This window comes from Anas acuta, chromosome Z, assembly GCF_963932015.1.
Source record: "Anas acuta chromosome Z, bAnaAcu1.1, whole genome shotgun sequence".
In the NCBI taxonomy this organism is placed as follows: domain Eukaryota; kingdom Metazoa; phylum Chordata; class Aves; order Anseriformes; family Anatidae; genus Anas; species Anas acuta.
Genome location: NC_089017.1, coordinates 14201109 through 14339522, shown reverse-complemented (window position 1 = coordinate 14339522; position 138414 = coordinate 14201109). Strand labels below are relative to the sequence as shown.

At 41.0% G+C, this 138414-nt stretch overlaps 1 protein-coding gene and 1 long non-coding RNA gene across 2 annotated transcripts; one reads left to right on the top strand and one right to left on the bottom strand.

Annotated features, from left to right (window-relative positions):
• Positions 1 to 49144: 49144 nt before the first annotated feature.
• Positions 49145 to 50406, bottom strand: LOC137848380 (uncharacterized). The gene is made up of 2 exons (XR_011091322.1): positions 50286 to 50406; positions 49145 to 50133 (listed from the first exon to the last, which is right to left on the bottom strand). It is a non-coding gene; the product is annotated as an uncharacterized lncRNA (long non-coding RNA).
• A 13511-nt stretch (positions 50407 to 63917) lies between these two features.
• On the top strand, positions 63918 to 114571 carry ANKRD55 (ankyrin repeat domain 55). The gene is made up of 11 exons (XM_068667300.1): positions 63918 to 65787; positions 74315 to 74437; positions 76173 to 76303; positions 78813 to 78922; positions 82226 to 82286; positions 85904 to 86032; positions 97860 to 98044; positions 99704 to 99871; positions 101323 to 101987; positions 107680 to 107781; positions 114160 to 114571. The coding sequence occupies exons 1-11, from the start codon at positions 65748 to 65750 to the stop codon at positions 114426 to 114428; spliced, it is 1983 nt and encodes a 660-aa protein (XP_068523401.1). The 5' UTR covers positions 63918 to 65747; the 3' UTR covers positions 114429 to 114571.
• The last annotated feature ends 23843 nt before the right edge of the window (positions 114572 to 138414 follow it).

Here is a 138414-nt window from a genome sequence, read left to right as displayed (position 1 = left end):
GTGGTGAGCAGGGAATGCATGTGATTATTCCATGGGATCATGCCTGCACGTAGGGTGGATAAAATTACACAGCTCACATCCTAAAGATTCACTGTACACCAAAAGCAGAGCTGGGATGACTGAACACATCTTTGATTAATCCTCACTTTGTGAAAATATTAACTCCCCCAGTTAAATCATTAGCTCCAGGGTGTAAAATTTCTAGCACCACTTATGCCTTTTCTGCATATGAAGGAAAGAAGCAGCCGGGTGAGACTTTATTTGGGGGTGCTCCCTGCTTACAGGGATGAAGCACACAGCAGAACCTTGGTTTCTGGAATCTCCTACACAATTAAATTGTGTCAGTTCCTGCTTAAACAAAATTCATAATCTCCAAGTGGCAAGTTAATCTTTGTGTTTTCTTACTGCCCACAACCCTGAGCAAGCCTCGAGTTCTCTTGTGGTATATGTGGTACATGGACAAGCCAGAACTAAAATAATATAAAGAAAAATAGAAGATGAGAAGACAAAAGGAAGCAGAAAAGAAAGACTATAAACTTTGCCAAATGTTTATGAGCCACACTGCAATCAAGGGAAGACCTCAATGTATCTAACATCCAGACCCGTGTCTGTTCCAAATTAGCATGGGGAATTCCAGTAACATGGCACTTTCTCCTTGAAAGAGAGCACAATCCCTACAGTAAGCCCAAAAAGAGGTTAGGTAGAATAAATATAGATGTCTATACACTCTATGAAGTGTACAAAAAAAAATTTTGAGTGCCATTTTAGAAAGCTCAGATAACACCCAAAGAACTCTCTTACTCTCAGGCTTTCCTGGTATTTTTCCTGGGATGCATCAGCTGTTAAATGGCAGAAGCTGTTCAACGCTAATAATGGCAGAGGAAGGCTAGGACTCAGGAGCCAAACAAAACAATCAGGATGCAAACTTCTGCCACTGAGGGAATTCTACAAAACAGTCTTTTCTTCATCTGAATTGCTTTTAAGGACAAGCCTCCAGGATTGTAAAGCTAGCTCCGACTGATTGCCTCTAACATGGCTTTAGTCCAAAACAAAAATCTGAGAAATACTGATACAAACATCCATACAGCTAAAATCCTATACAGCTATGAAACTGCAGCTTTATGTGGAGGAAGTTATAAAGGGAGGACATTCATTTCTCTTCACAAATGCTACCCCATCTTCCATTCACAATCATCTCTCTTCAAGATAGGATATTGTTATATGTTTTATTTCTTTCTTTCTATTCAGTTATAAATCAAGAAGCAAAAACACTTTGTCTCCAGTTGCTATTCTCCTTCTGCATCAATGAGACCTGAAAAAAGTGCACATTTTTTTAACAATGTGATGTAGAAAACTGAAATAAAATTAATTGAGGTGAAGTATTTATGCAGTTAATTAATGTACATGAAATTTCCTGTTGAGACTTAAACTTACAAATGAAAAAGAGCAAGGTCTGGTTCCTGTCAAGAGCAAAACTTTAAAGCTATCTTACTTTCCAGCTGTTTTGGGTTGCAAAATAATAGATAAGTACTGTAAATGAAGTAGGGAAAATTGCATCTGTGGCCACATGCAATACTTTTAGAGAAATGCAAACACAAAGGGAAGAAATACCGGAAGTCTGTACAGGAAATGTTTGCTTAAAATAGTATTCAGCTTCTTCTTTGCTTGCAGAATTGGTTATTGCTGTACTCCCTATGCAAGAGGCCTCTGTGCATTTGCAGACCACAATGACCCCAGTGAGCATAAGGTCCAACAGTGGGAGAGCAGGGGCCAGCTGGAGCGTGTATAATACTGCCATGTGGATGTCAAGGGAAATGAAGGACACACCTCTGCCCTCTCTGCAGTGGAAAAGATAAACTAATTGTGATTATTAGACAGCCACATAAAAGAGATCTTTCCATTCAGTAAGCAGAAGCAAGGAAGACCAGTCCCACACCACTGACTAGTTTTGCTCTACACTTGCCAGGTATTGCCATTAATTTTTATCTCCTGATCACCCATTCTGTGCTTTGAAGGTGTTTAAACCCCTGAAAATATAAACAGTTCAACATTTTCTTGCACTAATCACTATATTCTCATTCCATGAAAACAACTTTCTTTTTTTGCTTATGTCGCTCTTTTCTTGTTTTTCTAGTATTTAGAGAAATCTTTCAAAGCAAGAGTCTTATCTGAAAAAAAAAAAAAATCCATTTTTCTTTCACAGTTTCTAGTTCTGCCTGGTCTGAGCTGGATTAGCTCTAAACACACCTCATGCTCACTCTGCACAGTACTGCTTCCTTGGCTTTTGCACAGAAAATACAGTGTTCCTGCATACAACCAGTCACACTTGAACTTCAAGAGCTTTTGTAATATTTCATCTCCATAAATCTACTTCTAGCACTTTCAGTCTGTTGCAATTGGCCCTGCCACAGAAACCCAATCCGGTCAAGTGCATCAGGGCATGTGCAAGGATTGACTGGTATTTTAATGCATATCATTAAAGTGGGTTCTGCAACTTCTAAATAAGGAAGTTCAAGAGTTTTACAATGCAGGATATCTGCATTTCCATGGAGGAAAGTAGATCTGCAGAGAGGTTGCAGAGGAATAATCTGACAATGGAGACCAGAGCAATTGCCTGGAGCCAACCTGTGTTATCTGAATGCCACTTCAGTGCACTCTGCATGGGACTGGGTGTTAAACTGGCCCTAAAATGTCCCTTCGGCAGCGACACTTTTCATACTGTCCTGGAAAAATAACAACAAATTACACTTTATTTAATACAAAATTCTTAATAATTAGGTGGCAAATTGAAGTACCTGGAAGGCAGAGTCAGCAGGCAATTGGTCTTTCCCTGGGCCTGCTGCAATGCCTGAGGCCTAGTTCATCAGGCTGCTGTACGTGCTCCATGAATCTCATGGCAGCTCAGAGAGCCATCCCCATAGCCTTCAGCTGCCTCAGCGGGTACTGTGGTGTCCACAAATCAGACCCAGATGTCTCAAGAACCAGACACCAGAGAAGCAGGAACACACAGGGAGTTTCCACCTGTTTTAAAGATGTTTCCTAGTAATGCAGCAAAATGCTGGGCATGAGCAGAAACAGAATCTGGTTCTCTGCGCAATATTTCAATTACCCTTACCAAGAAACCATCTTTTCTCTTCTGCACTCCTTGTCCTGGCCATTGCAAACTTTCCAGGGGAAAAGGAATTGAGTCTTTTGGGATGGTGGGACCCAGCCCTTCTGACTCAAACTCCAAGCAGGTTTCTTTATCCACCACATTTCTCAAACCATGAAGGTTGCCCAAAGAGATCTTTTCCTTCTTTCTCCTCACTGTTTTCTGTAGAAAAGTTCTCCAACATCTGGACATCTAGATCTGTGCCCCTTTCCTTAAACCTGCTAACAGGGAGAGCTTTATTTTTGGACAGTTGTAGGCCTGACCCTAGTTTAAAGTAGCAATAAATGCAGTCTTTCCAAAATTTTTCCACGACAGCAGTCCTAAATAGCATCAGTCAACTATTGTCGATCATCTGCACTAAACGAGGGAAGGACTATACAGCAAAATGGTATATGATCACATGCTCAGACACTATCATAACATGCATGGCAAGGTCTGAACTACAGTTTTGTTGCCATTTCTTGGCAGTTGAACATTTGACTTTGAAACTCTAACAATGTTTACAGGCTTTTTCAATGTACATCCTGAGGTTTTAAGAACCATGCATGGGATTTTGAAATCTTTCATCCACCAGAGTGGATGAAGGGAGTTCTGACAGAAGCCCTACCAACATCAACGAGCTGTATGCCTTCTCAAGCCACTTCTTCTTTCAGAAAAATCAGCCATACTATGTGTACTGTTCACTCATTATCCCAGTCAGAAAGGTTTTGACCAAGGTGAACTTGCGTAACCATTTTGTCTTGTTGTCTTTAAATTTTGCACTACTTTGTTCTTGCTATCGCTATCACAGCAACACTGGACATCATCAGATATCAGGGTTTCGTTGTGCAGGCTGCTGTACCACTCTCCTCCATCAAGGAGGAGAGAGGATCTAACACTTAGGTTTAAACAGACAGGACAAAGGGGTCCATAAAGGACATTATGTCTCTTCAGCAGCAGAAGAAAGAAATTTAAGCACAGGCACTAAGATCACACTGTAGGTCTGTAGTGGAAACATGTTTGCACTCCCAGCTTTTCTCTAACCATTTTACTCCAAGACCATCCTTTTATTGTTTGCTCTCAGAAGCAATGCTTCTGGGAAGTTTTTCTTCTTTTCTTTTTCTTTTTACTTTCTTTTTCTTTTCTTTCTCTTTCTCTTTTTCTTTTCTTTCTCTTTCTCTTTCTCTTTCTCCGCTTTTCTTTTTCTTTTTCTTTTTCTTTTTCTTTTTCTTTTTCTTTTTCTTTTTCTTTTTCTTTTTCTTTTTCTTTTTCTTTTTCTTTTTCTTTTTCTTTTTCTTTTTCTTTTTCTTTTTCTTTTTCTTTTTCTTTTTCTTTTTCTCCAAAAGTATAGTTGCTTCATGTGGTTTATTACTGAGTTATGAAACAGGCTTTAACTACTGTCCTTTAGAAATACCTTTATTGCTTGCTTTGGATTATTGTGTGCCTTTGCCTACCACCTTTTATATAAAATGTGCAAAACTTATCAACATGATGTGAAGAGCTCAGCTGCAGCCTCTGTAGAGATCTCTGCAGATATCACCCTGACCCTGAGACTGCTTTCTGATTAGTTTGAGTGCCTAGAGGCCTGCACCAACCTAAGGGGAACAGGACACAGCAGGCCTTTTTTTTCTCTCTCTCTCTGAATAGCAGTTTGAACTTGTTAGAAACAAATTAATTAGGTTTGGAGCAACAATTAGTAAAGAAGCATCATTTACATTTGGATAACCAAAAATTTGAAAAGAATTTTGATAACATTGAATTTAATGCACTTATTAGAAGAGGCATAACTCCCTCTTCTTTTTTTCACTTAAAGTTGTCTTGATATTGCTCCTGCACAAGGAAGTATGTATTTTTATTTGTGTGGCTGTAGCACAGCTGTGGGTTGTACTCTATTTTGTGAACTGAAAACAAACAAAATCTCGTCCTTTGCTTTTAAAAATATATTAGCAAGTGGCATGAAATGTCACAAAGAGATTCAAATTCTAACACACTAAAAACTTCACTTTAATGACCAGGATATAAAAGGATTCTCAGATCATGTAGGCATTGGCAGCTCTTGGGATTTTATCATGCATCCCATTATACTTCACAGTTGTGGATTGTTGTTGGTTTGGTTTGGTTTTGGTGTTTGATTTTTTGCCTTGAAAGTCCCTGATGCCAAATCACATGAAGAGAAAAAGGTCACAGCTTTCATTACAAAGGAAAAAATAAATTTCTCCCTCTTTGCTGTGGAGGGGACAAGAGGCAAAAAAAGTAATCTCCGGCTGCTTTTAATGGTATCTACAGTGCAACTGAAAAATCCCATACCTTTGTACTTTTTGTAAGACAATCTACTGCTGCCTCAAAAACTGGGTCCTGACTCTAAATTGGCTCTGGGTCCTGATTCTAAATTGGCTGTGGTTAGCAGCTCTGCTCCCCATTAAAACTACACGCACACAAAGCCAACAGCAAAACAGAAAAACCTGTAGTAAATGTCCAGCTGTCCCTGACAGGTGCCCCAAGAAGCCACAATTCTCATCAAAGCATCATGTGGTTGTATGCCTTGCAATGGCAACACATTTGAACCATTTGACTTGTTTTGGGGATGGCTTCCCTATCACAGCCAGCAGGATGTGCTCCTTATGGGCTGAGCTCGCCTCCCGGTCTTCCTCTCTCCTCCTGCCCAATGAGCCATGCATATGGGGAAGCACAGATCATATGCAGGTTTTACTGTGGGCTAAAGAGGCTGAGGCTCACAGCACTGAAGATGCTCACTGTCATTCACTGATGTTTCCCATAGGATTCCAAACCTGGGTTGTGTTCAGGGTCAGGAAACATGGCTTTGTTTCCTTCTGCCTCCCCTTTACCAAAGACAGAAATAAACTCTGCAGAGTGTGCGCCTTGCATTCTTCTTCGTCTTTCCCATGTCCTCTTGGAGGACACTTCTCACTTTCGACTCTTTCTCTGGCAGCAGCATTGTGCTTTTGCATGAGACATCCTAGTTCTGCCAGGTCAAAATCCTCGTCATTCATACTCCTAGGCTTGTTCACATTGATCAGATTTGGAAATTAAGAAGTTATGCCCCAGAATGTTGTGCCATTGATCACATGCATGTGCTGCCCACATAGCAACAACTTGCAAAACACAATTGCACTTTTCAAGTGTGTTATGTGAACACAGTGAGCAGGGCTTTAGTTCTGTGTGATGTTTGTGCACTGTTCTGCTCATCATTTCTGAGATCCATAGCACCAAGGAGTACGATACCACTAGTCTGTAATTTTCAGACTTAAACAAAGTATTTCCTTGGGTTGGTGACCAAACTAATTTTTATGACATGTCATTTCAGCAAGGACATTGCTTTATTTCGCAGAAGGGTTTCCCATACATAATGGTTGTTAGTTGGCTGAGTTGGAATCTGACAGGATTAAGGAAATCTAAACTGACAGCTGGTTTTGTGCAAGGAAGCATAATGTGGCTGTTGTTACAAGAGGCAATGTGGGATGTTTGTGCACAAATGCATGACAAGAGGGCTTGCTCTTAGCTGTATCTATAAGTGCAGCTTAGCAGTTAGAGCAGCACATCAGGGCTAAATGCCTAGCAGAGCAAACTTCATGTGACTTTTTTGTTGTGCATGGCTTGCGGTTACAAATATGATTACATTTTCACTTTCATTATAGTTGTCAGAAACAGATGTTTGAATCCCAGTAAAAATATATGAAACCCCATTGCAAAACATGCTAAGGAGAAGCCAAATCAGTACATGTGAGAGTCCATATCCAGAAGACATGATTACCTCTCCAGATAACAACTGAACTTATAGGTATTCGTGGCTGATTCAGCAGGTGCAGTGGGACCCATCAGAAACAACACCCCAGATGCTCACTTTCCATACCACAGCTCCTAGGTTTTATTTTCTCTGATCAAACTGCCCAGTCACTGATGGAAGTGAGGTGGAAGCTTTTAAATACAGTCAGGAATATTTTGCATAGATTTTACAGTGCTGCGGCTCTGGATAACCCAAAGTAACAATTGATTTCCATCAGTGTCAGTGAGGACACAGCTGAAACCAGGAATTGTGAGGCACTCAGCACAATTCTAATAATGATTTGGTGAGACAGATAAGACTGAAGCATAAATGTACTCATCTGGGACTGATACATGTCAGTATTGGCTGAAATAAAAATGGAAAAAGGGATAGGAAGAGATGAAAACAGAGGGACAGGATAAAGGCATAACAGGGTAAACACTGAAAGCACAAGATTTGGCATAAAACACGGTGCTACAGAGCAGGGTAGAGGGCAGAGGCAGCATCAGGCACCCCATGAATGCTTTGAAGATGTAGAGCACCTTGCCCCTGCTCACACCTGTGGAGGACAAAGCTGGGCCAGCAAGTCTGAAGAAAGGCATCTGGAGCATGTGAGGCAGTCTGAAGCTCATGCAGGCTTCAGGGTGCAATGTGGGCTTCTGCAGCTCTTTGGCACCAGGGCAGACTGTCCTCAAAATGAAGCCACTCCTTAGCATGGGGCATCCAGCACATGACACTGGGCTTGTGCAAAAAAAGTACAGGAAGCTGCTGCCTTGAGATCTGAGATTGTCTTTCCCCTGCAAATGAGACAGAATTTGATACAGTTCCAAGCAGAAGGAACCCAACTTGCCCCATAAACCAAAGTCAGATTTACTCACAGAGCTGAGGTCTCAGGAGACAACCTGAGGGCTTCTGCATTTGGTCATCCGTGGAAAAGGCTTTCCCTCCAGGAGGGTAGCACAGGAAAATGCCTCCTGTTTTGTCCTACAAGCTCCTTTACCCATCTCCTGTAGCAAGATCCTTTCTGTGAATGCATGAGATACTGTGATAGTGAGGTTTTGGCTTTATGCTGCTGTTTGGAACAGAGATATATCTTTAATACTTCCACTCTAGCTAATATGAACTTAAGAATAAAGAACATTGGAATAAACAAAGAAAGTAAGTCCAAAAACTAAGAGGGAAAGCTTTTTGATATAAACATGTTAATAACGTGAAGGTCCTTCAGAGTCATGTTTTCTTCCTCAGCAGTCTGTGGACCCTTATTTAGAATACAATATACTTGTTGTATTCAGCCTGCTGGAAAACAAGTCCTGGTCTTTTCCTGTTGAAATATTCTCCTTCCAAACTGCTGCACTTCTATGCAAAAACAACCTGTTCATTCCAATTAACTCAAGTCAGCATCTGACCACAATCAATCCAGCTGTTTTACACACTCACACAAAATAAAAGAGTTTCTCTTGATTTTCTTACTAGGTTTCATAGTGTAATGTGCATGGATAAGTAATGTGTTAATGCATTCTCTTTCCACTGAAGTGAGGGACAAAACCATAATTTTCTGACCTTTACATTCAGCTCTTAATTCAGACAGCACGCTATGAGCTTATTTAAGCAATATGACTGTTGAAGAAGTTTAGTAGGACTTGTTATTTTCAAAACTAAGTCTTACTTTCACAACTAAGCCTTCTGTAATATAATTTTGAGCATGGGTCATTGAAAATTGTAGAGCTGCTTCTTGCTTCCTAATGAAGCCGAGACATCATCCAGACCTGCCACAAATGTAAACAAGTGCCAGAAATTCATGTAGAAGCTGGAAGGAACCATCATCTAGTTTCATATCCTGAATAAACAAGCCGTGTGAGAAAAGGCATATAATTTGGGGGAGAGCAGCCTTTCCCTGCCGCATGGGCCTGACTGAACACATTTTAATGAGAAAATGGCAGTTCACTGGAACAGATTAATTCCAGATGTTCTCTTGTTTCCTGTTCATCATGTCCACCTTCAGGGGTTCCCACCCAGCCTTCAGCTGGGAACAGAGATGCAGCCTGGGCTCACATGGCATCAGATGTCCCGTGCTGGGCCACCACACTGGGGCCACCCCTCAAAGACCCCTGGTGTCCAGCATGCATGAGTTGTTCTCCAGGTCCAGTGATGCATGGGGATGTCCCCTGCCTGTTCCCAGCAGACACAGATGCTTTGAAGTCTGCCTGCTTTCCTGCTGCATCCTGTGGCATGCTGCCTAGGCAGATACTTCTGATTTAAACATGCCCTATTTTCCATATTCTCCAGTTTCGCCTTTGAATCATTAGGCTTAATTTATCTCTTTACTTGATTAAGGCACCCACTGTAATCAAATATTCTCTTCCACTGCAGTCAGTTATGTAGCATCAAGTTCCTCCTCTCTTTCTCTCCCATACAGAAAGCTGCATAAGACTTTCAATGATTATATATCTGGATCTCATCCTGACTGTGAAAAACATGCCTTTAAGTAATGTTTATCTTGGGTAATTTAGACTTTAAATATGGGAAAAGCAGAAAAAATGAAGACTATTTTGTTTTAAGACAGTTGTTTGCAACACGATTTAGTGTTTTCTATGGATACATAGAAGGAGGTTATTTATATAACCAGCTATTACAGGGTAAAATTTATATAATTTGGATATCTATATATTTTATAACCCATTTTGTGAGTGCATATGGATGAGTATTCAGTAAAAGAGAAACAAGAAAGAAAGGTCTAAAAATAAATTATTGTTTGCCTAGAATCAACACCAGATATTAGGAAAAAATGAACTTCTAACACTGAAAAAAATATTTTTTTCAGATTGACTAATTTAACCTTTGAAGCATGAAGCTGGTCCAAAGTCAGACAGAAATAGTATAGCAATTACTTGAAATTTAATAGGTTTTGATATCCAGAGGACTATCACGTAACATTAGGTGACTCAGTGCAAAGGTGTTCCTGCCATGCTGCAAACAGCTTCCAAGAGTATTGTTATAATTGTTTGTCACTTAAATGAATATAAAATTGACTCAGGAATGACTGCATCCCTCTGCTCTGTGCATGACATAATAAAATTAAGTGAAAAGCTTTGCAACAAACATCTTACTGGTAAGTATAGGGAGGGCAGCAAGAAGAGACTATTCCTGAACAGAAATGGTAGGAAGGAAGAGACGAGCAATAGCATTGTTTTGTTTTGTTTTGTTTTGTTTTGTTTTGACAAATTTAAGTTTAATGTAGAGATGTGTCTACCTAAAATCAGTGACAATTCCCAGTGCCATCAGCAAAATTTAGCATCATTGGAGGATTAACCCTAAAGTTCCTGGAGAAGAGGAGGCTCAGGGGCGACCTTATTGCTCTCTACAGATACCTCAAAGGAGGCTGTAGCGAGGTGGGGGATGGCCTGTTCTCCCACGTGCCTGGTGACAGGACGAGGGGGAATGCGCTAAAGTTGCACCAGGGGAGTTTTAGGTTAGATGTTAGGAAGAACTTCTTTACCGAAAGGGTTGTTAGACACTGGAACAGGCTGCCCAGGGAGGTGGTGGAGTCACCATCCCTGGAAGTCTTTAAAAGACGTTTAGATGTAGAGCTTAGGGATATGGTTTAGTGGGGACTGTTAGCGTTAGGTCAGAGGTTGGACTTGATGATCTTGAGGTCTCTTCCAACCTAGAAATTCTGTGATTCTGTGATTCTGTTCTCTGATTGCCTCACAAACAGGAAGAAATATGGTGGTTTTCTGAAGGTATTGCTGGAAGACATGACATTTTCTTATTAATGTACTGGATGACCCTGAAAAAGTTAGTTCATCTTTCTGTTTCCCTTGTCCAACTCAGTTTTGCAGGCTTGCCATGACAAAGGCTGCTACTACTTGTGAGAGCTCAGCTGAGGCCCCTGACCACTCTACAACACAAAAAATACTGTTAATCCCTCTTCAGTCCACATAAACTACAGAATGGATTCTGAACATCGTGCTGTGATGTGACAGGTTAAGTATCCAGTATTCATTTTCTGGTTCTGCAATCCTCACCTTACACCTGGGTGCTAGGGGAGGGTGTTTGATTGCTTCCCCAGATGGCAACTTTCCCTATCTCCAACCCTGAGCCCACCTCCTACTGAGAGGGGAAGTATCCCACACTCGCCTCGGTGCCCAGGCAGGAGGTAACACTGGGAGGCCCTGACCTCTTGTGGTCAATAAAGATCCCATATCACTATTACAGGAAAATAAATAAATAAATAAACAAACAAAAGGAGGAAAAAGGAAAGGGTGAGTTAACCCTGGTGCAGTTCTGGTGAAATTCTGGTCGCTTGCTCGATTTCTTCCTCCTTTCCCAGGGGAAAGGTCATTAAAACAGTTATGCGGTGTTTTCGTGGGCCTCCAGAAGCTTGTGTGGTTGCATTTTCATGGATAGTATCAACAAAAGAATATATCTGGTAAATTTTCTTGAGAGTGAAGTAGGCCAGGATCGGGATTATTTCAGATATGTGACTTGAAAGAAGTCATCCTGTAAGAGGTATCCCTTTCCTGTTGTACAGGGTTTTGACAAACTTTAAATGATGGGCTGAAATTTTCCATGCTACTGACCTACTTCACCCTGGGCCATTTGTACTGCTCAAAGTCTCATCCTGGGAAAAAAAATAAATAAAAATAGGAGTTTGAATATGTTCAAAGTAATTGTGCTGTGACTGGAATGTTATATGGAACACTTAAAACTTTCACATGCAAGAGGAAGACTTGAAATTTTGCTGATGTGAGGGAGCAGTGCTTTGCATGAAGGCATTACATACAGAGTCACAGTAGTTTTTGGCAAAGTTGTAGACTAGTTACTTCTACTGTTTGCACAGGCTTGGTGGCTCTTTGCATACCTCAGCACCTTTTCTGTTCTTCTCTGATCAGTTATCAGTCCCATCTTGGGAGCTGGGTAATAAAATTGAGGGTTGGACAGAGTCTGTTGAAGGAAGAAGGTTGAAGACCAACAAAGAGAAACAACTCAGAAGGGGCAGTTTGGGAAGGGAACCACATGTGTTTGTGTCTGTTCCCAGTCCACAGATGGAGCTGGAATCAAGACTCCCCACACTCCCCCAGCTTGTGGTCAACAAATGTCTGACCTCATTGGGCAGGACGTTGCTTGTCAATGCCCCTCTTCCCAAGCCTGATCTATACCCAGCAAACACAGGACAAAAACGTGGCCCTGGGGATTTGGACTGGACAAGGTATACTCAATATGTTCTATACACTGAAAAAAAGTCCACAGAATTTAAACAGGGAGTGATAAACAGTACTGCTGACCATTACTGAAGCAGCTTATGTGGCAGAGGACTGGGATATGAGTCTAATGTTATCTGCTTTGGCAGGATGTGATTGTAACGCAATGATGAATGATGGTTGTTTTTGTTTTGTTTTGTTTGGGGGCTAGAGGGTGTTTTTGTTTTGTTTTGTTTTGTTTTCCTAGTTTGCTTTCCCATAACCCTAGGAAGTTTTATATACAGAAATGCATTAAAAGAGTAGAAGGTAAATGAGCCAAAAACTGAAATGTCCAAACATCCTATGAGACCCTAATTCCTTTTCTTCCCAAACCCCACCCTGACACAGGATAGAGCCTTCAATTACTGACCACATAGAGTTTCCCCACAGAATACCTGTCCAATTGGGCTCAGCCCTGTGGTGTCCCTGGACACTAGGATTTTTCCTTGTCTCTCAGATCACTTCAACTAAACATCTTCCAGATGCTCTGATTGTTAGTGACTGGCTTGAGAATTTCAGGCTCAGTCGGAATAAAAGCTGAATATTTACAGCTGCATTGACATCAGTGCTGCTTGTAGCACTGTATAAAGCTGAACTCCTCAAGACCGTGCATCCCAAATGCCTCAGAACTGGGACTCCATGGTAGAGGTCAATCTTAATTCCTGCACCTGCAACCTTCTTCCTCTTATGACATTCATAAAAGATACTTCATTTCTGTAAGTTGAGAAGGGTTATGGAGCCAGAAAATGACAACGTCTTTGTACTTAATGGTGATCTAGGAAACATATCAGTTTGCCTTTTGTTTCTGCTGCAATATATTATGGATTTGAGATTAATGAAAAATAATCGGTGATAAGATTTCGGTTGAGATAAACAAAGGAAAGCACAGTTTACCCTGACCTCCATTAGCATGAAAGGTTCCATATCTGGCTGAGCAATTCTTTTTATGTGGTAGAGGGAGTGAACAGCCGAAAATATACATGAGATGTATGTACTGAGTTCATATTTAAGAAAAATGTAGTGTAATGAGAACTACCCATACATAGAGATCAAAGTTAATATATTGGACAAAAGGATAAAGGAAATGATCTCTATCTCGTGTTCAGCCAAGCCACTAGATTCAAGTATGCTATTGTGCCAGTAGTGTTTGATTTGAAAGACTCCATTATTAAGAAGTTAATGCTCCACAGCATTAGATACTGGTACAATGAATTATGCTACTTTCCAAAGTCTACATCCTACAAAGCTTCTGTAAGTTACTTACATTCCTAAATTATTCTTCAGGGACCTGAGAAAAGCAAATGAATCAAAACCAGACCATAACCAGCTCACAAGAAACTATTTCTAGATTAAAATAAGCACCTTTCCGTATGGTAGTAGTGTACAGTATGCACAAATGTACATGCACTGAGGTGTGCAATGTATGCTCAAGTAGTACCTCATGAAAGACAGACACTAAAATATTGTAAAGAATTGACTGATCATTTGCCCCAAAACTGGTGATCTGGATGAATTTTCCTTCAGGAAAGTCTCCTACACTTAGACAGGTGGGTATGTTTTCTTTTTGTAAAAAACATACTTCAACTTCCTGAGAATTTTGTGCTTGCCTGGTTTTGGTTACAGAACAGAAGACCTAGTTGTTCCAAAGGGCCTGTAAGAAACCATACATTCAAGAACTTCTCTACTTCTAAAAATCCAGTCCCCATGTTTGCACATACAAACATGAATACACCTCATCAAACACATGCATTTCTCACAAATTTAATTAAGAAATGTTCACACAAAGTCATAACCTTTTCAGTGCTGTCATGAGTAAGTTTGATAAGTCCTGCATGAATCTCTGCCTTTCATTTTGAAAATGTAGCCTGTGGTGTCCTTTAAATGAGGTACTTAAAATTCTAAATAAGGAAGCAGAATTGAGTGAGCCCTTAACATTATTTATATCATAAGAGGGGTTGAACATAGGAATAAATCTTTATAATATTTTACTGCATATGGATAACTCCTAGTGTCAGCTGAGGGCTGCGTGACGTGATTCCCAGCAATGAAATACTCCTGAGAGAAGGTTATAATTAATCATCAACTTTTGTGTTACCACCCAGCAAGATTTTTATTTTTTCATGATGAGAGACTTAAGGAAGAGAAAATAGGGCTTGGAAAGGCTATGTCCAGACATACTTCCTTAATTTGGCTTTGAATTTGCTCATGCTTCAAAAATTATTCTGAACATCTGGCTTCTTTGTTAATCAGAAAGAGTATGTTTTATTCCCTTGACTTATGGGTAAGAAAAAATGAATGTATTGTAGTCTGCCATATGATTAGAATCCACTGTAACAGTAACTGTTTGCAGGAGCTGGATACGACATCATGCCGTTTGTGATGAGTCTTTGCGTGTGAGTGTATGTGGTACTCACAACAGCAATTATTTTCCTGAAGGATCTGAAACCACACATAGAAACCCCAGTGGCATGGCCAGCCAAGAGAGCAGCACCTGCTTAGCACCATGGCAGCCAACTCAACCCAGCCAAGGGCTTACAGGTAGACAGAGATGCCCAGAATTAGGCCCACACACAATGCCAGTTCATTTCTTCAGTGATGTTCAAAAGGGCTTGAAGTTCAGAGATTATCAAGATTTTCCTTCCTGTGTAGTCAGCCATTCCTATCCAGGTAGTCATCCTCAGTTCAGACTTCTTTGATTTCCTGCCCACGGTGCATATAGCCATACGGTATGGTTTTGTAGGGACAAATTTGAAGCCTCACAGAAACTTTAGGCCAGTCCAACTGCTCAGCAAAGAATTAGCCTCCTAATATGCAGGGAAGTCTCAAGCTTCTCTATGCTCCCTTAGTACTCCAGATATGTTTCTGTCATCGCCTCATTGACCATAGCCACAGGAAGGAAGAAGGAGAGCAAAATATATCTGCCTCTTCTGACATTTAGCTGGAGCAGTGGCTCCTGATAAATGATGGCAGACAACAACAGGCAGAGCAGAGTCAAGCCTTTTTGTTTCACATTTCCAGCTCCAGCACCACATCAGGGAGCTGCTACTTCTCCCTTTGAGACTAGGGTGGAGAACAGCTCCATTAGGCCACAGAGACTAACTTATCAGGATCTTTGCAGCAGGAAAAACAAAACTAGATAAAAAGACTCTAAGTGTATCAGACAGTTGATCTGTAGATAAGGGTTTGAGGCTTGAGTTTTAAAGAGTTTTAGTAAGTATATATTAAAATGCAATAACAGGGGACATTAAACATCTACTTTTTAATCAGAATGGTGGGAACTGGATTTCATTAATAAGTCTCTCACTCATTACTTTCTCACAGAATCTAAATAACTTACAATGGTGAGTTCAAAGGTAAAGTAGCTAGTGTATAAAATAAAGCCAAAAATGTTTTGTGGTCCATAATTTCAGGAACATATTATTTTATTATCAGCAAAGCCTCCCAGTTTTAAGAGAGCTGCTTTGATTTTGTGTCACACACATAAAAGCAGTACTCCGACAGATTTGCAGGATAATGCCAAGCAGTCCTTGAGGAATAGGAAACAGTGAGGCCACCACTCCTCTCTCATTAGTGGTGAATAAGAGATCTTTAATGATTACCCACATTGGGCAGAATCTTTTACTGCAGAGGAGAACAAAAATATCATCTCCTTTCAAAACTGTGCCAGTTTCTGTTGACTTCCTGTATTGTTTGGGATTAAAAAAAAAAAAAAAAAAAAAAAAAGGTCGATGTCTAAAGAGGTCCATTGTATCTCAGGTCTGAAGGCATACGTATGTGATCGGATGTAGGGGTCCAGTGCAGGAAATGGCTGTGGTGTCTGAGCAACTGTTGTGTGATAGCTAAACTGCAGTAATGACAACAGCACGGTGCCCCTGTGAGCTGCCTTGGTAGCACAGCCTGTTATTACAGCCGCCTGACATTCCCCATTATAAAACTCTCTTTCTAGTTGCTTTGCCAAGTTTAACCATCTGGGCTGCAGTTGCCTATACCAAATGCCTTCTGCCTTGTCCACATTTAAATATGCCTTGTAGATACTACCTAAATCCTCCAGCTCTTCAAAGCCGTGGCTTGAGACTTGGCAGTGGGGATCTCCAGATTTGTCCCTGAAACACAGGCAGCCTGCTTTTGAGCAAAAGGATTGAACCAGGTCAGACTGTGTACCTCTGAACATACAAGCATGCAGGGAACAGGCACTGGGGCTTTGTCTCTCAGTGCTCTCAGTCCCCTGTGACCTGGAGCAGTCCTTGCCTGCAGGCAGCGCCAAGGGTCTCTGTGTAAATGTGCAGCTGAGAGCAGCGTGTGGCCATGGGGATCGGGAAGGTGTTTTCCAACAGCCATGCTTCCCTGCTGCTGAGGACATTGTGGCACCCAGCATCAAAGCAAGCCGCTGGCTTGCTGTGCTTACAGCACCTGACCACTAGCACAGGGAAAAGCACAAACAGGATGGAAAGAGGATGCAGACAGAGAGGGAGGGAGAAGTTATGAAGCAGGGCTGGCACCTACTGCAAAATTTTGTGTTGTCACTGGAATGCACTCTCAGCTCTTCCGTTCTGTCCCTCCCTGATTTTTCTTTACCTTTTAAATGCCTGATTTCACAGATTTTCTGTGCGATTACAGTTTTGTATACATGCACAAGCATATGCACACACATGTGTGACCTGCCTCACTTTTGTTTGGGTCATCCATCTGAAGTGGGCAGGCAAATTAAAATATTGCTTAATATCAACTCAACGCACGCACCATGAAGCCAGCAAATGACTGTGGGGAGGAAGGAATTTGTTTTGTGGAGATACCTGAGTTTCCCTAGCTGTAGCCACTCTCTTTCTGAAGCAAGCTGACTCTCCAAACACACGCTAAAAGGGCCACTGATACAAACAGAGGCTATACTGTCCCTCTGTGCCAAATGTGTTAGTAAGGCTCGGGGGCAAGTTGGGCTGTATGAATTACGGTGCTTCCTCGCTGCTCTTGGCACTTCCGCAGTGCTCCTTTCATTACCCCACCCACAGCCTCCCGAATGCTGATGACGGCCCAGCCGCGCAGCGAGGGCTACTATGATTGCAGGCAGCCTCTTGAAATGAATGAATGGCACAGAGAACACGCTCCGTGCAGCCAAGGGCTTGCGCTGGTTTCCAGAAGCCCACGGAGAAACCATTTATAATTGTTTGTTCGCCGGCTGTAAGCATCAGCTGAACGGGTCTGCAAGTTGACCTGGGTGGATCTCGGTGGACCTGAGCAACTTCCTCCAGCAATCTGTGCTAACAAAAGACCTCTGTAAATCAATGCACAGCAGAGAGCTGACACTGCGGCACGCTGTGGAGTTAGCTACTATTAAGGAATTAGCATGATGAAAAAATGTCAGCACTGAGCTGCAGGGATGCCTGGGACAGCAAGACACAAGTTCAGTTTTCCCCACGCAAAGATCTTCTGACATTGACAAGTAATCTCTCCCTCTGCCTACTTTTCTGTGCAAAACTTGGGTACTGGAAGTAGGGAGGGAGTGCTCTCCATAAAGGTATAATTACATATGTTTTCTAATGATCTTTAAATTCTGACACTTAAAATAGTCCTGAAACTAAAGATTTAGCCTTACTGAATTTGGCATTTAGTAAAATTGTAAATGGTCATGTATTCCTGGAGTAAACTGGAGTAAATTAAATTACATGGGATGACACCAGCTGAGATTCAGTACTAAATATTAACCTTCTGTTTTTTTTGCAAATAATAAAATTAGATGAGGTGTTGAACATTGATATGAATGAGTGAGAAATCAGACAAGAAAGAACACTGTTGGTTTTGCAGTCTTGTGAAAACTCTGGCTGAGTGATCAGTTTTTAGTCCATCAATGAGTTTTGAGTTATTCACAATGGCAACTCAGAGGCTGGATCTATTTTTAAATGACCATATTTCAAACTCCACTCTGCTTTTAAATCAAAAAGGAGACCTAACCTATTTCCAGACATTTCTCTGATTAGTTTCTCAGCAACAACATCCAACTGTATTAACACAGCTGTCAGAAGGGGGCTGCTTAATAAAATGTAGCCTTTGTCAAGGGGGAAGAAAAGAAAATTTTATTAGTTTGTTGATGAGGGCATTGCTGCAGATTGAGTCTGCTTCTCTGGTTTATATCATTGCTCAGATCCAAGTCTTGTCACTGTACTATTTGTCTAGTTTAATTTCTCTAATATCAGTATCTGAAGTGATTATAGAGAGATATTAAACTGGAAGCGTATATGAAAGATCTTATTAAACTGCGTTCCTGTATTATCTAAAACAGATGTAGTACTGTAAAACAAAAAGGGGGTTTATTAAGACTCCAAAGCTGTCTTCGTCCATCTGTGTAAATTGGCAGGTTGCGTGAAGACCTTTTTGTTATTTATAAATAGAGCCATGCCCAAAATAAAACTGCACATCCAAACAGCCTCAAATTTAGGAAGAGTTAAAATCCTGGGTCTTGAAATCCATTTTGCAGCTAAAGCCTGTCATCGTTATCAGAGGTCTTACTGTGTATTTTTTCTGGTTCTTGTTGTTTTAGGTTTGTGGGTTTTTTTTAGTTGTTTGCTTGTTTTTTGTTTCCTTAACAAGTCAGCCTTCAGCTAACCCTGACTCTTTCATTTATGCCATCAGCATCTTGCGTATGTTTTATCAGATAAATGCAGATGTCCTTATCAGTCTGCGCTCAGATTGGTCTTACACTGGTTTTTGTTTACAAAGTACAATATATTGGTCTTTATACCTCATTGGCTTCAGCAACTATGTTGTAAATCTAGAGCAAGGAGTCATCAAATGACCCTGTGTAGTCTCCTACTTGGTCTCCAATACCTTCAGAATAGCACAAAGGTCTTCCCTGAAATCACCATCTGTGAGACACAAGCCCCCTGAGTGAACACTGCACCTAGGTACATCAGATCTGTTCTGACTGCAAATCTGTTACCTTTGGTAAGTCTCAAAGCAGCAGCTCCACGCAGAGTAAGCCCACACAAAAACATCACCAAAATTACATCCAAATGTGCAGGGTTCACCTGGACCATCCCTTCTCAGATAGCAGTTCCAGGCCCTTGCCACCAGAGAAATTCATGCCATTTAAAAGCAGAGCTCTCAAAACACTGCCTTAAGAGCACAATGCTGGCCAAAGGTAGGATTTTATTTTTTTTACAGTTTTTCAAAAGATAAAAAGTTAAAAAGGATGCAGCCCAGTTCAACTGAGATTTCCTAAGGATACGGCTAAAACTTGAGAGTGTGCACATGCACCGTCCCTGTCAGGGATCGGTGACTCATGACCCCTGGTAATTAAACCATAGTCAGAGAGCAGGGTGTGACATTATGCCATTTAAATACCACAGAAAAAAGGCAGCAGTGAAGTTGTCTCAATAACTGGCGTCCAGCAGCTGGCAGTGGGCAGGCAACATGACTTTCAGAGGTGTCTGGGGATGCCTCTGCTTAACACAAAGCATCATAGGCAATCCTTACCCCAAGGAATCACTGCTGTATATGACCTAATTTGTTAAGCTGGTAAGCTGCTCACACACGTCAACAGTCTCTGCTGGTGGGAAGGAGATGGTTCTGGCACTTTTCCTCAAGATGAAGGCAACACATGAGTTTCTTCTGGCATCGGGTGCCAGCCACTCAGAAAACTTATCTGGTTTTGGTAAAAAAAATGAGGCTGTTATCACTGCCATGCTTACAAAATGTTCTTTACTTTACAAGAATTGTATTTTCTTGAGTGAAATCAGGAAATGGCTGAGAACCTCACATCTGGGTGTTACTTTTCCTTCCCCAAACTATGTCAAAATCAAAATGAACATCGGTTATGGTTACACAGGCTTTTTAACATTCATTTTCTCAGAATTAGCTAGTCTGCTGAGAAACTGTTCAGTTCCACAAAGACAAGTCATTAATGCTTTCTGAAAGGTTTTTCTAATTAATGCTTGGCTTACATTATTTCTTTGTGGTGTATGCGTGCTTGCTAGAAAATTAGGGACAGATGTGCCCCTTTAAAAAGACATGGAATTACATTCTTTCAATCTGATTTTAATGCTGCATGGTCAAAATAAAGACAGTTTTCAGGCCTTTTGTACATCAGGACACAATACCTAAGGCCTCGCATGACTGAGGTTTTATGGACCTCTCCATGACCAGGTGTTCAGGACAGTGCTCATTTCCTTCTCTCTCCGTTCTGCCATTAGTCATACTCTCTGTTACAAAATGTGACAGGTCTCCATTGCTTTTCTCTCCACCTGTTCAACTCCGCTCTCCTTCTGTCTTTGTAGCAAACTTCTCTGGAGTGCCTGTGCTGCTTTTTTAGACTTCAGTCTTTTCATGAAGTTGTTCTGCACTTGGATTACATGGTCTACACATAGTTCCAGAGCCCCTCTTTGTCCCAGTTCCCAGAATTATCTTGCCACTTCCGAACTCTCTGTCTCCACCGTCTCCCTTCACCTTTATTTTTATTTTTGTCCATGAGATGTTTTGCTCACATCTTAACCTGAGCATGACTAAATCTTAATCCTCTACAGAGTCACCAATGCACAGAGTCATAAGAGATGGCAGAATATGTTCTTCCAATGACACAAATGAATGTTTACCTGTCATCTTCTTAATTCTTTCTAGTACTTTCATCACATCCTCAGGCAGTCTCTATTAATATCTGACCATGGTGACACTTATCCAGTTCCAGTTTTATGACCATCATAACAGTTTTCCAATTCCAACATGACTTTTCTGCTGAGATGAAAGGTGATTTTTTCATGTCCCTCCCCCAGCTGGCATGGGATTTAGGTGATTATCATCTCTTTTGCAACACACTTCCAACTATTGGAAGGATGTTGCTATGAGTTCCCTCCATCCTCACCAGTATTCTCTTTGTTTCAAATAAGCAAACACAACTGTGCTTATAGCAAGTTGTTTTCCAGACCTGTTCTCGTTTCATTCTATATTCTCTGGTCCCCTGCTAATGTGTCTACATCTGAAAGCAAGAGACATTTACTTTACTGTGTTCAGCTTTGGGCCCCTCACTACAATAAGGACATCAAGGCCCTGAAACTTGTCCAGAGAAAGGCTATGAAGCTGGTGAAGGGCTTGGAGCATAAGTCCTGTGAGGAGGGGCTGAGGGCACTAGGGTTGTTCAGTCTGGAGAAGAGGAGGTTCAGGGGAGACCTCATTGCTCTCTACAACTCCCTGAAAGGAAGGTGTGGGGAGCTGGGGTCCAGCCTCTTCTCGCAGCTAACTAGTGATAGGGCTAGAGGGAATGGCCTCAAATTGCACCAGGAGAGTTTCAGGTTGGAAATTAGAAGACATTTATTCTCAGAAAGAACAGGCAGGCACTGGAACGGGTTGCCTAGGAAAGTAGTGGAGTCACCGTCCCTAGGGGTGTTTAAGGAAAGGCTGGATCTCATGCTTAGAGACATGCTTTAGTGGGTGACGTTGGTGGTAGGGGGGTGGTTGGACCAGATGTTCTTGGAGCTCCTTTCTAACCCCAATGATTCTGTGATTCTATGACATACAAATCAAACTCCCAAAGTCTTCTCAGGACTAAGCAGAGTAATTACCTAGTTTCACTTCTGGCTTTCCTGGTTTTGTTTCTCTCAGGACCTCTCTCTTCCCATTCTGTGCTGCTAACTGTGCTACTGCCATATCTCATCATCCTGGCCCAACTCATCTACTAACAAAGCCAAAGCTACAAGAACATGTGAGATGGCTCCTTATGTCTCTGTTGAGATGATATGAAAATATACACTACTCTCTTTGTTCCGTAGACCTTCCTCATGAAAAGAGTGGTTTTCCAAGGTTACCCCAAGGCTATAGTTGTGCTTGCAGCCTATAAATCTGATTTATAAACTCATTGTCCATCTCTGTTCTCATTACTGTAAGTGCAAAACAAAACAAACCCCATGGGACATGATTTTCTCCTCCCCTCCCCCCAGCATTATTCAGAAATGAGGTTGCCTGAAGGGAAGTATTAAATCACAGCCTGTTATGGATTCCCCCCATACGATTAGCACTTCCAAACTCCACTGCTGCTCCTTGAATCTTGCCTTTCTTCTATCATCATTTAAACAACTGACAGTTCTAATTATTGTACTCATAGGCAAGGACTTAATTAACCTAATCAGCTTGCCATGGAGCTGACAGGTATGCTTTTCTGTCACAGTTAGGTCAAAACATGTAATCTGCAATGAATAGGAGCTCTTTTTCAGCTGCTCTGGCAGTGGTTCAGTGCATCTATGCCTCTCCTCAGGCCACTGAATCATGTGACCTTGCAGTGCACAATGAAGAGTGATGATTAGAAAGTGTATGTCAAAAAGCTAGTCTTCTCTGACCTAGTTTCCAGACACAACATGATGGATACATGCCAGAGAAGCAGCTGTCTGCGTTATCAAGCATCCTCCAGTAAAAGGGCCAAAGCAGAGGGGCACATTGCTTTAGCACCCCTCGACAACAAACATTCTCAGCACAGAGCAGCAGGAAGAGCTTTCTTTCTCAGGGCGTGATTATGAGGCACAAGGTGTCTGTCATCAGAGACGTCGTACTAAGCATTTGTGAGTATCTGTGCCTGTGATGAACCAACACCACAACCACTCTCTGGCCTTCCCAACGGGAAGCAACATGCACCTTTCCCCAGGCCATGCCTGCTGTGTATTGTTAGAAGGGGTCACTGCTGCATACCTAACAGAATCCTCTGGCTTCTCTGTTATCACGAGATCAGGGAGGGAGATAATGCCTGGAGAAAACTATGACAAATGGTTTGTATCTGTTCCTCTCTCCGGCCCTCTCTGAAGCTGGAGCTGCTGCATGCCAGAGTGGGAAGTCCAGAGTGATTTGTATTAACTTACTGGCTTACCCCAAACTAAAAATAATACAACATACTACACATCCTGACAAAGCCGTATGAATAACACAGCTGATCTAAAATTAACCCGGCTGTTATAGGCAGCTACCTATAAATCAAAGTATATAAAAATGCATTCATATAAATAGTTCCTTTAATGATTGCTATTTTTGCAGTTACTTGATTTCTGTGAGTTCTTCACTTTCATATTTCTAAAGCAACTTCAATACAACAAAAAAAGCTAGTTGCTTTTCCATCACATTTTGCATATCTAAGAACAGACACAAACATTTGATTCTTTAGTTTGCTTCCTAAAAGGCCATAAATACGAAAGCCTATAGTTTGATAAATTTCTCCTTTTTTTTTTTTTTTTTTTTTTTTCAAAATCAAAAGCTTAAATCCTATCTTACAGGTTGCTATTAATGACTTACAGCAGACTAGGTCAGGGAACGTGCATGAAACTACAACAGTCAACATGGACCCTGCGTGTGCAGTTCTCTCATGGCTGCTGTGTCACCTTTAGTAGCTTCAGCCCAGGAAAGGTATCTTTTAGCTCAGCTAGGAGCAAAATGCCTTTTGCCAAGCTGCCTTCTTGATTTTGTCCCTTGACAAAGACCCTATACTGAAATCTGAATGGCAAGGTACTGGGACAGCTTGTTTGCTTTCAGAGCCAGCTTGCTCCCCTTTTAGCCAACATCAATTACTTTGATATGTTTAAAGTATATGGAATCAGCAAGTGCAAGTAAGATTTCCCCATGTGGACTTTGCACACAGTGAAGGCACAAATTCAGAAGTTGAATGTGGTTCACTCAGGATCAGTACCTGACTTCCTTCAGATACCTGCAGAGACTGGCCATCAAAAAGATCAAGGTCAATAGTAGTGTAAGATATCTGTTCATAAATACGTACCTGACTTTTATACAAGTCCCAGTTCTTTTTAAGTGTCTCAAAATGAACACTCCAGGGATTTTCTAGGTACAGGGATTTTCTAGGGTACAGCTCCCTCTCTTTGAAGATGAGTCTCCCCAGCACCATATCCCAGTCTCCACTCCCCCAGTGAGGCTAATCATCTCCTTCCTCACAGCTCATTTTCCTCCTACTAATGCCACTGATCCAATTGCTCTCCTTGGACAATTTTTTTCACTCTAGATCTTGGTTGATTGCTTAAAGTTTTGGCTTCACCACCACCCTAAGAACTTAACTGTGCAAGGCTTGAGCAGCTTCAGGGCTGTTGGCAGACCAGTCAGGGCTCCCTCTTTCTCCATTTTCTCCCAGCTTCTCAACATACTCACTTCCTCTGACAGTTTCCTATCCTAGGAAATATCCCCTTAATCAAAAATCAACCAATGTGAAGAAAGGTGTTTCCCCATTTGTAGCTTCCTGCCTCCCATCAGGAAATTCAGCTGGCAGCAGCTGTGACAAATTAATAATAGGAAAAAAAAATCAAAGAGAAATTGGAAACTAAGTCATAAAGCCAAAGGCTGGGAGAATGCTACAAAGACCTAGCATTTGCTGCTGTTTTTATGTAAAGTCTGTCTGTACTTGGGCCACTGTAAGGAGGAAAGTACTTAAAACTATTACTACGACTTGATCTTTACCTGTCATCTCACAGACTCCCCTACTGCAAGAGCCAGTCACAGATAGTTGTTAGTACTAAAGATCAACTTTTGCAAGCGATCAACAGGCATCTATTTCAAACATTGGGCTTCCCTCTCCCCATGTCACAGCAAAAGAAAGAAAAGCAGATTGAAATGCCAGCCCTGTGAGATGATAATGCTCGTTTCATTCCACTTCTGAATTTGTTTAAATGTAGACTAACTTCAACGCACATCAGCACTGTTCCTTTCAAAACATTAGCAGAACCCTGTAATTTATATTTACACAGATGGTACCATGGTCTGTCACATTGTAAATCAAATCCCATGGGGAGGACTGCCTAGCCAAAGGAAAACAAAAATATTCCTGAAAACCAGGTCTGACTAGGTTGCGCACCTATATTACAGGTCACAAACTATGTATGACTCGAGCACCTGAACTGGAGGGCTAAGTAGAACAAATGTGCAGAAGAGTGGACAACAAGAAATAAATGTTCCAGTCCAAATTGTCTCTTAGGAGCATTGACATAGACAAAGCACTAATGTTTATAGCAAGGAATCTGAAATCTTCATCTAGGACTTTAGAAATGGAAAAGTTCCCCTGCAGAAAGTTAAATCGAATAGAACATGAGCTCTCTGGGAAGATCTAAATAAGTTTCATGGCAAACCTTGTAATAAGCAGTTGTAAAACATAGGACTTCAATGTGCCAGGTCCCTATGTTTCATGACAGCATTGACTTGTTGTGAAACCCAAAATACAATAAGTAAAACATCTGTGATTATGTAGTTCAATTCTAGTATTTCAGAAAACTGAGATATTTTGTTCATACTTCTGAAATTATACAACTGAAGAGAGTCAATTTACACATACCTTTATATTCCCAAGCAATGGTGAAGCGCTGGCCAAAAGGAATTCAAGAGTCTGAAATATGCAGAGGCCTGGTGTTTATTACAGTCAAACTAAATGTCAGACCACTGCTGGTTGAGCAAGGGCCTGGGTTTGCACGCAGGGTTAAGACAAGTTGAAGTAACAAAGGAGGGTTGCCTGAAGCACTTCTATAAAACACATATTGAAGAGTAGCTAAAGTGAAAGCAAACTCCAAACAGTCATCAGATCCCCAATAACTGTTGTACCCTCATTGTATTCTATGTCTAGGTACCAGCAATTAAAAATAGAAGATGAGACTCCTGAAGTGATTTGGAGTTTAAGGAGGCTTTTAAGTTTATTCTGATTTTATTTAGGAACACAGGGATGGATTTTAACTTTAATCTTAGGCACACATGCTCAAACATGATGGCTTTTAAACACTCCACCTCACAGACAACTTCTGGTTACTTGTGCTTATAGCCTCAGGAACATATTAGCTGCTATACAGTTACACAGATTGACACATCTGAGAACCCAGTCTTATTCATCTTGACCCTTAAAAGCTTCTTAAAACATTGGATGTAAGATACATAATAAGCTAATATTATTGCCTAATGCCTAAATTGGTAGGCTAGGTGGGTAATGTTTCTGCAGAAGAGACTGTGCTTGTGTATCTGCACTACATCCAAGGCAAAGAAAGCAAAGCCCTGAAGGGTTTGAATGCAAACATTGATTCTCTCTAAACAATAGCTTTCCATTGGTCTGGTGACAGGATGCCTCTGATCACAAGTATTACGGAGATGCTGTTTCCAGTGTTATTTCTGCTCTGACTTTCTCACGCAGAGTAAGTAGAGCAGGGAAACAGCTTTTAGTGGAAAAGCAAGCATACAACAAAACAAAACAAACGCCTCTAAGTAAGGATAGATTAAGAGTCTGGGAATCTTTTGATCTTTTGGACTCAGCCATTCTCCAGCAGAACAGAGAAGAGCTGACTGAGGAAAAATAATGCCAAATAACTAGATTTCTGCAGGAGAAAAGCTAAAACAAGGCTAGGCGTGAATGGGGAAATGTGTTTGTCAGTGAAGTTTGCTGGATGGAATCCTAGTACTGCTACAATCAAATAGGAGCTTTGCTTTTGACTGCTGCAGAGCCAGGCTTTAACTGCGGAGTACAGTAAGGGTATTCACCTTATAAATAGTTTCCCACCGGGAGAGTTTAAAATTTTTGAAAATTCCTTACTTGTATTAATCTATTAGAAAGAAATTAAGAAACTTTATTTCCATCTGAGGTGAACAATGTGCATTACTAAGAGATATGTTAAGATTGTTACTGCTACAGTTCAAATACATGTCAACTCTCACATAGCTGTCAAATTGTCAGTACTGTACATTTACACCTTTGACAAAAGCTGCATGTGTGGTCTTCAAAAGTAATAAAGTCTTGTATTTATCAACTTCATAGTGTCATATGGAGTATGTACATGTGTTATGTATCTACATGTATATGTAGATACACACACAGAAAAATTCACTGAGATTATTTTTGTCTGTGCCCACTTTTGAAACATTACAATAATTTACCTATCCCTCGGCTATATGCTTTTATATCACTAGCCTGTATATAATTCAGCTGCCACTCAACTCAAGATAGGTAGAAAATTTCTGACAAGCATTTTTTGACTTTGAGATCAACAGCTTGTTGACATGGAAAAGTTCCAAAGATTTGCCTTAATTTTGCACGTTTCTCTTGATTTCTCCTCACCTGTACACCTGGGCCAAAGTGTGACCAAGGAACCAGGAGACCTAGCTTCTCAACTTCTGAGCTCCAACTATTTCCCAGGTGTTTTGAAGTCCTCAGATCTCATATCAGCTGCCTTCAGTTTATGACAATGAGGCCTTTGGGGCCCACAGCTCTGAAAAATATCCTACAAAGCAGGATCTTCCCCTTTTTCACAAAGCATTTTTGAGCTTTTCATTTTCACAGAATCACAGAATGGTCTGGGTTAGAAGAGACCTTAAAGACCACCCAGTTCCAGCCCACCTACCAAGGACAAGGACAGCTCCCACCAGACCAGGTTGTCCAAAGCCCCATCCAGCCTGGCCTTGAACACCTCCAGGGATGGGGCATCCACAGCTTCTCTGGGTTACATGTGCCAGTGCCTCACAACACTCTGAGTAAAGAATTTCTTCCTTAAATCTCATCTTAACCTACCCTCTTTTAGTTCAACTCCATTGCTCCTTGTCCTACCACTACAGTCCCTGACAAAGAGTCCGCCCCCAGCTTTCCTGCAAGGCCCCCTTGTACTGGAAGACCACTGTGATGTCTCCCTGGAGCCTTCTCTTCTCCAGGCTGAACAACCCCAGCTCACTCAGCTGGTCCTCACAGAAGAGCAGAGCAGAGGGGTAGAATCCCTTCCTTCACCCTGCTGGTCATGCTACTTTTGATGCAGCCCAGGATACAGTTGGCTTTCTGGGCTGCAAGCACACATTGCAGGCTTATGTTGAGCTTCTCATCAACCAACACCCCGAGGTCCTTCTCCTCAGAGCTGCTCTCAATCTATTCTCTTCCCAGCTTGTAATTGTGCTTGGGATTACCCTGGCCCAGCTGCAGAACCTTGCACTTGGATTTTGTCAAAGATCAGAGCAAAACTCATGTTTTTTAAATATTAATGTTTTCCACATTTTGAATTTGTTTTTTCCACCCATCACTCACCATAGTCTCAAGCATGAAATTTCCATTCTTTACAGCTGGGAGCTGAAGATTCCAGGGCCTAATTTTTACCATCTCAGCTGGCAGTATTCCTTATTGTCAGCCAGGGCCTGTCTGTGAATTGCAAACCACAACAGGCAGGTGGCTTTCATTCAAAATCTAGGCCTACTTCTCAGCACTCAAGGTGACCAGTTGTATCTCAGACAGAAACATTTCAACAGCCTCCTTAAGTATCTTAAGTTAACTGGGAATCAACTAATACAAGGACACAAACATCTGTGAGGATACCAAGTATTTAGAAACTCCTTTTCTCTGCTGTGTCTGACTGCCTAAATATTAGCTGTGAAAGAGGCACTTGGACATGGCTAAAAACCCGTGGGTACTCCACTTTTCTGGAACCTGTTGAGCTCTATTTAAACACCGCTAGAGAATAAATACACTGACTTCCAAGGACAGCAGCTGCCCTTTGAATTACAGGAACCTTACAAAGTCTTCACAATTCATTTATACACACACACATGTATATATCCTGTGCTGTGACAAAAATAGTAATGAAGAAATGTGATGCTCAGGCAAATAGTGGCATTACTCTCAAATGAAATAGAATTTAAAAAAAAAAAAAAAAAGGTGGAAAAAAAAAAAGATTTTTATAGTAATTGTTGATAAAATAAATTTAGGTCTCTATTTACCAACAGCAAATCTATTTCCCTAAGCAAGCCAATAGTGATCCATGGAGCAAGGAGAAAACAGAAAACATTTACTTATTCACAGAACAGCAGTAAGCACAATTCATGCCAGGTAGCCCAGACATCTGCATGGGATGCAGGGAGCACAAGGCGAGTAGTCTATTAACAAAGCTGTTCTGCACAGTTTGTGTAGGTTACTCCTCATGTTTTGAGTTTCTCCTGAAAGGCCAAGATTTACTGTCTGGAACAGAGGCGGGTGTTCATTCATCCAACAAAAATTAGTCTCTGGTGCAGGTTTAAGGCAACTGGCAGTGCAGGCCTTAACTCGATGAACCTGGAAGAGCCTACACCTCCCACACCACTGCCTTTCAAATTAGAAATTCCTCGGCACAAAAGGCTCTGCCCACGGGACTTCTCCAGACAAACAATCAGCCTGCAGTGCTTCACTGGGCATAAGGGTCTTGGCAAGTAGCCATTCACTATCATTAAAAGTGTTTATAAAAAAAAATGTTCATTTTTGGCCAGCTTTTTTTTCTAAGGCCAGGCCTCCACCCCCACATCTTCAGTGGAATGTGTTAATAATTTGCTTTGTGGAGATGAAAGGCTCTTTGATAGGAGCAGCATAAACACATCTCACTGTGCTCAAAGGTCTTTGTCCCACAATAGGAGCTAAGTTTCTGTACAGTGGCTTGAATGGAAAGAACAGACACATTTCTGAATCACTTTTCACTTTTTTTCTGCCTTTTTTTCCTCACTTTATCTCTTCCTTTATTTCTCATTGCCTCTTATAAATCCTTCTGTGGAACACAAACAGGCAAGTGGTTCTGAACAAGAAATCCTTGCTGATCAGCAACAGACTGCTTAAAAATATCAGCCAGTGCCCACAGTCTGAGGTGTCAGAAACCAAAAGTCACTCTGAAACACGAGTCTATCCCTAAGTATATGACTGAGCATAGCCTGGAGTGGTGTAATGTGGGAGCAGATCCTGGTAACTGTCATCTTCTGATCCTCTCTTCAATAGCAGGTTGCATGATCTACTGAGTAAATACAGCATATGCCGCAATTCATCAGTGTTTTCAGAGATCAGAGTTTATCTGGAGGAATAACATGTTATAATTAACTCAAAATGCCATGTTCAAGAGCTGCCTAACTGTTGTCTGCTGGCTGTACTGCATCCTATTCACTGCCCTGTTTGAGCCACTACATACATATCCTTTATATCAATATTGTCCTTTTGAAAACCCAACTTAATATTTCTGCACCATGGCATCAGTCTTCAGCTCTATTAAAATCAGATCTCAATGGGATTAGAAACATAAGTGAGATGTGCCCCTTCATTCCTTCCTACTCGATGTGAAGACCGTGGTTGTAAACATCAATGAGTCTCTTGAGGTGTTAGCACATCAGGACGTTGCTCAACATGGGATTTATGTAGGCTTGGTTCCTTTTGCATCTGCCTCTCCTTTTGAGAAGAAAAAACAAAAAAAAAAGCCTCTTCCCATGGTATGCTTGCCCACCATAATCTATGTATTTTTCTTAAAAAGTGTTCACTGTGTTCACTCAGTGCTTCTATTTGCTGCTGACATAATTTTTTTCTATTTTTTTCTATTTGTGATAGTCCTATATGAAGAAAAAAAAATAACCGTTTTGCAGGTGTTTGTTTCTTAAGCATCATCATTCAGTCATTAGAAAAATAAGGTCAAATATACTTGAGTGACTTGAGCTCCCTATACTGTATTTGTAAAGGTAATTCAGAGACTAAATGCACTTAGCCACTGTTCCACACAATGTTAAGTTCTTTATGTCGTAGTCTATGACTATATGCTTGGGTACAGACAGCTGCCCATCCCATCAGCTCCATTTACACTTTGCAATGATTCAGCTTCAGTCCAGACACACACAGCCACATATTTCTATCTGGGAGAGACAATAATTGTGCTCTCACACAGCTTCTAATGCGTATGACCTGTTTTCAAGAGGATTTTAAACCTGCTCTACCCAGAGTCTCACTGTTGCAAAGAGGGATTGAAGTTTGTTAGGAGAAATTTAGGACTGTTAGGAAAACCACAACCACTGTAATTTAAAGGTAAGCTTGACCCACTGCAAGCAAAGCACATAGTCTCTGAGCTCACCTGAGGTGACAGCAGTGGATAGCTTTAAGTGCAGTCAAGTTAGAACCGTGGGCAGAGGGGGGATTTAGCAGCTTTGAGCTACAGCAGCTCAGCAAGTGCTAATCTAGTCACTCTGTGCTGCTAATCTTGTTCTTTTCTATAATCATTGTTTCCAGCCCTGGTGTTTCAGCAAACATAATCACGGTTTGCCATCTACAAGACTTCCTCCCATGTAATACCTTCTGATAACGTTAATGTCAAGCCTGAGTTTCGGCTGTGGCCTTAGTCCTGCCCTGGAAAGGCATGATAGCTGACACTGCAACAGGCACTTGGACTCACAGGAGGGAAGGTGAGTCAGAACCTGCCTGGGTGGTTTAACATCTTTAAGCTAAATGGTGTGGGATTAAAGAATATCTCTTGAAAGAGGTACTAAATGATTATGAGCAACATGTTTTTTCATTCATTCTAATGCTTGAGAACTCTGGATCCATCTTTAAGTCTAAAGTGGCCTGCAATGCCACAGTTTGCCAAAATATCACTGTTCTTTTTAGCTTTTCTAAATATACCATTCCACAGCCCTCTGTGAAATAGCTGCCATCTATTTGACATGGTTTCAGTGCAAAACCACCTGAAGAATGGCAGTTTCACTTGAGCTTGACTTGAGTGTTTTGGGCCCATTCAAAGCAGAAACTTGGGGAGTGCCATGATACTGCGGAGCAAAGCAAATATTTGCACAACCCCTGGAGACCTACAAGCACCAAGTTTAAAACAGATCTATTGTGTGCTGCCGCCTCCAGCTGACATTTGTATATTGGTGATAGGCACAAGCAGGTTAGACCTGCTACACATGTCCCCAGTAGCTCCTTGCCTGCTAGCCCCTGTGGTGATATGGTCTGCGGTGGGTCTTGTGCAAGGGCCAGGAGCAAGGTGATGGCTTGCAGAGGTGTGCTCTGGTATCAGAAGTGCTAGTCCTTTTCACAGCACTGAGCAACAAGCTCTGGTACCCAGGATGCACAGACTGCATCAGCTCCACTCCTTTCTCACAGCAGAGCCAGTGGAAGGCAATGCATGCCCACACACCAGCTGCACTGGTCCAGCATCTTCTCTTAAGTTGCCCATCAACCTGTCTTTATACTGAGACATCAGATTCTGTATCAAAGCAGCTGAGGGGCTGGTGTGACATCCCTTTCACTCTTTCTCCTGTCCCAGAGTTAGTATTAGGCAGAGAAGTGGAGCAGATAGTTTGGGGAGGGCAGGGCAGCATTTTAAATTGTACCTCCAAATTCATCAGGGCTTATCTGCATGCACATGATTCAAAAAATCTCTGACTTGTAGTGGTTTTTAAGGGAAAGCTGTTTTCCTGGAACAGAAGTAGAGTGCTAAGGTGAGACTCCTGAAAGAAAAGATTTTCTGCTTAGCTGTTTGACTTTCCTACATTGATGGAGGTATTTGAATACAATGATCTACATTGCAAAACAACCAGATTCTTCTTAGTTAACTTTTCATTCACTTGCAGGTTGATCAGCAAGCCCAGCTACATCTGCTGCTACCTGAGAGAGGAGCAGCAAAGCATATTGTGAAAGAAAGACAATACCCTGTAATGAACAAGATTTACTTTGCTCTACGTGCAATGCCTAGCATTCTCTCACAAGCATTGCCCTTAGCAAATAATCCAGTTTTCTCCAGCATGCTCCGAGTTACATGGCACAGTGATGGAGCCATGGAGCCATCTGCTCCCACTAACAGAAATCCCCGTTCTGACCAGATTCTCTGTACTATGGCTGCTCCTTGCAAAAATGCCTGCTCTCTGTAAATAAGTAAGCAAGTGAGTACGTAAGTAATAAATAATTAAACACCTGTAAAATTGGACTATGCAGACCCAAGGGCAGCACTGATCTGAAGCTGTAGCTGACTTCATAGTGAAAATGTAGGTACAGCTATGCCTGCCCATGCAGGAGAGATTACAGAACTGAACAGAAGGATTTGGCAGAATAGCTGGCTACCAAAGCAGCAGATAGAATGGGGTTGTCCCAGCTCTGTTCTTACTTGGGTTTGTAAGTAAAGATGGAGAAAGGTGGAACTGAAAATATAACTGAGATGTCTGAAGTATAAAGCCAGGCATTTATTATTTTCTTCCAGGCAATGGGCAAAGCTGCGGTTACAGTTTTTTGTGCTGTTCATTCTCTTGTACAAAAACACAGGGAGAGTTGCCAATCTCTCCTGATCATTTTCCTGTTTTCTTAAATAAAAAACTCTGGTTCCATGTTCCCAAGGAGTCTGAGGACATGCAAGCACAGGAGGGCTGGAGCAAAGCTAGACATAGGAACATGACTTCAGGCTGAAAGACCAACAGAATCACAGAACCATTTTCTTTATTTTGGAAATAAAAACATTACAAACAAATAGTCATGACAACCTGGGAGAAAATGCTCCTTCATTGTTTGTCTTTATCCAATCTGGATGATACTATGAATAGCTAATATAAGCTGCTGCTGGAAAGTACAAATAAAATGCAAACTCCCTTTTCCACCCATGTGAATGGTTTCTGTTCACACGAGGACCAGACTTTGCAGCCTTTACTGATGTGAGAGGTGTTTACTCACAATAACTTTTGTCAGGATTAAAGCATTAGGTACATGATAATAATGACAAGGTTTTAGTGTGAATGAAGAAAGAAAATTTATGTGCTTCATATTTCCCATATGGAGTAAAAGTAATACTTTTTTAGAAATGAAATTATGAAATGTGGGAGAAAGAAGTGGGGAACAATGGGAGCTCCCATCCCATCCGGGTCTGGGTGCTACGCTGGAACTCCTGCTTCTGCTCCACCATGCCCCCAGAACAATAGCACTGCACGGCTATTTTTAGTGTCAGCTATAATACAGAGTAATTCAAGGCATCCACAGTGTGTTTCATAAGGACAGTATTTCTCTTTCACTTATGTGGTTCCCAGGCTGTAGTGCCATTCTGTTCACCAATCTTAAACAAACACCACCCTAGAGATTTCCTAAATAGTTCAAAGTGGTGTCTAGGGAAACATTAGAAACACATATGGAAAGCCTGAATATGCTTCAGATGAAACCACTTTGAATGTCCATTTTTGTGCAAATTCTGGGCTGGAAGATAGAGTAAAGCAAGATTTTTTAAGATAAACTTGTCAGGAATGATGCTATAATAGCAAAGTTTTCTAAATATTTATTCCTGATAAGCTTTTCACAAGCCCTCCTTGTCTCATCATTTTATTCAATTTTTAACACAAGAAATGTTTGAAGAGGAAGAATTAGTGGTCATGAACTCTGCAGTCCCCTTGCTGTCTTGACTGGAATGCATTTTATATGTTGCTTCTCTGCTTATGTGTGCACATATAGATATATTAAATGCTGGAGCCAATTCACAACAGGCCCTACTCCAAAAGCCAGTGTGTGACAGTAGAGGCCACAGTTGCCATAGCTGTTTTTTTTTTATGTTATAGGAAGGAACTGCAGTAACTTCGACATGCTAGTTTCAAAACACTGACTAATATTCTCATTAATGGATAATTACTGTTTACAGGTGCTGGAAATCAGTTCTTACAAATATCTGTAACACTTGAACTTTGCTTTGAGAGAATGTAAGAAGTCAGCTGAAATGAGGTTTTAAAAAGCAACAGCAAAAGACACTAACATGAAAAGGCCATATGGTGGGCAACGCTTCATCATCTCTATTACTTGTTCCTTTCTTTATAAAGTCTTGGGACACTTCCTTCTCTTCCTTCATCACTGTCACCATCCACCCCTAGTTTCAGGAATGTCACATCATAATAAAAATAGCTGCCACTTTCCCATCCCTTTTGTGATATTTTTGCAATGTAGGATTAAATCACATCTGATGTGGATGGAAGGCAGCACAAGGGAGTTCTAAGCTTGTCTCTCCTCCTTCATGTACTCGCTCAGCTCTTATGCAGCACAATGTAAGCTGAAAGACACTTTTGAGTAATTAGTACCACAATAATATTCCTTATTCCTCTCCTTCAGTGTTAGCCACTGCTGGAGACAGGGCACTTGACTTGAAGACCCTTTGAATTGATCTGGTTTGACTAGTTTTATTTTTTATGATGCTTACCACAGAGAAGGCATAATGACAGTCAGCCCTGCGTCCAAGGCCCGGAGGTCTGGTCAATTCTCCTGTGGCCCTTTTTGTGATTCCTAGAGGCTGGGAGGCATGCTGGACCCCGAGAAAGAGATTCACACCACGCATCTTTGAAGTGATAAAAGCTTCTGAACCTTCTCCAATCCTTACCCAGAAGATGCCTAAATAAACCCCATAGGACATCTGCCAGTCCCACTCAAGTTTAGCCCAAACAGCTGAATTGCAGACCACAACTGGCCAGTGCAATTCTTTACCTGGGAAATTAAGCTTACACTTGTCTGCATGGATATAACATACCTTCATCTGCTAATCAAGTGTAGCCCACTGATTCCTTCAGGAAAGTCACTTTACAGGAAATCTGGACCAGAAGTCATTGAGTCATAGAGTCATTGGCCTGACAATTAGGATGCTGGGGTGGGTGGGGATCTGAGCTGCTGCTGCAGCAACCAGTGCAATACACAGTCACCTTGTCTTGCTGGCAAATGGGCAAGGTGAAAATGTGGCCAGAGGCTGAGCTGAAGATCAAATAATCAGAAAATCTGAAATACCTGGGGGAGGGAGTTTAGGTCTGGTCCTGCTGCTCTCTCCCAGCCCTGTTTCCAGCTCCCAGTTGACTTCCAGCCACACCCCAGGCCTGCCTACTCCTTTAACCACCCCCAGATCTGTTATTAGTAATGCTTTTATTGGCCAAAGACCTAAAGCCTGTCTCCTAACCACACTGCTGCTCCCTTGCCTTGTGGTCTGCCCTTTTCCTTCTTTGGCTCCTGTCCACAGCCCCTTGCTCCTGACCCTGTTCCAGCCCCATCCCAGGCCTCCACTTCAGGCAGCTCTGATCCTGTATGTGGCCCTGATCCAGATGCCTCAGCCTGGGGTGCTGGACACCATTACTGCGTTGCAGAGGAGGTGTTTTCATCAAGGTGGCTGCAAGAGGTCTGCGTGCCTTGCTCATGGCACTACATTTGTTAGGTTCCCTTCCCTGGGCAGCAGAGGAGAGGAAGGGTTCCATGCCTGTGGCATCAGGATCCAGTGGGATCCTTAGCGTCAGTGAGGTCCTCAGGGGTTGGATGACAATGTTCCTAACCTACACCCCTGGGGACCAACACAGAAAATGCAGAACAGAGGTAAATGAGTCCCAAAAGACTTCTGGATGTCAGCAAGTGCCCTGGCAGATCTACAGGTGCAACCTCATGCACAATGTGCTGCTTGTACCCCTGATGTGGGAGTGTGTTTTGGGAGATGGACCATAAACTGAAAACTTTTAGCAGTAGAAAAACAACAGCAGTCAAAGCATGATTGACTAAGGGACAGGCATTGTGCCTCTCAGTGGCTTATGGCACAGGAGGGAATTAAAATGTTATGTTTTGTATCTTCAATATCAGTTTTAGCCACTGGATATCTATACCAAAGAATCATGTTCTTGCACAGCTACTCCAGTCCTTTTAATTTAAATAAAAACATTTGATTGCTGCTGTGCTTCCTATGGAGCCTAACCTTGTGGATAACACATTACCAGTGCCCTGAGGCTACCTTCCAGTAACAGCAGATGAACTCCTTCTTTGTGCAACCCAAAGCTCACCAGTACATATAGTTTGGTGAAACCAGCCTTGCCTGCTGCCTGCCTTGCATCCCTACAAGTTAGAAGGTCCATGACATACAGGTATAAATAACAGGCATGGAAAAGAGTTAGCACAAATAAGGGGCCAGAAAAAATCTTCACATGAAAATATCATAAAAGGGAAAACAGAAGTTTTGAAATCAAAGCAAATCCTTTTGTCTTCTTGTTTCTGCTTTCGAAGAAGAACTGAAAATGATTGCAAAAACTGTTGTGAAGGAGTTTGCTACCATTGGTGTCCTTAACCCTAGAAATAAATTAAACTCTCATAAAAGCCTGTCATGAAGCATTCAAACCTGGGGGCTGCAGAAAAGGATGAAGGCTGGCTGCTTGGAGAAGGACCTGTGTCTTCACAAGTGAACCTACTGCTTTGCCCTGCTCGAATATGTTACAGATATAGCATCACACATCATGCTTGTCTATAAACTGCGTATGAATGATTGCTCTTGAACAGGAAGTTTCCTCATTATAGGAAGCATCTGGAACTAAGTCAGTGTTGCAGTCTAAATAATTATGACTTGTAATAACGCTCCACATAATAACTGAACTTGAATCTTTTTACAAGAAAGCTAGAAAAAATCGAGAGATCCACAGCCAAGTGGGGAAAAAAAAAAAAAAAAAAAAAAAAAAAAAAAAAAACACATCTTAAAGCTCTCAAAAGATCTGTCATTTGGCAGTTATGTCCTTTGATCAAATAAATGTGGATCTAGATTACATAGTAGACTGGCTGGTTGTGGTATTTTTTGTTTGGTTTGGTTGGTTGGTTTGTTGGTTTGTTGAGCTTTTATGTTTGTTTGTTTCGTTTTGTTTAGCTTTCCCAAAGAGGGTACAAGAGATTAAGCAAGTAGGATCAGGTGAAGTTATAATCAGCAAGCAAGAGCTCTGCACTGGCTTGTGTGCTGGCCACCAGTGCCCCTGCATGGACACAGGGCCAGATGCACAGACCTGCCCCACTGCTGTTTCATGACTAGAACTAGATGGTGTGAGGACACGGAGGTCAGGCATAATGCTAATGTGCTCCATGTCCCTTCACCCCTTTCCCCCTCTCAGCTGAGTCCACAAAATGTTAACATTTCTTCAGATATTGACAAAGAAAGCGAAAGAGAACATCAGTTTGCATGTTGTTGAATGCATGACCAGGAATGCCAAGCAGCTAACAGTATAAAAACCTTTTATATTTCATAAACGGAAGAACTGCATAACAAGGAACCCTTATTTATCACTTTTTTTTTTTTTAATGTAACACTATGTTTTACGTCCTACATAATAAAAATAAAAAAGCATAAGATTTGCAACAGAACCTTTCCAAGCTGTGATGCTGCTATGAAATATGTTGTCTAAAGTATGCAGGCAGGGAAGAGTAGCCAGGGTATGCAAATATCTTTCTGCACATTGTGAAGGCTTTGAGTAATCACTTGTCAAATGTTAACATTACATGGAATACTTCAAAAATCAATGAAGAAGCCAGAACATGTTAGACCTATTTACCACAGCCTAATCAACCAAGTAAGCTCAGATCATTAAACTAATTACGAGTGGCCGAAATAATTAAGGATTCCCTTCTCACGTGATATTGTTGGAATTCTTTGTTACAGAACAACTGCATGATCATTAGCAAACACTGTGCATGTGCCCAGACGTTTGCTGGATTTGATAAACAGCCCTTGTTGTTGAGAAACTTTGGTGGCCTTTGTGAGCAACAGTCAGTGACAAATAAGTAAGAACAAGCAGCTTGTAGGTCCAGAGAGGTTCTCTTGGGAAGATCACCTTTTTTTCTATGGGGGAAAAAAAAAAAAAAAAAAGATAAAATAATAACTGACATATAAGAATGCCTCTGTAAAACCATGGGGTTCGTTGCCAAACTAATGGTCTCTCTCTCCTGTTTGCATAAAGCAAGAGTAACCCCTCATGACTGATTACATTAGCCGGGTGTCTGCATTCCATAGGTCTTTCCTGAGGATTTACACTATGCCAGGTCATTTCTCATATTTATGGTTAGTCTAGAATAAGGTCAGAAAACAACTTGCCTTTACTGGCACACATCCAACAAATAATGGTACCAGTTGCAGCTTTCTGGTTGATCTGATCCTGATTCACTGTAAATCTGTACATAGATGTAGAACAAATCTTCATGTTCTCCATCAGCTTCAGCATTAATATGCAAATTGACTCCAGACTGAAAGTAAGCACATTAAACTCTTCATTGTAAGCACTGCACCTGCTTTTTATGTTTAAAGCACAGTTCTGTTTTCAGCTGATCTGTTCTTTTCTGGTGAAGGGATTTTTTTTATTATTATTATTTCTGACACCGCAGCACTGGCCTTCAGATCCAATCTATAATAAAGAAAATTAGTTCAGATGCCAAACTTCAGCTGGGCCTAAGTCTCAATCCATTAAGTACCCACTAGTATTCTTGGCATATTAGTTAGGTTCTAATTTTTGGAAAAGTCCCAGGTGTTTCCCACCTGAAGGTAACCAGTTATATACATCTACATTTCCAGTATTGTGGATGGGGTAAAAAATCAGACCAAATATCAGGGCCAAGGAAAATATCTCAAGCATATGGCACGTAGTTAGGAAAGGAGGGATGGGGTGTTGCCCTCTGTGTTAGGGAAGGGACTGAGTCTGAAGAGCTGCCTCTGAGAAATAGTCACGGATAGGCTGAGAACTTGAGGGTAAAAGTTAAGGACATGACCTATAAAGGACACTTTGTGGCTGATTTTTTGGTTGTACTACAGACCACCTGATTAAGAGGAGCCTGTTGATGAGGGCTTCCTGATTCAGCTACAAGAAGTATCACACTTGCAGGCTCTCATCCTAACAGGAGACTTCAGCCACCCAGATGTCTCCTGGAAGAGCTGCACAGCTGGCAGTGAGCAATCCAGGAGACTCCTGGAGTGTGCTGAAGATAAGTTCCTGGTCCAGGTACCAGACAAACCAACCTGAGGAGAAGTGTTACCAGACCTTGTGCCCACCACTATGGATGAACTCATTAAGGAGGTTAAGACTGGAGGCAGTCTGGGCTGCCGCAACCACTCCCTGTTTGTTTGTGATCCTAAGGAGTATGGGCCTGGTGAAGAGCAGAGCAGCCAGGGCCCTGAATTTTAGAAGACCGAACTTCAAGCTATTTAAATACCTTGTAGATGAGATCCCCTGAAGCACTGTCCCTAAGGACAAAGGAGCTGGGCAGAGCTGGCATCTCTTTAAGGACACTTTCCTTAGAGGACAAGAACTCTCCATCCTCCTGTATAAGAAAGTGGGCAGGGAGGGCAGAAAACCAGGGTGGCTGAGCAAGGACCTGCTGGCCAGACTGAGGCACGAGAAGGAAATGCACAGGCAGTGGGAACAGGGACACGTGGCCTGGGAAGTACAGGGATGCTGTCTGGGTGTGCAGGGATGGGATCAGGAAAGCTGAGGCACATATGGAAATGGCAAGGGGTGCAAAGAGTAACAAGAAGGGATTCTGTAGGTGCATTGGCCAGAAAAGGCCGAGAAGAGCGTGCCCCCTCTGATAAATGGGAAGGGAGAACTGGTAATAACAGACGGGAAAGGCTGAGGTACTCGGCAACTTCTTCACCTCAGCCTTCACTGCCAGTCAGGCTTTCCATGTCTCTCGTTCCCTGAACCTCTGGGCAGAGGCTGAGGGAGCAAAGTGCCTCCTACTGTAAGCAAAAAGAAGGTTTGAGTCCACCTGGTGAAACTGAACAGGTACAAGTCCCTGGACAACCCATTCCAACCCATTCCAACTCTTTCTAAGATGAAATGTCTCCTAATTTCCAGCCTGAACCTTCTTTACCTAGATGAGGAAAAGAAATTGAGAGCAGCCCTGCGGGGAAGGACTTGGGGGTTCTGGTGGACAAAAAGCTCGACACAAGTCAGCAGTGTGTGCCTGCAGCCCAGAGGTCCAACTACATCCTGGGCTGCACCAACAGAGGGGTGGGCAGCAGGTGGAGGGAGGGGATTGTGCCCCTCTGCTCTGCCCTGGTGAGGCCCCACCTGGAGTGCTGCATCCTGGGCTGGGGCCCCCAGTACAAGCAGGATGTGGGGCTGTTGGAGTGGGTCCAGGGGAGGGCCACAGAGATGATCAGAGGGCTGGAGCACCTCTCTGGTGAAGACAGGCTGAGAGAGCTGGGGATGTTCAGCCTGGAGAAGAGAAGCCTCTGGGGTGACCTCACCGCAGCCTTTCAGTACTTGAAGGGGGCTTATGAAAAGGATGGAGAGCAACTTTTTGCTTGGGTAAATAATGACAGGACAAGAGGGAATGGTTTTAAATTAAAAGAGGGGAGATTTAGACTAGAGGTTAGGAGGAAAATCTTCACTCATAGGGTGGTGAGGCACTTGCACGTTACCCAGAGAAGTTGCAGATGCCCCATTTTTGGAAGTGTTCAAGGCCAGGCTGGATGGGGCCCTGGGCATCCTGATCTACTGGGTGGCATTCCTGTCTATGACATGGGGTTTGGAACAAGATAGTCCCTAATGTCCCTTTCAACCCAAGCTGTTCCATGATTCGATGAATATGTTTTTGCTGAAGGGAAAAAAATATATAAAATAAAATAAAATGAGAGGAGAATGTTTCAGCTGTAGCCAAAACCTTCTCCTAAGTGAAGGGCTTCCCAGCCAGACATGGCTACGTCCTACAGTTCCAGAGTGCACACTGTACCAAGCAGGGGCTCTGTGCACAAATAGTGCTATATCTGCTAAGCATTCATCCCTTCTGACTTCTTAACATCATCTTCACCAGGGTCAGTAACCTTTGTGGGAACAATGGCAGTTAATCTTTTCCCTTCTTTTCCCCAGTTATAGGCTAGGTAATGATTAAAGCAGCCGCTGGGAAATGGAAGGTGTGGCTTTCAGTCCCTAGGGGCTGAGGTGAGCCTACGGCCCCTCCCTAGGCCGTGCTGCTCTATCCAGAATGAAAAAGGTAGATTTCCACACACAAACAGAAGGTTTGTTTTGGTTTTGAAATTGCTTTTTTTATTAAATCCCCATGACAGCTTAAGACAGAAATGATTAAATACAGAAGAAAAAAAAAAAAAAAGACACAGAAATGAGTTTGGACCACTTTTCTCTAGGCATGGTAATGCCTTACAAAGAACAGCACAGTGCAGTGGATACAAAATGCCCAGATATCACAGTCAGAAAAAAAAAAAATCTGAATTAAGAAATGAAGAGGTTAAAATACGTTCAGTGTTTCTTGAACTTGCAGGCCTGTCTCATACATCAGTGAAAGGACCGCATTTTATAGTTTATTGCAAGTCTTTTCTTTTTCTTTTTTTTTTCCCCTTCTGAAAAATGACCTGACAGGAAACATAAACAGGCTTTGCAGAACTACTTTAAAATCACTCTTTATCTTTCATCAAATTTTCTAATAGCTATGCTTTATTATAAACAACATAAGCGAAGATTGGGAAACAATATAGAACAGAAAAAAAAAAAAAAGAAAAAAGAAAAAAAAAAAAAAGAGCATGAACCCATTAAAGATTGATACAAAATGCTATGAGGAGCTCTTATGGGAGAATTTGGCCTTTTTTTCTTTTGTCTTTTTCCACACATATAGGCATTTTCCCTGAGAAACAGAGCCTTCCCATCTAAATGTACTCTTATAAATAAAACAGTCTACAATAGCATCCCCATGTTGCACATATACTCTACATATTTATTTATAAGGGAATTCTTACCACTACAGAATAACGTATTCAAACATCTCTAATAAAATTCCACATCCACACAAATCCTACCACAGTCTAACATCAAGATGAGGACAATTTGGGAAGTGAACAGAAAACGAGAAAAATTGGAATAAGCAAGCAGATGGATTGTCTTTGAGTCTCTTGGGATTCCAGGCTGCCTGATGTAAAAATGGTATTTCATGCCACATGCATGTGTGCATGTGTGTGTATGTACATGTACATATATAGTATACAAATAGAGAGAGAGAGATGTATTTATTCCTGGTGCATATCTCCCTGGCAGGCCTTTCTCTACAGAGTAAGCAGATGTGCGTGTGAGGTTTAGTACATGAGTAAGACAAACCACAGTTGAAGTTTATTCAATGGAGATGTCATGGATGCTTGCCAACTACATTTCACTTATAACTGATCAACTCCTTTTTGCTTGCTCTCTCTCTGCCTGCCATCTCTATTTATCAGCCAAATCTCTTTTATTGCCTCTGCTTCAGCTTGGACGCAAGCCTATTTCAGATTTCAGTATTTTTCACATATAAGGCTTTTATATTTTTTCTACAACCTTCCTGCATGGCAAGAATAAGAGATGCTTTATATTTTTAGTATATCACAGATGGATTAGATTACTTTTGACAGATTTTACCCTATGAACAATTCAAAGAATTACCAATGTATCAGCTCTAGTATAGTGAAAATATTTTGAAAGAATGTGCTTTTCATACACGCAATATCAAAATATCTTTCCTGAAATACATATAATTAGCCCAGAACTAACACTAAAATAATTTAAAATTAAAGTTTCAGATTTTGCTCTATTATTCTGATGCCAGTCAGAATTAAAAAAAAAAAAAAAAAATCAAGTCTGATTAGTGACTGAAATCAGTGATTTCATACTTCAGGCTGTTAGTTGGACACAAATGGGAGTGATGCAGTGTGTAAGATACCACTCTAAAATTGTGTTAGGAAATACGCTGATCTTTGAGAATGTTATAAATGCATGGGTTTTGGAGGAAATATGATAGCAATGATATCCTGTCTTGTAAGCACAAACAGTCCAGTGTATAAGAAAGCAAACAAAGAAGTACTTAAGCATTTGAATTTAGTGACCATTTGAAAGTGCCTTGAAGATGTGATCCTTAAAGACTGTCTGTCTTCACTATGCATGCATGTAATTTACTGGCACTGGTGCTAGGCGTCCAACAGATTCAAGAATGCATTGCTCATAGTTTTCTTAAACATTTATTTGTTGACATGTACTACCAGGTCTGAGAGGCAGACAGGAGGCGATCTGTCCCTGATCCCACTGAAGCTGCATAGTTCTGGAAAAGAGAAAGATGCTCACAGCCACCAGATGGAGCTGACTCCTGGGATGTAGAATTTGCAGTTCTCATTAGTTATTGATCAATTTTAAAAAAATTGTCATTGTCATTAGGTAAAATCTCAGCAGTGTGTGCTATCACAAATGAACCTGACAGAGAAAATCAGAGAGAGATGTACTTTCTGAACTTGAAGGAAGGATTTTTTGGTTTTAGTGGCTTTGTTGTGGGCACTGAAGCCTTTCCTTGCTCTCTGAAGGGTGTTTTGGCTTTTTTTTCTGAACATACAGATAATACACAGACATGCATTTTTTCACTTAACTATATTCCATTGAGCTTTGGTAATGGCTCTGTTAATGGAACAATTTCTGCTTCCAGGTGAAGAGACATACTTTATAGGCTGCACCCATTCTTCATTACCCTCAGGCCTCACTCATGGGAGTATAAAAATAATGATGCCATCCATCAGACACGCTCTTATCCCAGTCCACTTGCAATAACACACACTCCCTCATACAGATGCTATTGTGAACTAAATCAATGAGTGCCACAGCTGCAACCCCACCATTCTGTGTTAAGCTGAGGGATGTACTGCACCACCAGACTACCAATGATGATGTTGGAGGAAAGGCCATAGCCACCTCAGCCATTCACTTCTGGTAACCCTCTACCTCAAAGAGGCTTCAAGTGGCTGCAAGGGTTTGGCCAAATGCTGAAGAGGAAGCATAGTATTGCTCTTTTAAAACATGCAGATGCATGAGTAGAAAGTGCAGAAAGAGCTCAAAAAACAGAGAAGTTGGAGGGTTGTACAGTTAGTTATGTGCATCCAAATGCACAAGTACTAAAAAAGAAAAAAAAAAAAAAAAAAGGAAGAAAAAAAAAGGCAACTTGAAAAATATCTACCTAGAGAATACTTGGATTTTATGGAACAATGAATACAACAGGAGAAGAAAGAGGAATAAAAAACCCTTGTGAATGCAGGCTTTGACAGATACTTGTATATCCATGTGGCTTGGAAAAGCTGTTTGTAAAGTTGCAGGTATGATCTCAACTGCTTGTGGGTTCAGGAGAGACCCCTGCTAGCAGGCTGGCTTAGCAGGACAGATCTGGAGCTGTAAGTGGCTGTGGAGTCCTTCAGGAGGTTCAGAAGTCAAGATGAAAGTTTTCTCACACAACACTGCCAGAAGACCCTGTTTTGGAGCAGCATGGGCAAACTTAGATGAAAGAGTAATAACAATGGTTTCTTGTTTGGCAACCAGAAACGATTAATAACAGTGCATTCCTTTGAGCTTAAAGCTCTCTTTTGGGGGCTAAACCTGCCAGAACAGAAGGAAAAGTAATTCATTGAGGTTCTTTTTCTGAATTAAATCAATATTTGTGGGACATCAAAGAGCTAAATTATTATTTTTAGAGCCAGCACAATGCTTGTACACAAAAAGCCTCTCCTCCATGAGAATAGAGGAGCATTAAAGGCAGTATCTATAGCACTGCACTAGGAATCTGTTAGGTTGCATATTTAAGTGTAAGTGTGTAAGTTTCAGCTTTCTCCACCCTACCCTCTTCTCAAACTCTACCCCAGTAGCTTTTGTGTCCTCACCTCAGTTTCATACTGGTGACATCACTGTACAAAACAGGAGTTGTATTATTTCAAATACCTCGAACTGAAAACAACAAAAGCACACAAACAACAGCTCAATGGGCCAGAAGAACTGAGTGGGACCCAGAGGACACCAGGGTCACATTCAGTGTGTGAACATGGCTCGTCAAGGCCTGCTTTAGACCATTCTTCAGCTCTGCCTTCTTTGCAAAGTAGACAGAGCCTGACAAAAGGACACGACAAAGCAGATCTACTCAGCCAATGACCACAGACAAGTGTGGGGAAAAGGTTACGTGAAAGTATTCATGAGTGAAGAAGGATATCAGGCACAACTGGGACAGTTTACGATAGTGGAGGTCATGATGACAACACTGATGATGAATTGAGGCAGTGCCAGAAAAAAATATATATATAAACACCATTACCTCAAATAATCTCTACATTTAGCCTATTATTATTATTTACTAAAATGGAAAAGAGGTAAGAAGCTGATTGGGAACCAATACAGGTTTTGTATTTGTCCGTGTACATTACTGTATTGCAGCTCAATCAAATAGAGTGTAGTAGTACACCGTGCAAAAATCACAGCCATTTGGCTATTCCTCTCTAGGTAAAGTTTCAAATAAAACTTTAGCTAAAATATGGCCTCTTGTTTATGTCAAAGCTGGTTGATTTTATATCTTTGATCTTTCAGCTAGGGCAAGAAGGCTTGGCTTCTTAATAACTTGCACTAGGCAGAATAGTCTGAGAAAACAGAACAGATATCATTAAACTCTTTTTAAACAACAGTGAATTATAATAGCTCTTTAATCTGAAAAGAATAGGTCCTGGGCTGGAATGAAGCAACTCAGTGAAGTCCCGGCCAAGTTCAGTGAACAATGCAGATTTTACATCATAATTTATTGTAATATTGCTATTTTGTGATCTGCAAGGAGACATTCATAGTTTTGGAAGTACTTGAGAGAAACAGCTATTTGTGATCAATAGGTGCATTTACTATATATTTTTTCCCTTACTCTTTTGTCTTCTTTTGAACTTTATCTACTCAGTTATTTCATTGTCCTTTCAGGACCTTCAGTCTATTCATTAAAAGCAGATATGGTATCTTTCAGCACCAGAGTATTTTAGAACACACACTGGAGTGTGCATACCACCAGTCTGTATTTATGAATGAAAACATGCAAGCTGTTAGTGCCTGGACAAATCCAGAAGTTACTGTGATTGAGGAGAATATCTTGAGGCAAAGATTTAAAATTGTTTGTTTATAGACTTGGTAGGCATTTCAGGATTTGCCCAACCATTATTAAGTAGATTCCAATAAAAATGATTTATAGGTCAAGTAAATATCCTCCTTCATTATGACTTTCGTGGAATTATTTCAAGACAAATTAAATCGTTTTCAGGCCTAGGGTATCTAGTGAACAAAAAGTGCTTTCAAATCAGGCTTGTTGGCCTTCAGAGGTGACTTCAGCTTCATCCTAGTAAGTATCTGTGTCTTCATGTTCTCAAAAGCCAAATAACAGATGAAATTGTTTTAGATATAGCTGACATGTTTGTTTTGTAAGTGCTGCAAGCCTATTGAAAGCTAACTAACTTAGCACACCAGGGAGCACGGAAGTAAACTTACAAATATGGCAAGTTTCATCACCCACAAAGTCAAGGCAGAAAGAGCAAATCAAGATGTACAGAACGTGGATGGAAAACAGGAATAAAAACACTTTACATGGACTCACTCTGGTTCTCAGGTGAATCTAGCAAATTCCAGTATAATAAATGTTTGGATAAAGTAAATTGTTAACGTAACGCACAGAAGAATTAAGAAATAATTCTACATGCTAATGAATGTATGGTCAATCACAATGAACTTGCTAAGAGACCTACCAGTAGTTCAGAAATAAATTAACTGGATGTGGCATGCCCTCATCTGGTAGCAAACACATTGGGAAATCAGAAACCAGTGCCAGAAGAAATAAATAATAATACACTTATAAACACCTTAATTATTATAAATACTAAAAATATATGTTAAAGATATGTTTAAAAAAAAATCATGCAATTGAACAAGCATAAAGAAGAAGCTCACGGATATCTACTGGCATTAGTTAAAGTGACCCTTGAGAAGGTGAGGTTCACAAGACAACAGATACCCTATTGACACTGGAATTTGTCTTTAGATATTGAGATCCTCAAGCTTAGTGAATTCATGACAAAGGGAAAAGGTGAAGTTGGAAGGGTGAAAGACATACCTCCAGAGAGATAAGGTTATCTTGGCTTGGACTGTAAACCAAAGGCAAAGTAATTTTTAATCAACCTATTCTGGAAATTCACAAGGACTTTTCAGGATCTGCCTGTATTTCACACGTGACTCCAGTGATAACAGATAACATGCCTTCAAGTGTATTGGTCTTTCCAGTAATCTTAACCTTGCTCAGCTGACTTAACCTGATTGAAAGACAAACCTGCACAACCCATCATCATGTATTTTTTTGTCACTGAACCTGAAGAAAGAGCACATTTGAAATATGTTTAGTCAAAAGCCTGCATAAATTGCAGTAGGTCACCCAAAAAGAAAACTACATGAGAAAATGCAGGAAAAAAATAATGCTTGCTAATGGGTGCTAGAGCTCACCCTTTTGATATTTCAGATTTGATCTCCCACAATGCTTTGAAATAAATGGCATGTCTTTTCTGATTTCAGGAGACCTGGATAATGTCATTATAATTTGACAGCATCTTTGAAAAAATAATATTAAAATAAATAAATGATGATACCACACTGATGTCAGTTCTTAACAATGGAAATTCCCATAGATGTTCATAGAATCTATGTCTTAGTGCAAGAGTGTGTGGAGACTTTAAAACTGGGACTGGAGCCCAGGGACGCAGTAGAATCACAAATGCTTTAGTGTTGACAGTTCATAAGGACCTGATTTCATTTTACTTTGAAGTCATGCAAAAGGAGCACATGTATTCTTTCCTGTTTCTCCAACTCTAACTATTGTATTTCTTACACAACCTAAACGTTAAGAGAGCCATTCATCTGATATGCTTTTGACATTTGCTCAAGGATGAAATGAGTTGTGAGCTAATAGCGTCTATTTCTCTCTTGGCTTTATAGACAATAGCTCAGAAATTGGTAACTACAGTACAAATAAATATTTACTGCATAGTTTTGTTAGATAGATCCCATCTACAGAGTTCTAAGTACAACTTGCTTTATTTGCAAGCACATACTTACCCTGAAATAAAAAGGATTACAAGCCTTGCAAAGCTTTCTTCCAGGATCTCAGCCCAACACCAATGTCTTGTTCCAGGATAGAAACCCTACCTCAGGAATTTCCCCTGGTCAGGAAAGATAATATAAAAGTAGCTTGTCCAGCTACCAAACATTTCCTTTTACAGGAAAGTAAAATGTCTTCTATTGAAGCAGTTGCTGGATGCTATCTTGAACCATAACTAGTCACAGGAGTCACTAATTCACCAACATAATCTAAGAGAGAGAGTAAACTAGCTGAGCTCTCATTTTTATGTCTGCACAGTGGCACACAGCACCAGTACTCACCAACAAGTTACTTCTGATGTGGCTGGCATTCTATGGTAATTTCTGAAGTAAATAAAACAGAATTTCTAGAAGAAAACCACCTGACAATCCTTTCATAACTCTACTATGTTATGTATATGTACACTGGATACTACTTGATAGGTTAGTCTGTGCAGAATATTTTGTTTGGAGCTGTAATGTATGGAAGGAAACTATTTTTTTCTGATAAAGGATTTATAAAAAGATCAAAAATAACAAACCTCATGGTCCAAAGAGGCATACCCTGAGCAGATCCTGAAACTTGTTGTTTTAAAGTATTTTGATATTAAAGTATCAACCTGGCTATGTCAGATATTCTGTCATTTCACACTCCCTGTCATGTCCTGGGAACCCTAAAACCAGGCTATGACTGCTTTCTAACAGAACTATGGTTCTTATGCCAAATTTCTTCTGAACACATTTCTTATCAATTAAAATTTGTTTGAGCTGTCTTCATTAACAAAACACTTTGATCAGCTTGCAAGAGACTGGACAACATGTACTGAAAGTTTAGCAGATGCCCAGCTAGCATTTCGCACTCTCCCAGCCTTCTGGACCTTTTCCTTTTTATCCTCTTTGCTGGTAAGTAATGGGGATTTGTTTCACAGGATTGCTGCCCTTTTGCTGATGTGCACAAGACACAGTCAAAACTGACTGCTGTGAGGTCCAGAGGTGAAGGGTACATTTCATCCACAATCTGATGTGTGTCAAATCTGGGATGTTTAGGGTTACCCCAGGTGTTGATTTGGGATAAAATAGCTTCAGTGATGGTAGGCTGGTTTGCAGCAGCTGAGGATGTACCCCACTCTGGAGAAGCTGTTTGATCAGGGGGAACAATGAATCCATATCCTGTTGAAATAAAATCAATCTAGTAATATTCACAAGTCAATAAACAAAGTCTATCAGGAGGACCAGACCAACATCTTCTCAGTTCCAACCACGAATATATATTTGCCCATCTGGAACTAGCAGTGTGAGATCCTGATTTAATAGAAATTTTCAATTACAACACAAGACCACTACACTAATTTGATCATTTTTTTTCAGTGACTACCTCAGAAAGCAGCTGGGCTTTTATTCCTGTGAGCTGTAGAACCGTCAGTCATGTCCTCAGCAGTAGTTTAAAAGACGCAGCTGGACCAAGAAGAGCCCCAAGGTAGATATTGAAAGCTGCACAGATGAGGTCTTTTCACTAAAATTAATGTAAGCATGGCATTGTTTCATTTTGGCAGTCCTTCAGGAGCAGTGGTCCACAATGTCTTTGATAGCTGCAGTAATGGAGAGAGGAAGGGAGAATAACTCCATGAAATTTTTTTTCATTTTGAACAAGCTAAATAATGTATTTTTCCAGAGTTGTGAGTGTTCAGTGTCTCTTAAATCAGCATACAGAAAAAAATAACTCAATGGAGTCAGTGCTGACCCAGGGTGCTGTCAGTTCCTGTGCTGCTGCTCGTGTGTGGGTGAAGCACAGCACAAACACCACAGCCCTGCATCTGCTTTGAGCCGGACAGTGAGCATTCCTTCCTCTCCCTCCTCCACCCAACTATCTGATAAAAGGCATGTATAAAAGCTGTGGCAGAGATAACAAGTACTGAGGGAGTTGTAGCAGGTGTTGAGCATTAAAGTACCATCTGGGGATGTCTAATTCCAGCCAAAACAGTCTCCTCCGCAACTGCTCAGAAGGGTGGGATGGGAGTTACTCAAAGCAGGCAGGCAGAAAGGAAAGCAGAAGCTCTGGCTCAAGCCTGGAGATTGTTATAGAAGCCAGAGAGGTTGTAGCAATGCTTTTAATTACTTGGAAGCATTAACACAGGTGCCAGCTCACATTCTTCCTCTAATAACTTTTGCTGATGTATCATGACATCTTGAAATCGCCCTTCACACTGAAGGTGTTAGCCAGATTCCAGAAACATGGTGCAAACCACACTAGCAGGGCAGGAAAAGTCCTGCCCCTCCCTATTTGAGGTTAAATTAAGCTAGCTGATTCCTCACCTTCCTCAGACAAAAGCTGTGAGTAACCGAGGCCACCACCATGTGTTGAAACTCCAGCTTCTCTCAAAGACTACAGCACGGGGCTCATTAGGTTATAATCAACCTTCTGAAAGGCTTCCAAGAAACACATGGAAGTCAGGCCAGGCTTCCCATCTGCAATTTTGTTTGTCAAGTGTTCCCCGAGCATGGCATTATTAACTTATCTGTTCTCTGTATCAACTGCAACTTTGAAGGGAATGTAGAGATTCTCCGTTGTAAAATACAGTGACTGCTAAATGTGTTTCAAGCAATGATTAACTGAAACACATTTTATGGCTGGTTATGCTGTGATAGCTTGGCTAGAGAAAACACCTGAGAACCCCAGTAATATATGAAAGCACTTGACCTTGGAACTACTCCTTTGCTGGAAAAATAAGGGGAAATCAGCCATACATTTTAAGGTATCTCACATGTTTAAACTGAAACATATTGAAGATGTAAAATCAGTCTTTAAATAGCTTTGAGGTGATGAGGCTCACTCTTTTCCAAGTTATTTTTAGCAATGTTATGTAGTTTTTAGTAGGCAAATAGATGTGTGCAGACAGTGAAACAGTAAGCAACCACTTAACACTTGTAGCTCACAAAGTTGATAATAAGTATTATGACCACAAATGAAACACACAGATAGAGATAAGAATGGTTAGCCTGTTTCAGAGGGTAGCTTGTGACTCATGCCACTGAGTCATATGGCAGAGGATTTAGCCAGCACAGAAGACGGGTGCCATGACCCCGCTGAATGCCATGCCTGCTGGCATAGCTGGTCATTCATCTTGTCTCCTGCAGGCACCCAGAGCTGAGATGTCAGAAATAAAATAAAATACCCATTACATGTGTACCAGGAGTGAGATTAAAACATATATTGTATTCTTGCCTCAAATAAACACACAACTCATGCTGATCTCAGAAGGAGAAGAGAGAGCTCCAAGTTCAAATGATGAAAATTGCATCTTTCATGTTGGCTAGACATGTCTGAAGAGCTGAGGCAAGTAAACAGAAAGCAGTAGGCGATGACTTTGGGCTTATCCATCTGGTTGAATCTGGGATAAATGCTTTGGGAGCTTCCACACTGACAGGAGATATCATCTCCTTCCCTGTAAAGACATGGCTTGCAAATATTCATTTCTTAAACTGGCTGAGGTTATGTTTAATCGTCAATTCATCTTTGTTCTCTTATGGATTTTACAGAATCTGTAAGTTTATGTAAGACAAATAAAAGTTTTTTTAATTATGTTCTCCTCATACACACTAGGTTTTATTTAAGAAAAGAAAAAAAAAATCAATGCAAAGAGTATAAGGAAATTTTGTCTATAATTTCCTGCAACACACATTACTTTCGTTATTTGTAATTGCCATGTCTATAAAGCTGAGGGGGAAATAGTGCTATGGTATTATGAGCACAAAAACTTCGAGGCTATTACATATTCTCATTCTCATGTGGGTTGTGTACTCAGGCCAGCAGCTAACAATATGATTACACTGGTCATGTGGCAGCCAGAGGCCATATTTTTTCTTGGCAGCTTTTGTTATTAATTCTTATGATACTGGAAAAAGGTGGCTATGCTTTCTTGTAACTATGCAAGGATAAAACTCCAGTGCTAAAAAATCTTTGTCTTCATATATTCTGAAACCATCACATGCTTTGCAAGATCCACATGCAGGCTGGAGTTAGAGGCTTTGGATACAACTATCAGTATTACAAAAAAAAAAAAAATACCCTGCTATCTCTAATTATGATGTGGGGGTTTTTTTTGTTTTTTTTTTTATTGTGGGTTTTTGTTACAGGAGCCAACTGCAAATGGAGTACTGTAAGGATAACTTCCATGCAGACATGGGCTGTTGGGCAGCTCCTGCTTTTTTAAGCATGGTCTGTCTATTTAACACAATAACCCCTCTGCTCCTTTTGCATCGTATCTTAGAGTTTTGGAAACATTCCCTGTTACTGATAAATACTTCTTTAAACTAGATCCAAATACCTAGGCTTCAAAATATTGGCCCCTCTCCATAGAAGTATGTTTTATCACAGATTATAGATGTTAGAAAATAAATGATGAAGATGTATGATATCATCTTGTCTCTCCCTATGAATGCAGGTTGGTTCTCTACAATATATGTCAGGCAGCTTTGTTCTTTCTAGTTCAAATAACTCTCAGGCTTTCATCAGACTCTTTTACAGCTTAATTTTTCTTATTACTGTGACATCTATCCAGATATCCAGCCTACATTTTACTTCACACGATTTCATCCCAATATTTTGAGTTGTCCTTCTTCCTAAGCAAGTAATCAGGTAAGCAAAGAATCAGATGTTCTGTCTTCTTGGGAAATACAAAAAGGCTTGACTTCATGTGATGAAAAACTCTAAGTAGATAGAAAATGTATGTGGGTCTCAAGTGCACCAAATTTAATCTTTCTCAGCTATGGTGCCCAGCAAAACGCAAATACCTCTAACTCAGAACTATTCAGAGCAAGAAATTACTTAGCTATTTTCTAGTAGTTTCTTTAAAATGAGCTTTCTCCTCTTTTTTTTTTTTTTTTTTTTTTTGGCTTCACTCTCTGTTCACTTCGTTTCTTCAGATTTAATTGGTACAATTGGTCTTCATTGAAATTGGTGACCTTAGAGGTCTTTTCCAACCTAAATAATCCTGACTGGTTATCATTTCAGCATCAATTGAATAGATACAGCTACTCCTATAAAAGTATGTATGTTGTCTGTCTTTCTTTCTTTTTCTCTTTCTTTCTTTCTGTGCCTTTTTAAATGATTGGTTTAAAAAGCACTTCCAAGTAACAATCGTGTTTGCCCTCTCATATACCCTGCAGCATACTGCTTCTGACCTTAGTCTCACACAGTGCCTTGTCCTCCAAAGCATCCTGCTTCATGCACCAACATACCCTTCAGAAAAACTCTAGTGGGCAGGCCACCCTAATTAACAAAACGTGTTATCTAACTAATCTCATTAGACACCATAATCCAGATTAAATTTTCCAGGCGACCAACATTTAATGGGATGAATAAAAACACGGATCCAAAGAAAATCTGGATTTTAAATTGTTCTCAAATATTAAATCCAGCTTTTTACATTGAAGGATCTTCACAAATAACATTACATGAAAAGAAATAGGAGACTTCACAACAGACTCATAGGGAAGCACAGCATCCTATATGCCCTCAGTAGCATCTCAAATAAGTTTATTATATATTAGACATATCTCATTTATATGTATTATATATTAGACATATAGATTAGGTTAGCCACTATATACGAGTGTAAATGTTTATGGCAATGTGGGTATATACATACGTACACACAGATATGTATATATAAAACATATATGTTGCGTTATGTTTATGAGATGCTTAGCACCCAGGAGACAAAAATACTGACTATAACATCACATTAGCTGCAACACTATCAGCTTTTGTGCAAGCAGAATTAAGGCCTGATGAGTGCCATATCCCATAAAACAACTGGTATGTCATATCCCTTCATCTCTTGCAGCTTTGGCTTTACTTGTTTTGACATTGAGAACATACAGTTTCTACCACATGGTGGGTGGCCCAGTGACACCTGGGGGCGTATTTGTTCCACCTTCAATAACAGCACTGTGAAACCCTGTCTTCCTTGCCCAAAGCAAAATGTGGCAGCAGATTGCACAAGAAAGGGCCTTACCATAAACTAGAGTTTGCTGGTGTTTGCTAAGCAATTTTAAGTATGCTAAGCTTTCTAGCCTCTTTACAGTCTAAGAAAGAAGTTTATCTCCTCTCCTCTCTTGAGTACCTTCATACTAGAGGAAAGCAAACCTGCTCCAAGGCACTTGAGAAGCCTTTCTGGAATAATGACAGATACTAATGGCAGGTGTTTTATACCATAACCTATGGCTGCTGTTTTTCATTCGCTTTACTAATTACTGGCCTAAATTCATCACTGTCAAAACCTGATTGATTCATTAGCAAACCTGCCTAGATAAATCCATACCCATGTTTAAGCAGCTGCTGAACCTGCTCTGCCTCAGCTCTGCATTGACCCTGTGGCCACCTGAGAAAATGCTCATAGAAATATCTATAACCCTTTTCCTCTTTTGCAGTATTTATTTCAGGAAGATCTTCTCACAACTTCCCTCAATTTATCCTATTTCATGGTTCTCAAATGTGAAAGGCAGAGAAAAATTGCTTGTTTCTACTGAAAAAAAATAATAGTAATAATTGCCATCTTGCTGTTCTTCACTATTGCAGACTTCCACCAAACTCAAAGCATCTGCACCAGCTGCTGGATTAAGGAACATTTATGCAGAAGGAGCATCACCACTGAGGAATAATGTAGAGAATAGCAATTACTGTTTCTGAAAATACAAGATTACTAGGAGAAAAATATTTAAACATGTACTTTAGGATGACATAGAATCCAAAAGCTTTTGCAAGTCCAATAACCCTACAACCCTAGAGATGACAGCCTACTGGTCTCACAGATACCATAGCTCCTGCAGTCTCAGTATCTTTGAAGATAGCCATCATGCAATGTGGATGGGCTCTCCTGAAGCCCTTGCTCAGATAAGCCATCTTTCCAGATACACACACAGACTTTCAGTAGCTTCAGCAATTGGGCTGTGTGTCTGTGTTCACTATCTTCATTTTAGACAACAGTTCCTGGCTGGATGAAGCTGTGATGGAGAAGAGATTTCACAAGCCCCACCTGGGCTGAGTTACAAATCTGCCGTGGATTATACAGAGCTCACTGAAACCACATCATGGCTTGGAGAGACTGCACAGCTGCTCCCTGTGTATGTGACATGAAGCATGTGCCACATCTAAGGGGAAGGTCAGCCTCCTGTCCTCTCCCCACCATCCGCCAGTAAATCTCTCCCTGGATTAAGCAAGTTCAGTATAAGGTTGTCTGTTATCTGGCTTTATTTCATACAGATCTCCTTTGATTCTGTGTCTGACCCCACTGCAATATTATTTTTGGTGAACTATAATCCGCTCCAGCTCCCAATTAAAGGTTGGTAAGGATCCTACTGTATGTTTGTATAGATTTGTGTTGTGTGCACGTGTGTGTGATTTTCCAAAGGTAATTAGGCAAATGACTGTTAACTACTTGTTGTTCACCTTGTTTGAGTGGTCATCTACGGGCCTGGTGTACAACCTGCTAAAATGCTTCATTGATGTGTAAAGATACAGCCTTGCCTGCATAAACTTCTGCAAGGTCAGAGTTATCATAGAAGATTTGTGTGTACTTTTCACTTTTGGAAAAATAAAAAAAAAATAAAAAAAAAAATAAAAAAAGTAGATGACAGATGATATTTTAGAATGGCAGAACAATAAAGCCCATCTGAAATTTCTCATTCATCCATATTGAGACATGACATTTTCATGACTTGCAGATGTGACAATTTCATATTCACATACTGTCAAACCAGTTGTGGGTTGTAAACAGCCTCACAAGTCTCAGTCAACTCTGAAACAGAAACAAAATTTACAAAGGTCTTTCTTTACTATTCAGCCAACTTGAATGATAACAGATACAAACTAAGCACGTCATTTTCTCTGTTTAAAAATTATCTGTGCCTATTCCATAAGACTCTCTATTTCTAATAGTGGAGGTGCTTGCTATGTTTACAACCATACAGCCCTAACCATTCCTGATAATGTTATAATTCATAGCTTGAGACTTACAGACTGATAAAGTGACTCCAGTTAGGAAAGGCTGCTGCCCATGACCACCTCCCTTTAGCCATTGCCCTTCTGCTGTTGGGTGCCACAGTACTGCCACAAAAATTGACTGTGTGAGAGGATTGCAAGTGTTTGGCACATCCCAGGGGCTGCAGAATGCACCCAAGAGGTGTTTGGGGGAGTCAAGGGCTCACTTTCCTCTTAATAATTCCTTCCTGCCTTGAATGCATCTTGACTAGGAAAAGTGAAAAATAAATAAAATAAAATCACATACACACACGCATACAATTCGTTAGCTCCCAGGCAGACACCCAGGACGAGGAGGATCCCGGAGGCATGTGAACCTTCCCAGGAGTTTGAGGGGTGCCTGCAGAGAGCCTCGCCAGCTGCAGGACCACACCACTGCCCACCAGCATGGACCGTCCCTGACCCCAGCTGGCGGCCCATGCGCCTGCAGCTGCAGCTCGGCCGGGCCAGGCTGGGCCAGCATCATCGTCGCTGGCATTTTCTGCCTTGAAAGCTGTCTTCTCAGACAGACACCTGCAGCAAAGACATTTCCCTACCAGCCACATCTCCAAAGAATCTGTGATGCCTGCTTGTGTGTCTGGTGGGTGGCCATTTTCAAAGGTACCACACTTCCATCCTTTGCCTTAACTTCACTCTTTTCTAAGATTTTTTTAAATTGAAGCCTGCCAAATCAGGCTGAAAATAAATAAATAAATAAATAACATTAAAAAAAAAAATGCTTTCCCCTTGCTGGAAAAAAAAAAAAAAAAAAAAAATCAGAAGAGCAGCAGTTGTGCCAGGAAGGTCTGCACGGGTTTAATCTCTGGCAAGGCAACCTGGTGCAGCTCAGCAGGGTGGGGAGGAAGCTGTGTGGTTTTGCTTGTCACCTATGGTGCCATGGCAAAACAAGCACAACGCCCAGCTGTGCTCCTCTGCATGGCTGCTGCCTCTCCCCAGCACCCAGCTCTGCCCTGAGTGGGGCCGTGCTGTGCCACTGCAAGGCCTCATTTCGTGCCATGGTTATGCCACCCTGCTGGCACCCTCCAATGTTTGGAGCAGTGCAAAACTGTTCTGGTTACGCAGTGGTAGCTTTTCAGTGGATTATTTTGTTGTCACTCCCTGGGATAAAGTGGGAAAGCCACAGCTCTGCATCTGGATTTGCACTGGTGGTGCCATGTATCCTTGAGCAAGCCATAAAGGAGCAGCCCTGGCCCCTTTCTGAACAGCAATTCTTCAAGTTTTAGCTGAGCTGCACTTGCTGGAGCTACCTTTGGCACTTCATCTCTTCTGCTCTCCTGTTTCCATTCCTCCCACACCCATGTGGAGTCAAGAAGAAACTTACCTTTTCCAGGAGAAATGGCCTAAAATTTCAGTGCTGTGCACTGAGATCACACAGCACCTCCTCAGTTCATATCTTGCTGCACTTTGCCCAGAGCATGGGACTATTTAGGAAAAAACATTTACCATGCTTAATCTGTGAATTGCCAACGTATCTGGAGGTTTCTACTATACTCACAGAGGAAATGTTGCAGTTGGTGCTTATTGTCTCCATGTGCATGTGTGGATATAGTGGACAGACATCCGAGCTGAAAAACGTGTGAGTGCACTAGAGTGAAGCTGAGCCTGAGCTGACAAACCAGGCCTGACTTTCTGTCAGAGCACAAATCGAGCAAGTTCATGCCTGCCCATAGTAAGCAGAACAAATGTGCACAAGTTTTCAAATAATCCCGATGAGCTTGCAGTTTCTCTTGGCAGTTGAAGTACCCCCACAGCTTAAGGCCACACTTTGGCCTACTTGGAATGGTTTTGTAATCTCAGGAAAGGTCCTCTGAGACTCAAAAATTACATAAAAGCCACTTCTCAGTAGCAAAAAACGATTCCTACGTTTCTGTTGCACAGCAACAGCAGAGATCACGCTAAGAAATGAGCAAATTTTACAACAGCCGTACTGCAAACATCCTTTCAAACATTTAAAATCAGTGAAGTTATATGTGCAGATCTTTTCCTTTCTATGGATTTTATTACCATTATTTGTTCCACTTCCATGCTGCCATTAATTTAGTAGAGGAGCAGAGTCTCTGAGCCTGAAAAGTCTGGGGTCTCAAACAGGGTTTCAGGATGGGTTTCAGCCCTGCCTGACACAACAAGGACCCTGTTCTTGCTGAGTACCACCATCATTTCACAATAAATACAGCATCTACTGTACAGGTGGAGAGGGGTCCATGAAGAGTCTTATAAGTCTGGGAACTGTCCTGGCTGCATCAAGGCACTAGTAAGTACTACTGCAAACTGGAGTCCGGCTGGGTTGCTGATATGATGTTCTTCCAATACCTCTAATAGTGTAAGTCTTCAAAATGATATTGTTGTTTTGCAAATGAGCTTGGTTTGCTTCTGAATTTACTTCTGGTGCTGTGGCATGAACTGCTTACCTTCACATTCTGACAGTGAGTAAATCAAGATACCAGCTGTTTGCATTTCTGTTTGAGTTTCATTGGCACATGGTTAAATTGCCTCTTCTGTTTAAGAGTAATAATACCAAACTTCAGACCTGTGTGCTTCATTGCTACTAATGCACTTATCAACTTTCAAGCTTAAATAAGGCCCACAATCTGGGATGAGATAACAACAGGAGTCTCAGGTATGTAAAGAATTCAAGATTAAGTCCTTTACACCACACTTTGCAGTTTGTATGTCACAAATACTTCTTTCCCTTCCCTTCCCTTCCCTTCCCTTCCCTTCCCTTCCCTTCCCTTCCCTTCCCTTCCCTTCCCTTCCCTTCCCTTCCCTTCCCTTCCCTTCCCTTCCCTTCCCTTCCCTTCCCTTCCCTTCCCTTCCCTTCCCTTCCCTTCCCTTCCCTTCCCTTCCCTTCCCTTCCCTTCCCTTCCCTTCCCTTCCCTTCCCTTCCCTTCCCTTCCCTTCCCTTCCCTTCCCATATCTAGTGCTTTAACATACCCTGGCAATGAAATGTAAAATATTGCTAAAAGAAGACTTCAATAGGCACATATCTTTTATTACCCCAGAAACAAACAGACATGGGTCAGCATCCCATTCACTCTGTGTCACAGAATTCACTGTAATCACACTGAAGAGAGTCACAGAAGCAGTTTTTGATGTAACGTTATACAGATGTGTTGTGTTATTTACCTGTTATTTACTCTTTTAGAACTGGACAACTCTGGTCATTGCTAAAGCTGAACAAGAAATGATCTGACATCTGCCTTTGCATCACACTTACCAATAGTAGCTTAGGCAGGAGTAGAAAAACAGTTTGCACAGAAAACTTACACACAGCAGAAAAATTATCAGCAACTTAAAAGATGAACTGGTTCCAGATTGTAATCATAAATAGAAAAAATGCAGAGGACAATAACAGGACATAAATGGAGGAGGGAAACATTTAATCCTGCCACTTTGTAAAATCTGTTGCTCAACTCTTTAGTGACACCATCATTGTAATGTGGCCCAGTCAAAAGGCAGATCATGTTGATTACATTACTCTTTCTTTCCAGCAACCTCTTTACTTTTCCCATTTATAAATGTGAATTATTTGCCACTGATTGTAGTTATGGCTTCACAACTCCCCCACTATTACACTGTGCCCCTTGATAACTTTCCTGAAGCATGATACATCAGCAGTGAGGTGCTGAGATGTCTGCGGAAGAGCTGGAAGCAATTTCTGGGTTCTCACTGGAGGACCCAGCATCCCAAAAACATGTAATTACTCTGGCAGAGAAACACCCACCAATATATAACTGGAATTGTTAGAAAGAACACTATGTAAAGTTATCGTTTTGGTATATGATCTTGTTATTGTCCTTTGATTTCTGCATTAAGAGGCCGAGAAAGGGATTAAAAGAAACAAGGCTAAATAAGACAGTGTGGGCTTCCGTGGCTTGCTACAGAGAGAAGAGGAGGCATGGGTGGCTGGTATCTGTATGTTGTAAAGAGAAATGAGGAACAGAGGGGATTCATGTGAAGCAATAGCACTGTGAGAGGAAAAAAAAAAATGTATTCCTACTGTTTCTACAAGAAAAGTTAATTGGCCTGGGTGTTTTATATTTGCCTTTCACATAATATTAAAGTGCCCAGAAACAGGTAATGACCTGGCTCCTCTCCGAACTGAATTCTGACTGGGAGTTCCTGTTTTCTGTGCAGTTTCACCTGCCTGCATTTGTTTCACTGCCACGTAGTGTCCCCCTGCACAGTGCAGACACAACCACTGCTGCAGCAGGCAGTTCTCCCAAAGCAGTGGATGCTCTCCTTGCCAGCCCAGCTCTCCTGTCTTACAGCAAAACTACCACAGAAAGAACACAGAAGCAGAAAGGTGTGAATACCCTCATAGCAAGGATCAAGAATCAATCCATTGGGTATTATTGCTCCAAATACAGTAAGGAAGATGAGTTGACTTGTCTGTCCCAGCAAGCCTGTGGCCTTGGACAGCAATTCCCAATGTGTACATCCACACCTGCTGGGATGGAGGCAGCCCCACCAACTTCTCGTGGGCAATGCTGGAGTTTGCCTTCTAACCATACAGACATAGATACACCTGCCAGAGTGACTTGTCCTTTTGATGCACGCTTCCCAATGCTGCTTTCAGCCCTCTTGTATTAAATTTACCTATAAATGTCAATTTTCCTGCTTTAAAATAGAGTTTTGGAGTTGTATATGTTAAAAAAATGTTAAGCTTTTCATGTGTGTTAGCAATGAAACCTTACTATCACGAGGGTTTATAGAGAGGCTCTCAAAGCTTTCCATTCGTAGATGATTAGTCATGCTCTGTACTGCTGTTTGATATCTGGAATGGAATTTCGTTAATTTGCAGGCATTCTTAATGCACAGCATAATGTCAGAGATTACTGCTTTCCCACAAATGAATTTTTCTTCTTCTGATTAAAAGAATGTAATAGAAAAACAATGCAAGCATCTCGATTGAGAGCTGTTTCTGCTGGTTCAAAGAGCCAAGTGTTAATCAGACCCCACCATCTACTGGAGCTCTGCAGAATTACAGGGCTGCTTTGGAGACTGCATTCAGCAGGGCCCTGGGCTGACCAGAACAGGGCTCAGAGGAATCACTACACACTTGTCTTGCAGTTCACCAGAAAGCTGTTGGCAAGCACCAGTTTAGACACTGTAGTGACTGAGGTAAATAATGTACGATCTGATCTGGAGCAGACACCTTCCTTTTTCCTTATGTTATCTTGTAGAGCAAGCAAGAATGGAATACATCATCATTCAAAGGCTTGAACATAAATTTCCCTTTACCTGTGCAATCCATGGCACTCCCCAGCTCCAGCTCCCTGGTGCCACAAACACAGATGTGCTCCCAGGGCAGACACTTCGTACTTTGACTCTCCTGCCTTGACAGGTGTCCACACCCACCCCTTCTGCTGCTCCACATGCACATCTGGCTGGCCTATTCCTTGTCTCTTAAAACTGACCTTACACCACACCAGAGGCATTGAATGCAGTTTCAGACCTGGAAATTCCACAAAGAAGTCTTTGGAAGGTAAAGAGAGGGATCCTGTACTTTTTGTTCACAGTTCCTCAGCTGCTTCCAACACTGGAAAAAAGTCTTCAGAAGACATCTCTGTCAGCTGATAAAATTTTGTCAGTACGATGGGTAATTTTACTGAAAAAAAAAATTTGGAATGTTCCACTGTACCTGAATTGAATGTTCAGAATTGGAGCTTTTATAAATTCTGACACATTCAGTGGTCACAACCTGTTTAACCTGTCTCCATCCACTTTGGTGTCAACAGGCTTTATCTGAAGATTCAGGCTTGGCTGATGGCCATCTGAGCAGAGCACTGTTGGAGTAATGTTCAAGGCCTGTGTTGATGTCTTATTACCACGGAATATGAACTTAGGTCCCAGGTTCTGTCAAAATTCAGATTTCAATTCAATCTGATTTTCAAATAAGACTCTCTGGGGTTGTTCAGCCTGGAGAAGAGAAGGCTCTAGGGAGACCGTACAGTGGCCTTCCAGTGCCTAAAGGGGCCTACAGGAAAGCTGAGGAGGGACTCTTTGTTAGGGGGTGGCGTGATAGGATGAGGGGGAATGCCTTTAAACTAAAAGAGGGTAGATTTAGATTAGATATAAGGAAGAAATTTTTACGTGAGGGTGGTTAGGCACTGACACAAGTTGCCCAGAGAAGCTGTGGATGCCCCATCCCTGGAGGTGCTCAAGTCCAGGCTGGATGGGGCTTTGGGGAACTTGGGCTGGTGGGAGATGTCCCTGCCCATGGCAGGGAGTTGGAGCTGGGTGATCTTTAAGGTCCCTTCCAACCCAAACTATTCTATAAGACAGACAGATGCTAAATGGTAAGGGTGACAAACTCACTGGGAGACTTTCCATACCCGACTCCTTCCCATACCCAACACTTTGAACAAAAACAAAAATTTGCTTTAATTCATTGCACATAGATTATAATTTGGAAAAACAATACCCACAGAAGCAGTTACTGCTTGACAGTCTACTATAATTGCAGAACAGTCTCTCAGGTGTGATTTGTTTTTTGCTAAATTTGCTTTAGAGGATGCTAGTGATACATAAAAAAAATTGCACCTTCGAAGACGTCCTCATTCTATTGATGTCCAGGGCAAAAATTCGTACTGACTTAGCAGGGGATGTATTTAGCCTTATAAAGCAGGGAAGCAAGTACAGGAAATACTCTGTCTTACAGCAGGGGAACACTTCACCCCTGGTGCTGCTGGTTCCTGGGAGTGCTCCAACAGGAGCATACACGGCTGCTCTGAGTGCCCTGCGAAGGCAGAACAAGGGGACTGGCAGTGTTGGGGTGAGAAATGGATGCAGAGATGTAACTGAGCAGAAACACTGCACACAAAGGACAGAGAGCTTCTTGCCACACGCAGGAAGCAGGAGCCACTTGTGGGGCCTTCTGAAGATCAGAGGGTGTGATAACCTGCAGTCCAAACCACAGGCTGCCCAAGAGACCTGCCTCCAGCTCCTGCCTTTCCTCCTCGGAGGCCACAGAGGCCACAGCCCTTTGAGCAGTACCGAGGTGTTGGACCTGCGGGCTGTCTGAGAGCCAGGTGAGAGCCAGGGCTACCAGCCGAGCCACCCTCCTGGTGGAGGTGACAGATGCTGACCATCTGTGTTAAACCTGTGGTGGTTTCACCCAGCTGGGCAGCTGAAATCCGCCACACCGCTCCCTCACTCCCCTCCTCAAAGGGAAAGGGGAGAAAATATGATGCAAAGGGCTCAAGGGTTGAGATAAGGGCAGGGAGATCGCTCAACAATTATCATGACAGGCAAAACAGGCTCAGCATAGGGAGATTAATGTCATATATTAAGCAACACCAGCGGACTGGAACAGTAAGAACTAAAAGCAAACTTAAAACACCTTCTGCTAGGACATGGGGCTGCTGCTGGGCTCTGCTCACAAACGCCACCCCTGCAGCCCCCTGCTACCAACAAAACCTTGCCACGTAACCCCAGACATGCCCTGTTCACATCTGTGCACAACCAGCAGCTGCCACATGGTGGATCCCTCCTCACTGTAACAAAGCCACAGATGATCCAAGCGTGAACAAGTCAGCAGAAGAGAAAAATGGAGCCAGCTTCTTGCCCCACAGTCCCACCACACAGCTCTCCATGGTCAGGACCCTTGAGCAGATCACACTGTCACATTTTGGGGAATTTCAGCAGTTTCAAGCCGTCAAGGCTGTACTGCTTCCTGGACCATACAATCTTTTCCAAACAAATAGTTTGGTTTTAGGTTCAGACACAGATGTCCGGGATGTGAATCAGCTGCGGATACAACTCCTACTGTGCCTACATGTAAGTTATGTCTCTAGGATCTGTTGTAGCCACAGGAGTCAGTCAATGCAGCAGAATATAGTCACTAGGGTGAACAATGTCTAGGGCTGACCAAATGTGGACAGTTTTAGTGTAGACCCTCTGTGAACTCTTGGACCAAACATGCCTTGCCTTCCATCGTTTTTGTATGTTAGCTCGCCTTCCTCAGCAGTAGTGGCAACTCTTTTCCAATGCAGCAGTGTTAGGAAAGCTTGCCTTTATCCCTCCAAACCAGCAGCCCACTGGCAGCATTTCAGGAAAAGACCTGGTGATCCCCTGCTCTAAGTATGTACCAAATCAGCCTGTTTATTGTTACTTATTGTTATTTCTGCCATGCACACAACCTTAACCTGGCCAGATAAAACTGTGACTAGAGAAGGGAGGACACGTCACAGCTACAACTTAGAGTTTCCCATGTGAAATGTAAGACAAATTGAATATTTGTTATACTCACCTCCCTGCTTTATAAGGCTAAATACATCCTCTGCTCAAAGTAGCAAAGCTCATCAGGATCACCTCCTCTTTACACTACACAGGCTGAGTTCCCAACTTAGGGAAGCACAGGCCCAACCAAAATAATAGCTTGAAGACACAAATCTGCTGTTGGTTTTGTAGACACGGAGGGTTTGGAGCATCCTTTGAACTCCTATATTTGTTGTACTGCACTGTTGAAGTATCACTACCTACTTCAGCAACAATGATGTGCTCCTCAGTTACTTACTCGGTCCTTTCATTGCATCTTGTCCATTAATTAGGCATTAAAACACTAAGATGACAATGGCTTGATTTTTTAAGTTCTGCATAGAGTGGTTAAATCAAGAAATAGGTAACCTCTGAAAACATGATGTGAATAGCCACCCTCAGACACAGTGGCCCAGGCAGTGGCCCTATCAGGGCAGTCGGTGAGCGCAGCACATGCCGCTGGACCAGCACAGCGAGGCCAGCAGCACCCAGGCTGCACCGCAGCTCTGCACATGCTCCGTGTGCCAGCACAGTCCCATTCACCCTCTGAAGGCTTGTTTACGGGCAGCACTCTGCTGCTGAGGCTGGGAGAGCTGCAGCATCTCTCAGAGATGCTCACAGGCAGCTTTGCTCACTGAAGACGTTTTTCAGAAGCTCGGCTGAGCTTCTAGGGATGTCATTTTAAGAGCATCCATAGCAAACAGAATATTCCGCTCCCATCAGGCTAATGATCATGTCCTTGCTTTGACAACAACATGCAAACATAAAGCAAGTTTAATTCTCTGACAAGAAGATGGGTGACAGCTACCACTGAATTGTTTGCTCTAATATGTGGAATTCCTCCCTGGAAACCCCAGAGATGCTTTTTGCCTGGTCTGGTTGTAAATGATGAGATAGATCACAATGGATTTCAGTTCCTCATCCGTGTTTGATCAGCACAAAGGTAAGTCACTGCTCCTAATTTCAAAAATCTGTAGTCCTCCCAGGCAGATGTACTAATGTTACTTGGCAGAATGAATGGCGAGAATTTTGGGGAAAGATCAGGTCTCATGGAGATCTATTTTTGTTACACAGGAGGGAATCCCTTCCATCAGTTTCAGGCATGGATATTTCAGCCTAAAGCTAAAGTTATTTTTAAAGATAAATATTTCAGCAGGAAAGCTACAGCATTTGATTGCTCATATGCCTAACACTGAGAGACGAGTGCATGTATTTACTGCTTATATTGTATATTGGTGCTTTTATGGATATATATATTTATAAAACAATTGCCACATTAGCAATCAAAGCAATTTAAAATGGAGTAAAAAATAAAGAAAAGCTGGTTTTCTTAATCTACTTATTTGTATACACTGAGAGGACTAGGTGGTGATAAGTGATTGACTTTGCTTCAGTAAATGTTAGCTGTATCAGTAAGTATTGCCATAACTATGAATTTAAGATATAGTTTAAAGAACCAAAGTGAAGATTTTCTACATAGTAAGGTTGCTATGGAAATACTAATGTCACTTTATCATCTGTTTTAAAGTTAAATGGTTGAATTTCATGTATTTGTTTGCCTGTACAGGCTTTTCTCTCTTGTAGCTGGTATTTCCCTCTGTAGAGTGGTATTCCTTTCACATTCTCAGAGCAGGAAGCAGTCACTGTTTGATTATCTCTGTTGCAACAAATTTCTCACTAAGTCAGCTTGCAAAATCATTTGTATGCAGTGGCTCCAGTTTCCAGTGCATGCCTGGAAAGAGTCAAAGCTGATGTAGCCATGCTGGCCCCACACCAAACAGGCCAAGGCACGTATGCATGCCACGGAAACACAGACAGGTTCTCACGGAACATGTGGAAGTCGTGTTTGGGACATTTTCCTTGAAAGGACAGAGGTGCGGGGCTGACTGAGATTTGGCAGCACCCAGCAGCCCTTGAGCTCTCTTTCTGCAGGCACTTTGTGCTGCACCCCAACACGGCTGTGCTTGGAGCTTGGGGAGGGTGAGGGGACACCTTGCTCTGTGCTGTGGGGTGGCTGATGGGCACAGAGCTGATGGAAGTGGTGCGGGCTGTGAGGCTGGAGCAAAACCAGGGCTGGGGAAGGAGCAGTGAGGTCTCCGGATGGATAAGGGAGCAGAGAACAGTGCAGGAGACCACTGATCCAAAACACTTATCCGGATAGAAAAGAGAGAGCTGTGAGGTAACATCTGTCAGTACCTCCCAGGACTTCTACTCTGCTCCCCTCCTCCTGCCAGGACTCTGTGCACACCGACCCCATCCCTGTGTCCACCCAGCTCCGTCCTCCATCCCCAGGGCCACACTCTGCTCACAGCACCTCCCCAGCAATACCCCCCTCCAGGTACACCCACTGTCCCCTCTCCACCACCGCTGCAGGAGCTGCTGGCTCATCAGAGGCTCAGACTTCAGTGCCTGTACTCCCCACTCACTGCGTGGGAGGAGGACAGGGAGCGCCTGCAGGAGCAGGCAGCGCACAGCAAGGGAACACTGAAACCACTAGTTATCGCACAAAGAGAGCTCTATTCGAGATGTGGAGTGCACGGTGAATTTTAGCTAAATAGCATGTTAGTCCTTGACATATGACACATTACCAATTTAAGCAGGAAGAGTATTTTTTAAGGAGAAGGAGCACGCTGCTCATTGGAGCAATTTATAAAAAGGTATAATTCTGACTAGCTATCAAGCACACCAAATCAGTATCTGTCAGCCCAATAAATCCTCCCCTAAAATCCCATTCTCCAACCCACCCACCAGAAAACTCCTCTCAGCTACAGGTCAAAAAAACAAGGTTCCAGGCTTGAAAATCACACTGCCTCTTTGCAACACTTCCTGTGGCATCACTCATTAATAGCTTATGTTACTATGAATAGTGACAGCAGTAGCAACGTGGGGCTTCAGAAAGACATTATCAGACCCTGCTCCCCTCTCAGTACTTGTTAGGTGCCATTCAAATGTGTGCTGTGCTGTACTTGGCTTCTGATGTTTGCCGTGTAAACAGAGGAGCCAGACAAATACTTGGACTGCTACACTCATAGGCAGGCACACACACAGGTTATTATTTTGTTAAGCAACCAGGAAATCTGTAATATTAGAGAAAGAGTTACAATTTCCAAGATTTGCACTCATCCGCTATCATGCTAAGACCAGGAGATGCCTGTCACTGCTGACATAGGTTATCCCCGTATATCCAGAGAGGCACATCCCATTACCTGAGACATCAGGGAGCTGGGAGAAGGGGATGCTAACTGCATCCACTGGATGCAAAGGTTTTTGTTTTTTTTTTTCCAGTGGTAAAAATCACAGCAAAGTGAGATCACAGTGGTGCATTTCAGTCCGTGTTTGGGATTCGTTGTCTTTTGGTGAAACCAGGCAGCATCTTTTTGTTGAAATCACACAGCTGTTTAGTATCGTGTCCTGATGATAAACCCTGGAAAATCACAGGAGTTTGGTTACTGGGTGGGTGGGGAGGGGAGATGGGGTGCAATAGGGTGTGTTTGCATGAAAGAGGGAAGTAAATTATGTACATAAATATTTCTTCTCCCCAGTTAACATAAATTATCCTGTCATCCATCTTTCAGTTGTAAAAAATTGTGAATTTTAGCAGGGCTAAATCTATCGTTGTCCACACCATGTACACTAAGCTAACCTGCAATGACTTAATTCAGATCTTTGAAATACAATGCAATAGGAAGTGAGCACTTACATACATCCAATATTCACTTTACTAAACAACAGATCAACCGTCATCACAAATCAAGTAAAGCAGACATCCTTCACATGCGAATCAGAGGAGTGTTAGTGTCACAATCAGTGTAATTTCATTGCTATAAATCCTGTGATCACTCTGTATGTTTCTTTATACACCTCCTTTCATCCCCGAAGACTCATCTTATCTGGAACAAATGACATGCTTTAATACTGCAGCTTATTTCAAATAGATTGTCTTTTAAGTTTGGTGCTTTCTCAGCATTTTAGCTATGAAAGAAAATGTCACAACCTTGCATGCCATTTGGTCTTTGCTCTTTAAGGCTCTTCCAGACCTTCCTACAGCACTGCTGTGCCAGCCTGTTGTTTCTCCCTCCCCATGCTCCACATGTTGGCTGTTAGTTGGACCTTCTTCCTTCCTGAAGCTTCCTTTCACCAGTGGCACAGTATTTTTCCAAAATACAATGCATCTGAAGCAGCACCAGTGCTCACTGGCATTTACAGAACTGAAAGACAATAAAAAAAGTAAAGCTAACACATTTGCAGACAGAGGGCTAGGCATTTGGCTGTTTGTGGTCCCTTCATGGCTCATGATGCTGGTGCCCCAAGATGCAGCCCAGCTCCCAGCAAGAGAGGAGGGAGCCACTCAGTGCCTCACTGTCACTTTCCCAAAACGCCCACTCTCCAGACCATTCCTCCTTTGCCCAGGAAGGTTTCTGCCAAGAGAAAGGCCCTACAAATTTTGCAGCCAGACCCCCTCATTCCTGGACAGGGTAAGTTGGAGGAAGATGAAACAGGAGACACCACATCACCTGCAGCCAAGTGCAGCCAGGGTGAATGCCACCCAGGACCCCTTGGCTTTCCCTGCTCCCTGTCCATATGAAGCACCAAAACACCACATGTCTCTTTCGCCCTATCCCTTCACCAGAGACACTGGTCATGTTAGAGACACCCTGGACACTCACGCCACTGTCCCCTAGCAGGCATGAGGTCCATGTTCTGCTAAGAGCAGGTGCAAGGAAAACTCATTCATCTGTTCATTCATCCATTCATTCACTTGTTCATGCACCATTCAGAATTTGCTTCCTCTCCTTATATAGGAGAACAATTGCTTTGAGGACAGCAAAGCCACAGCGGAGAAAGCATTTTGGCTTCAGTTAAATGAAAAATGGTAGAGGGAATCTGTGTCCCAGGTGCAGGTGTGCATCCATGCCTTTAATCTTCCTGCTACCTTGCCCTCTGGGTAAGCAACTGTTCTGCTCAGGAGATGAAGAATTTCTGCTCAGGAGACGGAGAATTTCTTTTCTGCCTGGATTGCTCTACTCCAGACTTACAGTAGGAAAATGTAACGGTTATTACAAGGCAAAACAGCAAAAAGAATAAAAGTTATATGTGTAATGGATAAAAGGAGATGATGACCCCTTTGATCTACTGTCTGTACCCATACATCTAATGATTTCTTTCCGCATGCCAGCAGCATCTTCTCTGCACCAGTCCCACAAGATAGCCACCACATGCAGCTGTGAGAGGCATTTTTTCAGTGCTCTCAGCTAGTCCCTCCTGGGTACCTCCAGACTGGCCAAGGGAAGCAGTGCCAGTGCTGAATGCCTGCCTTGTCCCTTTTGTAACCCAGCCCATTGCAAAGTCCGCTTTAAGTACCAGACCTGATCTTGTTTTCACATCTGTTTGCCGAGTTTAACAATTGTGAGAGCAGTTTGCAGATCTGATTTGATACAGAAACATGATTAATGGGCACTATGGTAAAGTCTCTTCTTTATTCGTGCACTAGTCACTGTCCAGATGCAAGGGCTCTTCATGTCCCCCGATCCTCCAAGCACCCTGAGCAGCATGCAGGTCAGAGCTTCTGGGCCAAATGATCGGTTTGTTGAGTGATAGACTCTCTACTAGAACAGAAACTAAGTTAGCATTTTTAATTTACAAATTTTTACCAAACATGTAATTTAAAAGACCAATTAGAGGAGAAAAAGAAAGGAAATTCACTTCAGTGGAGTAGTGATGAAATGGGAACCTCTGCACTAGTGAAGGCAGATTAAATATCATCTCTCTAGTTTTCCCAAACTCATAATCAGACCTCCAGATTTGAGATACTTACCTTTCCCAGGTAAGAGTTGATTGCATTTCCAAGTTTTAAAGCAGAGAGTGATGATGGTGTCCCAGGCACAGAAGGTCTTGTGTGGGCAATTACACTGGGTTGCAAAGCCCCATGTGGAGCTAATGAGGGTTCACCTGCCAAATGTTAACACAAGTGTGAATAGGGTGGCAAATACTTTAAAATTATCTTTAGAGATGTTTTCTCACTCAAATATATATATATTTAATGTTTAATATAATTTATATCAATGTGGTAATATTAAAAAGACTGTACTAACACTTTTCAAATTCTCTTTAAACATCTCTTTTTCTGCACTGCTTATGTATTTATGCTATTTCCAGAAAACACAACCATAAGGAAAAGTCATCAATCACTTAACCTGTCTTTCCTTTAATCAACTTTCTCATGTGATTTAGGCATCAGCTTTACTTTCTCCTGTTATCAAGGTGGTGCAGTGGTGGGACAACAGTTGTGCTCTGAGTTCTGACCCCAGCCTTGGCAAACAATACATCACACTGCAGCTGTACCTTCTTTCCGAGATCAGAAATTCCTCTTTCAAAAATAAGGATGAGACCGTAGCTGACCGAAACCAAACACCTAGACCACTTCATTGTGACATTAGATTTGACCCTACACCAAAAAAATGTATATATATTTCATTAGACTCCTGGTGCTAAGAGGTTAATGGCCACCTGAAGCCAAAGGAAATGTAGGCATGCACAACATGGGATGAGCAGCCTAGAAGCATGTTACTAGTAAAAGAGAATCCATAAACAAGGAAAATCTCATTCAGTCCTTTAGCAACCCAAATCTCTTCAGGGTCTGGTCCTACAAGACAGGCTTGTGAAGGTTTTCCTTCCATTGCAAGAGCCACAAAAAATAATCACTTGTGTTTAAACTCAGTAGACAGAAAGTCATAAAAATAGTGCAGCTTCAAACTCAGTGCTTTCCATGGAAAAGGATAATGAAGAGAGCAACATGCTCCGCATTGGTCACCTGTGTGACTCTCAGAGTTGAAAAGTATGTTCAGAATTCCAATCCCAATGGAGAATGCATTGCCAAACATTGGCAGCTAATCATTTTTACTTCCAATAAGAGTTTCTAAATTATAAAATGTCATATAAAAGCAAGAAATTGACATGCAAGCATATTTACTAACCTAGCCTAACAAGCAAAATTAGTAAATGTTGTCATTGATCGTTGAGTGCCTGGTAAAGCTTCTAAACCACTCAGGAATATAATTTCTCCTTAAATTAATCATCTCAGTGATGTGTTTAGCTATCAGTGCCTCTGAAACTAATTTGGCTAATTTAGCTGTTGGGCTTTCACCAGATTTGTCCCCTTTGTCTGCTTCACAAGTTAGGGACTTCCTTTGTCTTCTCTGCAAATCTAGTCCAAAATAGCCCTATGTGCTTTTGTGAATATTAAATTTGAATACATGACTTAAGTACATATTGGTACATGGTCCATGCCTATTTCTAAAAATAAAATTAATTTTCTTGAGATTAGTTCATAATCTCACCAAATATCAATGATATTTTCATGCACATAAATATATTCCCACACATAACCATGCCCTTCTGTCATTTAAATCTTCTGTTTTGCAGGTAGCTGTGCTTTTAGATAAGTCAAGGGGAACAGTAAAAATGCCACATTGGCACAGATTTACTGAGGGTGTTGGGGGACTGCTTGTGGTTTGCATCCCTCCCTGTTTTAAACAGGCTCTGTGTCTCCCTTTGTCACAGACCTTGTAATTTTAAACTGCTCTGGTCTTTGTTTCAGATTTTCCCCAAAATCTTCTCAGGAACTGAGGAATAAGGTGTTTTTACAGTAGTGCTTGGGTCTAAGACATATCATTAAAAATGTTGTTTTTTGTTTTGTTTTGTTTTTCTTTTTATTAGCCTTAACTGTTACTTAGCTCTTAGGTTTGTTTGGCAATTGGCTTTTCTCTGCCATCTCTAGAATAAAATGTATAGAACTGTGCCCTCCCAATCTACTGATGATAGTCTTCTTGATGATTATCAATGTTTTCTGTGAAAATAAGTATTTGAAGAAAGTACACCCCTTCTTTAGCAAACCACTGTCAAGTTTTGTGATAGGATTGTGGGTCTCTCCCCAGGGCATAGCATCCAGTGGAAAGAGCTCACAGCTGACTAAAATAAGGTACAATACTGAAACTGTAAACACCTGTTGTGTTCCAATGTCATCCTATCTCACAGAAGTGTAGTCAGTAATATAATGAGCTAGCTCAGTTATTACTTTATTGTTTCTCAATTCACGTCGCATTAATATTAGTACGATTTCTTATAAGAGGTGGAAACTTTCCACAAGTTGTATTACGCCGTTTCAGCATCTATGTCAGACAGTTTTTGGAAGAATTTAATGGTGAAAAAAGTTTCAGATGACTAAGAAAAGCCACTGTGCTGTTTGCATACACTTCATGCCATTTCAAGTTACAGAGCTGTGATGGTTTTACTCAGGTGGGCAGCTGAGCTCCACCACAACTGCTCTCCCACTCCCCCTCCTCAAAGGGCAGGGGAGAGAAAATATGATAAAAAGGGCACAAGGGTTGAGATAAGGACTGAGAGGTCACTCGACAATTATTGTGATGGGCAAAACAGACTCAGCACAGGAAGATAATAAGATTTATTGCCTATTACTAACAAGCTAGATAAGTGAGAAACAAAGGAAAGAAACCAAAAACGCCTTTCCTCCATCCACCCTCTTCCACCTGCTCCCCCTGTGTGGTGCAGAGGGAGGATGAATTGAGGTTGCTGCCAGTCAGTAGCACTTCATCTCCACCGCTCCTTCCCGGTCCCTCTCTGCCCCTGCTCCCCGTGGGGTCCCTCCCATGGATGCCATCCTTCCCCAACTGAGCCTTCGGGGGCTGCCCACAGGCAGCAGCTCTTCAAGCACTGCTCCCACACGGCTCCATCCCACGGGGTCCATCCATCCCCCAGGAGCAAACTGCTCCAGCACGGGTCCCCCACGGGTGGGCGGCAGCTCCCCCCAGACCCCCTGCTCCTGCGTGGGCTCCTCTCCAGGGGCTGCAGCTCCGGCCCGGGGCCTGCTCCTGCGGGGGCTCTCCATGGGCCGCAGCCTCCTCCAGGCCACATCCACCTGCTCCACCGGGGGCTCCTCCACCCATAGGGGGGCTGCAGCGTGGAGATCTGCTCCATGTGGGACCCATGGGCTGCAGGGGGACAGCCTGCTCCACCAGGGGCCTCTCCCTGCACAGGCTGCAGGGGAACTGCTGCTGCCTGCCTGCAGCACCTCCTGCCCTCCTGCTGCACTGCCCCGGGGGGGCTGCATGTAGGGCTGGCTCTCACTCCTTGCTCTCCAAGCTGCTGTAGCACAGCAGGGTTTTTTCCCTTTCTTAAATCCGCTCTCCCAGAGGCACAAACAATATTGCTTATTGGCTCAGCTCTGGGCAGCAGCGGGCCTCTGAAGCTGGCTGAAATTGGCCCTTACCTAACATGGGGCAGCTGCTGGGGCTCTGTTCACAGAGGCCATCCCTGCAGCCACCCACTACCAAAACCTTGCCATGTAAACCCACTACAACATTCACACACATTCAGTGAAACATGCTATTATTTTCACTGTTAATCATTCGTACTTGCTCTCTGCTTACTCATGGATGTACTCCTCCGTATAGGTGATGCAGCAGAAGAGATTGACCTGACTGTAGTTTACCAAGCAGCAGCTAATGGTGATGTGAACACACTAACTGCAGTGATTCGAGAAGATCCTTCCATCCTGGAGTGCTGCGACAGTGAGGGTAAACGGGGGCTGAGCTTTTTCTCAGGGGATTAGGGGCTTCAGATTCCAATTAAACTTTCTATTCTTAAATCCTGATTTTTGTCTTTAGAAAACTGTGCTTAGTAGCAGAATATGGGAAATTTGAGTTATTCTTTTGAACATCCACTAGAAATGCATAATTTAGAGATTTCTTTTCCCCTGTAACTCTAAGGTTTTTGTTTGTTTGTTTGTTTGTTTTACAAATAAAAATAAGCTGATTTGACATAACCAAACAGAACCATATCAAGAATTTATCTTCTTCGGAAAGGTGCTTGAGAAACTGCTGTCCTTTCAAGGAAGGATGAAGAATATTTTTATCAAAGCTAAATCCTATAAATTCTATACATCTCTAGAGTAAAAGTTTCCAGGAATTTGCACTTTAAAAGTATGTGCACAGGTACAATCAAATTTGAAATATTTTGTTATGTGATTTTTTGCCAAAGGGCTAACTGTACCGTATGCAATGAACTAACTGATCTCTTAAATCTGTGAGACTGCATTCCTCTTCCTTTCTGTTCAGATTTCTATATAACACTGTTACAAAGCACTCTCCCATGGCTTAGTTCTATATGCATCCATTTTCCATGTCTACTAAAGCTACAGATCTCTGCAACCTTTTTTCTAGAAAATCTTTTTTTTAGTCAAGAGTATATTTTATTGCAATTTCTTTAGAAGGATTAATATTAACACCATGTATTCAAATCCTTATCAGTATGAAGGGCTCTGAGTGGAGGTAGACTGATTAAAAACAGGAAGCATTTCAGCTCCAGCTCCAGTTGTTTACTAGGTTGTATATAAAATGTAACTAAGACCAGTCTTGCAAGACAGAAAATATGGCTGTATCCTACACATATGGCAGAGTGTGCATAACCTTAGCTTGAGTAATGTGTATTTATTTGCTCAACAGTCTCACTGAATTCAGACAGAATAATTATTCTTCAGTTGTGCCTTGTTGCATGTTATGGCTTCTAACATTCAAATTTATTCCCATTTTAGTAACTTGAAATTGCTTTGTCAGATTATGCAGGAAAGACTTTGCTGTTGTTGAGCAGTTAACAGAATGGAAGGAAGGGGAAGCAATTAAATTATATTGTAATATGGAGTATTAAATAAATCTGATTATTAAGTTTGAACATAGATTTCAGTCTCTTTCCAGCACAGGAATGGTTTGCAGAATACAAAATAAGTTCTCGTGATGGCAGAAAAGAAACTACTCCAGGGCAAATCCAGTCTTTAAAATAAGATGTTGTCTACATAAAGCATCATCTCAAAAACATACAGCTTTGCATAAGACATAGCTTGATTTCATACCTCTTTTGAACACATAACACAAAATAAAGCTGTGGTTCAAAAAAATTAGCCAAACATAACCTGGCAACTATTCACTTTGAAGAATATCAGCCTTCAAAATGGTGTACAAAGTCAATAATTTGTATGGGAAGCATGTCAATAGAAAAACAATATTTATTCCAGACGTAAAGTTCATGAAACAAGGCTTTTGCTCTGAAGTTATGTTCTTTCTGTAATCAGTAGCAATCTAGCTGGCACGGGAGTTACTTCCTGCCTGAAAAAAAGCTGAGCAGAGCTGTTGGAGAATTGTGAGAGAAAGGACTTGTTAATTTGCCAGTGCTAACATCAGCAAATAACAAAATATATCTCTCTTATGGCTTTGACAAAATAGAAGTTGTAAAAGAACACTTGACTTTCTTCCCCAGGTTGCACACCTTTGATGCATGCTGTGTCAGGACGCCAGGTCGATACCGTGAAGCTTTTACTGAAGATGGGAGCCAATATTAATACACAAGATGCTTGTGGACGTACCAGTCTATCTGTGGCAACTTATCTGGTACCAAGTCTTGGGGGAGGAGGATGGAAAGATAGATGGAGTGAAGAGAGGAAATAAGTAGAGCAAATAAGATTTCTGTTTGTATTACAAAGGGGAAAAAAAAAAAAAAAGACAACATATTGGGTTCTAGATAGCAGTGAAGGTCCTCTGTGTGGTTTCAGGAGTCACTGGTTTCCTGTGCACTGGAAAAGAGCTTGAAGCTCCTTCCCAGCTTTAATACGAAGATTAACTTCTCCCACCTCACCCTCCGTATCAGATTTTCATGCTGTAGGAAACATATTCCTATCTCAACTTTGGGTAGCCAGCAAGCATGTTTACCTGTACTCCCCATGACCTAGGGCATTGGTTTTCCCTGGACCTTGAATGGCCAGGTTCAAGGTGCTGCAAATATCAGCATAGATACTCAGTTCTTAAGCAAATCCAACCCCCCACTAAAACCACATGCAAGTGACAGCAGGGGAAGACATCTCATCAAGAAATTTGGGAAGGGAGATGTGGTGTTGCCTGTCTGAAACACCAAAAGATGGTTCTCTTCTCCTTAGTCTGCTCCTCCTCACTAGAGGGAATTCAGATCTGAGGGAGAGGATGGGGACCAGGTTAGTTGGGCAGAAGGGTTAACCATAGGCTTTCTTAACTCATTGGAAAGAAAGGAGGAAGGAATGTTTACCCATAGTACTTGATATGAGTTCTGGCTGGATGACTGCCAGTACATTTAAACAGATATAGTGGCAGCCTGAATAAGTCTCATCACTTGCATCTAGTTTATTCCTGCAATTTCAAGACAAAAACAATGTTTCTGCTCAGCTATTAGACATTCAGCCAGAAAATATGTGTAGAAAGAAGCAAAACATTCTTATTCGCAGACACTTATTCAGTGCAAGGGGCATGCCTCCCTTACTTGAGAATAAACATTTCCTCTGCCAGATATTAAAAAAAAAAAATCCCGTAATTAGTGTCATGCTCCATTTTTCCTTCCTCTTTTCCCAGAGGGGAACAAATATTCTTTGGAAAAAGAGAAATGACTGGAAAAGATTTAAGCCACCCAGGCTTCAAAGTTTCCATTTCAGTTTCTGTGATGGATATAATCAGAGGTCTAGAGAGCATTGGCTGTGATGTCAGTCCAGAGAACTGAATTCAGCAGAGCTCCATGTTCAAAATCACATGCAGAATTCGGCAGTCCTGTACTTCCACCAGAAACCACAACAGGGATGTTCTGACTTTCCTCTGTGAATGCTGGAGATGTTGATCCAACATAGCTCATACAGGAGGCAATGGTCTTTATCGGTTGCTTGCAGAGGTCTGAAGAAAATACTTGAACACATGCTTGACTTCCTTGTGATTTAAGCATATGCTGAAAAATTTATGCAATTGCAACCAGGTTGTTTACATGCTGTTTTGCTGAGGTGATCAATAGAAGGTTTTAGTCCAAGAACTGATTCATTCCATCTGTTCTGGAGCTGTTCGTAGTCTACCATTGTCACTAATTCAAACTTCTGCAGCAATGTTTGTAAGACCACACTCTGAGGCTCTTTGGTATTGATTTGCCTTCCCTGCTAAAATCTCATAAAGGAAATAAGATTAAGTGCTCTTGTTCATGGTTTAAACTAGCATAATTAAATTCACATGCAGGAATATGTGTAGCATTTGCTGGTGATACAGGAATTAGCAGATTTTTAATCACTGTTTATTCATTCACTGCTTGCCATAGCTGCAGGAAAAGAAAAGGGAAAAAAAAAAAAGGAAAAGAAAAAAGAAGGAAAAAGAAAAGAAGAGGGAAGGGAAGGGAAGGGAAGGGAAGGGAAGGGAAGGGAAGGGAAGGGAAGGGAAGGGAAGGGAAGGGAAGGGAAGGGAAGGGAAGGGAAGGGAAGGGAAGGGAAGGGAAGGGAAGGGAAGGGAAGGGAAGGGAAGGGAAGGGAAGGGAAGGGAAGGGAAGGGAAGGGAAGGGAAGGGAAGGGAAGGGAAGGGAAGGGAAGGGAAGGGAAGGGAAGGGAAGGGAAGGGAAGGGAAGGGAAGGGAAGGGAAGGGAAGGGAAGGGAAGGGAAGGGAAGGGAAGGGAAGGGAAGGGAAGGGAAGGGAAGGGAAGGGAAGGGAAGGGAAGGGAAGGGAAGGGAAGGGAAGGGAAGGGAAGGGAAGGGAAGGGAAGGGAAGGGAAGGGAAGGGAAGGGAAGGGAAGGGAAGGGAAGGGAAGGGAAGGGAAGGGAAGGGAAGGGAAGGGAAGGGAAGGGAAGGGAAGGGAAGGGAAGGGAAGGGAAGGGAAGGGAAGGGAAGGGAAGGGAAGGGAAGGGAAGGGAAGAAGTTTTTCCATAGAAATCAATGGGTGAGTTACTCTGAGACAGACTACAAAAAGAAACCACACTGAGTAGGGAGAGACCTATATTGGAGAAACAAAGTATATTTCCTCAGGAGGCAGAAACAGCTAGGGTCACATATGAATGTTAGAACCACCAAGCAAGTATCTAGCCTAATGCATTTTACTTTTTTCTTTGATATGCTATAATTTCTTTTTCAGGGATGGCTGGAAGGCTGTGTAAGCCTGCTCAGAAACGGTGCTAAGCAGAACATACCTGATAAAAATGGGAGGTTGCCACTACATGCTGCTACTGCAGAGCCTGATGTGAGGTATGTCCCAGGCTCCACCAGCATTTGCTGGTTGAATCTCAACAGGTAGTCCCCAAAACCATCTACCCAGCCCAATGGGGAGCCCGTACCAGGCTGTCATATGAGCAGAGAGGAGGAAAAGCATTGCCTAATGCTTCTATAACAGGGGTACATAGTCAAGCAAGGTGAGGAGACTGATATAAAATAACAACAGCAGGAGAAAAAAAAATAGAGAAATAGTAAAATTGAAATATATGTGTATAGTAAAGGTTGAAACTCTAGTTTCCCTTGATTGTTCTGGCACCACTCCACAAGAAATGTTACAACCAGTTCTTTATTTCTGGGTTTCTCCTCCAAGTAACATGGGCCAGCATGAGAAAAGTTTTCCACATGACAATCTCTCTGAGAGCCCCTGCTGTGAAGGGGAAGCTGAGGTTTGGTGGAAAGTCTCATTTTTAACTACTCCTACTGGTAAGAACTAAAGCATGCCTCTTGAGAGGAAGTTCCAACACAGGTCCTCTTTGTCTCATTCTAGCCTGTGATAATAGGAAGGTTTAACATATATTAAGTCTTGATTTGTACTTACTAATAAATTCACTTAAAAAAATAGGAAGTAAATCATGTTTGGAGGAACAGAAAGATATCAGAGACAGTTAAAACATTCAGTAGATGTTAAATATTCACGTGACTTTATCACTGAGGTTATGGATTTGTCATTGTCACCATAGCAGGCCTGCCCAGAGCTCTGTGCATTTCAGCTGATCTTGCTCTCTGGCCTATTTTAACAGCTTACTTCATTTTCCACCTTCATCATTGCTTTTCACGCATCACTTGGAGAGAATAGTTTAAGGTTTCTGCAGCAGTATGAAAACATTATCATTAAACAAAGCTTCCACAGAAAGACAATGTTTGTACAACACTGCTCATGCTGCTACTTGAAAGGGAACAGTAATCTACTTTAACAGCAGCAGGCAGGGTTCCCTGAACATTTTTCGTATTCTCCATGGACACAGGCAGACCTTTGCTCTAAACAGGAATTCATCAGCTGCTCAATTCTTCGTCCTCTGTCTCCTCCTGGCTGGAGTTGCCCCTTGCCCAGAAGACATGCCTGGAGCACTGTACAGGGGCTTTTGCATCGTGCTCATTGTCACTCCTGAGTCTCATGTCGTTATTAAAAAAGTATATGTAGCAGTGAGCTATGAAATGCCTTTTCAGCTGAGTTTAAAAGCTGGCAGTTCCCTGCTAAAACTCCATGTGCTGTTTCCAGCACATGGACCACACAGAAAGCCAGAGACTGTGATCAGCCAGTTCATGTATTATTCCAATAATTGATTAATATGCTTCAATGCAGGTACCACAGAGCCTAAGAGACAAGGTGGAAAGGGAATCCATTCTGTCTTTAAGAATAGAAATCAGAGAAATGTCAGTTGGGATGGCTGAATATCTGCACATGTGAGTGGTAGCATTGCTGTTGGTCTGAGCAAATAAGTAAGCCAAAGTTTGTTGAAAGAGGTTTTACACTCAAAGAACGATATGTCCTTCCCTACACTGGTTTCACTGATGATATCTGGAATTAAACTACAGAACCATGTAACAGATTATATAACAGTGTACAGCATATTATTATCTCACGTTCTCTCTGCCCACCAGTACGTTTTTACTCAGACTTGTCTTCAGATAGTAAATTTCTGAGATTCTGTTTTGAGTTAATGACCACAAAAAGTCTCTGGCCTATCACTTTTTTAAAAAACTATCCACAACAATCCTAAATCATAATTTTCAGAGTTTCTATAGTATGACTTCACTATGCCATTGGTTGTGTGATTCAAAAAAGAGGTCTAACACCCCTTTCTTAAATGTGACAGCATACATATATAAATGGATATTAAGTCCTGACAAAGGACTGGGATCTGCCCAGTCTTCACCATTAAGGGATATTCTAGTTTATAAATAAATAAATAAATAAATAAATTTGAACTTCTTGCAGCTGAAGATGGCATTACCAGACAGATAAGGGTTTCACCAGCAGAACTTGCCCTAAGCGTTTGTAAATGGTTTTTAGTTGTTGTTGTTTGTTTGTTTTGTTTGGAATAATGGTTTTTGTGTTTTTTTTTTTTAATAATAAGAAAAGGAAAAAACAAATTCACATGCAACACTCTCAACTAGATCTGATGAACACACCTGAACACAGTTCAATCTGGAAAAGGTGCTGGAAGTTGTTGAAGATTGTCCTGACAAAAAGCAGCAAAAGATTTTCACTCAGTCTCCTGGCAATCAATGCATGACTGCATGCATTTATCTGTGCACTATCTGTACACTTATCAGAGCTTCCACCTGGACTCTTCATTGTCTTTTAATCTCCTTGCAAAAGAGAGTGTATTTTAAAGTCCATGTTTTGAAGGTTTATTGCAAATTTACACCTTCAGAGTAAGCACAGTTTTGCATAGTGGTCTTACCTAAGGATCCACTAAGGTTTTATCTTTCCTTTTCCTAGACTCAGAACAACAGTACATCCACATTAGCACCTATATACTATTTGGCTTTCTTAGAGGCTCTGACTCATTTGCATGGTCCTCTACATGATCCAAACACTTATCATCCTACTATGAAACATAACTTATGGTGATTTCAGAAGATCTTCACAGGATGCCATAAGGAAAGGAATAGTAAAAACTGTGCAGTGCTAAAAACATTATTGCAGTTGAATATTGCACGTGACATTTTTATTGTAACTGTTCCCTCCACCAGAGGGGAGTGTTTGTAGTCTGATATTCAATAAGAAGGTGAACCGAAGCATTGCTATGTTTTATACCATAACAATGGCTCTGTCCCAGCAGAAAAACTGTAAGGCCTTGCCAAATGCTATTGGTTTAGGTGTGTATAAATATATAGTATATATGCAGGTACACACACACAAACACATACACAATATCACATTACTCTGAGAGTTACAGAGCATTAAAAATCATTTTAGAAACAGGTCATTAATAGTTCTGTTTGTTTAAAACTTTATGAAATAGAATGATGAGGTATTGCTGCCCAAAACTGCACACATGTATAGCATTACATATTCTGATTCTACCCCAGCAATCAACATAAGAATTCTTCCTAGTGGGTCTGCATTTGATTCACAAAGTTCTGACAATAAGCCATAAAGTCTCATTTGCTTTTCTAATACGACAAAGTGCAGGCCTAAGATTCTGACCTGTGCCCGTTACTAATACTGATTTTTCTTGAAATTGCATGCCCTTTTTTCTCAAAAGATGTCGAATTTTCAGGTTTAGTCAGGAGCACAGCACACTGATTATGTCATTGCTTCCACAGGCTCCTGAACGTGCTTCTGCAGCAGTCAAATCTTAGTGAAATTAATCATCAGGACAATGAGGTGAGTGAGCTTGTGCTGTAAGTCACTGTCCTAGGCTCTGGGATCATACAGTTCATGCTGTTCAGAAAGAGTCCACTGAACTATCAATTTTATGGTAAGACAACGCACAAGTCAGATATTTCTGTAATGTTGTTGCTGAACTCTGAAGCCCTATCACATTTTTCCCACAATGATGCACCTTTACACTAATAACACTTCTCCATATACTGCCAGCTCTGAGATATCTTCAGACAGACTCTTAACTCACTTGCTAAGACATAAATTGCTTTTGATCCTTTTTAAGTTGGACCTGGCTTAAATCTTCACCTTTTCCAAACGTCCTATCATTAAAGAGCTAACTGTTCACAGAAAAAATAACAGAAACCTGGTATTGCACAGAACAAGCATGGAGGAACAAGAATTTATGCTAGGTTACTCTGATCCTTAAAGAACTTGGCCCTGCATGTACACACACAGTGTACACAGGAGAGTGTCAGCTTCCCAAATGTGTTCTCCAGATAAAGAAGCCAAGGCACAAGAGAGACTCTGGACATCTTTTCCTGTGTTTGTCTTCGCTCTAGCAATTGCTCAAGGGTGTTTCTCTTCTCCATGGTGCCAGAACCACCACAGGGCTGCTAATTTTCTCTCTTCCCATGAGTTTTCCTTATCTACTGGATGGTTTGCAGACCCCACTTACAACAGCCTAAACCAGACATATGGTTTGTCTTGGCATAGAATTATGTTGCTAATGAGTTGCATGTAACCATGAATGACAATTTCAAGCCATAATGGTTTGCTGTGATGCATCACTGAATGCAAATTGGAACTTTTAGTCTAGGTCATTTGGCATGGGAATGCTATTTGTTCAAATGTCACTGCTAAACTCCGAATATTAATGTTTTCTGAAAAGTGTGGAACCTCACATATTATTTCTGCTAATGAAGCTGTTCTCCTGGCATAAGTAAAACACTTCAGTTTTCCCATCTACACTTGAGAAAAACACACTGATCAATGCATGAACACACAAACGGTAAAAAATACATCTGGAGGTTTCATAGTTTCCACAACTGAGGTTTTCTGTGGGTTTATTGTGAAGCTTTGTGAGACAACAATGGGAAGAAACATTCCCTGAAAAAGCCTAGAATCTGAGCAAAAGCAGTATCACAATATATTTCCCAGGGGCAAACGCAGCCTCTGAATGCTATTTCAGGTCCCCTTTTACTGGATTGCACCCATCTATGAAACTGCTGGTTTGGTTTGGTTTTAGTATTTGGTTTTCTCCTTTTATGTCCCCTATTGCTCTTTATTTTTAATAGATGTGCAACTGTTGGGCTTTCTTATTTTTAACATTACATTTTTTAGATCTTCAGAGCCCTACAGCTTTGACAGTTCTGATATCACCCTCAGGCTTCCTCTCACAACCGCAGATGCCACTCAAGGGTGCTATCACCTTGCACAAAGCAGATGGGCATAAGCTGGATAGCCATCGCCCACTGCAGCCTGCCCACACGTGTGAGGTGCTGTTCCGACCAGCTCAACTCTGTACTCTTTTGGGCACTCCAGAAGGACACGTGGAACACTAATTATTAGAAAAGAAAAAGAGACCAAAACAGGAAGAAGCCCTACGCTCTAAATTCTTGGTATACCTGCACCTTGAATGCCGGCTACAAGAGTCATCCGAAAAAGCGTATACAACAACAAGAACAGAAAAGGACTACAATGATTATTTAGAATAGCTTCCTTTCATGGGTAGGCCAGTAACCAGAGCAAACTAACTACAATGGGACGTTCAGGATGGCAGCTACGTCAGAGGGATGGTATAATACAAGTTCATGACATCGTGAACAGCACGGAGAAGATGAGAATGACTGTTTGCTGTCTTTTACATCTAAAATAATGCAGACACCCACAGAAATTATCAGGCAGCAGTGAATGTATATGAAGAAAATGAAAGGAAGCACTTTTTCACAGAATGAGTGGTTACCACATGGAGGTCTGGATGGCACAAGAAGTCATTAGTGAGATTGCCAAATGTTGTGTGACTGTATAACACTGAGCCTTACTTCTTATATTCTCTCACTAAACATCTCCTACTGACCCCGCACTAGGAAGGTCTTTGGTTCCTACACACAGTTTTTACACTCTTACTTTACAGCTGGCTGCTTCTGGCTATGGCAAGAACAAGGAAAAACTTGTTTTTTTCAAGGATTTTGCCCTTTTGTCCATATCAACAGACTGAGAGCAGATGGTGAGAAGCTGGCCTAGTACACTGTAGCTTCCCTTCTTCCAGTGACTTTTCCTGCTCTCCAGGGTTAGCTGTGAGGACCCATGTCCAGTCTGGAAACACTCCACTCAAACCTCACTTCAGAGCCTCACATTGGGTGTCTGTCAACAGTAATTGGTCCGAAATATCAAAATCTTGGTCCACCAGTATCAGTGGCAAAGCTCTCATTAATTTCAGTGTGTTTGGGATTTCATCCTCATTTTTGTTTTTACAAAACTTAACCCCTTATGACTAAGCTTTGTAAAACCAAGCTAAGACCAAAACTGCTCTTCTTCGTCTGTTGTATTTTGTCATCATCCGTACTTAAGCCATGTAAGGACTTGAAAATATACCTGATAAATGAAAGCTGAGGGGTTCAAACTTTTACATAAAAAATACTGCTAACAACTTCCAGTATTATTTCACTGATAAGTTGTCTGCTTGAATGCTTTACAGCTTGTGCTTTATCTGGGTTATTGCCAATTGGATTTATGGTTTTCCATGTCAAGTTTACATTTCTTTTCCACTCTACATTTTTTTTTTTGTTTTTAACATTTTAGAACCCAGAAAAGACCCTTAAAATACATTTTCAGTGTTAACAGGTAGTAAATAGCACCTCCCCAAAGTAAAATGTTACCTCATCTGAACAACATTAGCAATTTTTAAAAAACATGCTGCTGTTGTAATTTCATGCAGAAAGTCTTTGATATTATGGTTTTAGAGTAAATTATAAGTGTGTTTAACAGTGTTGATGACAAGGTGATATTACAGGCCATGAATTCTCTAATCTACTGAGACTGACTAGACACAGGTAAACTGGAATGAAAATGCAGGTAAATCAGTTAACATTTGCTTTGTTTTATTCCTAAACAGTTAATATGGGATGCTTATATTGTGTGTCTTTTTGTTGACATCACTGGGGCAGTTCCTTAGCTTGCTAAATAGTGTCAGCTAAAATTCTAGCTTATAATACTTATTTTGAATCAAAGATAAAGCCTAAGATAAATATCACATGATGTCATGACAGAGCACCAGCCTACAATAGTCCTTTCTCACTGAACATAAACTTAGCAGTGAGGAACCATTCCCCAGCTGTCATTTTTTTTGTGATGACCATGCATTTTTTAGATGGGCATGGAAGAAACATTCATATTTGTATAGATACTCTGTAATGACTCCAAAAAGATGATTGCTAGGTTCCCTCTTAATAATTATTTCAGAAGTTGTAACTGATCTTTCCAAGTCAAGACAGAGTGGAAAGAGTCAGTCCAGCCAAAATGGTTTCAGAACTGTCTAGCTTATCTGTAGTTGAAAGAGACGTGAAGGGAGCTACCATGCATGATCATTATTTGCTCTCTGGGTTTGTGGCTTTCAGGGAATGACTTCACTCCACTGGGCTGCTTTCCACAACAGGCCCCAGCACGCACAGACCCTGCTGCACAAGGGAGCAGACCTGACCCTGGTGGACAAAGACTTCAAAACCGCGCTGCACTGGGCCGTTCAGGTGAGACACAGCTGCGGTTTCATCAGGCAGTTGCTTGAACTGAGCCGGCTATTGTGTTGTCCTAAATGAAATGAGAAAAAAGGATGCTAAGAATGTCCAGTAACACCCCCAGCATTTTGCCAGTGGCATGGGACAAGGATCTAAGACCTGCTCCAGAGAGCAAGGTGTGCTTCATGTAGACTGAGCTCTGTTGCCCTGAACAGTTATCATTTATCTCACTGGGACTACAAGAGTGTTTCATGTGCGTAGATTTTTTCACTGAATCAGGTTTGTAGAAATCTTCAGCTTAAATAGTCTTTCTAACAATCTTTGAGAATATAATAATGTAAATGCAATTTAAAATATCCTTTAAAATAAATAGTTGTGGAACAATTGGTAGAGGGATTGAGCCCCTGCTTCTGTGGAAATTAAGGAGGATGGGGAGACAGACACATTTCCCACTGAGCTGTATCTCCCTATCTCCCATGCAAAAGAAAAAAAAAAAAAGTCCAATTGCTAAAAATTATGTGGGAGATCATTGGAGAAGAAAAACACATAGGTAAATAAATGCATATGACATTTAACACTCTTACAGAATTGGTAATATGCGTATTAGCAAGTGGTCTAAAATAGTGTAGTTTAAAAAGTTATGCATAAGCTTTACTGCGAAAACATCCCAGATGAAAGGATAGCAATCATACAAACACGTTTGTACTTGCTCAATTGCCATAGCAAGTTCCAGTACCAGTGTTCAAAACACCTGCTCAACAGAGAAGCAAAAATAGAACTTGCATAAAAATCCAGTAACGTTTTCCTACAATGACTAAATATTTGCATCCTCACCTTTTGGTCCAAGTAAACTCATCTTAAAATATGTGCCAACAAAGAAATAAAAAATCTCTGAACTGCCACATGCTATAAATGAGTAAGGACATCTAGAAAGAATAATCTGTTTCCTTCAACCACAGCCTCCCACAGATGGTTCAGGCACAATAGGCTCAAATTTTGTTTTTCTGAAATTGAGTTATATTTTGGCCTCTGCAACTGGTGTTATTTCACCAACAGTTTCATTCTTTAATCCTGATCAGTCTGAACTTCGGTTACTTCCTTTACTCTTTTGTCTTCGGAAACTAAAGGTATCTAGTCTAAAATCCGTTGTGTGTTTTTTCTAGGCTTGCTCCTCCCACTTTCTCTCATAAATGTGCAGAACAACTCTTAAGAAAGGCAGAAATTGCATCTGCACAAAACCCACTTTGCCCCAGGTGGAGGTAAATCATAAATCACTCTTCTTTCTCCCTCTAAGCTGCTCCCAGAAGTAAGAGAAAATATGAGTAGGATGAGACCCTTTCTCTTCTTGACAGATTCCTGCAATGAAGCCTTATAAACTACGTCCTTCATCCACATATTTCTCATAATATAGGTCAAGAAGGGCTAGTGCAAATACCAGAGCATGGAATAGATCTGCTAGCATTTCCCTTACTCAGGCTTGGCCAAGAAGAAATATTTTCAGCCACTGCTCTTTCTTGCTCTATTGGGCCCAAGAGAAATAGATACTGTGGACAGCCATGGCTTTGTCTGCTGTTACAGCTCTGCTGCATGTGATCATCATTCCCACGTACCAATTTTTAATATGCTCAGTGAATGTTTTCCCCTGGAGATCAAAAGATGAAGGCAGGGCTGTGCTCATTGAGAAGACCGTGTCAAGCAATGTTTAATAACCTCTTCCATAGCTACTGGAAAGGGACTCATTTTCCTTTAAGAATTGCTTTTATATCTTCGGAGCACAAGAGACTCACAGAGCTCAAGCAGTAACAGCTGCAGGGGTTGTTTTTGTCTGAATAGGGCCTTGTGTTTAATTTAATTTTTAAAAAACTCAGTAAGGGGAAGACCAGGCATAACACAGAAACTTGTTTCAGAGACTGCAGAAAAGAAGGCAGTTTGTGCACACTGGACTGAAACTCAGAGCAGAACCACGTAAAAACCATCATCCACCACCAAAAATCGAATTCTCACATGTGTTCCATACAGAATAATTGCTCTATGCTGTCTGTTTCAAAGAACACATGTTTGACGCTTGGTTTTCCACCAGACAGACAGGGTCTGTCGAGTCCCAGCCCTAAAGACACCTTGCCCACACCAAGATCTGCTGTACTGAGAAGCTCAACCTTCCTGCTGTTCGAGTTCATGTCTTCAGTGCAAATGTGTCAGCATCAGTGCCGAAAACACAAATCATTTTGGTTCGAAGTGGGAATGCCTCATGTCAAATCTTTCACACATGCACTATTTTCAAGTCAGTACAGATAGGGCTATAGTAGGGGTGTCTTAGGAGGTGTTTCTCTCTTTTCATTCCAATCAACAATAACTGCTGTAATCAGAAGGAAGCATACCATTATAAACAAAACCTGTTACTTGATACTGGAATTAAGTTTAAAGCCTTTTTAAGAGTCCTAGATAATGATGTCATTGAAATCCTTGTAAAATACAGTATATGATATATTATTATACACTAGCATGCTCTATAGTACTACATCATAATGGTATTATTAGTACCCTAGAAACAGTACACTATTACCCTAGGAAGATTTATAGTCTCCCTGCATTGTCTTGCCACTTCCTATGGTTTTTACCAGAAGTTTCTTTGTCTCTTTCTTAATACTCTGGCTCCCAAAGTCATATGATTATGTAAAAATATCAGCTTTCATTTTAAGAATAAACAAACAATCAAACCAAGATTTCTAGTGATTGTTTCATGTAAAGTAAAAAAAGAAAAAAAAAAAAAAAAACCTTCTAAGATAAAAAGAAGCTATTGAATATAATATTCTGCCTTGTGGAGCTGAGCTTCTGATTTTTTTATTTATGTTTTGATTTGCAGTGCTAATATTTAAAAAATAAAAAAATCTTGGGATTTTTTTTTCTTAGGAACAAATGAATTATTTAATTCCCTCCTTTCCTGAGAGCAGAAAGAAATACCTGTAAAGAAATACCTGTATAACTCACACACACTGTAAAAGAAAAGCACAGACAATTACTTTTTTGTGTTTGACTGGAAAGGCGTGGCAGCCTCTCTGTAATGTCTCCGAGGTGAGAACACACTTGCATTTCAGGACACCTAGGAAATAACTAGCTACTCTGTTGCTGCAGGGGACAGCAAAAGACAAAACTAAACACCCAGCCCAGGGGCAGGAGGAAGGTCCCAGAGCAGGCAGTGGTGGCTGGGGCTAGGTCTGTCTCTAGGCATCATTCTGCACCCATCCTCTCTGCCCAGCACCCCAGTTTTTCTCCTGTGGGCTGCCTATATTGGAAGTATTCAGAGAGAAACTTCTCAGGCCTCTTAAAAAGTAGTGGGTGTTTCTTCATGGCAGATGTGTTTGCTGCTGAAGTAGGCCAGAAAAGATGCATGAACTGAGCACCTTTCACAGTCTGGGAGGTTTCAGGCAGATTTCTTTTGTTGCAAATTTGGATGTGGTTTCTCTTTGTTTCATGCAGTTTTCTAGAGATAGCTATAAAAGGAGAGCAGCACTTTATTTTTTTTAAGTCACTAAGATTTAAAGACAATTTTGACTGCTAAGGAATGAATGAAAAAAATAGATTCACTATATTTTTTTTAACCATTACCTTAAGAAATCCCTTTCTTGTGCAAATATTGTCATATATTTACAAAAAAGTAAAGACGTTGCTTATGGAGGATGGGCCACTGCATAGCAGCGGGGCTCTATGGGGTGAGCTGTCAAACTGCAAAATGAGGAAGAAAAGTGATTTCAAAAAGTTGGTTTTGAGTAAGAAACAAACATGCTCCAATACCATCAGGAGCTTTTAATTTGGAAGACTTAAAAAAATTTGCAGTATGGCCAGCTGACTTCAGATGCCCAGGGACATTCCCTAGTGCTACTTAGATTTCTATTGCAGCTGTGACCTATTTTTCCACTTCCTTTTATGACAGATTGTAAATTGAAGGCCCCTGTGACTTCTGTGTGGTATAGAAGTGTACAATATCGATATACAAACTCATCAGTACAACCTGATTATCAGAAAAACTGCCTTTGCCCAAAATAATTAATTGTTAAACAGTAAATTCTTCAAGTACGAACATGCTGTTCATAATATAATTATTTGTGCCAATCAAATTTCTAAGGAAATCAATTGCAAAACTCCCAATGAGGCTAGCAGGATTAGGGCAAAACCTGTAGGTAAGTGCAGGATAATTGCCAGACCTCTTCTTAGCACAGTCTCTGTGTAACTCTGCAAGTGGATGCCAGAACATGAGTAATGTGCACACACAACACCTTTTCAGTATCTATAAATGCTCTAATCTCCTATGCCTTACAAAAAGCACTGGGAGACAAAGATTTACATTTCTCTGATAGCAGTAAGGAATAAATCCTTATGCTACTGCAGGAAAAAAAAATAAATAAAATAAAAAAATTAAAAAGACCCCTTTTTCAGAGCACATAAACAAACAGCTCATCCAGAGAAATCAGTCCTCACAACAATGTACTACCAGGGGAAAGCTGCCAAGTAACTTTAGTCATAGGCACGGTGCACAGTAAATCATACTTGGTTATTATGGAAGAGTCCAAGTGAAAATAAATTCTCAGAGAGACTTGGCTAGTATGTCATTAAGGTTTGTGCTTGAGCAAAGAGAGGATGAGAGAGGCAGTGACATATGATAGCCACACAGGTAGGGCTCTGTGACTATCCTTGTCACTTGGTAGCTCCTTCCAACAGCCACCAAGGTTGCTGAGAGGATAAAAAATATGTTAAGGAACACTTTGTCCCTTTGTTGTAGTAGAGGCAGTGCTCTAAGGACCACAGGACAAAGTATCCCGTACGACAACAACACGTTTTCTTTCCAAAAGTACCACAAATTCAAGCCAAGCTGGGATGCTCCGAGTCGGCAAGAGACGCCGTCTCAGTGGGTGTCTGAGGCTGAAGCACTAGGGTTAGGAGAAGACAAATGAGCTTCTCTGTGAGCTGGCTGTGTCTCACCAATGTAACTACAACGGCGTCAGTAGAGTTGTTGTTAATTTATGTTGGTTTGCCATCAGAAACACACCCTGTGAAGTGCCTGGGCTGCTTCCAGGCAGCTCTTGGCAAAGTGTCACTGGCAGGAGGAAAGCTGACGATGGTATTACGGGTTGTTCCTTCCCTCAGCACAGGGCCCATTTGACCCTGTCCCCTGAGTGCAGAGAAACCACAGGGTGTTCCAAATTCTTGCACTGGTGCTCCACTGCCATCACAGCCACATGGCAGCCAGGGCATGGCAGCAGCAGACACAGAGCGAACATGCTCCCGTTCCTCAGGAGCTTTCACTCATCCAGGGTACAGAGGAGGGATGCTAGAAGTCCTTAATAATGAGAGAAAGCTCCCGTGAGTGCAAAACCCTTCAACCCAGCAACCCGAGCTGCCAGTTTTATGGAGGCTTCTCCCTGCAGTAGGAGCTGCAGCATGTCTCTGCTCTTGAGTATGATGTTCTCCATGTTTAAAACATCAGGCACTGCGTCTCACATCTAAAACAGAAAATTCCTTCACAGTGAAGGTCTTGCACTTATTCTAGGCTGAAATTCTGAACTTGTCTTGCAGTAGAGGTAATGACATAACACACTGCTGGCATTTGATTTCAGTAAGAACTGAATTTCTAAATCAAGAAGGAAAAAAATGTGGCTTTGAAAGGGAAGAGGCATTTACTAATGTAATAACCTCAGCTGGAGTTAAAAAAGAAAGCCATCCACAGGCAAACTACCTGTTCACATTTTTGCAATGGGTTGCTCAACAAATACTTGAAATGGCTCACATGCCTTCATTTCAGCAAAGGAGGAAAATAAATTTCTTATTTTCTTCTAGGGCCCTCTTGGTGTTCTTACAGTCAATTTCATATTAAAATGCACAGTGTGTGCCTGTGAGGGATATGAGGACAAATAAAAGCATTGTGAAAACAGACAGCATTCTGTAACACACAACTCAAACAGCACCTCATGATGCACAAGGATGATTTCCAGGAGGAAGCCAGAAGTACGACTGCAAATTTTATATAATCTAAAGTTTTTCTTTGGGAAAACAAGTTATCTCCCATAGCAGCTTGCTGCTGCAAACCATGTGAAATGATGGTTAGACGTTCAGAGTCAGAGAAGAAAGACATGAAAGAGAAAGTCAAAGCTTTGGATTCACAAGTGTGGAATTCTGAAAGAAGGGAGGATGGAAGAAGGTGAATCACAGGCAGCCCTAAAGGGAGATGCTAATGTTAAGAAGCAAGATAAGAGCTGCTAGTGGGGAATTTCTATCTAGCAAATATAGCTATAGGAAGGCTTTAAACTGCATACTACATAAAAAAAAAAAAAAAAAAAAAAAAAAAAAAAAAAAAAAGCAGAAATATAAGCAAACTAATATAACCTAATATAACCTAACCACATAACCTCCAGAGGCATTCAGGCATTCAGAAGAAAAACACTTGTCAGGGCTTCCTGAAAACAGTTAAGTGGTCCATAGCTTGTTCCTGTCCCCTTCCCATCTGTACATTCCTGGTAGACACAAGCCAGCGTAGCACACTCCCTTCACATGATTGTTCTCTTTTCGACATTGTAACATCTACTTCACCAGAGTATTCTGACAAAAGGAAAAAAATAACCCCCTATACAGCGCAGTGAACATGGAAAACATTGTACAATGTGTAACTGAAGACCTAGCAGAATAAAATGCAATGTTGTGGCACAATATTGTAGAAGTCACAATAAACTGCACAAATAAAATTATAGTTCTATACATCCATTGGGCATGCACAAGGTCCAGGTACAAGAAAAAAGGTTGTAGTGAAGATGATGATAAATTAAGCAGACACAGGTAAGGAAAAAAAAAAAAAAAAAAGTCAAAACAAGAAAAACATCCCAAATATGTAGGATTCTCCTCGTGGTATTTGGTACAGTGGATATTTCTTGAAGAATTATTTTCTTGTTTTGAGAGCAGAGATGCAATTGTCAGAAGCTGGACTTTATATTCACCAGTTTAAAGAAAATGAGGTTTTAATCAAGCAAAAGTGATAGCTAGCGAACCTTACATTTGTGAATTTGTTGTTAACCACTGTCTGGAGATGACACATGTTTCAAACAAAATCTTGTATAAAGTAGATTGAGAATTTGCTTTTCAAGGGCACCTGTATCAAAGCTTTAGGACATTTCTTCTTGATTAAGTTTTTTATGATGAGTTACCTAAGAAAGTTTTGTCAAGGGAATGAATAAGGGCTGGAAGCTGAAGGGTGTGAGATGGGACAAAACTGTTGGAATCCCCACAGAATGAGATAGAAACACAAAACCAAAAAATAACTATTAATCTCAGAACAATGCTGAAAAGGTTTTGAATTTAAAAAAAAAAAAAGGGGGGGGGGGGAGGGCAGAGGAAGAACAAAAAAAAAAAAAAAGGAAAGAAAACAAAAAGAAGAAGATGATGAAATATAGAGATACACACAATAAGATTTAAAAAAAACATGTAATTTTCCTATGGTAGATTTACCACTGAACATCCTAGTCTAACAACAGTACTGTGGGTTCATAGTAAATTTACCACAGGAAGATGACATTTTTGGTGACCTCAGCTTCAAGCTGTCAATCCAAGAATAAGGGAAATGTAAGCATTTCACGAGAATTTTGCGTGCAATTTAAAAAAGCCAAGATAAATGTAAAGGTAAGAAGGCACTCCTGAAAAGAGAGAGCTGGGAAGCCACAGACCAGTTGGCCACAGATTTCTTTCAGAAGAACATTCAAAATATTCTAAATAGTCTTTGGTGACTTTGAACAAACAAACAAAAACTTTACTGGAATTTTAAAACAGGATAGAAGCTTAACAGACATCTTCAAAACTATCATTGTTTCCTCAGACAAGACGCTATTGGATATGGGATGTTAGAATTCCAATAAATCGGTGTAATACCGTCTGGTAAAAACAGACATATTAGAAAAGGGCCAACAAGATAAAGTTCATCACATGGTATGGAAAGCTTGTTAAGCAGGTGGCGAATAGAGTGATCATAAAAAGTCCAGTTCTTTGTCCCTTTCTACCTCAAGCAGTACATCACAATGAAGAAGTCCATAGGACAATTTGTATAAGCACAGCCTGCTATAATAGACTCAGAATTCAGTCCAAAAATAGTGTGTCCCAGTGGGGAAGAACATGACAGGGTAATACAATCAAAATCAACATGGGGACTTATACCATACATTACATATTCCCCATGTGACATGATCAGGACAGCTCAAATACGCTTTGGATGTGGACACCTCATGGACAGTCCCACCAGAGCCTTCACAGAATCTCAGAATTATTTAAGTCGGAAGGGACCTCTAGAGATTACCTGTTGCAACCCTTGCTCATGCAGGGAGACCCAGAGAAAGCTGCCCAGGACCATGTCCAGGTGGCTTTTGAAGATCTACAAGGAGACCCCACAACCCATCTGGGCAACCTATGCCAGGGCTCCCTCACCCTGGGGTAGAGAAGTGCTGCCTGATGTTTGGATGGAAACTCCTGTGTTCCAGTTTGTGCCCTCTGCTCCTTGTCCTGGCACTGGGCACCACTGAAAAGAGCCTGGATCCATCCTCTTTGCACCCTCCCTTCAAGCATTTATAGACATTGATGAGATCCACCTGAGCCTCCTCTTCTCCAGGCTGAGCATCCCAGCTCTCTCGGCCTCTCCTTATAGGTGAGGTTCTTCAGTCCCTTCATCATCTTCATGGCCTCCATTGGATCCTGTCCAGTATGTCCATGTCTCTCTTGTACTGGGGAGCCCAGAATTGAACACAGTCCTCCAGGTGTGGCCTCACCAGGGCTGAGCAGAGGGAAAGGATCACCTCTCTTGACCTACTGGTAATACTTTGCCTAATGCAGACAAGAATGCCATCAGTTTTCTCAGTGTCGAAGGCACGCTGCTGACTCATCTTCAACTTGGAGTCCACCAGGACTCCTAGGTTGTCTCTTTTGTGGAAACTTATCATAAGAATGTTTTTATTTGTTCCATAACAATGTGATGAAATGCAAAGCATGTATTTAACCCAAAAGTAGAAGCAGATTAGAGGGGCACCAAGCATGATGGGACATGTGTTTGGTGGAACATGATGAAATTCATAATGGTTTTGATAAATTGTAGGGATGAACTGAAATTAACAAAATAGTACCATGTACAGAACTGTGAAAAGTGAGAGATGTCTGCACGAAATGAAGAGTAGTAGACTAGTAGACTAGTGGGTTACGAAGTGACTAGGAGTTTAAATTGTGGTGTTGATGCAAAACAAACAAACATCGTTCTGGGACATATTAATAAAAGTGTGATACATGTGGGGTACAGGAAGCAGCAATTTCCTTCTTTATGGCAGAACTGAAACCACAGCTGGATAACTATGTAATTTGGGGTGCCATGGTTGAAGAACACTGTAGACAAACTGGAAGGAGGCCAAAGGCAAATATGATAAGTGGGTTGAAAAACCTGACCCATCAAGAGAGGTTGAAATGGTTTGTTTAGTCTAGAAAATGGAATATTGGTGAGAGACAAAACAGTGTGTAAATATATAAAACGCCAGTAAGAACAGTAGAAAATTTCTTATAAGAAATTATTTCTAAGAGTTATGCACGAATATTAAGGGACTGAAACTGTAGGCGCAGGATGTAGAATTGTGATTTAGCAAGACAGTGTGAGGTTAGAGGAATGGTAGCATCATTAGAGCATTAATGCTGAAATAGTAAGGTACTGCAGAATTACTTTAGTATGGAGAGCACTGACTTCTGGCACGGGAACTGGAGAATAGAAACAACTGTTATTCATGAGACCTAGGTATACTTGAACATAAAGATCAACACTTTTTTCATCAGATATTCAGACAATGAAGAATTAATGACAATTTTAGCATGCCTAGTCATAGAAAATAAGTTTGTATGGCATGAACGTAAGTAGACTCTAAATTGAATAGGCAAATAAACAAAGTACATACAAAACAAAATTATTGATTTCAAAGGGACACATTTTGTTAAATTAATGGAATTCTTATCTGGACAGAGAAGCTCTGGGTCCTAACTATTCCAAAGCCACAGGATTTCTTCTATCCATGCTGTGAAATATGTCAGGAATCTGCATCCTAAAAGAGAAGGGAAAATGTGTAGAAGAGGCTTCACTTATATCTGGATTACTAACCATCTTTCAAAGAAATATTTGGAATTAGTAGACATCTTAGAAAATAAAGGGGAAAAGTACTTGTATCTCCAAGATCAAGAAGAGTAATAATTAATGCTGAACAGAGGCTGGAAGGAATGTACCTTCAGGGACAAGGCTTGAAATCTGTCTTGCTTAATACTTCATGATAACTTGGCACAAAATACAGGGGCTTTCTGGTGAAGTCTGCCCACAACAAAACAAACAAACAAACAAACAAAATAACAGCAGCAAAGCATTAACAGAAGAAAATGGGGATATCATACAGGGAAAGTGGGATCACCTTGAAATCTGAAATAATACCAATGGGACAGAACTGAATAGCATAGATCATTTAAATCATGAACTTGGGTACTAATATAGACATTCTTCATACAAACTAGAAACCCTGCTTTTGGAAATGACTAGGGAAGAGAAGTACCTAGACATAAAGGGTTACTCTAAAATGACTAGGAGCTTTTTCTAATGGGATACAGCTGTGAATAAGGCAAATGCTTTTCTGTGACATGCCAAAACAGGCACTTCTAACCGAAACAAGGAAGAGCTAGATCTAGTACAAAAACCTGGCAACAATATCTCTCAACAATATATCTCAACAATATTAGATACAATTTTATTCACCCCTTCCCAAGGATACACAACTGAAACATAAAAGAAAAGAGGCTAGTATGATGTAAGAGAAAATAGAAAGTATATTTTACAAGGAAAATTGGAAAGATCTTGATTTATTAAAGCAGAGAGAGAATAGCTCAGAAGGGATATTATGGTTTTCTGTAAATACATCTGAGGAATAAATACCAGTTAGAGGAAAGAAGTATTTAATCTAAATAATAATGATGGCACAAAAATAAAGGGACATAGACCAACCATGAGTATGAATAGAAATTAGAGATACAGCCATTAAAGCAAACAAGTTCTTCAACTGCCATCCATAGGGAATAGTGGGGACAGAAAACTAATTGCTTCTAATGGACACATTACGCTCATGAAAGGGATGATATAACATAGCAACAAGTGACTGCAGGGATTGAATGTAATGATCTAGAAAGACCTTTACAGTCTATTGCTTATATTGTTAAATATATATATATATGTATATGTATATATATACACACTTTGTATCGAAGATAGGATATAAAATGTTCAGTTTCCCTTGCAGGTTAGAAAACAATGTAAATTTTCTGTTAAGATACTGAAGCACTGGAGCAAACTTGCTAAGAAGCAGGTGGTTTCAAGAACCACTCGAGCAAATGTTTGGTATGGCTTTTCCGCGTATACTTGGACAGGCTTACAGGCATGAGTTAGTCTTTTGAGGTCCCTTCCAATGTTAAATTTCTATGAAAAATATCGGCTCATATTGTTCCAGACTCTGCCTTAGCAAAACTTAGAAAAGCTATTTCTGAGAAAGCTATTGAGTAATTTACACTCTGTAACTTTTGGAGATGTTTGCAGTGGTACATTATTTATTATTTTTGCAGCTAGGAAATTCATAAAGTAAAAACCAATTCCCAGCAGGAGATTGGAAGCTTTTGGCTTTCATACCTGGGGAGGCTGGTATACACAAAACAGAATACTGTTATTGTATTTAGTCTTCTCTAGCAGAGAAATTGCAGTTTGATGTAAGCTCCATGGTAAAATGCTTTTCTTCTCTGAACTTCCTCCCAGAGTGGCAACAGGATCCTCTGTTCCATCATCCTGGACCACTACCAGGGACCGTCAATAATCAACTACGATGATGAGAATGGCAAAACATGCATGCACATTGCTGCTGCAGCAGGCTACAGTGATATTATCAGCGAGCTGGCTAAAGTCCCGGAGTGCAACCTGCAGGCCCTTGATGTGGATGACAGGTAACCATGGAAACTCTGAAACTGAAATTGCTGCTTCCTTTCTATTAACCTGAGACTAGGTCTGTTTATTCTATAATCATGTTTCCTGTTTCACAGGCCATGGCCTAGTTAATGAACTGCACTTACAGAAAACTGTGTTTGCTCAGAAACCCGGCAAAGCACTCCTGCTCACATCTAGTATAATAACTGGCTACTAGGAATGTTATTTAACTTCGTGTTTCTGGTAGGAAATGATAAGACTATATGTGAAAGGACTTTGTCACTGCTTGACTTAACTTCTTTCAATCAAAATGGGCATTCTTCTCAAAACAATAGAACAGGATCCTACATCTTGAAGCTGTGATCCTGCTGCTATTTGCATACAAGACACGGCAACATTCCCTTGTTGCTGATCAGATGCTAACACAGCATTCCTAGAAGGACCAGGGAGCCTTTGCCTTCTATTCTCACAAGGGAAATGAAATCACTGTATCATAAATTCCTGTATCACACCATATCCATGTCCCTTGGAATTTTGCTGCAAAGTTAATTAATGCAAATAGACCCAACTGCCCAGTCTGGGTTGATTATCCTGCTCAGTGGAGCAAAAGCCAAAGTTTTCTTGGCTTAGGTCTTCAGGTACTTAAAATAATAGCATTCTTCATGGAAAAATCCAATAAAATGGAACAGAAATAAAATCAACAGAGTTCTGGAGAAGTTTCTAAACATTGGGAAAGCGTAGTAGAGAAGGCTCTGTTTCTGTGGAAAGAAGAGGGAGGGGAGGAGCTACTACAGTTAAGAGTTCAGTAAAGAAAGTACCTTCTATTACGTGTTCGTAGGTATTTCCATAGAAGGTATCACACTTGAAGAAGGGAAAAGATAAGCTGTTAAATATAAATACACAGTACTTTTCCATTCTATGCTGTTTCTGACTGCACCCATCTGAAATCACTGTGACTGCAAGAAAGGGCACAGAAAAGTCAATTTTATTCTTTCTTCTTGCACATTTTCCTTGTGTTTTTTTCTGTGCTTTCAGAGATTTCACAAGAGTGAAGTATTACAATTTTGAAAGTGGACAAAAGTTTAGAAAGATGAGCATCCACTGCCAATAAGAAAATCAGCTTGATTCTCCCTCTAAATTCAAGACACTTATACCTTGTCCAGTCTGTGCCCACCAAGGAACATAAAAATTGGCAGAGACAATGACAGCCTGGTAGATGTGTCCAGTCCTTCTACTTGTTTTGGAGAGGCTTCTTTTCCTATTGCCTTCATGCCCACCATGGCTAATTGTGTTTGCTGTGAAGATGAGAAGGGCTTGTCCCTCTGTGGTGGACACTACAAAGATTTTTTTTCAAATTCTGCTCTGAGAACCTCAGAAGCTTCTCCCACTCTACAGCTCCAGCAGTGGAAGTGATGCTATCATATAGCATGCATTGGCATCCTTCAGCACCATATCTACCTTTATTACAGCCAAATAGATGCACGTAGACAGATGCTGGTCTATGGTTTTATTCCTACTACTGGGAACTACATCAATGTGGGATAAATTGCTGAAGAATTCCATAAAATGGATGTTGTGAATCTGGACAAGTAGCATAGGAGCACACCTCATTGTGTCACTAACAGTTTACATAGCACAATTGTTAATTTATTTTAATGATGTTTTCCCATTTTCCCTAGGACACCTTTGCACTGGGCTGCAGCAGCAGGGAAAGCTGACTGTGTGCAGACACTGCTAGAGCTGGGGATAGACAGCAGCCCTCGAGACATCAATGAAAACACTCCTCTGACATATGCAATGTACTGTGGTCACACAGCGTGCATCAAGCTGCTGTCTCAGGAGAGCAGGTAAAGGAAAAGTTCACACTTTGCTCATATTAGCACTGACTAGAAAATAAATTCATTACTTTCTGTATGCTGCTGAGGGGTTTGAGCCCTGTGTGATGGCTCAATTCATATGCAATACTGAACCCAAATTTTCCACAAAGATAGCAACGTTAGAATTAGTCATCTACTGAAGACTCATCACTGTGGTTACAGTGTAAGTCTGCCAGTCAGTGGAGGGTTCTGAACCAAGACAATGTGGGTATAGCTACTGCTCAGACACCTTTGTGCACAAAATCTATCCTACAGCCTTTAGATTTATCTTTCAGCCTTTAGTTATATGACCTCTGCTTTTTTGAAATCTCTGCACACTGGCTGTGTATTCATGTAATCAGACAGAGAGATAGATTGAAAAGAAAAAAAAATAGTTTTGCCAGACAGATAGTAAAATAAATTTTAAATTTTCATGTTCATGGTAAGGGCTTGGGATTATTTTCTTAGACTACTTCAGTTCTCTACTTCAATTATCTCTTCTTATCCTGTTGTGTTTTTTTTTCTGTTAAAAAAGATATAATTCTTTTACCATTGCTTATGATCTTCCTCTTTCTTCATATTTCTCAGGTTTCAGCAGCTGTCATTTAATTCATTTCAGTTCTACAACTTTGGTAAACGAGCACACACTTACAAAGACATTTATCATCACATTTCTTTGTGCTTGCCCCTCCTTTCCAGTCAGCAGGCAGTGTTATTTCCTGTGTTATAAATGGTGAGACATGGGTAGTGTTACATCTCCTCCTACTACTACTGCGCTGCGCTCTGCCTGAGGAGGTCTGCAAAGCTGATTAGTCAAAATCTCATCTAAAAACCACTACAGCAACACCACTGTAGGTAATTATCTTGATAGGTCTTCTGAAACTGTGCCAGGCCTGTTCAATACACGGGTTGGTGACCTCCCCCCCAAAAAAAAAAATAAAATAATAAGGCAAGCAAGGGAAAGGCAAGAAAAGGAAAGGAAAAGAAATGTGAAGTAGTGTCTTTCTCACAGTGTTAGCAATGACTGTGCTGTTGGAAATATCATTTTCCTAATATGACATAATACAAAGACTACTTGGTTTTAAAGATCCCTGTGTGTTCTTCTTGTTGTTATTGGATCTTGCCTCACTATTAAGGATAATGATTCTGCAGCTGGTAGATACTGAAGCCAGAAAAGTTTGTTGTTTTTTTTTCCTGATAGCTGCACTGAGTCTGCTTGAAGATAAGTGTAATGCAATGAACCCCACCAGAAAGAGTGAAGTAATGCAGTATCATTTTCAGTCTTTGTTAATTACATATTTGGACTCCTTATTTTCTCCCACTGTGAGCCACCCCTAGAAATGTATCTGAACAGTATGTACCCCATTTCGTGGTCTATCACAGGCAGTGTTTATTTCATTCTTTGCTGAGTAATGGCACCACATTTTGATTTGTACTTCCAGTAGATCTGAGCTGGTTCATCAGTTTCCCTCTCCAAACAATAGAATCCTAAAGAAAGAAGGAAGATTCAGTATGCTGAACAACATCTTCTCCTGCAAAAAGAAGAAAGAGGACCAGAAAACCAATCAGAAAGATAGAAGCAGAGACAGATATCCTACAGAAGAGACTTCGGAAGTAGACGACATCATCACCACTTTTGATTGCATCATGGACACAAACTGCAAAGACATCCTGGATGAGTTTGTGACCACCACTGACTTCAAAAGAAGGAGCACAGACACAAAGTACCTCATACCAGAACAGAAGCCTCCAGACTGTCATGGTCTTCTGCCTATCCGAACCCAGAGCCTCCCCCCAATCACGGTGGGCAATTCCTTCCTCACTGCTTCCCAGAGCACAGCTTCAAGCATCTCCTCCAGCACCAGCAACCACCATTTTGCACACAGGTCTCAAAAGAGCAGGAGTGAACATGACTTACTGGATCACAGAAGCAGCTGCCAGGCTTTGCTGGACAACCCCTGGAACACAGAGTCTAACCAAATACACTCCTACAAAGTCTGTACCAAAACTCCTGCAGACAAAATGATAAATGGCATAAACTCTGATAGATCTCACCATGTGCTTTTGTGCCCTCCCCGCCTTCCCTCACTCCCCAGGTCTCCATCAGGTAATTTCTTTCTTCTCTATCTCCCATATCCTACAATCTCTGCTGATGTGGCAAGCTGAGTAAGAAAAGATAGGTAAGTCTGCCCCATAATGATTCCATTTCTTTAATATGTTTTTTTTTTTTCAGTTTATTCTCTTTGTATGTCCAGGAGCTGGATCTTTGTGGTCCTCTCCAACTCAGGATATTCTCTTATTCTGAGCAGTAAAAATGCAGATATTGTACGTACAGGACATGAGCTGACAGCTGAAGCAAGAAGCTTAGGTGTGGGAAATCAGAGATATGAGTAGACATCAGAGTTCTAATTATGAGAATCAGGGATCTGATTAGGCCTAGCAGCAAAAATAAAGGTAATTAGGAGACATGCATGGTACCTGAGCAAGGTAAGAGCCTCCAGATCACATACATGTTTCGTGAATTGCAAGTTAATACCTACTGTCATGCCCATTGCATTCTGTCTTCATTTAACCCTGGAAGCAGATGTGTAAGGGAGAAGTACTGCTTTCAGATCTTTAACTCTGCTGAGAGTTGCTTCTGGTGAAGTCAGTATATGTCTGCACAAAGAAATGAGCTGATGCAGAGCCATCCAGCACAGCACACATGGACTTACCTGACTCCAGGTCCCTTCCCACTCTCCCAGCCCCAAGCTATTTGATTTAATGTGCTGTGCTGAGGTTTTTTCCATAGCTGAATTCAGGTTGCTAAATTTGCAGAGAGCGTAAATGGTTTTATGTTGTGGTTTGGAAACTGCAGTGTAACAATAATGAAGTAGAGTATCAGAATTCTGAAGTAAACTCAAAACAAGCGTTTGGCAAGATTTGGGATCTAGTACTTTGACTCTCATCCATGTTTAGATTAATCTGGCTGGATGGCCTGTACACTGGAGTATCACTTTAACGTATCAGAGTCTCCAACTTCATTACCTTTGGCATTAGTCTCATGCCAAAATTAAGCACGTCTAGCATGCCTTCCAACTGTAATATCCAGTTGAAAATGAAGCAAGCAAAAGCAATTGCCAAACCTACCAGTACACCATTACAAGGACTAAACATGATACAATAAATTAATCTAACCTCCCCTCAACAGGCATGAGCCATTATCTTACAGCTGAAAGAGGAGTGAACAGAAACCCTGTCCAAGAGGAACCCTCAGTTAGGTCAGGTCACTACGGAACCCTGCATGGCACTGCAAGCTGTAGTAACTCCTAGGCAAAGAGAGACGTAGAACAGCAAATCTTTATTCACTTCTCTAATAATGAGAGGAGGTAAGGCAATTTCAGAATGACAGGTGATTTTACACTGTGCAACTAAAGGCCAGAAATAGTTTTGCAGCATAAAAAGAAGCTATTCAAAAAGTTCCACTTCCTGAACATCAGGCCAAGTTCCTGAAAACTCGATAGACCTGGTCTGTAGGTGTAACTACTTTTTTACTGTGCACTCTTCAGCTGTTCACTCAACCATACAAACCTCAAACTACATATAGCTATCAAGGATTGCTCCAGCATTATTCTTTCTATGCTGAAGTCTGCAAGGTTCAGCTCACATGTGGCAGACAAGAAAACCTGCAGGGCTTCCTTGCAACCCAAATATAATAGGGCCCAGTGAGGCTGAGATGTTTGAGATCTTTTGTTTGTTCAGCAGGAGGAGGAATGAATTAAAACTGGATAAACCATACCAGAGGGTGACTATGGGGGAATACTTCTTGGTGGAATTAGCTAGCCTATGAATACTTCTGATGGGAAAGTACCGTCCCACCCATTTTTTCTTGGGAAAGAACATCCTATGACCAAAAACAAAACAAAAAACAGGCCAGTGACTGAGAACAGACTCCATCACTTGCACTAGGACTCAGTAGAGGAGTAGCAGTCTACATGCATGAACGAGGGAAAATCACATCAATTATGGAAAATCTTCTAATCACTGCAGTGGGAGCTTGCTTTTCTTTGTCCAGATGAAGAACAGAGCTCTGGCAATTTATTATCTTCTCAGAGGAAAGCAGCCTGAGACTGCTGCAAGCCCAGCTTTCTGTGTACCTGCTGCCTTTAACAAAACTTTTCAACAACAAAAAATTCCTTTAGCTGGCATAAAGGACTTCCATTGAAGTGAATGAAATAAAAGCATGTAAGGAGGCAGAGAGTGTCTGGCAGGAATACATTGCACAACCCAGATATTGTCTAACATTTTCTCGTGCTAAAAAGAACAGCTTATCCCTTTTCATGCTCATGTGTGTGGTTTAAATCCGTCTGCCCCTGTAATTAAAGCCACCTGCCTTGCAGTGAATTAGAACTGCATTTACTGTATGAGCTTCAGGGCCTGCAGGTCTCCAGCGCACAGAAGTGCTGTGCCTGCACGGCTTGCAGGGATCAGAAGAAAACCGTGCCCTGGCTCCAACCCAGCCAGCAGCACCGCGCAGGCAGCGCTCTCAGAAAGACATTTCCTCGTTGCTTTTTTCCTGCAGGAGGCCTAGCTGAGGGGGAAAACAGCATCTGGTCTTTGGTGGACACTGAAGTGTTAATACTCTATTTCTCCAGGCATGGCTGTGGGGGCTGCGTGTAGCTTTCCAACATCTGAGACAGGACTGTGGGTGTCGATAAGCTAGGGGAGCTCAGTCTGAAAAATATTTTCTTAGCTAACACACGGTGTTGATTGTCTTGCATGACCACGCCTTTTATTAAAGTCAGAGCTACTTTTTGTACTCACTGCTACCAGGGCAGCTGGCATATCAATGGGGGATTTCTAGAGGTTTTTTTGTTCTGTTTTCTGTGCTCCTGGAAATGAAAGATGAGTCAATTTACTAGCCCAGCCCAAAATTCAAAGGGAAGAGGTTGCTGTGGGTAGGAGTGAGACTCACCTATCACACTAGTGGTTTATCTCAGAATAACTGCTTTGTCTTACTCTGCTGAGTTGAACAGAGATGGACTGCAACAAAAATGACTGCCAATATTGCAGGAGGAGTCCTTGCCAGCCACAGGGCTGAGCTGGCATCCACCATCTGAAACGTTTTGCATTTGTGACCTTTGCAATCATCTCTTTTTGCAAAATGCACTGCCACCTACTTTTCATTGGGAAAATGGTATAAATGAAGAAATTCCTGGTAACGTGGACAAAGCAGGGCTGTCTCAAACAAAAAGGCAGCTGTTACCACCCTCTAACCGGATGGAGCCTCCCTCTATCACCCATTCATCCTGCAGATTACTAAACTGCCAGGTCTAATGCAATACTTTTTAATAGGTTTGTGCAGCAGTCCAGTAATTTCTAGTTGCTTGAATAGGTAACATTAAAAGGAAGGCTATTATTACTCGTCTGTTGGCGTAAGCAGTATGATATAGTCAAAAGGGAAACAGTTCATGTCAGGAAAGAGTAGAGCAACACTGATCAATGTGGCTGTTTCTTACTCAAAGTGAAGACCTGATTTACAGCGAGACATTCACCATAATGTCACTGCTTTTCCACAAAACAGACAAACAAACAAAATTATAATGCAAATGTGTATCCCAACAAGAAGGAAAATCAGAGATCAAACTGTAAAAAAAGAAAAAAAAAAAAAAAAGTCAATAAACAAAATGCGAACAGTCCTGCACTTTACAATCAAGAAATTAGAAATTGCTTCTTTTCCATTTCAGATGCCATCATAAATATGCCCTCAGGGGTGACAAAGATAATGTCTTACAGAAAGAAGAATCCTTTTCTTCTCTGATATTATGTAAAGCATATAGGAAGGAAGAACAGAAGAATAGTTCCACTTGATGCCAGAACCTGTAGACTTTTTTTTTTTCCAAGCATTCATATCAGCCTCACAAATATGATTATGCTTTGTACTTTTGTTTTGCTGCCAGATAACCCCATTTATGAAATAAATATATCTCTTGATAGAAAAAAACAGCCTGCCCTCATCAAGGCCATAATGGTACATACATAATAAGGCATTAGTGCTCAGTGTAAGCATCGCAATAAAACCAATACAACTTGAATTGCTAATGGGAGCAGCTGGCTTGATTTTCTTCTGTTTTGGAGTCAATATAATTATTTCTTTGTGCACAGAGTATGCAATATGTGTAGAAGACATTTACCAACCTTTACACACACCTTGTGATTACCTTGGAGAGATATTAAAGACCAAATAAAGAGTAAAACATGGGAAAAGGAGAACAAAGTCTGTTTGTATTAGATGCAGCTCATCCATAACAGACTCTTCGTGCTTTAGCTCAATACACATTATCTTTACCCATGGGAACCAAAAGAATGATCCAATGTCTATCAGCTGCTGTAGGCTTTGGACCAGGATCTTGTTCCATGCCAAGGTGAAGAATGCACTGCTCTGTGTGGGTTTTATCTGGTCTACACCAACTTAGCTCTTTGCACACAGAAACCATTTAGCTAGTAACACTTGTACAGCAGTCTTGACAATTACTTCAGTAATTACTTCTAGGACACTGTTCTGTAACTGCTTTTCTATAGGTTTAGCTTGCCAGGCCAGTAATACACAGATGTATTCAAGTACCAGCCACAAAGCCATCAAAGCAATTTGTATCATTTCATTTCTTGTTATTGCTTAACATGTTCTACTAGATCCAGCCTGTGCCTCCCTTCATCTCTGCATGCAAACAGAACATATGCTTGTTCTGCAATGAGCTGTGTTGCAATGCCATGCTGGGCAAGCAGTGGTTTGAGAAGACATCTCAAGGCTCCTAACATGGATCACCTCAGATCTGGGGACAACAAAAATGAAAAATCTGAGAGATGCCAACACCACTCAGTATGATCAAGTTGGAGAAAGGATCTGGGGAAAATGTTGATTTGGAGTTTGAGTTTCTATTTTTTTAATAACATTTGATGTGGTGTTTGTGTAGTGAAATGCATTATATCACCTAACACATAGTCTATTTTAACAGCACTAGACCAAAGTCAGCTTTGGTCTAAGCCAGTAAAATGCCACAGCTAGAAAATTTCTATTTCCAGTGTCTATTCTTGGTAAAAGCAAATTGCCAGAAACATAGTTTAATAAGAATCCTTATCTGTTTGTATCAGTTCTGCTATATTTCATCTGCAGCAAAACTAATCTGCTGACAAACTTCCTCTAGCCTGATTTTCCAACCAGGAGTTGAACTCTGTGTTATAGTGCTTAGAAAGGCAGAGACAATATTAGAAAAGTTTTTGAGCTCAGCTTTCACTCAGAAGGTGGTGAGGCACTGGCCCAGGCTGCCCAGAGAAGCTGTGGATGCTCCATCCCTGGGGGTGCTCAAGGCCAGGCTGGATGGGGCTTTGGGCAGCCTGGTCTGGTGGGAGGGACCCCTGCTCAAGCAGGAGAGGATGGAACTGGGTGATCTTTAAAGGTCTCTTCCAACCCAAACCATTCTCTGATTCTAGGATTCTACAATTTTATTCTGAAATTAAATGTCTAATTGAACATTTCTTCAAATCTAGCATCCAAATATTCTTATGTGGACCTGGCTACTGGAACATGTCTAAACGCCAATTATGATATTATATGAGAGCAAAGTTACACTAAAGTTACAAAGAAGTTACACTAAATCAGTCATTTTTTAAATATGTAAAGAGCTTTCTTCAATCATTTCTTTCCAATTATTACATATCCCTGGTAAATACTTTTTTTCTTTAGAAACCAGAGATCTACTGTGCATCTTATTATTCACAACTATTTTCTTACAATAATAGACTCTCTTTTTCTCCCACAGGTAAAAACTTTCAACAGATGTCCACGGGCCAACCCAAAATAAAAGATCTTTCTCCAGTACGGAACAGCCTAGCTCCTATATCTAACCACTGTGCTCAAAAAAGTAAGTACAATCAAGTCTCATGTACTGTATCATACTGTGTGCCTCCGTAAGTGGCAGCTGAGTGCTTGAGGGAGGTTTCTTGGAAGGCACCACTGGAGATTGCTCAGTCCAACCCCCTGCCCACAGCAGGGCCACCTGCAGCAGATTGCTCAGGACCACACAGGTTTTGAATATCTCCAAAGATGTGATGGCACAACCACTCCAGGCAACCTGTTCCAGTGTTTGACTGCCCCTGAAGTAAACAGCTTCATCTTAAGTTTAAGTAGAATTTCCCGTATTTCAGTTTGTGCCCACTGACTCTTTTGCCTTCATAGGTTACCACTGAGAAGATTCTGACCCCTCTTCTTTACTTTCCCCAGTCAGGCATTTATATGCATTGGTGCAGGGTGCTACTCCTTCCCAGGTGCAGGATTTTGAATATCAAAATATCCTTTATTGAATATCACGAGTCTTGTCAGTTCATTTCAACAGCCTTTCCAGGTCCCTCTGAATGGCAGCACTTCCATCCTTGGTATCAGCCTCTCCCAGATTTTGACTGTTTGCAGAGTTGCTGTGCACACACTCTGTGTCATCATCCAAGTCATTAATGAAAATGTTAAGCAGTACTGTCCCTAGTATCAGATCCAGGGGTATCTCACTAGCGACTGGCCCACCTCCAGCTGGACTTTGTGCTGCTGATCTCAACCCTTTTCTCCAGTGAGTTCCACGGAGCTGATCTAACAGATATGATCTAAATCAGCAGAGAGGAAAGTCTGGTGTTGCATTTGTTTTCCAGAGCAGACACTGGAATTCTCACAGAGATGGGATTTTTCACTCTCAGAAGGGTTTGTGGATGCCTACATGTCTCGTAGTGTTTCACAGGGGGTAGGACCTAATGTAACACAGTGACTTGCACTATGTAAGGGGTCATGGGAGATGGATGACAACACCCTCAAAACTGCACACCAGAGAAAGGCTGGGTACTTGGGATGAAAGCCAGGATAAGGAATGGCTCTTTTACAAACAGCATGAAAAATATCATAACAGACACTGATTTTTGCATCCTTTTGCTAGTGAAAATTAGAGGAAAGAGGATAACACTGAGATTATCAGGTTTCTGAAACAGATGATCCTTGATGATTTTCAAGACAGACCTCACTTTATCCTAAGCACAGCAGCTGGACCAGCTCTTGCACAAGGATGGGAACCATTCGCTTCTCTCATTCTAGAATGGACTGTTTTGGGAACTAAAATAAAGGGACTGAGAGAGCATCAGCCTTTTTCTTCTGCACTATCAGCCAGGTCTTCATCCTCAAGGAAGTAAGAAGAAAGATCCCAAAGGGTAGGGAAAGCCTCACCCTGCTCCAACAGCACAGGAGGAGTGCCAAGACTTAGTGAGTGTCCCAGGCAGGATGCACATATAAATTTCACATACAAACACTACTCCCAGCAGTGTCCTGCCCTCACACTCTTGTGCTCCACTAAGTCCAAATCCCTCCATGTATTTTGAACAAGGATTTGCAGTTTGCTATTTGCCATTCTGCAGATCTGCTAGGTCCTAAAGCATTGAAATTTCAAAGCTAAAGCCTCTTATGATGTAAGCTTCTGAAGCCATGCTGCAGCTATGACAACATTACTAAAAATGAAACAGCAGAGGTATCTTTATAGGGAACATCAGACTGGGTAGGGGAAATGCAGAATCCTCCACTGCTGCTGCACAGTAAGTGAGAAAGGAAGAAGAATAACATGCGGAATACCGAGGTGGTATTGCCTGCCTCCTCAGGAGAAGGAAAATCTTCTAACTGCTTTGAAAACCCCAGCTCCAAGTCTTCTTTTTGTTTTCAAGCTTTTTATTAACATTCTTTATGTTTTCTAATTAACATAGTTGTAAGCAAAATCCTAAAAGGAAAAAAAAAAAAAAAAAGATTTCATAATCAGTGGTGTTTTTGCAGAAATTCACACGGACAACAAGGATTTTAGTTCTAGTCTCATGCCAAAAAAAAAAAAAAAAAAAAAAAAAAAGTGCTCTATAAATGAGATATAACTATTATAGTTCATAATCATCATGTAATGAACTAACATAGCACATTTATCCAGGTGTCATTACTGCTTGAACATCAGATCAAGCTAATAAAAGAAAAGGAAAGTTATTTGCAAAATAGATTATGTTTCTTCTTTGTTAATACAAATGACACATTTCATCCTGGAGCTTTCCAAGTAACTGTTTCAGAGCCAAGATTTCAGTCACCATCCAGCCCTAAAAATATTACTGTTCCAGACACAGCCATTACTCAGACATATGGTTCCAGCAAAGAAGTTTGAGTACAAACATTTTTGTTTTTCTAGTATTTTCTTTTGTTACACTAGATGTGTGCTAAATACATGCAACAAAACCAGTGGAGGGAAAAAAAAAAAAAAAGCCACAGAGTTGGAAAGATAAAATAAGCATAAATTAGAGAGAGAACTGAAACTTTTCAGAAATAAACAAAAAGAAGAAACATCTCCCAGAAAAGGAAGGGCAATGGAAAAAAAAAAAAAAAAAAAAAAAAAAAAACGGGAAGAGATGCTTTAACCTCCAAGTAAAAATATTTAAAGATACAGGTTAGGAGGAAGACAATAGTAATTATATGGTAGCTTAGGAAAAGAATACTTCAATAACTTTAAAATATAGTTTATGAACTCTCACACTCCAGACATTTCCAGGGCCAAAGGGGTACATCAAATGTCTTCATGAGTAGCCTTTTCATGACCTGGCATCACTGTTACGCGGCATGCTGCTGCTCCTCCACTCAAACACCCCTCCTACCTCATCCTGCAACTCTCCCAAGAACCCCTGGATAGCAAACTCACAGCCATCACACACCACTCTCACAGTGCCAGAATCATTTTCCAAGCAAATATGGAAATTCAAGAGAACTCTCTGCTGTTCTCACTTCTTCATGTGGCACAGAAAGTCTAAAGCCACACTGGGGCTATTACTTGTAGGGAAAAAAAAAAAAAAAAAAAAAAAAGGAAAGAAAAAAAGAAAAAAAGAAAAAAGCTATTTCTGCAGGTCATTTAACAATTTCTGGGGATCAATAGTTACTTTTGCCTTTATTTATCATGACTGGAAATTTCACTATCATCCATGCATTAGGGATCCATGATCCATGTTAGGGGAGAGTATGGACGTTAGGCTGATGTTTTTTCCTTTCTTCAAGGAGTATGGGTTTGTGAAGGCATGGAGGTGAAATCAAACTAAACTGCTTACACCCTACTTAAACCCACCATTAAGGCTTATCAAGAACATAAAGTGTTCTGGAGATGTTTCACACAGGTGTAAACTTTGAATGCATGAACATATGCATATGCCCCAAAGAAATAACTGACCTTCTTAGCATGCATTTGGCTTTCATGCCAAAATTTTGTGAACCCAAAGCATTTTAATCATGTGCCAGAAAAGATACAGGCTACTATATTGTACTCACACACACACAAATATATATAAATATATAAACTGACGCAAATTACTAATGGTGCTTTTTTGTTGATGTTGGAAGCAACAGCTAAGCCATTTCCTGAACTTCTGAACAGAAATGAAACTTGAACATAATCTGTGAATTACATTAAATTGACAAGGGACAAGGAGGTCCAGTACAATACTGCCTGGTCTGGCCATCACAATTTGAATTGTACTGAAATTAGCCTGAAAAGAAAAAAATCTTCCAAATTTTTAAATCCTCTCTGTGAAACAGCTTCTGCTTTGCCCCTGATAGACATCTGGTGAGTCTTAGAGAATTACCACCCCTGATAAGTATATAAAAAAAGATGAAATGTGTACAGGGAAAGATGGCAAGGAGAACTTCAGCCTCTTTGTCACAATGTACATGTATATAGTGAAAAAAATCCATGTCTGCAAAACTCTTCTAGTGCTCACTAAAGACATCAGAGAGGTTCATTTGTGTTCAATGGAACAAATTTCTGACTCCTTAATTATACGCTAGGTAAATCTACTAGCACAAAAGTGCTTACATGACAAAACTGTTGTGCTTCTGCTTTACTGTGGCACAGAAGCTGCGGGGTTTCTATTTGAAACTTTGCAGTTTTATTTCTGACTTGGGCACAGCCTGTATCCCCAGTTAGCTGTACTACTGTTGCTGACCCAGCCAGCTATTTCCCATTTTTCATGTGTACTTTTGGTGGCTTGGATTGTGTTTTTTTTCTTTTTTTCTTTTTTTGTCCTAAGTATAGTACTTTGCATGTTGTTTTGCTGAATTTCATTATCTAAATTTCTTACCATTTCTCCAATTTATCAAGGTCATTTTGCACCGTAAACCTGTTGTCCAGGAAATTATTACACCCCAAGTAACTCTTTTTGATGTTGTTTGATGAACAGTGAGAAGGTTGACTTTATATCTTCAACGACTCACTTCTGAGAAACACCAGCACAGACAGGTTATTATGTATGAAAGTTAGATTAATATATCTGAAATCCTGAAGACCCCTTTTTTTCTGTCTTTTTAATCTACAGCATTCAAGATACTCTACCCACTATTCTGTCTATAAGTTCCTCAAATGTGTTTAACATTTAGTTTATCTGGGGGGGATTTTTTTTTATTTTTTTTTTGACATTAAAATTCACTTACAAGGTCCAGCTTTTTACAGACAAATTGACTGCAGTACTTACCAATTCACTTCATACCAATTGATTATTTGGCCTGTTATTTCTAATAAGAAAGAGTTTATTTACAATGTTATTCTCTATTCAAACAGTAAAAGTCTGGATTATCTTAAGATGCTTTTTTCTGAAATTACACATGATTTTCATAGGATTAAAAGAAGATACTTTTCTCCATTCTTAATTTGTGTAGAATTGCTTTCAATTTGCACCAGAAAAATTTCTCACTATGAAAAAGGAATAATCAAAGGGTCTGCTGGGAAAAATGTAAACAAGAATAGTCAGGTTTTCAATGGGGTTAACTAGGAAATGAAATGATAACACCTGGCTGAGAAAGTCACCTTTTGAGCAGAGTACTTTATAGCAGAACTCTTTCTGCATGCAAAGAACCAGGACACCAACATGATACCAGTCAGAGAATGGCTTTTAATACCTAACCACTAGGAAGCATTTGTGGCTAATTTCAAAGGAAAAGCTATTGAAATGGGCAGAAAATCCAGATAACCTTCTGGAGGCTGCCACGACTAGTAGCATGAAACATTTCAGACACAAACATTGATATTGTATATTCATCATGACAGGTGCAGATGGAAGGAAATTGCAGGTGGATTGAGACTACAACCAAGGAAAAATGAATGTGAAGAATAGTGAGGAAGGATCTCTAACCAAAATAGGTGTTAACTCTTGTTGGGAATCTCTGACATGGCTAGACTGAAAATTAATTAATTAATTAATTAATTAATAATAATAAATAATTAAAAAAAAAAAAAAAAGAATGGCCAAGGCAAAGAGCATGTGAATTAAACAGTGAATAAAATGAATAGAGTCTAATGTAATCCACAACAAAGTCTAAGGCAGAGATAAAGAGGTCTATCATTAAGGTTTTGAATTCTCCTTTTAAAAACTTGTGTGATTAGTTAACAAGTTGCCTGACTGAAAGAGCTTGAGGACAAGCTTCTTTAGAGAAGGCACAGAACTTTACTAACCCTAAAGCACAAACACTGTTACACTGCTGGATGTGAGGTGGAGGTGAAGGATGCTCTAAAGCCTCAGTTTCTCACAAGGCTGTTGACAAGCACAAGACATGCAACAGCTGTAGTTCTTGTGTCTCAGCACCGGTCTTAAGTGTGCTGTATTGGGCTGCTCTTGTGCCCTGTGACACGCAGAGCAGATGTTCGTAGATGTTTGTACCTACCTTCATGACTGACTGTGCCTAGAGAAACCAAGATATTTTCCCAAGCTCTTCCATTTCATCTTCCTAATGTTTTTACCAGAGGGTTATAGACCACCTACCACACACAAAAGTTGTGTTAAAATTAATATATTTCCATGGAATATTTCTGTTTCAGTCAACCCTACATTTTCTGAAGAAAAAAATGTCTTCTGGAAATCTCTCTGAACAGACCGAATCTCTTTCAGACAAACTACAGATTCTGTGCTTATCAAAAGTAAACCTTTGACCTTGTTGGGTCTTAGGGATCACCAAACATGAAGTAAATCTCTTGATACTGGAATTCTTTTCTTCAGCTGAAGATTAGCCCTGACAGACTTCAGGGACTTTTTACCCATATATTTATCACATCTTTCAAATGTGGGTTTATTTATATACAACACAACAACAACAACAATAACAGTTCAAAAAAAGCAACAACATATCATTTGTAAAAATTTCATGCTTCTCATTCTTGTACACTCTTTCTCTCTCTCTCTCTTTTTTTTTTCTTTTTTTTTTTTTTCTGTAGTTCAACTACCATCTCAGGGTGATAAGAAGTTTAAATCCCTGCCTTTAAATTCCTTAAGGACTGGAGCTGTTATTCTCCCACCAGCCCCAACCTCCAGATCCCAGAAGAGGGGACATTCTCAGAGTCATATGCTATATTCTTTCTTGCCTGGTCTATCAGGAGAGCCTCTGAAACCAAGCCGTGTCCTACCTGCAATCCCAAGCCAGAAGAAATCCAACCCTGCAGAAGAGCTTGAGAAATCCCTCACCAACAAAGACATTGAAAATTAACTCATTGCACTGGCATCAAACACATCAGCTGAAATACATCCAAGAGCTTGTTACAAGATAAGTATACAGTAAAATCTCATTAATTTGCACTACTGATGCTCTTGTGAACTGGAGTGTAAAAAAAAAAAAAAAAAGAAGGAAAAGGGTAGTGCATCACAAAAGCTGCACTGTGTATTTATATAGGCATACTCATAGTTTTTGTTATGATGGAAATACTAAAGCTGTATTTAATGTTCTGTAAATCTATTTCGTGAATGGAGCCCTCATAACATGCAATCTTGTTGCAGCACTGTGCTGTCAAGCCTTCCCTAGAAAACAGGAAGAGTAAGATTTTCTGTGTGATTTAAGTCAGAATCAGAGAACTACAAATCAATGGGGATTCTCCGCAGATTGTAAGTGCAAGGGTGCTGATTCTGAAGCTGTGTGCCATCAAAAATATCTTTTTAAGATAAAAAATGTAAGCTCAAAATAAAAGGCAATTTTATCAAATGAGCTTTTTTTTGGTTCTTTATTTTTCACATATTTTCTACATTGTAAGTTTGTGGGTTTTTTCTTCTTTTCTTTCCTTCTACAAGCCAAAAAATTACAATGAAACACTAATTCTTGTGGGACAGGCAAGGTTATAGCACATGTTCAAAACTGTGCCTTACACTGAAAGACATATATCTCTTTCATTTATAATTTTATATTTCTCAGTGACAAAAATGGAGTTGTTCATTGACAATTTCATAAAACAAGGATTGTATGATCCTGAGAAATTAGGCATTGTTTTATCACTTTTATCCACAAACTGAAGGAAATCTAACTAGATTGCTGTTTAGTTAAGAGCCTTGGCAAGTGCTGTAGCCTCTGACTAAACATTTCGCAAGGCTCTCCTTTCCTAGAAGCTGACAAAGATGCCAGCCTCCTCTTGCTTCAGGATTCTTATCTAAATCTCACTGCTATTACCCAGGAGGCTCCTCCATGTCTGATTACAGAGGACTAACCAAAGACCACTGGGCAAAGCACTCTGTGGGCAGCAAGAGGGGGAGGACAGCCCTCATTTATCACCTCATCCGTATCAACATTAATGGTAAACCTGTCTTACCTGAGTCCTACATCAAAAGCTCACCCAACCAGGATGCAACATTTCTGTCAGTCTCTAAAAAAGGGTTTTATTAGCTGTACAAATGTTTGTTTTGCTGTGTAACAGTAAAAGACAAACCTAGCATGAAAGAGAAGATAATCTCGTCCACAGAGCTGCAGTTTCCAATTGCCTTGTGGTAATGACTGTAAACAGAAGTATGGCTGGTGGTTGTCACAGACAGCCACTGAGAGCCAAAAGCACAAATATTCTAATCCAAATAGCAGGGTGTAAAACTCAAGTAGAATAAGTGACATAAACCCCCAGCTCCTTGCTGTAATCCATGAGAGTAGAAAGCTCGTGTGCTTCTGCCTAACAGGCAACCTAGTCCTTGAGGTTAATGGAAGAAATACTGTACAACAGAAGCATGCTTGGTCAAATGAAAAATCAGTTCTGGTACACTCTGTCTTTGCACCTGACCGTTCCTACTCAGTCCAGCTTCATTAAAAGGTCCAGAGCCCCTCCTGCAGACTTCTCTCCACTGCACAGGGTCACTGCCTGAGCTGCACTGCTCTCCAGAAGCCCTAGGCTTCCCTGCCCAGGAAGCCAACCAGCTGCAACCCCAAAATTCTCTATTCCGATGCCAGCCTTTTGACATACCCCCTCCTCACATGAGTGGTTCACAAATCACATTCAGATATCATAGATTCATGCAAATTTCAGTGTATCCCTTAAAACACTAACAAAGCTGAAAAATCAGTAGTGCAAAGTGGATGGTTTTGGGGTAGTGACAAGGAGGAAATGGCTGCAGTGACAAGAAGGAAAAGGCAGTTCATGCAGCTTTGTATGGCAGCAAATAGCCTCCATGCTAACCTTAAATGTCAGCATAGGCATTGCCATTGTTCACGTACCAGCAGTGTATAAACCTGAATAATGAACCATTTTTTATCAAAAATAATACTGTCTTTCAAACAAAATTCCTCAAAAAATGCAGAATTTCAGGTGCAGTCTCTTCTGTCTCTCTCTCCACTGTCTCCTCTCTACACAAAAAATTTGTGTGAGCAACTAACAGAAGACATCTGTTGTCTGATTTTTTTCTATCCTTTCCCTCCCTTTTTTTCTTAGCCTTTTTCTAGGAAGAAACTATTTTTTCTTCCCTGAGTCTTTAACCCGGGAAATAGGCTTTTTCAGAAAAGGAATGCAAAACTAATTGCATGTTCAAAGGTAAGTGTGGACTACAGTATTTCCCTGAACAGAGACAATCTTAAATACATGGCAATCTGAATGGAGATCCAGGTCGTTTTTCTAATGCACTTATTATAGAATCATAGAATATCTGAGTTGGAAGGGACACATAAGGATCATTGAGTCCAAATCCTGGGTCTCCAAAGGATCACCCAAAAAATCAGACCACATGTCTGAGAGCATTCTCCAAACCCTCCTTGAACTCCATCAGGCTCGGTGCTGTGCCCACAGCCCTGGGGAGCCTGTCCCATTGCCCGACCACCCTCTGGGTGCAGTACCTTTCCTAACCCCCAGCCTGACCCTCCCCTGTCCCAGCTCCATGCCGTTCCCTCGGGTCCTGTCGCTGTCCCCAGAGAGCAGAGCTCAGCGCCTGCCCCTCCGCTCCCCTCGTGAGGGAACTGCAGGCCGCCATGAGGCCTCCCCTCAGCCTGCTCTGCTCGGGGCTGAACAAGCCAAGTGACTTCATCTGTTCCACATACCTCTAGACCCTCTACCATCTTTGTAGCCCTCTCCTGAAACAGCCTCTAACAGCTTAATTTTCTTCTCATAGTCTGGCACCCAGAATTGCACACAGTACTGGAGGTGAGGCTGCGTCTGCACAGAGCAGAGCAGAGCAATCCATTCCCTCAACCAACTGGCCATGCTGTGCTTGATGTACCCCAAGGCACAGCTGGCCCTCCTGGCCACCATGGCACACTGCTGGCTCATGTTCAGTTTGCTGTCAATCAAAATTCCCAGATCCCTTTCTGCACGGCTGCTGTCCAGCATCTCATCCCCCGGTCTGTATGTACAGAATCATAGAATCATAGAATATCCTGAGTTGGAAGGGACCCTTAAGGATCATCAAGTCCAACTCTTGACACCGCACAGGTCTACCCAAAAGTTCAGACCATGTGACTAAGTGCACAGTCCAATCTCTTCTTAAATTCAGTCAGGCTCAGTGCAGTGACCACTTCCCTGGGGAGCCTGTTCCAGTGTGAAACCACTCTCTCTGTGAAGAACCCCCTCCTGATGTCAAGCCTAAATTTCCCCTGCCTCAGCTTAACCCTGTTCCCGCGGGTCCTGTCACTGGTGTTAATGGAGACAAGGTCTCCTGCCTCTCGACACCCCCTTACGAGGAAGTTGTAGACTGCGATGAGGTCTCCCCTCAGCCTCCTCTTCTCCAGGCTGAACAGGCCCAGTGCCCTCAGCCGTTCCTCGTACGTCTTCCCCTCCAGGCCTTTCACCATCTTCGTAGCCCTCCTCTGGACACTCTCCAACAGTTTCATGTCCTTTTTATACTGTGGTGCCCAGAACTGCACACAGTACTCGAGGTGAGGCTGCACCACCGCAGAGTAGAGCGGGACAATCACCTCCCTTGACCTACTAGCGATGCCGTGCTTGATGCACCCCAGGACACGGTTGGCCCTCCTGGCTGCCAGGGCACACTGCCGGCTCATATTCAACTTGCTGTCTACCACGACCCCCAGATCCCTCTCTTCTAGGCTGATCTCCAGCGTCTCATTGCCCAGTCTGTACATGCAGCCGGGGTTTCCCCGTCCCAGGTGGAGGACCCGGCACTTGCTCTTATTGAACTTCATGCGGTTGGCGATCGCCCAGCTCTCCAACCTATCCAGATCCCTCTGCAAGGCCTTTCCACCCTCATCCGAGTCCACAACTCCTCCAAGTTTGGTGTCATCAGCAAACTTGCTCAAAATACCTTCTATTCCTACATCCAGATCGTTTATAAAAATATTGAAAAGTACCGGCCCTAAAATGGAGCCTTGAGGGACCCCACTGGTGACCGCCCGCCAGCCTGACGCAGCCCCATTTACCATAACCCTTTGGGCCCTGCCCGTTAGCCAATTGCTCACCCATCGTATGATGTTTTTATTTAGCTGTATGCTGGACATTTTGTCCAGTAGGATCCTATGGGAAACCGTGTCAAAAGCCTTGCTGAAGTCCAAAAAAATCACATCAGCTGGTTTCCCTTGGTCCACCATACGGGTGATCTTATCATAAAAGGAAATCAGGTTAGTTAGGCAGGACCTACCCTTCACAAAGCCATGCTGGCTGGGACCAATGACTGCTTTGTCCCCCAGGTGCGCCTCAATAAGTTCGAGAACCATCTTCTCCATGATTTTACCAGGCACTGACGTGAGACTGACAGGCCTGTAATTGCTAGGGTCTTCTTTCTGACCCTTCTTGAAAATCGGCACAACATTTGCCAGCTTCCAGTCTACCGGGACCTCTCCAGACTCCCAGGATCGTTGAAAAATAATTGAGAGAGGTTCCGCGATGACGTCCGCCAGCTCCTTCAGCACCCGGGGATGAATCCCATCCGGACCCATGGACTTGTAGGGATCCAGGTGGAGTAGCAAATCCCGCACATGTTCAGGGTCGGTTGGGAGTTTGTCATCCCCACCATCCCGGTCCTCCAGCTCAGGGCACCCTGGGTCCCGAAGCCCATCATCGGCATTGAAGACAGAGGCAAAGAAGGCGTTAAGCGTCTCTGCTTTGCCTATGTCATTGTCTGTGAGGAGACCTTCCCTATCAAGGAGCGGCCCTATGTATTCTTTAGTTCTCCTTTTTCCATTCACATATCTAAAAAAAACCTTTTTATTTTCTCTCACAGACACAGCCAGCTTCAACTCTAGGTGTGCTTTAGCCACACGAATTTTCTTCCTACAAACACGAACAGCATCCCTGTATTCTTTCCATGACACCTGGCCCTCCTTCCAGTAGCGAAACACTCTCTGTTTCCGCCTAATCTCCATTAGAATGTTAAGTCAGGGTTGCCCCTTCCTAGGTGCCAAATCCGGCACTTGCTCTTGTTAAACTTCATATTGTTGGGGATTGCCCAGCTCTCTAATTTGTCCACATCTCTCTGTGAGACCTCACCACCTTCGACGGAGTCAACAGCTTCACCCAATTTGGTATCATCCACAGACTTGCTCAAAAAACCTTCAAGTCCTTCATCTAAATCATTTATGAAAACATTGAAGAGGACTGGTCCCAAAATTGTGCACTTGGCAACTCCACTAGTGACAGGTCATCAGCCTGATGTAACCCCATTTACCAGACCCCTGTGGAGTTCACGATTTACTAAATGTATATCTTTAAAAAAAAGTAATGCTTATAGAAAGCACTGAATAGTATTCTCAGAAATGTTCCCACCAGAAGGTATTTTTAACCTTGGGCTTTGATAGCCAAATTCTACAGTAAATAAACATGTCAAACAATGTTGAAGTCTTTCACCTTCAGAAGAGTGCAAAGTGTTCACTGCAGCACACTGCACCAAAGATAACAAATGAACCAATACCTACTTAAACTACATTGACCTCTTGCTCAGACCTTTCCTGGAAGATAGTGGCAGGATAGACAATACAAGGCTAAAACAGTTGATTAGCAATTGCCAAGAAATGTCTGGTCAGTAGGTCATGACAGAGATCTTCTCCCTCTGCCTAGGGATTAAACATCTCTGGCACATTCTCCTGTGGCACTAGCTGAGTGTTAATTCATACAGTGTTGCAGTACTCAGTTGTCTGGGGAGTTTGGCTTGGCACACAGAGCTAAGAAAATATATGTACATACAGGATACATTTTCTGAACCAAACACAATATACTTCCTTACTGGAACATGCTCTACTTACCATACATCATTCTTACAAGTAGAATTTGAAAATATATTTGAAAACAGTGTGGTCTTTAATCCAGTGGACTGTTTACTTATACATTGATACTGCATTGCATGCTTCCAGTAAACTGTGCAGGAGGTTTGCATTGTTCTCTTATTTCAGATAGAGAAAAATGTTCACATGTAAAACAAACAGTTGTAAATATTATGGGGATCTTTAAAAGGCTATTCTATCGATAAGCTGATGAAAAAGGCTACTCTTACAGTATGAATGCCTAAAGAGGAAGTTATATCCTCAAAAACTCAGTCCTATTAGGACATTTTTAAACCCTTTACCCCTGCCGAACCTGGAGATCTCTCCCTCATCACCTCAAATATTGCACTCCTCTGTCATCACCAAAGGGAAATATGTACAATCTATATATACCTTTACTGCAAAACATCAGAAGCATAATAGTTACTACTTCAATGCATAAAAGCATAGTGACTTTTTTTTTTTTAAAAAAAAAAAAAAAAAAAAAAAAAAGCTGTAAGAGCTCGTCTGATCACAGAATCACAGAAACATAGAATATCCTGATTTGGAAGGGACCCTCAAGGATCATTGCATCCAGTGCTTGGTTCCACACAGGGCTACATAACAATCAGACCCTATGCCTGAGAGCGTTGTCAAAACACCTCTTGAACTACAGCAGTTCAGTGCCATGACCACTGCTCTGGGGAGCCGGTTCCAGTGCCCGACCACCCTCTGGGTGCAGACTCTTTCCCTAACCCTCAGCCTGACCCTCCCCTGTCCCAGCTCCATGCCGTTCCCTCGGGTGCTGTCGCTGTCCCCAGAGAGCAGAGCTCAGCGCCTGCCCCTCCGCTCCCCTCGTGAGGGAGCTGCAGGCCGCCATGAGGCCTCCCCTCAGCCTGCTCTGCTCTGGGTTGGACAAACCAAGGGACTTCAGCTGCTCCTCAAACATCTCGCCCTCTAGACCCTCTACCAACTTTGTAGTCTTCCTTTGGACACTCTGATAGTTTTAATGTCCTTTTCATACTGCGGACCAAACCTGCACACAGTACTGGAGGTGAGGCTGCATCTGTGCAGAGCAGAGCGGAACAATCCCTTCCATCACCAGGCTACCAATGCTGTGCCTTGTGCTCACCATGGTAATGCTTGCCCTCCTGGCTGCCAGGGCACACTGCTGGCTCATGTTCAACTTGCTGTTAACAAAAACCCCAGATCCCTTTCTGTGGGGCTACTCTCCAGCCTCTCAACCCCCAGTCTGTATATGTGGCCAGGGTTGCCTCTTCTCAGGTGCAGAATCCAACACTTGCTCTTGTTAATCTTCACATTGTTGGCCATTGCCCAGCCCTCTAATAAGTCAAGATCTCTCTGCAAAGCCTCTCTACCCTCAAGGGAGTCAATACCTCCTCCCAATTTAGTGTCATCACCAAAATTTCTTAGTATATCTTCAAGTCCTGCATTCAAGTCATTTTTGAAAGCATTAAATGGAGCCATATAAGCACTAAAATGGAGGCCTATGGAACCCAACTAGTGACTGGCTGCCAGCCTGATGTAAGCCTATTTAACACAACCATTTGAGCCCAATCCGTCAACCAGCTGTTGACCCATCATATTATGTACTTGCTGAGCTGCTTGGTGGGCTTTTTGTCCAATAGGATACAGTGAGAATCTATATTGAAATCTTTGCCAAAATCAAAAAAATTACCTCAGCTGGCTTCCCTTGGTCAACCAGGTGGGTAACATAGGATCATAGAATCATAGAAGGTTTTTGGTTGGAAAAGAGTCTAGTTCCAAGCCCCCTGCCATGGGCAGGGATATCTCCCACGAGGTCAGGTTGCTCAAAGCTCCCATCCAACCTAGCCTTGAACACTGTGAGGGATGGGGTATCCACAGCTTCTCTGGGCAGCCAGTGCCAGTGTCTCACCACATTCACAGTAAAGAATTTCTTCCTTATATCTAATCTAAATCTGCCCTTTTTTACTTTAAAGCCATTACTCCTTGTCCTATCATTACAATTCTTGATGAAGCGTCCTTCCCCAGCCTTCTTGTAGGTCCCTTTGAAGTACTGGAAGGCCACTGTAAGGTCTCCCTGGAGCCTTCTCTTCTCCAGGCTGAACAACCCCAGCTCCCTCAGCCTGTGTCCATAGGAGAGGTGCTCCAGCCCTCTGATCACCCTCATGGCCTTCCTCTGGACTTGCTCTAATAGATCTCTACCATTCTTGTTCTGAGGCCCCACAGCTGGGTCCAGGACTCCAGGTGGGGTCTCATAAAGGCACGGTAGAGGAGGAGAATCACCTCTCTTGATATGCTGGTCATGCTTCTTTTGATGCAGTCCAGGACATGGTTGGCTTTCTGGACTGCAAGCACATATTGCCAGCTTATATTGACTCCTCAACAACCAACACCACCAAGTCCTTCTTCTCAGGGCTGCTCTCAATCCATTCTCCTCCCAGCCTATAACTGTGCTTGGAATTGCCCCAACCCAGGTGCAGGACCTAGTGTACTTGGCCTTGTCCAACTTCATGATGTTCACACAGGCCCACCTCTCAAGCTTTCCCAGGTCCTTCTGGATGGGATCCCTTCCCTCCATTGTGTCGACTGCACCACACAGCTTGGTGTCATCGGCAGACCTGATGAGGCTGCACTCAATCCCACTGTTCATGTAATTGACAAAGACGTTAAACAGCACTGATACCAATACTGAGCCCTGAAGAGCACGCCCATTACTGATATGCACTAGGACTTTGAGCCATTAACCACAACTCTGGGTGTGACCATCCAGACAATTCCTTATCCACTGAGCGATGCATCCATCAAATCCACGTCTCTCCAACTTAGAGACAAGGATATCATGGGGGACAATGTCAAATGCTTTGCACAAGTCCAAGATGATGTCAATTGCTCTTCCCTTACCTACCAATGCTGTAATCATGTTGTAGAAAGACACCAGATTTGCCAGGCACAGTCTGCCCTTAGTGAAGCCATGTTGGCTGTCACCAATCACTTCCTTATTTTCCATATGCCTTAGCATAGTTTCCAGGAGAATCTGCTCCATGATCTTGCAGAGGTAAAACTGACTGGCCTGTAGTTCCCCATTTCTTTCTTTTTTCCCTTTTTTAAAATAGGGTTATGTTTCCTGTCCTTCAGTCAGTGGGAACTTCACCAGACTGCCATAACTTCTCAACTATGATGGACAGTGGCTTAGCAACTTCATCTGCCAGTTCTCTCAGAACCCGTGGATGCATCTCATGAGGTCCTATGGGCTTGTGCACCTTCAGGTTCCTTAAACAGTGTTGAGCCTGATTTTCCCAGAGTGGGCAATTCTTCATTTTCACAGTCACTGCCTTTGCTTTCTAGGACTTGGGCCATGTGGCTAGAGTTCTTGCCAGTGAAAACTGACGCAAAAATATCATTCGTACCTCAGCCCTCTCCATATCCTCGGTAACCAGGTTTCCTGTTTCCTTCCGGAGAGGGCCCATAATTTCCCTTGTCTTCCAAACCTAATCATAAAAGGAATTAGGTTAGTTAAACAGGACTGTCCCCTCATGAACCCGTGCTGGCTGTGATCAAAGACTGTGTAGTCTTTCAAGTGTTTTTCAATAAAACCCAGAATAATCTCCATAATGTGATCACACTGTCACGATCAGTCATCAGATCTGCTACACGGCATCTGCACCATAATAACAATTTTGAAGAAGACAGAAGTATTGCAGTGATACATTATTATGTTGTTGTGTTCTAAAGAGGACCTCTTCCCTCATTATATTTATAGTGTTTGCCTGTGTTCCTTGGTTTCAGAAAAAGCGAAGATTTTCCTGTGCTGTCTCCATTGGCGGAAAAGCTCAACATCACCACAGAGGCAGTTTAGACCAGAGTGTGTTAGGTGTCCAGTATCAGTGCAAGCTTTGGTAGTAAGCAGTACTTGATGTGAAGCAGCTGTGACATGGAGACAAGAAATCAACTCCAGGCACATCAGATAAGTGTTCCCTGCCTGCTAGCCTATGTTGTCAGGGGCCTGCCTTCTGTAGCTGCTGCACAGTCTGGTATAGTCTGCAGAAACCTACATGGTACACTTCCCATTCCCCATGTCACTGTTTGTGCTGCTCTAAGGGTACTTGGTGTCATGTTCTGCGACCTTCTGTTGCACCACAAACACCAAATATAAACAATAAATTAATATTAAATAAATAAATATATAAATAAATAATATTAAATGTAATGAGAAAGGTTATACTAAATATATATATACTAATTATACAGTTGTACAGACTGCATTTTCAGTTTCTAAAATTTGCCAGCCAGGTACTGTTTCTAAAGTGACTATTTGTTGTAGACTCTGGGAAATAAGGTAGAGATCTATTGCTAAGAACAACTATACCAAACTCTTAAAACGATTAATTAACCCATAATGAGACTCTGTCTCCCATTCTGTCCAACTCCTAGCACCAGAGAGCTGTACTTTGTTCTGGTCTGAAAGTCTGGAGTATCTTAAATGTTCATTCATCCTACAGCTGTTGACAGAAGACATCCTGTTTAGGGAATTTATCAGAAAGGGTTTGGATGGTTTTGAAAATTCTAATGCTTGAAACTCTAAATATGTTTTTGTGCTTTGTCCTTTCCTGTTACAGTGTCTAGTGCTTTTTCCACGTTTCATTATGTTGTGATCTTATTCACAGCAATTTTTCTTCCATTGTTGATTTAGGTGTTTTTTTAGTATGTCCTAGAAACTACTGACTAAAGCCACTTGAAGTTTATCATTGTCCCGGCAGTCTTTGTCTCTCAGATAAACATTTTTAAAAGATTGATTTTCCTGTAAATGACATTGACATCTTATTTTCCTTTTGGGTTCCAGGACATATCTTACAAAAGCTGTTTCTGATTAGCCATTGCTTAGGTTTCTTCATGAGACACACATTCATGGGTTCATGATAATTAATATGCATGAAAATTTCCACTCAGAAATGTAGGGACTCATCAGTAGCACAGGCTGTTAGGAGCAATGTGTGCCCTTGAAGTCATTCTATTACTTTCTATTCTGTTTGGTTTTCTTTTTTTATTATTTTTTATTATTTTTTTTATGCTCAATGCATTTACATTAGGATTTTATTGTTTTCATTCTTACATATATGCCTACTGTACATTTCACCAAATGTTGCGGTTATAGGCACTTAAAAAGCACATGTGAAGCCTCTCTCACACTGTTCCTCATGCAGAGCTTGGCATACTTAGTTTCAGAAATATAAAAATCAATGTGCCAGGACTTAAAGCTTGAGAATTCAGACATCGCCTTCTTAACTACAGTAAATGTGAGATCCTTAGTTTCTCAGTTCACAAAAGCAAGAAATACTTTCCTGAATTCTTTTTTCATAATGGAAATTTCATCAATACTGTCAGATCTATCACCATCAGTTTTCAATGTTACTTTCGTAATTTAAGTTCAGCACCTGTCAAAAAAGTGTCAAAAACAGACCCTAAAATGGCAGCAGAAACTAGTGTAAATTCTTTATCTAAATGGAAAAAGCAAGCACCAGCTTTACAAACTTGTGGTGCTCTCTGATAAGGTGGTAAACAGGAAGGTAGTCTGCTCTCACAAAGGTTTTATTCTCCTCTGAGCTTTTATGTGAGGATAGCGTCTGATAACCAAAACTGCCAGTGAACTTGGAGCAAGCTGGGGTTGTGTGTTGGTTGTTTTTTATAAATTCTGATGAAATTTAGCCCAGTAGGCTAGTAAATAATATCATCCTAACGTAACATATTAGGAAACTAAAACAGGAAGATTAGCCACTAAGCTTGCAGTAGTGGCTTCTGAGGACTGCGGTAGTAAAGCTGTCTTTTAGTGCCCAGGTGTTAACCATCCAAAGCATGGCTTCTTTTATCCCTCCTTATGGGAACTTGCTTGTGAGTGTTCAGTATTTATGACAATCCAGGTGGAAAATTGCAGGAAGCAAATTAAGGTCTGAAAAAATAAAGATTTTAAATGGCTCCCCTCAGGGCATATTGCAGAGAGTCAGAGTCTGACAGTAGATCCTGGCCACTGGTCTGTGCTTGTTCTTGGCCAAAAGCCACCTTGGCTAGTCAGCCAAGGCAGCTCAGCTGCAAAGCTCCTGCTGGGGAGTGTATAGTAGTCACAGTGCTGTCACTGACAGCTTGAAAAGCATCATTAACCACATTTATGGATGGTTCACGCAGGATGCTGGGGATCCTAGCCAGGAACCACAGCCCCAGAGCGGTAGTACAGGACTAAGAAAGAGCCTTTATCTTCAGGAAAATTAAGTGACAGACTTCTTCACAGCTGTTACTTTGTGTGATTACTGTCTGGTCTAGGAGAGACCTAGAGCTGCATTGGGTAAGTTATCTGCCAGCTCAGATTAGCTCTTCTTATGTCTCCTTGATCTCCTTGGGGGATGGAAGAGCACATGCAGACATTTCAGAGTCACAATTCAACTCTGCCATCCCAAATAACAGAAAAGAGATTAAGCAAGTTAATATCTACCAAGCTTGTTCAGGCTGCTCTCCTGACAGGTTTTGTGAACTCTGTCTGAACTCATCGCATAACACCTACAGCAGCTTTCCTGCAATAGTCACTGAACAATGACTGTTAACCACACAGGAGACCTGTACCATTCTCACAGAGAGCAGCCCTGTTTCACATCCTCTAGCTGATCCAAACTGAAATGCTGCTGCCCTCTGGTACTGCCCATGGAGGGACACCAAATATAGTGCACGATGTCAGTGCAACCTTTTTGTGCAGCATCACTCAGTAAGTATCTCCGGACATCATTTTCACCCAAACACAATGGTGGGCAACCAGCACTCAGCAATTCAGAGCTGAATTAACCAGGTTAACCATAGGAAAGTGCTGGAGAGGAGGGGGCTGTCATATTGTCGTTTCATAACAAATGGAAAATTCCTGCAGTAAAATCTAAATCACATGTTTCTTTGCGGTTTTCTTTGACTTGCCTTTAAAAGTTAAAAAGCCAGTTCTAATAACACTTAAAACTACCTTCTCTGAGCTGAACAAGAACAATCAACTCAAACTACTGAAAAGCAATAGGATGAATTCAGTTCTTACTGACTCTCCATTTCAACCAGCGGTCGATTTTGAAAAGCTTACTGTTTTACTTTGCCACCCAGACACTTGTAGCCATGGAAATAAAATCCATGTTAGTGTAACTCCCCTGTTTAATGTTCTAAAATCTATAATCCTAATTTAGTAATCCAAATGTGAATTTAGTGAATCCAAATTCAACAGTCAGGTCAGTTAAAACTGACAAGTATGAGTTATTTCAAGTGATGACTTAACTTACTCTAATTTAAAATATGAATAAAGCCTGTAGACTTTGCTCTCTGCACTAACCTTAATTTATTTATGTTCTTCTTTGAATATGCTATTAAACGAGAACAAGCTTTACTTATTTTCTGACCCTTCTTCTCAATTCTGCCAGATCATGCAGCAAATTCTCTCATTTATGTGCCTTTTTTGAAGTTTAATATCTGCAGGAGCGTGACAGATTCTGCATTCCACACAACAAAGTTTTGTTTGTTGTTTTGTGTTTGTTGTGTTTTTTTTTTTCTTTTGGTTGCTACATGTAACCACATTGTATTATGTAAGACAGTTAAGTATACTTTTCTATTCCAAATGTTCTTAAAGAAAAAAAAAATAATTCCTCAGCTGCCTGCAGCTGAGAGATGTCAGAGATCTTTGTCAAAACATTCTCTTTATTTAGGACCTTCAAAGAAGTGCTGCCACAGGTGTGAACTACTTCCTTTTGAGCACATCTACTAACAATCTCAACCCTAGAGATAGTCTGAGAAATGAACTTTGAAGCTATTTTTAAATATATTTTCATAACAGAAATCATATCTCAGTTCAAGAGACTTTTTAGAGAGAAAAACACCCTAGTGACCTTTCTGATTTGGCAGTCATCTGGATTTCTTCAAGAGCCTGAATTCTCCTTGGGAGTATTCCATTTTTTGTGTTTATGGGAAGTCCTTGAGAGTAGTCAGCACAGATCCTCCAGCTGTTCAAATGTTACGCACATGGTCAAATGAATAGTGTTAACTCTTCAGTCATCAATACACACAGTGCGATACATTATTGAAAATAATGCACACCTTATTTACAGACTCTCAAAAAGCCACGTCACAACGTCAAGTGGCTGTAATTAGTTCTGGTACATCTGGGTATGGGGTACCATCTCAGTGTAATGCCATATATTTCTCCAGGCATTATTTTTAAAACTGTCAACCTTTCTGATGATCTTTAAGGTCCCTTCCAACCCAAGCCATTCTCATTTTTAAACTGATTACCCCTTCTTGATGGGCAGTTCTCCCAGAGTGTGTAACCTTGTCTGCATACTAAGAAAACACTGAATAAGAACAGTTGGTGATTTTATATAGTTGTGTTAAATAGCTGTGTTGTTTCTTGGTGTTTGTTTGTTTGTTTTGAGGGGTTGTTTGTTGTTTTGTTTTGATTTGTTTTTTTCATTTGTTTGGTTGGTTGGTTGTTTTTTTGATTGTTTTATTGTCGTTTGCTTTTTTTTCTCGTTTGGTGGTAAAGGAAAGTCAGCTGTATGGAGACATACGAATTCTAGGAAAACAAGCTATATCAGATGCATTAGTTCTGTTGTGTACTCTGAAAATGTTTTCTTTATAAAAAATAGTATTTTACTTTCACTTATTTCATTAAATTTCACAGTGAATTAGTAGGTAAGATGAATTCTTTCTGAACCAGAACTTGCTTCCTGAGCCTTACACATGCCTCACCAAACCTCTGCAAAGAGGAAACAGTAGTGCCTAGTTCTACATAACAGAAGAGCATAGCAACAAAATGGAAAGAAAGATGAGGATGTGTTGAGGTCTGAGTACACACGTGCCCCTCAGAGGCACTTTGGAAAGCTGTTGACAAGGAGAAAGAGAGGAACTGGGGAACAACCACAAGATAACATGTTCCCAAGGTGAAGTGTACTGTGGGGTTTTGAGCTAAACCAAGAGATCTGAGGAGGTTTTCATAGTAGTTGTGTAAGCAACTATTGTTACCAGATCCTAAGTAACTAGCAAATAAATCAAAATAAGATATTCACGAGAGAAAGCAGCATGGTCTCTGACTTCATCTGATTATTTTTCAAGAATATATGAAGGATTGTTTGTTTCTGTATGCAAAGAAACAAACACCATTCCAGCTTCTACATACAAAAATGGGACCCTGCTTTCCAAACAGAGCTAGAGCAGTTTATTCCTTCTCTTTCCCAGTGTCCTTTTTCTTTTGGATCTCTGTCCACCTTCTTCATATCGCCAGTCCCCCTGGATCCCTGGCTCTTGTTTTTTAGTAACTCTGTAGGGAAACGTTTCTTAGTCTTAGTGCTTAATGTTTGTGGTTAAGCCTTGTGGGACATGTTCTCTATTGTTTCAGCTCTTTACTCCATAAAACAGCTCTCTTGCTTCTCTGTTTTCTACAGACGAAAGGTAAGGTCCATGTTTACAACTGCCCGTACTGTCCAGCACAGCATGGCTGAGGTACTGCCTCAGGAGCATGGTCTATAGACCCGTGAACTGTCTAGCATCATACAGCTTTGGCATATAGTGCCAGGACTGGGCTAACAGTTTTGACTTTCTGGGAATACTTATCCAATTTAAATTAAGATCTTACTGGCAAGTACTCTTAATACCCTCTAGCAAGAGTTTAAGAAAGTCACCAATAAATACGTTTGTGAGAGAGTGGAATGTCACTGAGCAGCGGGGCACGTGACAGTAAACTGTACTGGGATTTATAAAAGAGAAACCATTTAGGGTGTGATTTGTGTGGCTAGCTTAAACAGCAAAAAAAATGCAAATTCCATTATGCAAAATATTCTTTCGCTTCACAGTCAGCATAACTGGAAGTACAGCTTGTGGCAAAAGTCAGCATTGCATCAGACTGCATCCGTCCTCTCCCAAGCTGCACAAAAATCTTTTGCTTTTCATTCTTAATCCATTAGGCTCTAACTGAACTAAAGCTCAACTGTTATATGTAAGATGTGACTAGTTATTAAACAGTGTATTTTGTTTACTCATATCAAAGCAGCACCTGTAAATTCCAGTGAAGATTTAAATCTCTTGCTTCCTACGGTGGGTGCTAATACATTACAAGGAACAGATGCTGCAAACCCAAAATTTAGAATGGAAATAAGCAGAGAAGCAGACACAGAGTAGCAAGATTAACAGCAACATTGAAATGAATTAATTTGGTTAAGGTCATACTACAATGATACCTTGGTTGATTTCTTAATTAAGCCATAAATTTTGTTATTATCTTTCTGAAACTAAAAATATAATGCCTGTTTGTATTTAATACCTGAAAATGATTGTATTCCCATGTCATTATCCTTTAGTGTCTGTCGCTCTGGTAATCAAAATGGCTCAGGAGGAAATGAACCTTACAGAGTAGCAGGGAGTGGTTTTCCCTTTTATCTCCGGGTGTCAGCTCTTCAGCTGTAAAAGAAAGAGATGTCATTTGGGCATGATTCTGCCTAGTATGCACTGTCTCACGTGTTAGAAGGAGAAAGGAAGGCTAAGCTACCCATTTCTGGTGTCTATGACTTAGAAAGAACACTTGCTGATGGCGTATTGTAAAATTTTCCCGTTTCTCCATATAACTGTGTCATGAAAACCATAAAAGTCACGAACTTCATCCCCCATTGTGTTTTCTGTATGTGAGGTCTGTGAAACAACATTCAGGGATGAAATAAATGGTGCTTTAAAGGACACGTTGATGAAACCACTCAAGTGAGAGGCCTGCTTTCTCTTTCTTACACCTCTTGTTGTTGTTTTCCCTGTAGCACTACTCTCTTGGGGCCTTTTACTTCTCAAGTAGACTGAAACCCTTTGTACCATCTTTGCAATGAAATAGGTCTTCCAAATAAGACTGAAGTCCTTTCTATTTGATTTTTGTGAACTTATATTGTCATGTTCTCATCTTATTCTGAATGTAGGATTTTAGCAGGGTTTTCCATACATTGCACATACATTGCCTTTTCTTCCTAGTTATGTACTGTGCATGCAACCCTTATTAATACAGATCTATACAACCCTTGTACTGATGATAAACCCTTTTTAGCAGTCACTGTAGAAGGGACTGCATTTTAGCAGTAGAGAAAATATAATCATCCTATAAGCATAATTCCTTAGGCTTTCTCTAAGTATTAGCTATTTTTAAATTAATGGTAATAGCCTGTGTCTCCCCGAACAAGTCAGCAATGTACATTAACTAAGAAACCAATGTCCTTTCTCATATATCCCAGTTTCTTGCCACTCATGTTCTTGCAAAAGTTACATTGTACATTGTTCAAATAGGTTCACTCATTCAAAGGACCTTTACAGAGTGCTCTTTAATCCTCCTGCAGAGCACCTCTTACTCCTTACCTCATTCCCATTACTCTTTTTAGAAGCCAGAGATTTAAACATAGTCTCTAAAATGAAAGATCACATTTGGTGTAGGACAGGCATAGTAAGGTCAGTAGAATACTACAGCTGTTTGGATTCTTCCTTAGGCTACTGCGAAATCACCGGAGATGCACATCAGGCCAGTCAGAACTGAGTAAATGACTTAGTTTCAGATGTTACAGTCTGTTTGAAAAGAACGTCTGTAGAGCTCCCGGGATGCTGTTCTGTATTGACAGCAAACCACACCAGCCGACCAGGGGGAAGGTTTTTCAGTATCCTTTTTATTTCATGTCACAAGAACCTCAAGACATATTTAATATAAATTTTTATTGTTTTTTTTTTTTTTGTATTATAAAGCATTTTAATGTTTGTTTGTTTTTTCCTAAATATTTTTACTTCAGAACATTAGAATTCTAAACCTTTTTTCTTTTTTTTTCTTTTTCTTTTTTTTTTTTTTATCTCACCTATCCTCCTAAGGTGGAAAGTAATATAATGGGTTTGGTTTGTTTTTTTTTTTTTTTTTTCTGGAGGATATATGCCTATTGCAGAGGAACTGCAAAACAAATTAGGCTCAGTTGTTCATAGAAGAGACCTCTTTACCAGGTCACTTGGCTTTAATAACCACAAAACCATTGGCTTTAATAACCACAAGAACCCTTCTATACTTCTTCTCTTGAGGCTTCCATGATCCCAGCTGAGTCCAAAAGACTTCTTTCAGTGGCTCAGGGAGAGTTAGAAACAGGTCTGTACTTAATTTGCCTCCTTTTATTTTTTCCCACTGAGGTGTCCTAAACAAGAATTGTACATTTTTCAATTTATTTCTAGATGTGACACTAAGTCAGAGAGACCTTGGATTTCACTCTAACCTCTAGAAAACTTCAGTGCTCGTATATGTTATTAGGAAGATGAGATACAGACACGATTATAACCAACATTTTTACCGAGAGTTCCCTAAAAGCAGCATCAGTTATTTTCAGTTTTCAGAAATCAAATGATATTACCATTCAGTTAAGTTGCAACCTTTATAGCCTATGATTCAACAAGTATTTAATGTTTTCAAGTGATTGATTAAATATTTTACATCAAGCTTTAAGCAAATGTTCAAACGCTTTGAGGAGTCCAGGAGCTGATGTCTACAGTCTTCTAAGCATTGTGCAGACCTAAGGAACTCCCCTGCTCTACAGACTAGACACAGTTGTCCATAGGAAGAGGTTTCTCTGCCTGCGTATCTCCAGATACTGCCCTGAAACATTTGTCTGCATGGACTGAATTGCAGGACAAAGGTGTGAGTACCTAAAAAAGGTGGATATAGAATAAATACTGGAAAGTTAGTGTGAGTGTAGCTAGCCTGTGATTCTTTTTTAACATTTGGTCAGGTCGTAATCTCTTTTTCTTCCTGCCCTTCTCTCAGGCGTCTCTTGAGGAACACTTTTTTTTCAACTGTCAGAAAGAGAAGAAGAAGCTCCTTACTCCTACGTGACTGATACATTTGCAGCAATGCTTGCATGAGTGTTTGTATTAGAGAAGAATATTACAAGAACGGAAGAGGAAACACTATAATCAGTACCAAAAATCTTTGAATGAGTATTAATGTAGAAAGTGAAAACAGAAAGCCAAACATCTTTCATAAATCTTTTTCACCAAATATTTTTTCTTCCTCTTTAGGACAAACTCTAATTTGTATCTGAACAATATTTCCTATTTAGTGCAGGTGTTTATTTTAAATATATATAAACATATATATATATATATATACATATTATATTATATTCCCTGGTGCTTTCAGATAAAAAGTTTGTCTGTCACACAGTTTGAGGCTTAAGGCCAACTAGAAAGTGTGGCAGCTGCTCAATGACTATTTGAGGTAACCTGTAGACAGAGGTACTTTTATACATTAAAATTCTCCCCTCCCTCTTCAAACCAGAAAAACAGGGAAGCTGCCAGGAACTACAGGCTAGGAGCATATTTGTGAAGGGGGAATTCACCTGCCAAATCATAAGTTCCCTGAGGACTGCACAACCTTCCATACCCTCTCCTCCACTGTACAGTATGAAACAGCTTCTTCCTGTGCTGAACCTGGAAAGATTTGAAACTGTGGCCTATTCCCAGGGTCCTTCCTTGGACTTTCCCTGCTAATGTTATTTGAGCCTGTACTGTATCCTGCATGACAGCTCTCTATCCATGTACAGCTAGCATGTAGCTACACTACCACTGCCTCTCGTACCATAGATTTAAAAGGTTCAGAAACCACCGTGAGAGAGTTATAAACTACAGAGATTTCAGCCTATTCAGAACTGATACAACACCTAATATGGATGAATTAGCTCACCAAAACAATAAATAAAATTAAAAAAAAAAAAAAAAAGAGAGAGAGAGAGGAAAAAAAAAAAAAAACTGAAGGTGGAATTGCAACTACAGAATCATTTAACCACAAAGTTTAGATTAATGTTCCTTTTTTTAATTTTTTTTTTTTCTTATCTGTACTCCATAGGCTTGGAACAGAATTGTTTCACTGCAGTAATAGTAATTTGGCTGCTGAGAATACTCCTTACAATAATCTCACAATATAATCTTACAATAATCACCTAGGTACAACTCATGAGTGGGCCATAAAATGTATAATAGAAAGCAAAAGTTTTACTTTTTCCTGAATTTACATTACAACAGTGAAGTACAACACCATCCTCAGCCCCTTTAACAGCAAACTGGTTCATTGTCAAAATTCAACATAACTAATAGCAAAGTTCCACTTGCCCCATGCAGCACAGCCCCAGTGAGATACGATGCTCTTAAAAACCTTGTTTGAACTGATTTCATTAACAGTGCCAACTGCGTGTGAAGTTTGTGCCTCTCAGGCTTCCAACAGTAATGATTAATGTACTTAGAATATAAATCTTATGCACCATACCAGAGAGTGTGGAACCCTGACCATGGATAAAAAGCACTTGCTTAAAACATAGTCAGTCTTTATAATTTAAAGCTTCTTAAAGCCCCCATAGCATGCAAATTTGGCATTCTGCCAAACCAAGAGAAGAACTAGGGATAGCATAGTTTTGTTGTGTTTTTAACAATTCTTATTATCTTGCAGTTGAGCACTATTTAGTTCTTCCTGTCAGATGAAGCAGTTGATTTTGTCTAAATTGTTTTTGTCCGACATGGCTAACATGGTTTTCAGGAATGCAGAGCTGTAAGAGGTAGTGGAGAAGACTTGGTGTATTTCAGCACAGACTGACGCTCTAGGCTCCAGACTACACTTTTTCTTTTCTGGCATAGCTGAAACAAAACAAGGTAAGATGATGAATAGTGGCATCTAAGAGATCTCTGGGATCATCAAGAAGTGCAACCACCAAAGAAACCTATTATGAAACATACTATTCCAGTGGTATCTTGTTCCATTATAGCCCAAAAAAAGAAATCAGCATTCTTTAGAAATGTGCTGAATGTGAGGAAAATGGAACATTCCTCCTCATCTTCTGGAAATACTCTAAAGTAAATAAGGATGCTAAGAACTGGGCAGAAATACTGGAAGTAATTTTTTAAAATAACAAAAAAGCAGATGCCAATGGAGGCCCCTAGTCATCCTGCTAGGCTGAGCCCTGGAAAGAAATTATAGTTTGGTAAATTGTATCTACAGATAGCTGCCAGATGGTTAATCATGGTAAGTGGAGAACACAAAGGGCTTTGCTTGATGATCGGGTTTAGCAAAATAACAGATGTCCCCCCAAAAATGAAAATTTTACAGAATTTGAGAGTTCTAAAGCCAGTAAATTCATACAGTCTGGCTCACTAAGTCAAATCCTTCATTTTAATGTATGTCCGACCTCACTTAAATGTTGACTCTTGCCTGGTTGCCAGGAAAAGTCTTAACAGGCTTGTATGTGAGGGGAACAGTTCAGGGTTTGACTCTACTACCTGTATGCCATGACCAACATTAGACTAAGATGAGAAAACTATCAACTCTCATTCTTGTTATTAGTTGCTGGGCTAGGAAGCATTTCCCATAGACAACATAATGTTACCTGTGTTTGCTACTGTCCTCTTGGGTCTTTAGACACTTAACAAAAGTTGGTGAGTGAAGAATTCAAATAAACAACCCACGAAATATAACACAGAATAACAGTAATTCCAGAAATGTGGGTGCTTTTGTCACAAGAGTGAGTTGTATGCCCATTTTACAAATGTATTAAAAAAAAAAAAAAAAAACAGAAACCCCAGAGGTTTTAGTGCAAGAAACAGAGAAGAGTGAAATGTTGAAATTTAGTGGAGTTTTTAAGCAATTTATTGCTTAAAGCAACTAATTTTAAACAGTTTGTATCACTTTCCATTAAAGGTGGAAAATAAAAGACATTTTCCTTTTCTTACAGAAGTTGAAAGTTATACTCTACACAAAATATGCTTGGCAGAGCCACACTGTTCTCTGTGTCTTTCCAATAATCTCTTGTTGCTTGCCTTTTCCTCCTCCTTACCTTGAGAATTTGTAGTCCTTTCCGGACAACTTACTTTGCTGTTATTATCTCTGGTTCTTTTTTTAGCGCTATGGTTTGACTCAAATAGGAAGTGGATTTGCTGTGTTTCCTTTCCTTTCAAGCTGTGTGGATGTCTGTCAGTTGAGCGGTAAGCATCCTGTACTTGTTTTCTTGATTTTCCACTTCACAATTATATTGGAAATTCATTTCACAAAGGAATTGACACCAGTGGTACCATCTATGTTCCAAAAAATAAAGGTATGTTTCAAAAAATAACAGTAACTGAAAAAGCACTGTAAAAAATGTACTGGTTCAAAATGTACAAGATCACCGTGGCATTTTCTTATATATTTGTTAGATCTCACTCACCTGGGCAGCCTATTTTTTTGAAAATGGAAGATGAGATCTTGGGGAAAAAAAAAAAAAGTGGGGGCGGGGGGAGGGATCACATCAATGAAATCAGAATTTCCTTCTAGTCCTTCTTTAAACATTAAGTTTTTCTGAGGAAACTAATTTTCAGTCTTCATTTGTAAATGGGCAACTTTCACAAAAACATTACTTGGGCAGTATATATTTTGTGCACAATCAATTGAAATCCCCTTGCAGAAAATGAATCCTATCTGACAGAGGGAGGTCATGTTTTTGTCTGTATTTTAGATTCAGCTGTAAAACGAGTCTACAGAACTAGCACTTATATGTCAACCTCATGTAACATAGATATACTGCACTAATGGTATAAAATCTCACATGAAGTTGCTGTCCAAGTATGGACTTCTCCCACCAGAAACAGGCCTAGTATATCCTAGGAGGCTTTTTCTTCTCAGTTAACTTTAATTGTGTGGGGGGAAAAATAAATAAAGGATGTTACTGGATCTTGGGAAAAACTTTTCTTTTGAATAAGAGTATTCTATAAAGTTTCTGAATAGTTCAAAATACTTTCACAGTGACCCTCTATGTCTGCAAATAGTTCAAAATGTCTTTTCTGTTATAATTATAGATAAGCATTTAGTTCTTATTAATTTCCTAGACTCAATCTATTTTAAGAGCATATTGACAAGTTTATTTCCACTCAATCATGAGTCAGAGTTTAGTCCTCCCTAAAGGTAGTGGAAGTCAGCAGAATCTTGCAACGTTTGACAACGGGAACCCAATTCAATTACTGAATTCAACAACAAATTCCTATTAATTTAAATCAAATCAAAATTAAGATTAATACACATTTATACTCATGATTGCTTTTTTAACAGTGGCTGAAATTTTAATTTCTCAGAGACCGTCTTCATCTTAGAGGGGTCAATATAAAATACTCATTTGCCTTGCTTGTATAGTATTTTATCAGTAAGTTTAATTTTACAGCTCGGGAACAGAATCACTTAGCTTTTGATGTGGTAGAAAATTGTCTATGCTTCTTCATTATATTTATGTCATCAAGATGAATATATGTTACTACCAATAAGAGCAATGACAACATACATGTGGGAAAAAAAATAGTCATAAGATTACTACCAGTAGAACTTTTTTTTTTTTACAGTAAGTATTGGAGCATTATATCAGATTACATTCTTTTTTTCAAGAAAAGCGTAATTGATTAATGAGCAGGAAAAACATTGTTTCTTGAGCAGACTGGAAAAGTACCTTCTTACAGCACAGAACATACTCACAAATGATAATAATTTAAAAAAAAAAAAAAAAAAGTACGTCAGTTACCACTTTAGAGCTATCAAGCTTACAATGTGTGAGCTAATAAGCCTAATCTTGATGTGGATCCAGCTTTGGATAATTAACTTCTTCCTGCCTGCAAAATCCCCCTACATAATCAGCTGGATATAATTTAGAGCTTCACATTATTAAACAATTGTTACATTCATCCCAGACATGGCTGAATTCAGTCATCTGTAAAAGAGATTTCTTATGCATAGAAATGAGACTAAAATGTCTGTCCTCATCCTTTTTTTTTTTTTTTTTTTTTTATTTAATTTAATTTTTGAAGGCTGTGGACAAAGAATTACTACTTACAGAAAAAAAAAAAAAAAAAAAAAAACTGTGTGAACACTGAGAATAGTTTACTCTCATCCCTCAGATACAAGGGTCAACAGCTTGTCAAGGATTATATGTCAGATTGTATTTTTCTTTTCTAAACCAGTGGCTGAACTTGCTGGAAGGAACTC

Excerpts from the sequence above, each read along its gene's own strand:
- ANKRD55 (XM_068667300.1), top strand. The coding sequence starts at position 65,748 with ATGGATTTCAGTTCCTCATCCGTGTTTGATCAGCACAAAG. Across the intron at positions 82,287-85,903 it reads TTAATCATCAGGACAATGAG|GGAATGACTTCACTCCACTG; the intron begins GTGAGTGAGCTT and ends TGTGGCTTTCAG. Across the intron at positions 98,045-99,703 it reads GCCCTTGATGTGGATGACAG|GACACCTTTGCACTGGGCTG; the intron begins GTAACCATGGAA and ends CATTTTCCCTAG.